General features: G+C 42.3%; 1 protein-coding gene across 1 annotated transcript; it reads right to left on the bottom strand.

The window, feature by feature from the left end:
- Positions 1 to 38346: 38346 nt before the first annotated feature.
- On the bottom strand, positions 38347 to 101354 carry rasef (RAS and EF-hand domain containing). The gene is made up of 18 exons (XM_033017624.1): positions 100718 to 101354; positions 94087 to 94233; positions 84348 to 84438; positions 79393 to 79488; positions 71560 to 71637; positions 66989 to 67104; positions 66809 to 66877; positions 66013 to 66097; positions 63930 to 64015; positions 52034 to 52265; positions 49640 to 49780; positions 49147 to 49287; positions 48135 to 48282; positions 45035 to 45116; positions 44447 to 44561; positions 42130 to 42249; positions 40372 to 40448; positions 38347 to 38955 (listed from the first exon to the last, which is right to left on the bottom strand). Exons 1-18 carry the CDS (start codon positions 101011 to 101013, stop codon positions 38850 to 38852), a joined length of 2226 nt encoding a protein of 741 aa, XP_032873515.1. The 5' UTR covers positions 101014 to 101354; the 3' UTR covers positions 38347 to 38849.
- Between the last annotated feature and the right edge of the window lie 21287 nt (positions 101355 to 122641).

The following is a 122641-nucleotide window of genomic DNA, read 5'->3' on the forward strand; positions in this document are numbered from 1 at the left end:
ACCTCCAACGTGACCCCACCACTCGCCACATCTTCCCATCTCCCCCCATGTCTGCCTTCCGCAAAGACCGCTCCCTCCGCAACTCCCTCGTCAATTCTTCCCTTCCCTCCCGCACCACCCCCTCCCCGGGCACTTTCTGTTGCAACCGCAAGAAATGCAACACCTGTCCCTTCACCTCCCCCCTCGACTCCATTCAAGGTCCCAAGCAGTCGTTCCAGGTGCGACAAAGGTTCACCTGTATCTCCTCCAACCTCATCTACTGCATCCGCTGCTCTAGATGTCAGCTGATTTACATCGGTGAGACCAAGCGTAGGTTGGGCGACCGTTTCGCTGAACACCTCCGCTCAGTCCGCAATAACCTACCTGACCTCCCGGTGGCTCAGCACTTCAACTCCCCCTCCCATTCCCAATCCGGCCTCTCTGTCCTGGGTCTCCTCCATTGCCAGAGTGAGCAACAGCGGAAATTGGAGGAACAGCACCTCATATTCCGTCTGGGGTCCTTGCGTCCTTATGGCATCAACATTGAATTCTCCCAATTTGGCTAGCCCGTGCTGTCTCCTCCCCTTCCTTCACCCTCTAGCTGTCTCCTCCCATCCGCCCGCCCTCGGGCTCCTCCTCCTCCTCCCCTTTTTCCTTCTTTCTTTCCCCACCCCCCATCAGTCTGAAGAAGGGTTTCGGCCCGAAACGTCGCCTATTTCCTTCGCTCCATAGATGCTGCTGCACCCGCTGAGTTTCTCCAGCAATTTTGTGTACCTTCAGTATCCTGTACCTGCTTTCTCTCCATACCCCCTGATCCCCTTAGCCACAAGGGCCACATCTAACTCCCTCTTAAATATAGCCAATGAACTGGCCTCAACTACCCTCTGTGGCAGAGAGTTCCAGAGATTCACCACTCTCTGTGTGAAAAAAGTTTTTCTCATTTCGGTTTTAAAGGATTTCCCCCTTATCCTTAAGCTGTGACCCCTTGTCCTGGACTTCCCCAACATCGGGAACAATCTTCCTGCATCTAGCCTGTCCAACCCCTTAAGACTTAATGTGTGAAATTAAAGCTCTTCTTCATACTGATCTGTACTGTGAGAAAGACTCATTATACAACAGGAGGTTGAAAAAATGGATTTTCCACTGATAGATAGGAATTCGCCTTTCAACTGGGATTGTGAGAGGTGCCAATGAGTTTTGACCATAAAATAGAGATCTTAGATTTTCTGGTGTCAGGAACAGAAAAAGGAGTACGAAAACACTTTAGCTTGAGAACTGCTTATTGTTTAGATTAATTAAATGGACTTTTATTTGCACTTTGGTCATGAGTGGTATCAAGGGTTATTGAAGACTTACAATTTGTGTTGCCAAGGACTGCTAGTAATTAAAAGGAATGTCAGAGCTGTACGTACTTCAATAAAGCAACATTTTCCTTGTCATTAATTAATAGATGAAATGCTTTTCTCAAACATATTGATCGGATCAGAACTATATGGTACTCAATTAGCATTTTGCATGGCATTAGTTGAATTTTAAAGGTGCTTTGTCCATCATCCTTTCTCGATTTGCACTCCTCATAAATGTATGCTCTCCTGAAAAGATAGCTCCCAAATTGAACCTATCTATTTCTTTGAATATACATTATTCTGGGGAAATTTCTATCACAGTGACAGTATTGCCATAGAGGGAGTGCAGAGAAGGTTCACCAGACTGATTCCTGGGATGTCAGGACTATCTTATGAAGAAAGACTGGATAGACTTGGTTTATACTCTCTAGAATTTAGGAGATGGAGAGGGGATCTTATAGAAACTTATAAAATTCTTAAGGGGTTGGACAGGCTAGATGCAGGAAGATTGCTCCCGATGTTGGGGAAGTCCAGGACAAGGGGTCACAGCTTAAGGATAAGGGGGAAATCCTTTAAAACCGAGATGAGAAGAACTTTTTTCACACAGAGAGTGGTGAATCTCTGGAACTCCCTGCCACAGAGGGTAGTCGAGGCCAGTTCATTGGCTATATTTAAGAGGGAGTTAGATGTGGCCCTTGTGGCTAAGGGGATCAGAGGGTATGGAGAGAAGGCAGGTACGGGATACTGAGTTGGATGATCAGCCATGATCATATTGAATGGCGGTGCAGGCTCGAAGGGCCGAATGGCCTACTCCTGCACCTAATTTCTATGTTTCTATGTTTCTATGTCCTTCCTCAGATTAGGAGACCAAAACTGTACGCAATACTCCAGGTGTGGTCTCACCAAGACCCTGTACAACTGCAGTAGAACCTCCTTGCTCCTATACTCAAATCCTTTCACTCTTTCACTCTCTCACTCTGTCTCTGTCTCTCTCTCTCTCTGTCTCTCTCTCTCAGCAATGAGAGAGAAAGAGAACTAGCATTTCAGGCTGATGACCTTTCATGTTATAGCAAGCATCCTAAAAACTTTTGATTTCCAATATTGCAATATTTTTTGATCTTCCCTCGATGACAGTCAGCTGGAGGGATGCAAGCAGAAGCCTCCACATGGCGCATCCCGGGCAATGCTGACGACAGAATCTGTACCACAGTGACTGACTGAAGTAGCCAATTCTGCAACCACCGACCGTCAACCGTCACTGACCGACCGGAAAGACGTGATATAGAAGATGTCCGGACACGAGGAAGAAGAAGTCAGTTGGAAAATGGTGACTTTGTGACTCTTTTTCAAAAGCAATGTGAGAATATGCCATGCCAAACTTAGTGGTTTGATAATATTTTTTCACTCTGTCGGTAGCTAATAGCTTTAAAGTGAGATGGGCAATGTTTAAAGGAGATGTGGGGGGCAAGGTTTTTACACAGAGGATGATAGGTGCCTGGAATGTGTTACCAGGGGTGGCGGTGGAGGCAGATACGATAGTGGCCTTTTAGAGACTTTTTAATAAGTACATGGATATGCAGGGAATGCAGAAATACGGATCCCGTACGGGCAGAAACGATTAATTTATCTTGGCATCATGTTTGATACAGACATTGTGGAATAAAGGGCCTGTTCAATAGACAATAGACAATAGGTGCAGGAGTTGGCCATTTGTCCCTTTGAGCCAGCACCGCCATTCAATGTGATCATGGTTGATCATTCCCAATCAGTACCCCGTTCCTGCCTTCTCCCCATATCCCCTGTCTCCGCTATTTTTAAGAGCCCTATCTAGCTCTCTCTTGAAAGCATCCAGAGAACCTGCCTCCACCGCCTTCTGAGGCAGAGAATTCCACAGACTCACCACTCTCTGTGAGAAAAAGTGTTTCCTCGTCTCCTTTCTAAATGGCTTACTGTTTATTCTTAAACTGTGGCCCCTGGTTCTGGACTCCCCCAACATCGGGAACATGTTTCCTGCCTCAAGTGTGTCCAAGCCCTTAAAAATCTTATATGTTTCAATGAGATACCCTCTCATCCTTCTAAACTCCAGAGTGTACAAGCCCAGCTGCTCCATTCTCTCAGCATATGACAGTCCCGCCATCCCAGGAGTTAACCTTGTAAACCTACACTGCACTCACTGAATAGCAAGAATGTCCTTCCTCAAATTAGGGGACCAAATTCCTGGGCTGTACTGTTCTAAGTTCTTTGCTATGACACATTTTGAAGTTTAGTACAATGTAAACAATGGTTAGATGATAAAGTCATAAGCAGAATCAGGCCATTCGGCCCATCAAGTCTTCTCCACCATTCAATCATGGCTGATCTATCTCTCCCTCCTAACCCCATTCTTCTGCCTTCTCCCATAACCGCTGACACCTGTAATAATCAAGAATCTATCTGTCTCTGCCTTAAAAGTATCCATTAACTTGGCCTCCACAGCCTTCTGTGGCAAAGAATTCCCACAGATTTACCACCTTCTGACCAAAGAAATTCCTCCTCATCTCCTTTTTAAAGGAATGTCCTTTAATTCTGAGGCTATAACCTCTAGTCCTAGACTCTCCCACTAGTGGAAACATCTCTCCACATCCACTTTTTGGTATATTTAGGTACATTTCAATGAGGTACCCCCTCATTCTTATAAAAAATGTTAGCGAGTTGAGGCCCAGTGCCGTCAAATGCTCATCATATGTTAACCCACTCATTCCTGGGATCATTCTTGGAAACCTCCTCTGGACCCTCTCCAGGGCCAGCACATTCTTCCTCAGATATGGTGCCCAAAATTGATCACAATACTCCAAATGTGGTCTGACCAGCACCTTGTAGAGCCTCAGCATTACATCCCTGTTTTTGTATTCTAGCTATTTATTCTGAGATACTCATTCACTGGCCCTTTGCTCGTCCTCTTGCATCACAATTGCCCCAGACTTGAAACTATGGACATTATAAAACAAATAGGATTGAAGCATAGACTCCACTTTTCCTGCCATAAAAACTTCATCAACTTTGTTCTTTTTCCATCTCCTCTCCTGTTGTCATATCCGCTTTATCACTGATTGTACAATTTTGTTCCTAAACCTTACTCTGTGCCATTCAATTTAAATGAGCTACCTCTTCACAGCCTCCATATCATCTTGCTTCTATCTCATGCTCATTTATGGTGTGCAACAATCTTTATCTTCTATTAAGGAGCTCTTTGAACCATAAAGCTGATGCAATTTCCCGAGTCGGGAACAAAAGCAAGGTTTTTCTCACATCCTGCTTTTCACTGAATGTGTGATGATCTAAAATAAACCTCATAATCTGTACAAATCAAAGGCCGGTCTCCATATTACCAAAAATAAAATCGCAGTATCCTGTGCTGTAATCTGGTTAATTTAAATATACTTACCATGACAAAATGGGCAAAGCAATAATTTTACTTTGACTGCACTCTGAAACATTACAAGCCTTGATTTAGCTGGATATAATGCTCGACAAATCTGATCAGATTACTGATTAGCCACAATCTCCACATGAGTGAGGTAATTTATGATATGTGGCTGAGCACATTTCATGTTAATAACACTCCAATTAGATTCTCAAATGGAAATATATTTCATTTTAATGAGCTTTTCTGTTTCTTGGGGAAATCACTTGAAGCCGTCTCTCTGACATTGTGTTATCACATCTATAAAAGTATAACTTGTTTTTGCTCATTTGCTCCCTCGCAATACATGTTTAACTTGATTCAAGTGGATTTGTTAATATTCAGTACATAAACTATATAACATAGGTAATGTAAAATGTAATGTTTTTATTCACATCAGTGTGCTTTCTAAAATCAGAATATAATAAATGGAATTGTCCTTCATCTCTGATCTTTTAAAGTCAATTACTGAAAATTATCTGTCTGAAGAAGGGCTCCGACCCGAAAGGGCCCCGACCTGTTGATTCCCTCCACAGATGCTGCCTGACCCATGGTGTTCCTCCAGCACTTTGCGTTTTGCTCAAGATTCCAGCATCTTCTGTTCCTTGTGTCTACTATTTATAGCATCCATTTTGGGTCTGTGCCAACTAGAACTGTTTTGCTTGAAGCAATAATCCATGAATATTTCATCAAATATTAACACCAAATCTCAAACATTTCACAAATAGAACATAGAACAGTCCAGCACAAGAACAGAGCCTTCGGCCCACTATGTCTGTGCTGAATATGACACCAAGAACAGCCCTAATCTGCCTGCACATTATCCATATCCCTCCATTCCCTGCATATCCATGTGCTTATCCTTAAATGTCACTATTGTATCCAAAGATCTTATAGCGAAGCAAGATGGGTTACTCTCACGCAAACGTGTAGTACGCTGATGGGCGTATTCATGGGTGATTATATGACTCATTTTAGCAACCTGCCCCCGCCATCTTGTTCCTCCATCTCGCTTCCGGCCAAAGATTGGATCCGCAGCGGGAGAGGGAGTGTGGGGTCCGGGGCAGCGGGAGAGGGAGTGTGGGGTCCGGGGCAGCGGGGAGAGGGAGTGCGGGGTCCGGGGCAGCGGGGAGAGGGAGTGCGGGGTCCGGGGCAGCGGGGAGAGGGAGTGTGGGGTCCGGGGCAGCGGGGAGAGGGAGTGTGGGGGGGGAGAGGGAGTGTGGGGTCCGGGGCAGCGGGAGAGGGTGTGCGGGGCAGCGGGGAGAGGGGCATAGGAGGGGGGGAGACATTGTAGTGAGGGGGCAGGCGAGGGAGTGCCGGGGGGTGGGGGGGGGGAGGGATAAGGCCTAGTGTGTGTGAAGTTGCGGGGAGGTTTACAATGTTTCTTATTTACAATGTTTCTTATTTAATGTCCTTTGTCTTGTCTGAAATAAGGTTCATTATTGGATCAGAAGAAATATAATTGTGTGTGTTATATGATTATATAACACACTGAAGGCTTTGTGTCTCAATGCAAGGAGCATTCGTAATAAGGTGGATGAGTTGAATGTGCAGATAGCTATTAATGACTGTGATATAGTTGGGATCATGGAGACATGGCTCCAGGGTGACCAAGGCTGGGAGCTGAACATCCAGGGATATTCAATATTCAGGAGGGATAGAGAGAAAGGAAAAGGAGGTGGGGTAGCGTTGCTGATTAGAGAGCAGATTAACGCAATGGAAAGGAAGGACATTAGTTTGGAGGATGTGGAATCGGTATGGGTAGAGCTGCGAAACACTAAGGGGCAGAAACCGCTGGTGGGTGTTGTGTACAGGCCACCTAACAGTAGTAGTGAAGTTGGAGATGGTATCAAACAGGAAATTAGAAATGCGTGCGACAAAGGCAAAACCGTTATAATGGGTGACTTCAATCGACATATAGATTGGGTGAATCAAATTGGCAGGGGTGCTGAGGAAGAGGATTTCTTGGAATGTATGCGGGATAGTTATCTAAATCAACATGTAGAGGAACCAACGAGAGAGCAGGCTATTTTAGACTGGGTATTGAGTAATGAGGAAGGGTTAGTTAGCAGTCTTGTTGTACGTGCCCCCTTGGGCAAGAGTGACCATAATATGGTTGAGTTCTTCATTAGGATGGAGAGTGACATTGTTAATTCAGAAACAATGGTTCTAAACTTAAAGAAAGATAACTTTGAGGGTATGAGACGTGAATTGGCCAAGATTGACTGGCAATTAATTCTAAAAGGGTTGACGGTGGATATGCAATGGAAGACATTTAAAGACTGCATGGATGAACTACAAAAATTGTTCATCCCAGTTTGGCAAAAGAATAAATCAGGGAAGGTAGTACATCCGTGGATAACCAGGGAAATCAGGGATAGTATCAAAGCGAAGGATGATGCGTACAAATTAGCCAGAAAAAGCAGCATACCGGAGGACTGGGAGAAATTCAGAGACCAGCAGAGGAGGACAAAGGGCTTAATTAGGAAAGGAAAAATAGATTATGAAAGAAAACTGGCAGGGAACATAAAAACTGACTGCAAAAGTTTTTATAGATATGTGAAAAGAAAGAGATTAGTTAAAACAAATGTAGGTCCCTTGCAGTCAGAAACAGGTGAGTTGATCATGGGGAACAAGGATATGGTGGACCAATTGAATAACTACTTTGGTTCCGTCTTCACTAAGGAAGACATAAATAATCTGCTGGAAATAGCAGGGGACCGCGGGTCAAAGGAGTTGGAGGAATTGAGTGAAATCCAGGTTAGCCGGGAAGTGGTGTTGGGTAAATTGAATGGATTAAAGGCCGATAAATCCCCAGGGCCAGATAGGCTGCATCCCAGAGTACTTAAGGAAGTAGCTCCAGAAATAATGGATGCATTAGTAATAATCTTTCAAAACTCTTTAGATTCAGGAGTAGTTCCTGAGGATTGGCGGGTAGCAAACGTAACCCCACTTTTTAAGAAGGGAGGGAGAGAGAAAACGGGGAATTACAGACCAGTTAGTCTAACATCGGTAGTGGGGAAACTACTAGAGTCAGTTATTAAAGATGGGATAGCAGCACATTTGGAAAGTGGTGAAATCATTGGACAAAGTCAGCATGGATTTACAAAAGGTAAATCATGTCTGACGAATCTTATAGAATTTTTCGAGGATGTAACTAGTAGCGTGGATAGGGGAGAACCAGTGGATGTGGTGTATCTGGACTTCCAGAAGGCTTTCGACAAGGTCCCACATAAGAGATTAGTATACAAACTTAAAGCACACGGCATTGGGGGTTCAGTATTGATGTGGATAGAGAACTGGCTGGCAAACAGGAAGCAAAGAGTAGGAGTAAACGGATCCTTTTCACAATGGCAGGCAGTGACTAGTGGGGTATCGCAAGGCTCAGTGCTGGGACCCCAGCTATTTACAATATATATTAATGATCTGGATGAGGGAATTGAAGGCAATATCTCCAAGTTTGCGGATGACACTAAGCTGGGGGGCAGTGAGGAGGATACTAGGAGACTGCAAGGTGACTTGGATAGGCTGGGTGAGTGGGCAAATGTTTGGCAGATGCAGTATAATGTGGATAAATGTGAGGTTATCCATTTTGGTGGCAAAAACAGGAAAGCAGACTATTATCTAAATGGTGGCCGACTAGGAAAAGGGGAGATGCAGCGAGACCTGGGTGTCATGGTACACCAGTCATTGAAAGTAGGCGTGCAGGTGCAGCAGGCAGTGAAGAAAGCGAATGGTATGTTAGCTTTCATAGCAAAAGGATTTGAGTATAGGAGCAGGGAGGTTCTACTGCAGTTGTACAGGGTATTGGTGAGACCACACCTGGAGTATTGCGTACAGTTTTGGTCTCCAAATCTGAGGAAGGACATTATTGCCCTAGAGGGAGTGCAGAGAAGGTTCACCAGACTGATTACTGGGATGTCAGGACTGTCTTATGAAGAAAGACTGGATAGTCTTGGTTTATACTCTCTAGAATTTAGGAGATTGAGAGGGGATCTTATAGAAACTTATAAAATTCTTAAGGGGTTGGACAGGCTAGATGCAGGAAGATTGCTCCCGATGTTGGGGAAGTCCAGGACAAGGGGTCACAGCTTAAGGATAAGGGGGAAATCCTTTAAAACCGAGATGAGAAGAACTTTTTTCACACAGAGAGTGGTGAATCTCTGGAACTATCTGCCACAGAGGGTTTTTTACCATATAACAATTATGGGTAGTCGAGGCCAGTTCATTGGCTATATTTAAGAGGGAGTTAGATGTGGCCCTTGTGGCTAAGGGGATCAGAGGGTATGGAGAGAAGGCAGGTACGGGATACTGAGTTGGATGATCAGCCATGATCATATTGAATGGCGGTGCAGGCTCGAAGGGCCGAATGGCCTACTCCTGCACCTAATTTCTATGTTTCTATGTTTCTATATACATTTATATAATTTTCATGTATGTGTGTTTATAAACATTTTATTCTTTAACAAGAATTAACAGAATTATGAACTAACAGAATTATGAATCTAACCCTATATCACACACAAAAACTTCCCCCGCAATGTCAATTACCCTGCGAGTCGGGTCGGTTCTGGTTACTACAAATCAACTCAAACACAGCTTGTGAGCCATTTAAAAAGAAATGATTTAAAAAACATTAAAAAAGACAATTACCAGAGTCAAATTTTATTCTTGACAAGAAGTATGAACTGACAGATTTATGAATCTAACCCACACAAACTGTTGCCCCGCAACATTGATTACACTGCAAGTCGGATCGGGTCAGGTAGGCTCAGGTTACTAAAATGGGCGTGGAAAAATGCCCAGGATCCCCTCCATAGCGTACTACACGTCAGCCCATTGCATTTCGCAGGAGTAGCCTATCTTGCTCCGCTATAAGATCTTTGATTGTATCTGCCTCCACCACCAACCCCACAGGGCATTCTAGGCCCCCACCACCATCTGTGTAAATAACTTGCCCTGTGCATCTCCTTTAAACGTTGCCCCTCTCACCTTAAAGCTACACTGTCTAGTACTTGATATTTCCATCCTCGTAAATAGGTTCTGACCATCTATCCTATCAATACCTGGTATTGCTTGCCATAGTCTTTGCAAACTTTCACTGTGCTCCTTGTTGTTGGCAAGCTGCTGTGTTCAGTTACATGTGCTTTAGTATCCCATGCAGCCTTGTTTTCACTGTGAATCATGATTGCCATCTGGAGGTTTATTTTGCAAATGTACATGAAATGTTAAAAAGCATTGCAAAGCAAGTATTTTCAGACATACAGGAGTAAAATCCATCCTGTCAATAGGGACCTAATGCAGCCAAATCTTGTGCATCATAAAGAAGTAACTTATATCATATATTTGTCATCCTTGTTGCAAAATGACTCATTACCATTGTTTGCTTTTGCAAATTCCCATTGTGACTTATCTCAGTTTCCCTCCCTGTAACTAAATACAAACCATTTAAAAAGAAAATAATTTATAAATTTAAATAACAAGCATTATTACTATTAAATCATAAGTGATACGAGCAGAATTAGGCCATTCGATCCATCAAGTCTACTCTGCCATTCATTCATGGCTGATCAATCTCTCTCTCCTAACCTGATTTTCCCCCCATCTCCCTATAATCCCGGACACCCGAAATAATCAAGCATATATCTATCTCTACCTTAAATATATCCAATGGTGGCCTCCACAGCCTTCTGTGGCAAAGAATTTCACAGATTCACCACCCTCTGACTAAAGACATTCCTCCTCATCTTCCTCAAGGAACATCCTTTACTTCTGAGGCTATGACTTCTGATAATAGACTCCCCCACTAGTGGGAACAATCCTCTCCACATCCACTCTATCCAAGCCTTTCACTATTCAGTAAGTTTCAATGAGGTCCCCCCTCATTCTTCTAAACTACAGCGAGTACAGGCCCAGTGCCATCAACCGCTCATCATAAGTTAACTCACTAATTCCTGGGATAATTTGTGTAATCCTCCTCCAGACCCTCTCCCATGAGCCAGCACATTCTTCCTCAGATATGGTGCCCAAAATTGCTCGCAATACTTGAAATGCAGCCTGACCAGCACCTTTACATCCCTGTTATTGTATTCTAGTCCTCTTGAAATAAATGGTAGCATAGTGTTTGCATTCCTTACTACCGATTTGACTTGCAGATTTATTTTTTGGGAATCCTGCAACAGCACTCCCAAGTCCATTTGCACCTCCGATTTCTGGATTATCTCCCCATTTGGAACTACCATACCAAAATGCATGCCTCCACACTTTTTATTTTTTTATTTTTTTATTTTATTAGAAGTTAATACAGTACAAAAGTACAGTGGAACCTAATTTTAGGTGCCAACTATGTCATACCGTAATTCATTCTATGTACAACCTCTAGTTTTATGTTTTGAGAAGGAAGTAAGTAAGACAAGAAAAAGAAAACAATAGAAAGGGGAAAAAGAGGAAAAATAGATGGTAGAGAATAGAAAAACGTGAAGTGTGTATATAAAAAAAAAAAAAAGTGGAAAGTAGAAATAGGAGAGAAGGCCCCTTAAAAGAGAAATTTTCAAATCTTTATTCGGAGATGTAGTATATCAAAATATCAAATATATCGCTCCAAAATTTGTTCAACTTTGTACATCCTACAAATGAATGTGTTATATTAGCGTTTTGAAACAAACATTTATCGCATCTGGGAGAGACGTTTGGATAAAATTTATTCAACCTCGTTTTTGAATAATATAGTCTATGTAATAATTTGAATTGAATTAAATTATGTCTTGCATTAATAGAACAGTTATGTGTGTTCATCAGATACTTTTCCCATCTATCCTTCGAGATCTTTATCATTAGCTCATGTTCCCAATCTTCTCTTAGTGCTTCTGTTGAGGGTAATTCTCTATTTAATATATTATTATAAAAGTATGATATTAGTTTTTGTGAATCAGCCTTAATATTCATTGCTTCTTCTAAAGGGTCTAAATATATAGTTTGAAATCTATGTATATATTTCTTCATAAAGTCACATATCTGTATATATTTAAAATATTGATTATCCTTCAGTTTAAATTTTAATTTTAAATGTTGAAATGATAACAGTTTGCCCAATTCATACATATCCCCTACTTTCCTAATCCCCAGTCTATCCCATTGTTGATATGTTTTGTCGATGAGAGATGGTTTGAATGCGGGGTTAGTACTGATAGATTATTTAATTTCAAGAATACTTTTATTTGTTTCCAAATTCTTATTGTATTGTGAATAATTGGGTTCTTCTTATATATTATACTATTCAATTTTATCGGTGGGAGCAAGATCGTTCCTATATTGTACGGATAGCACTCCTCTTTCTCCATTCTTATCCACTCCAACTGCTGAGTGGAACTATCCAACCAGTACATTATGTTCTTAATATGCACTGCCCAGTAGTATTACATAAAGTTAGGTAATGATAAACCCCCAACTTCTTTAGGTTTACACAAATGCTTTTGTTGAATTCTGTGTGCTCTGTAATCCCATATAAAATTAGTGATAGTAGAATCTAGTTTTTCGAAAAAGTATTTTGGAATATATATTGGGATCGCTTGAAACAAATATATTAATTGTGGTAAGAAAGTCATTTTCCCGCTGAGAGTAGGGAAGATTGAAACAAGGGGACATGACTTGAGAATTAAGGGACTGAAGTTTAGGGGTAACATGAGGGGGAACTTCTTTACTCAGAGAGTGGTGGCTGTGTGGAATGAGCTTCCAGTGAAGGTGGTGGAGGCAGGTTCGTTTTTATAATTTAAAAATAAATTGGATAGTTATATGGACGGGAAAGGAATGGAGGGTTATGGTCTGAACGCAGGTATATGGGACTAGGGGAGAATACGTGTTCGGCACGGACTAGAAGGGTCGAGATGGCCTGTTTCCGTGCTGTAATTGTTATATGGTTATAGCGTTAATTCTACCTATCAATGAGAGCGGGAGCGTTTTCCAAAATTTAATCATATCATTCAGTTTATTTAATAGTGGCATAAAATTGGCACTAAATAATGATTTGTGTCTTCTCGTAATTTGAATACCCAGATACTTGAATTTTTCTGTTGCAATTTTGATGGGGAATTTTAGTAAGTGTCTCGAATCCTGTGGTTTTAAAGACATAATTTTGCTTTTATTCCAATTTATTCTATATCCTGAAAAAGAGCCGAATTCCTCAATTAATGTTAATAATGTGGTATACTCGTTTGTGTATTAGTAATATATAAAAGGATATCATCAGCGTATAGTGAAATTTTATTCTTTGAGTCCTTAGTGTTATATCCGTGAATATTCGGGTGATTTCTAATCCTTTCGGCCAGCGGTTCTATCATAAGGGCAAATAGCAATGGTGATAAGGCACAACCTTGCCTATTACCCCTTGATAAGTAAAATTTTGGAGATAGCATATTGTTAGTTAATATTCTTGCCGTAGGTCTATCGTAAAGTAGTTTAACCCATCTAATAAAATTCTCTCCCGTATTTAATTTTTGGAGTACCTTGTATAAATATTGCCATTCTACCTGATCAAATGCCTTCTCTGCATCCAGCGTAACAACTGAAATATCTTCATTGTCCTCATTGTGAGAGTACATTATATTGAAAAGCCTTCTCAAATTATTAAATGATTGTCTTTTGGGTATAAATCCCGTTTGATCCGTATTTATTAAATTGTTAATATAATTATTTAGTCTTCTAGCTAGAATCTTTGCTAAAATTTTCTGATCCGTATTTAGAAGTGAAATAGCTCTATAAGAACCCGGTTCATCTAAATCTTTATCTTTTTTTGTTATAAGCGTTATTGTTGCTTCTGCTAGGGTTTCTGGTAGTTTATTTTCGGTAAAAGCCTGCATGTATAAATTGAATAATCTTGGTACAATTGACTCCTGAAATCTTTTATAAAATTCATTACTAAAACCATCTGGTCCTGGGGTCTTCCCATTTTTCAGTGAGTTTATTATTTGTTTTATTTCTTCACTAGTAATCCGTGCTAATTGCTCTTGTTCTAAACTATCCAATTTTGGGAGATTGCAATTATCTAAAATATTTGTAATTTTACTAACATCTGTATTTATTTTAGATGTATATAAATTATGATAAAATTGGGCAAACCTCTTATTAATATCCTTTGGCAGTGTTAGAAACTCACCCTTATCCGATTTAATTTTAGTGATAGTTTTTTCCTTTTCTTGTTGCTTCAGTTGCCTCGCAAGTAATTTATGTGGCTTATCCCCAAATTCGAAGTGTGCTTGTTTTGTAATTTGGAATAATCTTATTACTCTTGCCGATAGTATTCTATTGATTTTATATTTCAATAAAGTTATCTTATTATGTTTATCTATGGTTGGGTCAGTTGCATTGTCCAGTTCTAGTAATTTTATTTCCTGTTCTATCCGCTGAAGTTCTCTTTTATTTTCCTTATTTTAAAAACTTTGGTAAGAGATTATGACGCCGCGAATATATGCCTTGAAGGTTTCCCATAATAGCGGTGCAGAAATACCCAGCGTGTCATTTATTTCAAAAAAAAATGTTGTTTGTTCTTTTATATACTCATAGCCCTGCAGGTTATTTAATATGTGTGCGTTGAATCTCCAAAAAGGTTTTATACCCGGCATTCCCTCAATTTTGAGTATAAAAGTCAATGGTGAATGATCAGAAATAATACTATTATGATATGATGGTTTATTCGTATACGGGATTAATTTTGTGTCCAATAAGAAATAGTCAATTCGTGAATAAGTTTTATGAACTGATGAGTAAAATGAATATTCCCTACCACTTGGATTTGCTATTCTCCAAACATCAGCTATGTTGTTATTTTTTATATAAGTATTTAAAAATTCACAGGTCTTAGTTTTAACAAGACGCTTCCCTACCTTTATTGATTTATCTAAGTATAATAATAATAATAATAAATTTTATTTAATGGGCGCCTTTCAGACATCTCAAGGACACCTTACATAGTAATCGGAATAACATATAATCGGAATATAACAAGTAATAAAGACATCACAGAGACACAAATTAAAAACAGAATTCAATCCAAAAACAGAAAATCAAAAACACAGTGTGGGTCTATAACACAGTTAAAATCTCCCCCCATTATTATATTTTGATAATTATGCTCTGCGATTAAATCTATTATTTTCATAAAAAATTGTGGGTTATCAAAATTAGGCGCGTAAATATTTATCATAGTTAATGGTGTATTGTAAATTTCTCCCGTGACTATAACGTATCTTCCCTCTTTATCAGATATGGATTTCTTTAATTTAAAAGGTATACCCTTCCGAATTATAATGGCCGTGCCTCTTGCTTTAGAGGTGAATGAGTAATAGGTTTGACCTATCCAGTTTGCCCTTAATCTGATCTGAGTTTGTTGTTTCAAATGTGTCTCTTGTAGGAAAGCAATATCCATATTTAATGATTTTAATTGTGCCAGAATTTTACCCCTCTTAATTGGCTCGTTCGCACCTCTGATGTTCCAACTCCAGAAAGTGAGACCTCCGATATTATTCGACTATTATCTTGCATTGGCTATTATTACCAGACTGTATGATTCATGTGATGCAGCCAAGTACCTCGGAATCCCGATTCCAGAGTTGCCCTTCATAATTTCTGCAGTAGTTTTACATCTCCTGACACTATTAAACATAATTAAGGGAAAGAGAAAAACATAACATAAAGTGTACATAAACATTGTTAATTCATACAACACATCATTGTGAATAAACAAAAACAGTGAGTGTAAGTTATCAAAAAAGCGATCTTACAAAAAAGCCACCAATGGTAGCTAGGATTGTTTTTAAATTGACCTCCGTCGATGAAATTATGCACTGGGCCTTACCCCCCTATTGAAGTGTGACCCAACGTTAGTCGGTTCCCTCTAGTTGTAACCAAAATTATTATATCAGGTCAATTAATAGCTGAACAGTTTAAAATAGAATAAAAGAGAAGCTAGAAGATTTGGACTAAAATAAAAGTAATTATGGGTTAAATTACCTCGTCAATAATTACACTTTTCATTAACCTGTATGTTAGTTAATTCATAATTAGTATTTAAAATATATGTCTAACCACCCCCCATCCTTCCTGCTATATAGTTAGTCGTGTTAGTATAGTACATTACGCCTTTAACGTTAGTTGAGTTTATTGCGAGTAAGTAGTTAATTAGTTAGTTAGTTATATGTTATACGTGTAAATAATAGGTCATATAGTGTTGGACAGATGCATCATATCATGGCCATTTCAAAAGGGGACAGTCTCATAGTTGTCAGGGCTGAAGGACTTGGCAACGAGCCTGCGACCTTGAGCTTCCATCTGTGCTTTCAGTTCAGAAATTTAATTCGCCCTGTGTTATTGAAAAACACATTCTTGCCAGATAAGCCTGTCTGGTAAGCATCTGAACAGTTCTAGTGTCTTAATTGAAACAGAGAAAACAAGTTCCACAGATAAAATGGCTATTATTCTGTTCCTCCTTGAATTTTGTTTAAAATCTCCTGGGCATATTTGCAAGCAGAGTCCGGGTCCGTGAATGAGCGTTGCTTGCCGTTAAACAAAATTAGCATTTTCGCTGGATAGATCACGCCGTAACGAACTTCAGAATGTCCATATAAAATACTGCTTGCCCTTTTAAACTTGCGTCTTTTTGCCAGAATTTCCCGAGGATAATCCCTTTAGAATCTTACGATATTATCAGCGAATGTAAGATTTTCTCCATAGGGTCTCTTCTCTAATAGATTTTCCAAAGTTGAAATGTCTAGGAACTTTACGATAATTTGCCTTGGCGAAGCACTAACATGTTTTTGGAAGCGACCCACTCGATGTGCCACATCTATCTTTGGTTTTTCTGGCAGTTTCAAAACATCTTTAAGTAGATTAGTGATAAAATCACGCATTTGAAAGCTGTGTTCCGCACCCTCTTTAACTCCTATTATTCTCAGGTTTTGCCTTCTTGATCTGGCCTCTAAATCTTGACATTTCTCATTCAGTTTATTCGTTAGCTCCCAATTCATATTGTGTTGTTTTTTCAAACCTGTTATTTCGTGGCTCATCTGTTCCATTTCACCCTCCCTCTCTTCCATCAATTTTTCCGTGTCTGTTAATTGCTTCAGCAGGGAGTCATGTTTATTGTTATAATCTCTCTGCATACTTTCCAATTCCTTCGCAGTCCTCGACTCCAAATCTTTAAACTGCTGGTTTAGGGCTACATAAAGGTCTTTTACTTTGCCGCAGCTATTATCAGTTTTCTTAGAAAGATTGTCCTCCATAGTAGAGAAGTTGTTCTGAATTGTAGAGTTCATTTTGGCAAATTGCTTCTGAAGATCTTTAGTAATGTCTTTAATAATATTAGCTCTTACTGTTTCTTCCCAGCTTTTCATTTCTTTCTCCTTTGTATCACTTCTCGCAGCCATATCGCTTGTTGGTTGTTGAGGCTCCAGCTCCTCTTCCAAACTTTCAAAAGTGGGTTCAGGAGTGGTTTCAAGCTCATCCAGAGCTTTTTGGAGCTGGAGACTGATTGTAGTCTTCTTGGGTCCTCTCTGACCTCTTCTCTTTCTCATCCGATTTTTACCGATAAAATCGTTTTAAATCCCGAATCCACCGGCACCGTTTGATGGAATCAGTACCCTCGACGTTCTGCAATCCCGGTAAGAGTTTTAAAATCGATTCTGGCATGGGGGTCGACTTTAACCACGATTTGTCTGGAGGAGAGCTCAGTGCAGCTGCCTTCACTGCTTCATAGCAGCCACCGGAAGTGATGCCTCCGCACTTTGCTACACTATATTCCATCTGCCACTTCTCTGACCACTCTCCCAACCATATAACCATATAACAATTACAGCATGGAAACAGGCCATCTCGGTCCTTCTAGTCCGTGCCGAACACTTATTCTCCCCTAGTCCCATCTACCTGCACTCAGACCATAACCCTTCATTCCTTTCCCGTCCATATACCTATCCAATTTATTTTTAAATGATAAAATCGAACCTGCCTCCACCACTTCCACTGGAAGCTCATTCCATACAGCTACCACTCTCTGAGTAAAGAAGTTCCCCCTCATGTTACCCCTAAACTTCTGTCCCTTAATTCTCAAGTCATGTCCTCTTGTTTGAATCTTCCCTACTCTCAATGGGAAAAGCTTATCCACGTCAACTCTGTCTATCCCTCTCATCATTCTAAAGACCTCTATCAAGTCCCCCCTTAACCTTCTGCGCTCCAAAGAATAAAGACCTAACTTGTTCAACCTTTCTCTGTAACTTAGTTGCTGAAACCCAGGCAACATTCTAGTAAGTCTCCTCTGTACCTGTCCAAATCATTCTGCAGAGTCCTTGCTTTCTCTACACTACCTACCCCATCATCTATGTTTGTATCATCTGCAAACTTGACCACACAGCCTTCAATCCCCTCATCCAAATTATTAATATACAGCTTGAAGAGTAGCGGCCCCAGTACCGACCCCTGCGGAAATCCGCAAGTATCTGGCAGCCATCCAGCCAACCTGCTACCCATGCTAGTATCTGCCCTTTGATATCATGGGCTCTCATCCTCCTTAGCAGCCTCACGTGGGGCACCTTATCAAAGGCTTTCTGAAAATCTAGGTAAACAACATCTACTGACTCACCTTTGTCTGTCCTTTGATATGATACGATACAATATGATAGAACTTTATTTATCTCAGGAGGGAACATTTATCTCTGGTCTGCCAACAGTCATAATAACTGAAACATAAAATTAAAATGATGAGTGGAAGGTCCAGGATTGGGGATGTGTAAAGATTGGGGGGACAGGTGTGGGTCCTGCTATTTACTTCTTCAAAGAATTCCAGCAGCTTCATCAGGCAAGATCTCCCCTTCACAAAGCCATGCTGACTTTGGCCTATTTAACATGAACTCCTAAATACTCCGTAACCTCATCCTTTATAATGAACTCTAAATTGCGAGTGGTGCGAGGGGGGACGTGAATACGGAGGTCAAAGTGTTGTATATGAATGCGCAAAGTATAAGAAATAAAGTGGACGAGCTTGAGGCTCAGTTAGAAATTGGCAAGTATGATGTTGTGGGAATTACAGAGACATGGCTGCAAGAGGGCCAGGGCTGGGAACTGAATAGCCAAGGGTATACCTCCTATCGAAAAGACAAACAGGTGGGCAGAGAGTTGTGAGTCTGTGGAATTCTCTGCCTCAGATGGCAGTGGAGGCAGGTTCTCTGGATACTTTCAAGAGAGAGCTAGATAGGGCTCTTAAAAATAGCGGAGTCAGGAGATATGGGGAGAAGGCAGGAACGGGGTACTGATTGGGGATGATCAGCCATGATCACATTGAATGGCGGTGCTGGCTCGAAGGGCCGAATGGCCTACTGCACCTATTGTCTATCTTTCCTATAGCGTGGAGATCAGAATTGCACACAATACTCCAAGAGAGGTTTCACTCACAACTTGTACAGCTGCATTTTATTGTGCCAACAACTGCACCTAGTACTCTTCCGAAGCATTCTAAACACCTTCTTCACCACACTGTCCATCCTATTCACCACTTTCTGGGAACCATGGACATACTCCCAGATGTCTCTGCTATACAGTACTCTCCAGGGCTCTCCCATTTACTGTGTAAGTCCTGCCCTGGTTCGACATACCAAAGAGCAATATTTTACACTTGTCAGTGTTACATTTTATTTGCCATTCCTTCGCCCACCTTCCCAACTAATCTAGATCTTGTTGCAAACTTACATATCCTTCCTCACTGCCTACTATACCACCAGTTTTGGTGTCATAAGGTCATAAATGAGAGGAGTAGAATTAGGCCATTCAGCCCATCAAGTCTTCTCCGCCATTCAATCATGGCTGATCTATCTCTTTCTCCTAACCCCATTCTCCTGCCTTCTCCCCTTAACCTCTGACACCTGTAATAATGTTGTCTGCAAATGTACTAACAATGTTAACTGCACTGTCATCCAAATCATTAATGTACTGTAGATACCAGTTAGCAGTGGACCCAGCACTGAGCCCTGCAGCATATCACTAGTCACCGGCATCCAATCAGAAAAACAACTCTCCGTAACCACGCTTTGACTCCTTCCTCCAAGCCAATTTTGAACCCAATTGGTTAGTTCACTTTGCATCCCATGCATTCTAACTGTCCATAGAAATCTACCGTGTGGGTCCTTGGAATAAGACTTGCTAAATTACACATAGATTCCATCCACCATCCTGCCCACATCAACACTCTTGATAACATCTTCAGAAAACTCTGTAAGAATGCCCAGGAACAAGGGAGGCTTCAGAAAGTGGTAGACCTTGCCCAGTCCATCAAGGGTATTGACCTCCCCACCATTGAAGAGATTTACTGGAAGCATAGCATTTATGGGTCTAATATAATCAAAGACTCACACTATCCTAGCTATGCTCTCATATTGCTACCACCAGCAAGACAAAAGCACAGGAGCCCTAAAGACTTTACCACAAGGTTCAAGAATAGCTTCTTCCCAGCAACCATCAATTTTCTGAACACTGCATAGCACTAATCACAACCCTACCTCAGCCATTATGATCTACTGTGGAGTTTGTTTTTGGTTGTATATGAACTTTGGTGTTGCACTGTTATGGTCTGGTTACCTAGTATTGCTGATTATTAATTTATTGCATTATTGATTATTGTATATTAATTTGTGTGTTATTGTGTTAATGGCCTGTGAAACTGCAGCAAGTAAGAATTTCATTATTCCATTGCCGGTACCTATGATGATTAAACATTCTTGGCTCATGATCTAATCTTCAGGCTCTCGAGTTAAATGTGATCCAATATAAAAGTAAATAAGTATAACTGAATCGGAGCAGTATTTTGCTTCATTGCTTATGAATGTCAACAATATGTTTCATTGCCTTAATCAACTGTTGCAATAAATTTTAATTCAACCGCAAAAGGTCAGAGAAATAAAAGACAGGAATTTAGTTGACTTTAGTTGACATTCATTCAATCAAAACTGATGTTAAATTAAATTAGTTAAAAACAATGTTACTCAAGAAATGTGAATGGGGAAGGGATATCACAAAACTAAATGTCACACTCTGTCTGTATATTTCAGGAGGATTTATTACGGCATACTCCATCCACCTTAATCATGTCTGATATAATATGTCTTGTGATGAAGCTACATTTAGGTCTGACACCCAACCAGTAAATAAGCAGCCTAGGTCAAACTGGAAAGGTTCCTTACTTAATTTCATTCTGAATTAGTCATTGGATTAAGGCTGTGACTTTACACCTTGCTGAGGACAATGGACCCTCTTCCTCTCTCCTGGCCACCTTCTGTGACCCCTGGCTGTCAGGCATTCCTTTATCTGCAAACTTCCCCTCCAGCACCGGCCCCGTCCCAATCCATGCCGCAGACTGGAATCAATTATGTGCAGTCAACTCTTCTTACAGCAGAGCGTGTTCTTGACTGGAAGGCTCTACCTCTTCAAAATTGTCAACCTAACTGGTTAAATCCATGGGAAGACACAGTGCTGGAGTAACTCAGTGGGTCAGGCAGCATCCTTGGAAAACATAGATAGGTAACATTATGGGTCGGGACCCTTCTTCCCAACTTCAAGACCGTTCAGGTGTCCAAAAAAGAGTCACAACCCAAAACGTCACCTATCTATGTTCCCCTGGGATGCTGCCTGACCCGCTGATTTGCTCCAGCAATTTGGGCCTTCATTTATGAGATGGCATCTGCAGTTCCTTGTTTTAACTGGTTAAATCCATGAGCAGGTTTCTCCTGGCCTGAATGTGGGCCCTAGTCAAATCTATCAAACGGTGCTCATGATAATCCTCAGAAGCTTTTATTCAATTCTGGTGGCTGACAACAATCTGAGAGTGTTAGCATTTCTAGCCAAATCTGTGTGAACATGCAAATATACATACACACAAATCAGGACCAGGAGCAGGCCACTCGGCCACGGGAGCCTGATCCATCATAGGTGATCTAATTTTAATCTCAGCCCAGCATTCCTTTCATTTTGTTTATCAAGAACCTATCTTTCCTTGTCTTAAAAATATTAATGGATTCTGTCTCCTTCATTCATTTAGGAAAGGGGTTCCATAATCTCTCAAGAGAAAAATATTCACTTCATCTTAAATGGGCGATCCAGAATTGTTAAATGGTGATCCCTGCACCTAGATTTTCCCACAATATGAAATATTTCACATCAATCCCCTCAGGAACCTTCACGACCCAATGTGTTTCAATCAGGTCACCACACATTATAAACTCCAAAAGACACAAGTCTGGCATTTCAAATGATCCTCATAAAACAACCTGCCCATTTGAGAAATTAGTCCAATACATTTCACCGGCTACAATCATCCTTAAGTAAAGAGACCTGTAATTTATACGGTAGTCCTAATGTGAATTCACCAGCACCCCATATAACTGAAGCATTATCTCCCTATTTTTAGATTCAATTCCTGTAGCAATAAGATCAGTCTGGAGAAGGGTCCCAACCCAAAATGTAGGCTGTCCATTCCCTCTATAGATGCAGCCTGACCTGCTGCGTTCCTCCAGCAATTCATGTTTTGCTCAAGATTTTATGTGCTCTTAATTACATTGTGCCTGTATTCTAGCCTTTTGCAGATCACGCACTGTGACACATAGATCACCCTGCATCTCAGAGCTCTGCAATCTCACCATTTATATACTTTTTAGCATTATCATCCTGCCGGAATAGATCATCCCATGTTTTCCAACATCATGCTCCATTTGCCAGATCATTGCCCACTCACATACCTGTCTATATCCTTTTTATTTTTTCCACTACTTTCTCCATATTAATTTTGAAATTTGTTTTAATTTACAAACCATATCCTCAGGACCTTCATATGTTATTTCTAAGAATTCTAAATTCATTCAATAAATAATTCCACCATTATTCAGGGCTTCAGGAAGGCCACAGCTGAAGTGTCGTGAATAGATTTGCTCTCCTTGCCTCAAATATATTTACCATGAAGTGAGTGCAGCAAAGGTTCACCAGCCTAATTCCAGGGTTGATAGGCTGATGGGATGAGGAGAGACCTGTATTGTCTAGATTATTAATCTATTTCAAACCAATAAAACACAGATCAGACTTAAAATGCTGAATGCAGGCGGAATGTTTCTACTCTACAGTATCTTTGTGGGGAACAGGTTGTTGAATATATTTAAGAAAAATAGATTTCAAGATGCAAAAAGCATCAAAAGGCAAGGGAAGGGAGAAAATACAGTATGGCAGTAGTTGAAAATCCATGAGAGAATTAAATTGTGGAGCAGCTGAAAGAGCCAAACAGCTAATTCATCATCTTTTCAAAAAAACTGAAGGCTCAGCAATGATCCTCACCACAGCTCGCATCTTGCTGATTAGTGAAAGGTCTATAAAGCTGGCCAATCTGCTGTCCATACCAAATGCTACCTTTCATGCCATGTGCCTTTATTTTCTCAGTAACCTTGTAAAATTATTTCTGGAAATCCTAGTACACGAATTCCCCCTTAGCACATGACATACTGCACCTGTCATTCAGTCTGACATAAATGGAATAGATATATCAATCACATTATCACTGAAGGTTGTGGTAAATGAATGCATTAGATCACAGACTGCAAACAAGGAGGTAGGTCACAGACATAGTTACTGAGCTTAGTTTAGTTTAAAGATACAGTGCGGAAACAGGCCCTTCGGCCCACTGGGTTTGTGCCGACCAGCAATCCATGCACACTAACACTATCCTACACACACTAGGGATAATTTACAATTTTACCAAGCCAATTAACCTACAAACCTACACGTCTTTGGAGTGTGGGAAGAAACCGGAGCACCCGGAGAAAACCGACGCAGTTCACGGCGAGAGTGCAAAGACAGCACCCGTAGCAGTCTTGTAAAAGGTCAAATAGCTCAGATGTATGAAGCATTCCAAGAAGTCTGAATTGCAATGCTTTCCTACCAGGGCAGGGTGTTGGTCATTAACCAATTCGTGGCCTCCATGCTCTGGTACAGATTGACCACATTGGTCCCATCAGCCACCTTTGCTGGGATCATCCAGAAGAAGTTGGTGGACTTCTTCTGGGGCAACGGAAAACACATGGTCTCTGCAGTGGTCCTGAGTCTCCCGATCGAAGAGGGCGGTCAGTCGCTGGTGTGCATTCGCACCAAGTTGGCGGCTCTCCGCCTCAGGACCTTGCAGAAATACCTGTACTCAGGGCGTCCTCCCAGGTGGCACGTGCTGGTGATGCACTTTTTCTTTCTCGAGACCGGGTGGCACACAACCTGAGCCGCCTTTCCATGACACCATTCATCTCCCTCCGAGACACAGAGGAGTGTGTCCTGTACGGGCTCCTCCTCCACACCCTGCACTTCCTCGCCCTGGTCCTCCTTCTGACACTAAGTGGCGGTCGGTGTTGCCTTCCGATCGCGAGGGGGGGCCCCCGGTGTGGGTCCCAATGCGCAGGGATTCTCCCCCTCTATATCAGGGACCTGGGGTGGGGGGTGCTGCACCGAGGAGTCCCCTGCAACCCGATTCTCTCGCTGTTCACAGATTCGCCGGCCGCCTGCCATTTTTGTGGGCTGGAAGAGTCTGTGTGCCACGTGTATATGGAGTGTGTGAGGCTGCAGCCCCTGCTCCATTATCTAAAGGGGCTGCTCCTTGTCTTCTGGCTGCATTTCTCACCCATCATCCTCATCTTCGGACACCCTGTCCGTAGTGGAGAGGATAGGGCCGAAGATGTCCTAGTTGGGTTGCTCCTGAGCCTGGCAACGCTGGCCATCCTTGAGTCACAGCGCCAAGCAGAAGAGGGCTCTGCCCGAGCCAGCTGCCTGCCCCTTTTCCTGGGTTTGGTCCGTGTCTCGTGGTGTTAGAGGGACTATGCCCTGTCCAAGGGCACCCTGGGGGATTTCCAGCACTGCATCCTTGACAAGGATTGTAAGATAGTTGTATAGTAGTTTATTTAGTATATTTGTTTGCCGTGTATTATGGTGGTGGATTTTGTATTGTTTTATTGTAAATATTATTTTTAATAATTGAATAAATTTTTTGATAACTGAATTATATGAGGCTGTTGAATGAAAGCGGTCTCTAACAAATCAGGTTCAACCTGTCCCAGCATCAGTAGCAATGTTACAAAATTTTGAGATTTTAAAAATCAAGTCTGTAATTTATCCCATCAGATAAAGCATAAAAAGTTTAATTTGTCACCTAATTCACTTTCATATCTTCAGTGTTAAAAAGGTTATGTCCATTTTCATACTCGGAAATTAGCATCTTGTTCTCTATTGCTTTTCCATTGACTTAACACAAAAGTTTGATCGCGGACAGTCAAATGGCCATAATTTTCTTAAAAATTAAGAGAACTAAAATAAATTTTCAGTTATCATAGATTGAAGCATTCTGAAACAAATATGAAACAATCTTACTTAGATGACTTGAAATTAAAACATATAATTAGTTAGTTACCTAATTGTAGCTAGTTACAAAATCCATTTACTAGATCTAATCATCTATCAATTTCTTAAGAATAGATTAACATTTTTAAATAGCCTCAGTGTCCAAATAACATTCACACAAGAATTCACAATATAACAATTTTTAAATCTCATTGTCATGGATTTACAGGCCAAATGGAAGGAATTTAATGTTTAATACCTGTAAATTAATGGCCATTTAAATCAACTTGCCTGTGGGTTTTCCTGGAACGCGGCCATTTGGAACGTTGCGGTTTGCAGTGATTTAGATCCCCATATCTGCATGGAAAACATTGCCGATCGGTATGGGGACTAAATCACCGTTTCGCAACTTAAAATATGAACTAAAGATATCTTAAGGACCACTTTTATACATAAAAATAAACCGCTTTCTTTTACCTGTCACTTACATGAAATCCGTCCCCGTTGTCGGCGTAGACGGTTTCAGAAGCTGATTTTAAAATCACTTAAGCGCTGAACGAGTCGGGCGATTAAAAAAGTAAAATAGACAGAACGGCCATCGGAACGATTCTTCAACAAAATCTTGCACTCCAAATATAATCCAGGACAAGGTAAGAAAAAAACGCGTTTTAACCCCCCCCCCTCCCTCAAACGCGCCAAAATCGCGCACACGGCCAGTGGCAGAATTGCAGCGCTGCTGAAGGTAAGTATTGTAACATACTTAGTATCAGCACCTCAAAGAGAAAAAACAATTGTTTATAATTTCGTTTTTAGGAAATTAATAGTGCACTCCAGAAAAATACTTAGAAAATACTTTAATTGCTACGCTTAAAACGATGCATGATAATGACCGCATAACTTCATGTTTTATCAACTCCCCTCATTTTTACGTCACAGTAGTGTCAAAGTAGAATAGTAAGATTAAACGAGAACTTACCAGTTTGAAGTTTGATCTGTATTTTATGAGGAGTTACGATGAGGGATTACGTGAAGACCCCGTCCAGCACGCATGCGCGACATACTTCAAAGCAGCGGTGTGGAATCACAGAAAACACAATAATTGAAATAAACATAGTAAAGATAAGGAGAACTTTATCAGATGATCTCTATAATTGAGGGTGGGAGCGGAGGGCACGTAATCCCTCATCGTAACGCCTCATAAAATACAGATCAAACTTCAAACTGGTAAGTTCTCGTTTAATCTTACTATTTTACTTCGGAGTCACGTGAGTGACTACGTGAAGATTTTGAAGCTCTGTGATTTCAAACCATGTAACAGTCCATACTTCACTCGCTGCCAAAGTCATCCAAGGGAGGAAGTATGTTATCGTAATCAAACATGAATCTGTTTGTAAAACAACAATGGTATTATTTGAAAATAATAACAAAGAAATTAATGCTCCCCCGGGCTAAGTTATGTATTTTTGCCGCGTCTAAGATTCTCTCTGCAAGTGAAACAGGTTTTATAATGGCTTGTTGTAGAATGTTTGAAAGTTCTTCCCATGGACCACCCCGCTGTTACCAGGTTAGGTCCAGTGGCACATCCATACTGTTAGCCACCGACGTGGATGCTGCTCTGGTGGAGTGAGATGTGTAAATATCGGTATCCACTCCAGCAGCTCCCAATACCTGTTTGAGCCATCTAGAGATGGTTTGACTCGGTACCCTGACCCAGTCGCTTTTTTGTGGCTGACCCATTTTTGTCTCCCTCCGGAATTTTAGGTTGTGTTGATATATTGTAGAAGGTGAGTCCATGACATATAACGGTCGTCAGGTGGGTACGCCCGGAATTCCATAATGAGTCCTGAAGTTCCTGGTCTACTCTGTTTTACCAGGTGTGAAGGTTATTTGGTCTGATGTTATGACCATATTGTCCAGTCTGAGTAGGTAAAAGGACTGGTCCCTTATGCTGAGACTAAGCCATCAGCATGGCCGTATACAGGGTAGCTGTTTTCAGAGTAAGGGATCTGGCTGGTGGCCATCCCTTAGGTATGTCAGGACAAGGCTGACATCCCAGATCTTGGTATATCTAGTTCTAGGGGTTTCGAATAGAAGGTACCTCTCATTAATTTGGCCACCAGTGGACGAGAACTATGGCCTGTTTCCCTTGGTGCCTGTCTTAGATAGGCTGACAGTGCACTTCTAGCACATTTGATAGTGCTAAAATTCAGACCTTCATCGTGGTGAAGGCTGGCCAGGAACTCCGGTACATAGGTATGGTGGTTGATTAGTAGGTTGTCTCTGTTCTCGAGCAGTATGTTTCCCATTTTCTTATACTGGAGATATTGTTTCTTGGTGGAAGTCGGTGAGATGCTGTCATCGTGTCCATGGTCCTATTTGACAATCCCAGGTCCACCAAAAGGTCTTTTGGAATCTGCAACGCAGTAGGCTTATTCTGTCATGGCATGGGTGACTTACGCCTGATACAGGGTGGATCAGTAGATCTGGTCCGTGGGGAATGGTCATGGGTTTCAATGACCCTGTCAAGGATCACTGGAAATCTGGACTGACATCTTCAACCTGTCACTTGCCCAAGCAGTTGTCCCCACGTGCCTTAAATCCACCTCCATCGTGCCAGTGCCAAAACACTCCACTGCGGCAAGCCTCAACGACTTCCGCCCAGTTGCACTTACCCCCATCATCACCAAGTGCTTCGAGAGGCTGGTCCTGGCACACCTCAAAAGCTGCCTACCCCCCACACTGGATCCCTATCAGTTTGCCTACCGCAAGAACAGGAGTACGGAGGATGCCATCTCAACGGCACTTCACTCCGCCCTCTCCCACCTCGACAACAGAGACACTTACGTAAGAATGCTGTTCATCGATTACAGCTCAGCATTCAACACCATTATACCATCAAAACTGATCACCAAACTCGGTAACCTGGGCATCGACCCCTCCCTCTGCAACTGGATACTGGACTTTCTAACCAACAGACCCCAGTCTGTTAGGTTAGACAAGCACACCTCTTCAACCCTCACCCTGAACACCGGCGTTCCACAGGGCTGTGTGCTGAGCCCCCTCCTCTACTCCCTCTTCACCTATGACTGCACACCTGTACATGGTACTAACACCATCATCAAGTATGCAGATGATACAACGGTGATTGGCCTCATCAGCAACAACGATGAGTCGGCCTACAGGGAGGAGGTCCAGCACTTAGCAGCATGGTGCGCTGACAACAACCTGGCCCTTAACTCCAAGAAGACCAAGGAGCTCATTGTAGACTTCAGGAAGTCCAGGGGCGGCACGCACACCCCCATCCACATTAACGGGACGGAGGTGGAACGTGTTTCTAGCTTCAGGTTCCTGGGAGTCAACATCTCCGATGACCTCTCTTGGACCCACAATACCTCAACTCTGATCAAGAAGGCTCACCAGCGTCTCTTCTTCCTGAGGAGACTGAAGAAGGTCCATCTGTCTCCTCAGATCCTGGTGAACTTCTACCGCTGCACCATCGAGAGCATCCTTACCAACTGCATCACAGTATGGTATGGCAACTGCTCTGTCTCCGACCGGAAGGCATTGCAGAGGGTGGTGAAAATTGCCCAACGCATCACCGGTTCCTCGCTCCCCTCCATTGAGTCTGTCCAAAGCAAGCGTTATCTGCGGAGGGCGCTCAGCATCGCCAAGGACTGCTCTCACCCCAACCATGGACTGTTTACCCTCCTACCATCCGGGAGGCGCTACAGGTCTCTCCGTTGCCGAACCAGCAGGTCCAGGAACAGCTTCTTCCCGGCGGCTGTTACTCTACTCAACAACGTACCTCGGTGACTGCCAATCGCCCCCCCCCCCCCCGGACACTTATTATCACTTATTATTATTTATTTAAATCATTTGCTATGTCGCTCTTCCAGGGAGATGCTAAATGCATTTCGTTGTCTCTGTACTGTACACTGACAATGACAATTAAAATTGAATCTGAATCTGAATCTGAATCTGAAACCATGGCTGTGTAGGCCAGTCGGGTACCTGATTGATGAGACTGAAAGGGGGGGAAATAGAGATTAGTCCCCCCCCCCCCCCATCCCCCATCCCCATCCCCATCCCATCAATCGCCACTGCATCAAGGTCTGGTTCCCAAGCAAGATACATCGGTACGTGGTGATTCAGTCGGAATGCAAAGAAATTGATATCTGGTGTTCCATGTTGCTTTGTAATTTCAGCAAATACTTTGGTTTAACATGTCTGCCACAGTATTTAGCTTACCTGGTAGGTAAGTTGCTGATAGCCAAATATGTTTGACGACACAGCATTACCAGATTGTGTTGATCAAATTGTCACATGATATCGAATTTATTCCGCTCATGTGGTTTAGTATAGGTCACCACTGTGATATTGTCAAATTGTAAACGAACATGCAAAATGGTGCACTATTGAACCATATGCTTTTAACCCATAGGACGCACCCAACATTTCCAACTAGGTTTTATGTCCAGTGTCTGAAGTGGTGATGACTCTAGATTAGTCCATCTACCACCTGTTCTGGATATGGGTTATTTTGTTTAAAAGCTAGCACCTTTGCTCTAATGGAAAGGTCCAAGTTAAGTAGCTGGTAATGCTGCTACTAATTTCCAAATTACTCTTGCCACTTTGTCGAATGGTTGGTTGATTGTTAATCATCAATTTGTTACAGGTTTGTGCCAATTATGCTGACTTTCCTTTTGGCAACGTTATAGACATGTGGACCGAGTTAATTGAATACCAGATAGTCCATAGTTGTGTATGGTGTCAACGTAGATTTATCTGGATTGTATGACAAAGCCCAGGCTAAATACGTTTTTAGTAGCTAATGCTGCTGATTTAACTAATTCCATGGTTTTGTCTGTTGTTAAATATCACCGAGATATGCCATGACAATATGTTTCCTTAATAGTGTCAGGGCTGGTTTGAATATCTTGGAAAATAGTTTTGGCTCATATTTAGCCCATTAGTCAATAATTTATACTGCCATAGTTACCCCATCCAGGTAAATTTTAGGTATCTCCGATGATCTTTATGAATGGGTACTGTATAGTATGCATCTTTTAAGTCGATGCCTACCATAAAGTATCCTTAGGAAATCCATTGTTTGGCAGTTACAAATGTTTTCCATTAAAGTGTGTATACCTGACGAAAGTATTCAATGTGGTTAAGTCAATGATGGTGCGACATTCACCATCTTTTTTGTTTTTTTGGTAAATTTAATACGGATTCCAAAGGTTCATATTTAGACTTCTTTATGACCCCTTTGTATGTCTTCTCCAGTTCAGCTTGTCCCTCATGTTTTCTTTTTAGTGAGAGGGAAAAACCCCTTTGGGGTGCATGCTGAACTGGTGGCAAGTTTTTCTTAAATTCAATTTTTATCCTTGAATACTTTTTGGTAAACAACTACCAAGAGTGATAGTTCTTCATGCTTCCAAAACCAGGTGTAGTTCCCCCCCAATTGTTAGCACAATCCCCTCACCTTTTATGTGATGGTAGGAACCATACCCACCTACCTCCACTGTTGCTTAGTGGTGTGTTCATTTCTTCGGTTTCTGGTTCCTTGTCTGTCGGAGTGGTGTTGTTGGGGGATGGCACGTTTTCCATGGGGCCCGCTCTGGGCTCTGTCCCGAAAGACTTGTGGGGACGGTATGCGGAACCCGAGCTTTCACCAGTACCATGAAGTAGACGCCTACTGGTGGATGCGTAGAGGTACTGCCGTCTGGGTTTTTGAGTGGTTTGCTCATTCCAGGTCCTGCCCTCATGAGGCCAAAATGCCTTGGATTCTTTGTCCAGATTTTAGGCTTGATTTGGTAATTCTTTGCCAAATAGCAGGATCTGTGGTTCTGAGGTCAGCGTTCTACACAGTCCTGCGAATTTTTGAGGTTGAGGGCAGGTCTTATTTTGAGGTTGAGGGCAGGTTGCCAATCACATACTGTGTTGCACAGTAGAGCCAGGGTGTTTTGGCATGTCAACCCTGTCCATGGAATGAGCATGTGAAATGATAGCCGACGTCAGGGGTATCTACATTTTTTGCAATTTTAAGTTTTTTGGGTTTAAATACCCTGCTCAATGTACCCCCTGTAATGGCAGGCAGATTGAGCAAATGCAATTTTGGGGGAGGCGGGATAAAGTCCAACGCCTCAATGACTACCTGTCTTGGAGAGGTTTAAAGGACAGGTAGTAAGCTGGCCGCCAGTTTAGGCTCTAACGGCCGTTCCGCTCGCGGTGTTGCCACGTAGCGGTTCACCACACCCAGCAGCTCTTCCTGGTCCTGTACCTCAAGCATACTCCCGATTTTGTTCAGCCAGTGACCCCTCTTCTTGACCAGCCCAGCCCTGGTCGCCAACGCTCCCCTCTGTTGAGGGAGATGCTATGGCCAGTGCTGTTAGTGCACTGGAGCGGGAGTCTTTGTGCTCCCTTGGCGAGCTTGCCCCAGCTTCCGGAGCAAGTCTCGCTGGAGCTTTTGCTCCATGAGCCTTTCCATAAGGCTTGAAACGGTCACCTTTAGCCACTCTCGGGCGGGAGTCTACCGTGCCAGGCTCTTCTGAGTGAACCGGCTGGTCCGACTTCCGTGTGCCTTACATCCAGCCCGCTGCGGTTGGTCGGCAACGTTCCCTTGAGCTATGCTAGCGGCGCTGGGCTTGGCTCGGAAGGCTGTCGGTGACTGTGGACTGCAGCGTTGTGCGGTCCAGGTACCGCCGGTCGCCCCCCACTGCTGGAACCCTCCTAGTCCATAGCAGCCCGACGGGAACGACCTTCCTTGGTGCTTTCCCTGTTCTATTCTTATTTAAAATAAAGCAGAACAGGGTTTCGAAAACACCATGTCCTCAGAGTAAGATTTGCTTACCTGAAGGTCCGTTTTCAAATTGTTGCGGGAGAGTTCGTTTTCCCGTCCGTCGCTGTGCACTGCGTGAGACGCTATGTTGCGCATGCGTGCTGGACGGGGTCTTCACGTAGTCACTCACGTGACTCCGAAGTAAAATTAGTCATTGGGGAACCTGTATCAAACCAGATAGAAATTCCTTGGTCAGTCAATTATTGTATTTTTTCCCTTTGTAGGTACTTAGTTTAGTTCAGTTTAGAGATACGGCACGGAAACAGACCCTTCGTCCCACCGAGTCCGTGCCGACCAGCGATCCCTGCACATTAACACTACCCTACACACTATGAACAAATTTTACACTCACCAAGCCAAATAACCTACAAACCTGTATATGTTTGGAATGTGGGAGGAATCCGAAGATCTCGGAGAAAACCCACGCAGTCACGGGGAGAATGTACAAACTCCGTACAGATAGCACCCGTAGTCGGGATCGAACCCGGGTCTCAGGCGCTGCAAGCGCTGTAAGGCAGCAGCTCTAAAGCTGCGCCACCATGCCGACCACTGTATTAGCAGGTGAGATGTCCTTCCACTCTTGCTGTGTGATTCACTGGGTTTAGTTGCAATCAGCATGCAAGATTCTGGACACAAAAAGCTGGAGTAACTCAGCGGGTCATCTCAGGAGAAAAGGAATCGGTATGTTTCAGGTAAAGACCATTCTTCAGACCCAACACGTCACCAATCCCTTTTCTCCAGAGATGCCGTCTGACCCATTGAGTTACTCCTGCTTTTTGTGAATATCTTTGGTTTAAACCAGCATCTGCAGTTCCTTCCTACACAAGCAAGATTCTGGCACAGTTTTGGAATGCATTGATTGCTCCAAATTTTACAGTGGCGGTTTTAGAAACAGAATTTGGACTCAGTAGACACAATAATCAAAACTACTACATCTACTAACAGGCTATTGTTGAGGTCATAAATCATAGTGATGAAACAATAGGCATGAAGACTAATTATCATCTAAATAGATGCAAGACTGAAAGGTGATGGTGGAGGCAGATATGATAGTGGGATTTAAGATCCTTTTGGATAGGCAGATGGATATGCAGGGAGTGGAGCGATATGGTTTATGTGCATGCAGATAAGAGTTGGTCTAGGCATGATGGTCTAGAGTTGGTATAGGTGCCTGTTCCTGTGCTGTCCTCTTCTATATTATCCTCTATCTATCTATCTTTCTTCTATTATAATATAAAACTGATCTTGGATGTGGATGTATTTATTTGTCTGTGAGTCACACCTCCTCGAAAACCCGACCTGCTAATGGTGACATTTTTACATATTCCAGTAGAGATTTACCTCATGATCTCGAAAATCCCCTCATCTGAAAATTTGATTCATTATTTCCCGAGTTTTTATTAAAATTGTTCACAAATCCGAAATATTTTTTAAAGTGTTAACGAGCCGATGACATCACAACGGCTCTGCTCCTAGCGGCAAGCTGCGCAGAATTTTCAACGTACAGCCTGCTGGGCACTGTTTTCCGCTGCGAGTTACGTTGACCCCACCCTTCCACCTCCCCTTCCCCTCCCCCTCCAGCCCTCCTCCCCCCCCCCACATGCCTCCGCCCACACACATTCATCCCCTCCCCCCCACATGCCTCCCAGTCACACACCCATCCCCTCCCCGCCCACATCCCCCCACACTTCCCCCTCCCACACACACCACCCTCCCCCACACACACCACCCTCCCCCACACACACAACGCCCTCCGCCCTCCACCGCTGCCTACCCCTGTGGTAGGCCACGGCAGCAGCAGTGGCAGGGGTAGGCAGCGGCAAGGGTAGGCCATGGCAACTTTAGTCCACGGCAGCGCTCCCCACCCTACCGGCCCTGACAGACCACGCCTGAAGCCGTCCTCCTCCACCGGCTGCAGGACGCTCTCCCCCATCCACCGGCCCCCTCACCAGCTGCAGGACACTTCCACCCCCCCCCCCTCCCCATCGGTCCCCGACAGCCCCCGCCTGAGGACGTCCCACTCCCGAGGCTGCAGGACACTATCCCCTTCCCCCTCCCACACTGGCCCCTGACAGCCCCTGCCTGAAGCCGCCCCCCCCCCCCCCCCACCAGACCTCGACAGCCCATGCCTGAAGTCGTCCCCCTCAGACGGCTGCAGAACACTCCCCCCCCCCGGCCCTCGACAGCCCCGCCTGAAACGTCCCCCTCCCCCGGCTGCAGAATGCAACAAGAGATGCAACAAGAATGGACTGAATAAATCTCATCTTTAACGTTTAAATTGTTGTTATTTTCAGGAGGGAGCTAAAATGTCACATTTTAAGCTTAATAAATCCCTTTTCCACTTGCCGTGCCCATCACAATGGAAACCCAATGGGCGGGAATGGCTGCGCCGCCGGAGAGTCACTAAGAGTGGATGGGGGGGGGGCCGGGGGAATGGAGTCAGTGCGTGGGGGGGGGGGGGGGGGGGGGGAAGAGGAGGGGAAGATAAGGGGCGCCACAACGGGAACCCATCAGCCGCGCCTGCGCAGTTGGGGGCTATGGGTGAGTGGTGGAATATAGCGTTGGGGGACCAGGCCTCGCGTGTGAGAATGGGACGCAACGGGTCCCACTTAGTTTAGTGTTTTCTATCACCAAAGGGATAGAATACAAAAGTACTGAACTGTACGGCTTTGGTAAGACAACAGTTGGATTTGTTTGGTCTCCTTATTTGAGCAAGATTCAACTGATGGAATTCTAGGATAAAGGCAAAATATATTCAATGTAGTTCATAAGTTGTTGGAGCAGAATTAGACCATTTGGCCCATTGTCTACTCCACCATTCAATCATGGCTGATCTATCTCAACCCCATTCTCCTTTCTTCTCCCCATATCCCTTGACGGCCTTACTAATCAAGAACCTATCAATCTCCACCTTAAAACTTGTCTTGGCCTCCACAGGCTTTTGTATTCACTAGAGAACCATTTCTTTTGCAAGTACAACATGAACTATTTTCATCTTGAGATTAAGCTGTTTAAGTAGGCTTAATGTCTTTGGCAATGCTACATTACTGAATAAAAGACACACCACATGACTTTCATATCTGATGGGATCTCATTATGAATAGGGGCATGAATACTCAGGACAGAACATTCTGGTTTAAGGGTATGCTACACATGAAAAATTGAGCTCATTGGTCCTGTACTATATATGAAGTAAGTTTATTGGCCAAGTATTCAAATACAAGGAATTTGCCTTGGTGCTCCGCCCACAAGTAACATGACATAGTGACAGTTACGAATGATTCAGAAAACACTAAACATTAATAATAATAAAACATTAGTGATAAAACACCATTGATCAAGCATGTGAACCAACAAAATACCAGATCAAAGGGAGGCTTGAGATTTTTGGCTGGTGAGTAGAGCAACTACTCGTGGATAAATACTGTTATTACGTGTGGCTGTGGCAGCTTTGACAATCCGGAGTCGCCTTCCAGAGGGAAGTGATTCAAAGAGTTTGTGGCCAGGGTGAGAGGGGTCAGAGATGATCTTGCCCGCTCGCTTCCTGGCCCTTGCAGTGTACAGTTCATCAATAGAGGGAAGGTTGCAACCAATAACCTTCTCTGCTGCTTAGACGATTCGCTGCAGCCTCCAGGTGTCGTGCTTGGTGGCTGAGCCAAACCAGACCATGATGGAGAAAGTGAGAACAGACTCTACGATGGCCGTATGAGGTTAACTTACTAAAACATAAGATTCCAAGGGCATTTGACAGTGGAGCAGCTGTGAGAATATTATTCCTGGTGGAAAGATCTAGAACTAGAGGACAGTCTGCAAATAAAGAAAATGCCAGTTCAAGGCTGAAATGAAGAGGATATACAAGAAACTGCAGTTGCTCGAATCTTGAGCCAAAAACAAAATGTTGGAGGAACTGAGCAGATCAGGCAGCGTCTGTGGAGGGAATAGACAGGCAACATTTTGTGCTGGAACCTTTCATAACACTGATGGAGGTGGTGTGAGAAAGCTGAAAAAGAGATGTGGAAATGGGGCAAAACCTGGCAATTGATAGTTGGATACAGATGGGGAGAGGGCTAATTGGCAGATGGGCAGAATTAGCTAGAGGAGAAGATTTATTTTGCATCACAGTCTCATAATGCAAAGGCAGTAGAGATAAGTGAGCTCTTTCATGTCAATGGCTATTACAAAGCGTAAATCTTCATTCATCTTTTTAACTTTATACACAAGAAACTAGGGTTACAAACAAATTGAACTTTTTGTTATATTTAAAAGGCATTGTCATTAAGGATTTATTAATCCGTTTCACAGAACATACCCATCAGCAGATGTTGCTGTTGGCATTACGATTACTTGTTAAGAAGCCGGGCATTCCTTCCTTCCTTACACAGGAAGAGAACAATAACCACTGGCATTTACCAAGCTTCAAGGAAGCGCCTTAAGTAAAAGAGTTGTCAAAGTATGAGATCTTTTGCAGATTCTTCTACAAAAAGCCAAGAATCAGCAAAATCATGAAAATAATTGTAGTGTCTCTAGCAGAAAGATGTAAATCTTAAATCTTAAAGTGAAATCGAGGCTAGTTTCTGAAATACTCCTTGGATTATCTGTCTTTTGGTTTGAAGACAGAATTGGAATAACTTCATGTTAATTGGGACAATGACAGTAGCAGAAGGCCAAATAATCTCAATTACAACAAAGTGTGCATTATCAGTATCACAGCATGATTTTTAATGTCCTGGTTGACTTTTTCCAACAATGGACTACCACTTCCTGGAAATAGTAGCCAAATTCAAATGGCTACATTATTGCTTGGAATGATGCTGACTTCGTCAGAGGCTGTATTGCCTCACATATTTGATTAGAATAACATTTAACTAACCAGGATATCCAGAACAACCAAGGCACAGGGTACAAAAATCATTTACAACACAAAGTGCTGGAGTATCTCAGCAGATCAGCCAGCATCTCTGGAGAACATGGATAGGTGATGTAAACTTGATTCAGCTTCAAAATGATTACCCTCAGGGTCTGTAGCCAAGCTGCTAGTCACTCTTTCTGGTGTTTGTCTACGCATTCATTCTATTTTTCCATTTTGCCTCACTGAATTTTTACATTAGGACAACACATATGCATTTTCTAGGTACTGGTGGTATTTACAGATTTATTAACATCAGCCGTGTGAAAAATGTAAATATAGTTATTTAGAATATTGAGCAGTGAGAATGGACAGTGGTGAGGGATGACTGTACCTATGTAGGGAATTCAAATGAATAGTAGAAACATAGAAAATAGGTGCAGGAGTAGGCCATTCGGCCCTTCGAGCCTGCACCGCCATTCAATATGATCATGGCTGATCATCCAACTCAGCATCCTGTACCTGCCTTCTCTCCATACCCCCTGATCCCTTTAGCCACAAGGACCACATCTAACTCCCTCTTAAATATAGCCAACGAACTGGCCTCAACTACCTTCTGTGACAGAGAATTCCAGAGATTCACCACTCTGTGTGAAAAATGTTTTCCTCATCTCGGTCCTAAAAGATTTCCCCGCTTATCCTTAAACTGTGACCCCTTGTTCTGGACTTCCCCAACATCGGGAACAATCTTCCTGCATCTAGCCTGTCCAACCCCTTAAGAATTTTGTAAGTTTCAATAAGATCCCCCCTCAATCTTCTAAATTCTAGCGAGTACAAGCCGAGTCTATCCATTCTTTCTTCATATGAAAGTCCTGACATCCCAGGATTCAGTCTGGTGAACCTTCTCTGTACTCCCTCTATGGCAAGAATGTCTTTCCTCAGATTAGGAGACCAAAACTGTACGCAATACTCCAGGTGTGGTCTCACCAAGACCCTGTACAACTGCAGTAGAACCTCCCTGCTCCTATACTCAAATCCTTTTGCTATGAATGCTAACATACTATTCGCTTTCTTCACTGCCTGCTGCACCGGCATGCCTACTTTCAATGACTGGTGTACCATGACACCCAGGTCTCCCCTTTTCCTAATCGGCCACCATTCAGATAGTAGGGGGGTGTGGGGGGAGCAAAAAAAGAGAGTGAGTGAAGTGATGCAGAGGAGTGGTACAAAGGAGTATTTGAGAGAGAGGATGGGACAGGAGCCACCATGTATCGTCACTGCACACTCACCATTCCAAAAGGTTGCTAGCAGCGGCCATCCCCTTATTCTTACATCATATCATCCAAGTGTAATCACCGAGAAGGTGGAAAAAAGCACACAAAAGAAACATTAAAACATCAGGAAAGGGCAAGATGTTTTTCGACTTGCTGCCTGGAACACCATTCAGTTTAAAAAAAAAAAAAGATTCACAGACTACTGAAATGTAATGCATCATTTAATATACTTCAACATAACAGCTTAATATTCTCTCAAAAATAATTTTATTTACATTAAGTGTTGTAAAATGTTCTGTAAAGGTTGAGTTTACAATAGTTTTTCAACAGAATAAATAGATGGGTGGAGGTAACAGGAGTCAAAATAACATTAAAAAGCAGCAAAGTTATTTTTATTCAAAATATCTCGACTTGAAATGCAAATATGACCACTATATACACATAATAATTGAGATTGTACTTTTGAAACAACTATATAACGGGCTCACAATGACCATGGAGGCAGAATGAACTCAATGGTGCATATTAGAATAAACTAATTAAATGCATTTTATTTCTAATTCTCATTTAATCTTGCTCTTCAAACTCGTCTCATTTGTTCAACTTCATATTTTTAATTCATTTCTTAACATTCATATTTCAAAATTCCTAAAAGTGCTAAATTATGTATCTGGAGTACAAAATAAACAAACATGTAGTGTTGTGCACTTCAAATCACGAGTCCTCATAGTTTTCAAGCAGTGCAGCAGTATTTCACAGGTGGCTTCTTGTTCAAATAATTGTTGGACAAATTTTTTACAGAGTCCACATCAGTTCTGTCACCTCTTTTCCTCACTTCTCTGCAAAATGAATGAATCAAATGTGAACATTTAGGCAGATTTAGCAACTGCAGTAAAATTCTGACACATTAATTTGGATTGCAAAATGGAAGAATCCAGGTCCTTCTTGCCTGGCACCATCACCAATATCAAATCAATGTTCAGGAAATGCAAGGGATTGGGATATTATCCATTTCTTCCTTGGTTCAATCCAATCATAGCAGGAGGAAAATTATTCTATGGTTGGATTGAACCCAGGAAGATATGGATAATATCCTAATCCTTAACCTTTCCCTAACATTGATTCCTCGTGCTGCTTGTTGAAACCATAAACATTTCTGCCAACCTATGTTGGCTGGATGTTTCCTAGAATATGGAGGCTTAACTGGTAGTTTGAAAGAGTTTGGCACAATACTGCAAAACCGTAGGGCAAGGTTTACTATTTATGCCACCTTGTTATATTCAGTGGTCAATACTTATTCCATGTACCAACAGTGGAACAACATTGCTGTTCATAACATTAGAAGTGGAAATTCTGTATCAACTATGACCAGAAAAATAATAATTTATTTAATTCAGCTAACTCATCCAATCCACATCCTACTTGTTAACTTGCAACATCAGTCCTATATGTGAATATCATGCCTCTATATTTGACATCTCATGTTAAGAACAAAAAAAGTGCAATATGCAATTGACTAATCAAAATTCTAACTCTTTGACCAACCCGTTTATTAAATACATCCAGGCCAATTAACTCTCCTTCCCATTCCAATACTGGCCTCTTTGTCCTTGGTCTCCATTGCTAGAATGAGGCCACATGCAAATGGAAGAACAGCAGTTCATATTCCACTTGGGTAGCCTACAACCCAATGGTATGAACACCAAATTCTCCAATTTCAAGTAATAACACCAACCACCCTTCTCCCAGACTAAGGTACTCACAAATCTCCCACCACCCGAGCTACCCCTCCCCTTCTCTGTATACTTATCTCCCATCCCCAAGTCCCACATTCCCTTTTTATCCCCCCCCCCCCAGCTTTACATTTTATTCTTTACTACTTTCTTTATCTGAAATCCTTTCGTCTATTTTTCACCGCCAGCCTTATCCACCTATCACTTCAATGACTTTATCCTGCCCCCCCATCCCCTGCTCCTTTTTATACCAACATTTTCCCCCTACTCCATCAGTCTGGAGAAAGGTTCCAACCTGAAACGAGGTCTGTTAATGCCCTCCACAGATATTGCCCGACCCGCTGAGTTGCTCCAGCACTTTGTATTTTTGCTCAATCAAATATCTAATCACTTTTGCAGCATTCTTTTTAACCCAATTGGGTTAACATTTGATCTATCTTTTACCATTACTGGTATTGTATTTGACTGCATTTTTACATTAAGAACGACTCCATGGACTTGCTTAATAAAATCAATGATTACCTTGCAAGGTGAAGGACTGCTTCAATAATGCTGGAACCTTCCCTGGCACTTGTTTCACAGAAGAGCGCTTTGTAGGTCTGACAATAAAAGATTTAACAGGAATTAGGTTTAATTTGTCTCCTTAAAATGCCACAGGAAAATGCATTGATGAGTAATATGCTCCGCAACTGTACTTTGCATCAGCGTAGAAGAATACATTAACTTTTATTAAACAATGCATCCATTTCCTTATCTACCTGCAAAATTACTGGTCATGGAATCAGAGTACCACAAGCCATATATAAACTCTTTGGTCCAACAGGTGCAATCCGACTCTAAAGCATCCACATGCTTATCCTATTTTATTTGGGCCACATTCCCATCAACTTCCCATTTCTCTATCTGAGATTCCACCACTCAAACTAGGGAAATTTACAGGGGCCAATTAAACAATGTATTTGGGAGATGATAGGACACAGTAGCACCCAATGGAACCCACAGCAGTCACAGGGAGCAGGTGCAAATGGCACATAGATAATACCGGGAGTCAGGACTGAATCTGTGATGCAACAACATCTACTAAATGTGCTGCTCCAGTTGCTTTGTGCAACTTCACACAATTGCAACCTGCCATAGTTGTTAAATTACATTTCCTGCTCATTGTCACAAGAAAACTAAAAGATATGGGGAATTTTGTAAAGGCAAATCAATTTTAATTTGAATTAAATACATTTAAGGAAATAGTCTAATCAGTACTATTCCCCCATCTCAGGATAATTCAGTGCTTCCACACTTCAATTTTTTTTTTCCTTAAATAGAATCCCAAATTTCCTGGAATTTGATGGTATTTCCTGAAATTTTCAAAAATGCTTCCTGCGTGCTATTTGTTGTTGGGTTTTTTTGCGGGCACACGTTAACAACACAAAGAAGAACAAGGCAAAACAGACCTATGCAACTACACCATATCTGCCAGCTTCTGTTATTCACTTGTACAGTGTTATGCAAGGCAGCTTTCGTTGCCTCCAACAGCTTTCGTTGTCTTCATGTTTTCATCCTGCTCTCATGTGTATCAGTCTCTGCTCTCTATCCCTCCCACTCCCTCCCTCTCTTCCTCTCTTCCTCCCTCTCTCCCTCTCCTTCGCCCTCCTCCTCCCTCCCTCTCTCTTCCTCCCTCTCTCTCCCCCTTCCTTTTTTCTCTCCCTCCCTCTCTTATTCCCTCCCTCCCTCTCTTGCTCCCCCTCCCCCTCTCCACTGAGAAATAGAATTCCAAAGACTCATTGTTAGAGAATTTTCCCAAACAGTCTGTGTCCCATAGCGCTGTGACCATAGCGCTATATTTAAAGCCCATAGCGCTGCAGACGGTAGTGTTATATTTAGAACCCATAGCGCTGCAGCCGACAGCTCTTTGTTTAAATTCCCACACGTTAAACTGATAGCGCTCTGTTTAAACCTTTGAGCACCAAACCGGCAGTGCTATGTGTATTACCTTTACACCCCTTCGCGAGCCGGATGCGGATATTTCCCGAAATTATTCAATTTCCCTAAAATTACCCGAAGATCACCAGAATTTCCCGAATTTCAGGTAATTTCCTTCAAGGTGGAAACACTGGGATAATTACTAGGACAGAGCTAGAATGATCCCCAAAATGAAGTGGAACAGCATGCAATTAAAAGTAATCAAAAAACTTACCTAAACAAATACATATTTTCTGCTTTAAAAACTTGACTCCTGCAACTTTAAAATAATGTTTTCAAAAACTCACAAAGTGTATTTCTCACCATAGCCAGCTTCTCCCCATAATTAGTGGGGATGCATTTCTGCCCCTCTAGCATTGCTCGGTCTCTCAGGTCCACCTTGTTCCCCACCAACATAATGGGTATGGTGTCGTTGGTTGAACACTGAGGAAAAATGGATAATAACCATAACTTTCTATTATTGCAGAGGTATAACATTGCTATCTTCCTCTCAAGACTATTAATTTGGGAAGGTTTCTTGGAAAACCATTTGACAAATTAATTTTGAATTTTGGATTGAAAAAGGAACCAGAAAACTATGTAGGTATCTCATTGGACTGATATTACACTATTGAAATCATTTTTATTTATATTAATTATAACTAATTTGGAAATGCTGAAACTCCATGCCCAACTTTCTTTCCATGTCATGTGCTTTCGACCTATCTGCAGTGTTTCTCACTCACACAGGACACCACTGTTGCTGCAGCCTCAAAAGGATTCCCTGGTAGTTTACTGAACCTGCTGGTGCAAAGGATCAACATCCTGATCCCAGCATCCAGGATTTTAATACTTCTCCCAGTGTAATGTGGAGCTTTCTCTTTCTCCCGCAACTCCCCCTTCAGTAGCAACCACCACACATTTCTGATATCCCCTCTCGCATTGCTCAGTTTCTCAGGTCCACCTTGTTCCTATCAACATAATAGGTATGGTGTCGTCAGTTGAACACTTTATTTGGAATATTATGCTCAATTTGGAGTGTGGTGTTTAGATTTGCCTACCATGCTGTAGAATGTCACCAATTTGGAAAGGATGCAGAGATTTATGCGGATGTTGCCAAAACTCAAGGGCAGAGGTTGGGCAAGCTAGGACTTTTTCATTGGAGTACAGGAGGTCAAGGGTGATCTTATAGAAGTGTATAAAATAATGAAGGGAATAGAAAGGGTATATGCACACAGGCATTTACCCAGAGTTGGGGAATTAAGTACCAGAGGATAATGTTTTAAGGTGAGGGGCAACTGGGGTATTTTGGTCTGCATGGACCAGTTGGAAAGGGCTTATTTCCATGCTGCATGAGTCTATGACTGACCCTTGTGTCGGACTCCTATAAAACAAAATGTTTTAAGCTGAATTAAATTGGGCAAGGTCTTAAATAAAATCCCATAGGTCCCATTTCAGAGTATGATCCTTGATGCAATCCATCATGTGTTGTTTATGAAGTATTTTTAACTAATTTTGCAAATCTTTACAGAGATCATAATAATCTTAATCTTAATCATCATAATCATACTTTATTAGCCAAGTATGTTTTGCAACATATGAGAAATTTGATTTGCCAATAAGTCATACCAATAAAAAGCAACAGAACACACAAAATACATTTTAACATTAACATCCACCACAGTGACTCCTTCACATTCCTCACTGTGATGGAAGACGAAAAAAAGTTCAATATCTCCTTTCTTTGGACATGAACAACAAACACGGCACATTGTCACTGCATCAAGGGTGAAAATTACGTTCTTGGCTTTTAATCATTTTTTTCTCCCTTGAGCCCTTGGACTTGAAAGTGAATCTTATGATATCCTATGTTCAGAGCTTAAACTGACATATTGAGCCCAACTGAATGACTGAATGTTGTATGTTGGGTTTACATATCTTACACCACTGTACAAAGACACAAGAAGGTAAATTAAATGGGAAGCCATTCACCTCTTCATGCCAGTTCCACTCTTCAATAAGTTCAGTGTGCAGTAATTGCCATTACAGTAAGATCAACCAACCAGATAAAGGTAAAGATCAACCAACCAGAAAAGACCCCTAAACTATCAAAGAAGTGCAAGAGGAAAGAAAAGAAATAAGAAAAGCCCCCCCCCCCCCCCGATGCAGTTTATCGCCCCGATGCGGAGGGTCCAAATGCCACCGGCTATAGGAGTCAAGATCGTCCCGTAAATGGTGTGCTCGAGGCCCCCGACCGCAGGAAACATAGAAGCGAAAAGATTTTAACTATTTTCGCCTTCCATCACAGTGAGGAATGTGGAGTAGTCACTGTGGTGGATCATTATGTTAAAATGTATTTTGTGTGTTCTGTTGCTTTTTATTTGTATGACTGACTTGGCAAATTCCTTGTATGTTGCAAAACATACTTGGCTAATAAAGTATTATTGTGATTGATTGTGATGTCAATATTATTCAATTACCTTCAAGATATAATTTAATTTGATATAAGGGGCCATGCACTCTCATTACTTAATCATATTGCAGAGAGAGAAAACCCAGATGTTGATCCAAGCCTGAATGTACACGATCCATGCAGTCGTTTCATGGGTCACATTATTTTGTTTGTTTTTAAAACACTTACCTCAATCATGTCGACCCATTCACGTACATTGAGAAAACTTTTCTCACAGGTGACATCATATAGCAATAAAACACCATCCGCACGTCTGAAGTACGACTTGGCAATACTCCGAAATCTGAAACACAGTTTTGCACTTATTTTGAGAAAACCTTATGAAATTGAACTAAAATACTGTCAATTATATTTGGTAGGAAAATTAAGTTAGATTCAGGTGCTTACTGTTATCGCTTCATTTAACTTTACAAGAACCATGATAAGTTTAAAGTTAAAAATAAAGCCTTTACTGACATGCATACATAATAAACATTTCAAAAATGAGTTTGCAGTGAAAATCTAAAATATTATGTCTTGAGCTTAGAAATATTGTACTACTGTCATGTCCAGCTAAGATACATAAGTTAAATAGGATGAATGTTTATTTTCAGTCTTTCTATCAAGGCTACTTGCTTGAAACCGCTAAACAGTAAGGACACGTTTCTCTTAACTGTACAAAGCTCAAATGCTGGTTTGGACAAAATGAAAACTGTTCTTGTTGTATGTATATTTGGATTTATAGCACAATTTCAAACTTGCATGTTTCTGATTTACCTTTCTTGGCCTGCAGTGTCCCACAATTGCAAACTTGTTTGCTCTCCATCTACAACCAAAGTTTTCATCTGAAAGTCAACTCCTGCAAGAAAGCACATACAAATTCAGATTACGCTGCTCCTCAGTGACAATTCCCATTTCATAATTAATTGGTCACTATCAATATCCAGCTCATGCTTTACCACATGCCCTCATGCACTGTTAGACATTATTGGACCAGTCAATATCTTCAACTGATCTTAAGTCCCTATTTTTGGTCATATACTTAAGATATATTTTGGTCATATACTTAAGATATATTTTCTCTCCACTGTGCCCAATCTCTTCAACTACTTACTCGGGCATAATTAATCATTTCAAAATCTCTGCAGTCTGATCAAAACATCTGCACATGTTTGCCACCCATTTTCTTGCATCCTCTCCTGTGCCTTCAATGTTCAAACATTTACTTACAGAACAATCATCTCTATACATTTTAAAACAGGATTTACAGTTAATACAAAGATTCCATTTTCCAATATTTAAGGAGAATGAAACATTCAGATGTGCAACATCTATTCCAACATTCAATGTTATATTCAGCTGTAAACTTAATTTACAGCTGCAGAAGATCAGCATTAATTCAGTAATTAGTCATGCTCTCACTATTCCAAGGATTGTACTGCAGTGGAATGTGTTTGGAAGCAACGTTTTTTTAGATGCAAAATACTACATCTGCTTTGTCGCACAATAAAAAAAAAAAGAACGATTTGAAGAAGAGAAAAAAACTTTCAATTACTTTTTCTAACATTTATCCCTCAACTCCCATCTCCTGAACACTGTTTGGTCATCCATCTCATTGCTCATTTTTTCTTAGGACATAATCAAGAAAAAAAAACAACTCCTTTGCTGCCTTACTATACTTCATTATTGGAAGCAACATGTTCTGACACTCCACAAGACATAGCCTTATATAAATGTGTCTTTAAACAGACTGCAATAGTAATGGAGGGTCACAGAGCTATACAGTATGGCAACAGCATGGCAACAGGTCCTTCATTACCATGACGGGCCTGTCTATTCTATGTCTATGCTAACCACCTAGTCCTATTTGCCTGCATTTGTCCAAAAGCCCTCTAAATGTTTCCCATCTGTATATCTAAGCTTTTAAAAGTTTTAATTGTATCTGCTTATGAAGTTTCCTTTGGCAGATCATTCCAGATACAGGCTACCCGGAGTGGACCAGTTGCTTGAGTTCCTCTTAAATCTATCCCCTCTCACCATAAGCCTATGCCCTCTAGTTTTAGAATCCTCCAACTTGGGGAAAAATGCAGCATTTACTTTGTCCATGATCTTCAATAAAGTCACCCCACCTCCTCCTATGCTTCAAGGAAAATAGTCCCAGTCATCCAACCTCTCCTTGTAACTCAAGTCTGCAAGTCAAGGTAAAATCCTGATGAATCTCTTCAGTATCCTTTCCAACTGGCCATCCAGAACTGCAAACAGTACTCCATGTGATCTCATCAAAGGCTTGTACAGCTGCATCATGATGTCCTAACCTTTATAGTCTTTACCCATCCCAATGAAGCCAAGCATGTTAAATACCCTTTTCACCAAACTGTCCACCTTATGCTTTACTTTTTCAGAAACATGCACCTGTACTCCCAGATCTTTGTTCTACAATACTCTTCATTTACACCACCAGTTAATGCCAGAACAATCATCTCTATGCATTTTAAAACAACATTTACAGTTAATACTCTGCTATTTTCTGTGTAAGCTCTGCCCAGGTTTGACATGTCAGGGTGGCATATCTTCACGTCAGAGTTAAATTCCATTTGCCATTCATTTGCCATTCATTGGCCCACCTTCCCAGCTAACCTAGGTCCCATTGTAAACTTTGATATCCTTCCTCACTGCCCACTATACCACCAATTTATGCCACCTAATCCAATTTATAGCACCTAATCACTATACCACCTAATCCGAGTGGTGGCGCCATCCAGTGTGACTGCCTCGCCTGCAGCTGTCTGTCCTTTCATTCGTTTTGTTATTTTTAGTCTAAAGTTTGTTTTTGGAGGTCTTTTAGTCTTTTTTATGTGGGGGGAGGGGGAAACTGTTTATCTTAGTCACTTCCTGGTCGAGGATGCGACTATTCTCCTACCAGCATCTTCATCCCCCTCCTCGCGGCCTACCACCTGGATTGGCGCGGCCTTTCCTGCCGGAGACTGGCCAGGGCCTCAGCTTCAGCGGCGGAGCAGCACTGGATTCCAGTGCCACCATGTTGCTGGGACTGCCGACTTTGAACACCGTGGAGCTGTGGTCTGCGGAGCTTCCAGCCACTGACGGAGCTGACTTTCCAGCCACTGCCGGCGCTGACTTTGACATTGCGGAGCCTGGGATCTCTCGCCGAGGTCGCCAGCGTTGTATTTCCACCCAGCTTGGCCTGTGGACTTCGGAATTTGCAGTCTCCTGGAGGTTCCAGGCCGCTGAGAGTATTCTTCCGTTGTGTTTGAGGGCCTGAAACATCGGGCCCGTAGCAGTGACTGCTGAGGCCTCAATAAGCCCTGACCACGGGTGAACAGAGGAAGAGGACTGAACTTTGGTGCCTTCCATCACAGTGGGAAACGTTGATTCCACTGTGGGGGGGGGATGTTTTTTATGCTTTATGTTAAATTCTAAAGTGTTTATCTTATTTGTGTGCTGCATGGTAACTCAAATTTCACTGCACCAAGTGGTGTATGTGACAATAAATGTCCTTTGTCCTTTAATTTTGGTGTCATCTACAAACTTACAAAGAATATTATTCGAACATTAAAATGTAACCATATAAATAAAAGAACATCCAGAAAATGCTCAGACCTCATGCCCAAAGAGTTTTGGAATGGTTTGATATTCTCAGGGCTTTATTGAAAGTTAATAATATTTTTTAAACTGCATCTTTTGCAATCCCAATGATACACAGAAGACTTCTAACCAGTATGCTGCTGCAGGGATAAACAGGTATTGCACAAGATTTGTCAATTTTAACAAGTGGATCCATTCAAGGTTCTAATGTGTGTTGGGGTGAGTAGAAAACAAAGGCAAAACATTTAATTTGTAAATGAGCTGTAAAACATACCCAAGGTGGCACTGCCATTGCCACGGAACTCATTTTTGCAGAGTCGCAGAAGGAAGCTTGATTTGCCTACCGCTGCATCCCCAGCAAGTACTATCTTGAAGGATTTGCTCGACTGGGCAGGTTTGATATTTCCACTCGTATTATTAGGCTGAAGAAAGATCAAGGTTTTGTTAAATTATTATTCTGGTTTACTGCAAAGGGTGTTTGGTTCTGTTCATTGCAAATATTATCTTGAAAGAATCAATCCACTACTGATTCTGATGATGCCTCATTCATTTGGACAAAAGCATAGCTGATAGCATCAGGCAGATAATTATTATGGCACATGTTTACAACTCAAGAACTTTCCTCTCCTCCCTCCCACCCCACAGTTAGAATGTAATGAGGCACAAGAATATAGGTCAATTCATAGGCGATGAAAATGCAAAAAGGGGAAGTTTATGTTTCTGAACAACAAATTCAACTAGCCCATTTAAATGCAGTTTCTTTTCTTTCTGAAGTCAATATTTCATACCGATGCCTGTTTCCATCTTTACCGCCCTAATTCTTCCTACAATCTCGCCACAGCTTTTGCAAAAACGGGTCTTTTGCGTTTGAGCTTGGCCTGCAAGGAGCAGTACACTACTGAAGATTTTACATGCCTCCCCTTAAATTTTGGGAGGTTTACATATCTTTAACAAAACGTAGGTGCTCACAAGAAATTGTTGCAAGTTGCAGCAGTGTATTTAACTTTGCAAAGATACAGAGAGACAAGGGACATGGAAAAATAATTAACTATCATATCATGTCCTATTTTTGCCTCTCCCCATGTTTATTTAGTCACTGAACATGGCTGACATTTCTCAGCCCCAAATGTCACTGTGGTTGTTCCATTTATTCCACATCATAAATGAGCGCCAAATGAATAAACAACTGGCCATACAGCTATTAAATGCATCTACACAATTAAACAAAAGTATAAATGCAATACAAGTCAGACATGGAGCATCTTATTATGTGGAATAAACCTTACCTGTGTTGAAAAGGCAGAGATACAGCGCCGTGTAGAAGATGCTCCAGAATTGCTCCGGCTCACTGTGTGGGAAGATTCCGACTCCACATCGGTGTTTCTATCATCCTGATTGAAGTCATCATCAATCTGGATTTGAGGCACCTGTAAAACAGTTCAATTCTATTGTAACCTAGAGAAACATCACATCAAGTTGCTTTACCATTTAAAAATTTGATCAAGTAACTCCTCCAATTACTAAGTGAAAATAGTACATGCATTTTTAATGGAACCTAGAATTTCTGTTTCTCAAATCGAAAGAACATATGCCGATACCAACAATAAATATCCTGGTTTTACTAATGTACAATGCAAGAACATCACATAAGGATTCAGGAGCATTTGTTAAATTACCACCAGAAACTGACTTTCGTCGATTACTTCTGAGTAATTGATGAACCAATTAATAAACAGAAATCTGAACTATGAGCTGGAATATTGTTGTAACATGCGCTACCCGTGGAGAATCGGTAGGAGTAGAACGATGTGATGAACCATTTCCAGAGTTGTTCCACCTCGACGCCGGAGATGACTTCCACTCCAGAACAGTGTTCGTACTATCTTGACTGAATGCTTCTTCATCACGGATTTCAGGCACCTACAAAAAAGTTACAATTACAAATATGCAGTAAGTATCCAACATCAATCTCAAATATCACTGGCTGATCTAGGCTTTGCAGCTCTGCACGTTCCGATGGATATATTGCTTCAATTTAGTTTTGCAGGCAGCTAAATCTAAGATGTCTTTCTCTTGTGATAATAAATGATCAATGGTCAAGCAATATGACTACCATCATTTCTTCTACTCCTTTTGACCAACCATGTGGAAAGAATTGTGCTCAAATCAAAAACAAAAACACTACACCAGATGAAGTTCATTACTCTCACAGCATTCTGTATTATTTTGTCAAATGTGGCATTTAACCATAACAGGAAAGGCCTTGAAAATTGTTCCTTTGGCTTTTGGCCGAATCAAACAAACGTTTATTTGTAACGTACATCATTTAAAGTTGTTCATTTTTTATAAATCTATACAATACAAATGTATACAAAGCATGGCTTTGCACATGTCTTACTAAGTTGATAAGAGTTGGTCGATGAGGGTAGGGTGGTGGATGCTGTCTACGTGGATTTTAGGAAGGTATTTGATAAAGTATCCCATGGCAGGCTGATTCAAAAGTTGAAATACAATATGTTGGGTATAAATGCAGGAGTAGCAAGATGGATTCAACAGTGGCTGAATGGGAGAAGCCAGAGGGTAATGGTGGATGGTTGTTTGTCGGGTTGGAGGCAGGTGACTAGTGGGGTGCCTCAGGGATCGGTGTTGGGTCCTTTGTTGTTTGTCATGTACATCAATGATCTGGATGAAGGTGTGGTAAATTGGATTAGTAAGTATGCAGATGATACCAAGATAGGGGGTGTTGTGGATAATGAAGAGGATTTCCAAAGTCTACAGAGTGATTTAGGCCATTTGGAAGAATGGGCTGAAAGATGGCAGATGGAGTTTAATGCTGATAAATGTGAGGTGCTACACCTTGGCAGGACAAATCAAAATAGGACGTACATGGTAAATGGTAGGGAATTGAAGATTACAGTTGAACAGAGGGATCTGGGAATAACCATGCATAGTTCCTTGAAGGTGGAATCTCATATAGATAGGGTGGTAAAGAAAGCTTTTGGTATGCTAGCCTTTATAAATCAGAGCATTGAGTATAGAAGCTGGGACGTAATGTTAAAATTGTACAAGGCATTGGTGAGACCAAATCTGGAGTATGGTGTACAATTTTGGTCGCCCAATTATAGGAAGGATGTCAACAAAATAGAGAGAGTACAGAGGAGATTTACTAGAATGTTGCCTGGGTTTCAACAACTAAGTTACAGAGAAAGGTTGAATAAGTTAGGTCTTTATTCTCTGGAGCGCAGAAGGTTAAGGGGGGGGACTTGATAGAGGTATTTAAAATGATGAGAGGGATAGACAGGGTTGATGTGGATCAGCTTTTCCCTTTGAGAATAGGGAAGATTCAAACAAGAGGACATGACTTCAGAATTAAGGGACAGAAGTTTAGGGGTAACATGAGGGGGAACTTCTTTACTCAGAGAGTGGTAGCGGTGTGGAATGAGCTTCCAGTGGAAGTGGTGGAGGCAGGTTCGTTGGTATCATTTAAAAATAAATTGGATAGGCATATGGATGAGAAGGGAATGGAGGGTTATGGTATGAGTGCAGGCAGGTGGGACTAAGGGAAAAAAGTTGTTCGGCATGGACTTGTAGGGCCGAGATGGCCTGTTTCCGTGCTGTAATTGTTATATGGTTATTATATGGTTAGATGAACGTGATTAATAGTGACTTGATTGTATGGATTCTGAACTGGCTTACTAATAGAAAACTGAGTGTTGTGGTGGAGGGATAACATTCAGGCTGGAGGTCTGTGACCAGTGGAGTTCTGCTGGGACCTCTGTTTTTTGAGAAAGAGCCCTGATAGAAGTAAATAAAGTTATGAGAGGTTTAGACACTGTAGACAAACAGAACCTATTTCCCAGGATGGAAATATCCATCAGGCGAAAGGGACAACGTTTAAAATTAGATATACAGGTCAAGTTGTTTCTAATATACAGTGGTCAGCAAGTGCCTAGAATGCATTTCTGGGAACAGTGGTGGAGGTAGACATTTAAGACATTTATGGATAAGTACAGGGATATGACAAACGAGAGATGGGATTACTCGCGGGCAGACAAGGTTTGGCCTTGGAGTCAAGCTCGGTACAGATATTGTTGGCCAAAGGACCTGTTCCTGTGCTGTTCTACGGCATTCCAAAGATTGCTCATAAACAATCAATCACATATGGGTACTTACATCTGTGTCAGAGGCATCACATTCAGAGGCATCTCGAGTACATTGTGACTTTTCAAAATGTATTTGATGCTTGGATTCAGCTTCCGAATCATATTCATTTGAATCTCTCAATGTGGACATCCCACTATCAAAACAGCTCTCAGTTAAGCTCTCAACTTCACAGCTGATTCTGCGCATGGGGTCACATGCAGCTAGAGACTCGTAGTCTTCACCTGGGTAAGAGGATGTGGATCTATCAAAATATAACAAACAAATTTGGTAGATTGGCAGTGTCGGTGAAGTTTAAAGATGATGGAATGTGATCCTTTAAAGTCTCTTGCAGAATGAATCATAGAATGTCTCTCCTCAGCGGCTCCATTTAAAAAAAACTAACCCACAACATAAGTCTGAGCTAAATACTTGATGGGATATCCTTCTGGAAATTTGGTCCCAAAGTGTTGAATTACTAGGAGATAAATAAATATCTACCTGAACAAAGCAAAAATATATGATTTATTTTAATATCCAACTCTGGTAGGACTTCCTGATAAAATATTTGAATATTCTAATTAATGTTATATAATGTTTGAGGCTGTCAGGCCATTAAATTTAGAAAAATTTCCATCACAAAATGCCATTTCTGCAAATCTCAAAATTTGCTGGTCACAACTCTTCACACACTCAACTCTCCCAGATTATAAGTGCTAACCATTTTATAATTTTAAATCAATCTAAATAAGTACTCCACTGTCACGCAGGCATCACTGGTTTCGCGTGTCAAAGAGGTCAGTCTGAGTGTTCTTCAACTGGATGAATTGTGAAGTCCACTACTCAGTGAAATCATGGGATATTTAAGTCAGGCCAGGTTCCCTGTATGGCTGCATTCTCAGTCCCTTACTATACTTCCTATAGATTCACAACTGGGTGGCCAAATTCTGCTCCAACTCCATTTACAAGTTTGCAGATGACACCATCTGGCCTGATCTCAAAACGATGAAGGTGGAGTACAAGAAGGAGAGAGGGAGAGAGAGTTCAGTAGCATTGTACCAAGACAATCTCTCCCTCAATGTCAGTACAATGAAAGAGCTGGTCGTGAACTTCAGGAAGTGGGGTGGAGTACACGCCGCAGTCTGTATCAATGCCCAATGCACACTTGGCATTATTAACAGCACAACCAACGCAAGGCAATAAAGACAAGCTCCAATTGACCATGAACTGATCCCTAGCACTATCCAACCTGCAGAAAAATACAAACAAGCCATCTGCGTATAAGAACTACACTAAAAATGTCCATATTTGAGGTAATTTACTTGCAATAACTGGGCGACTGTCAGTTTTTTTGAGGGGTTGCATTGAGAGGGAGTGGGGGAAATCTAAAAAGATAAGTGCTTCCATTATTAATGGTTCGGGGTTGGACAAATTAAAAAACATTTGCTCAAGGCTACACTGTATTGTAGGAGCATATGACACAGTGCCCTCCATAATGTTTGAGACAAAGACCCATCATTTATTTATTTGCCTCTGTACTCCACAATTTGAGATTTGTAATAGAGAAAAAAAAAAAATCACAAGTGGTTATACTGCACATTGTCAGATTTTAATAAAGGCCATTTTTATACATTTTGGTTTCATCATAGATACATAGAAAATAGGTGCAGGAGTAGGCCGTTCGGCCCTTCGAGCCTGCACCGCCATTCAAAATGATCATGGCTGATCATCCAACTCAGTATCCCGTACCTGCCTTCTCTCCATACCCCCTGATCCCTTTAGCCACAACGGCCACATCTAACTCCCTCTTAAATATAGCCAATGAACTGGCCTCAACTACCTTCTGTGGCAGAGTTCCAGAGATTCACCACTCTCTGCGTGAAAAATGTTTTTCTCATCTCTGTCTTAAAGGATTTCCCCTCTATCCTTAAGCTGTGACCCCTTGTCCAGGACTTCCCCAACATCGGGAACAATCTTCCTGCATCTAGCCTGTCCAACTCCTTAAGAATTTTGTAAGTTTCTATAAAATCCCCCCTCAATCTCCTAAATTCTAGCAAGTACAAGCCGAGTCTATCCAGTCTTTCTTCATATGAAAGTCCTGACATCCTAGGAATCAGTCTGGTGAACCTACTCTGCACTCCCTCTATGGCAATAATGTCCTTCCTCAGATTTGGAGACCAAAACTGTACACAATACTCCAGGTGTGGTCTCACCAAGACCCTGTACAACTGCAGTAGAACCTCCCTGCTCCTATACTCAAATCCTTTTGTTATGAATGCTAACATACCATTCGCTTTCTTCACTGCCTGCTGCACCTGCATGCCTACTTTCAATGACTGGAGTACCATGACACACAGGTCTCGTTGCATCTCCCATTTTCTTAATCGGCCACCATTTAGATAAAAGTCTGCTTTCCTGTTTTTGCCACCAAAGTGGATAACCTCACATTTTTCCACATTATACTGCATCTGCCATACATTTGCCCACTCACCCAACCTATCCAAGTCACCTTGCAGACTCCGAGCATCCTCCTCACAGCTAACACTGCCCCTCAGCTTAGTGTCATCCGCAAACTTGGAGATGTTGCATTCCATTCCCTCGTCCAAATCATTAATATACATTATAAATAGCTGGGGTCCCAGCACTGAGCCTTGCGGTAACCCACTAGTCACTGCCTGCCATTGTGAAAAGGACCCGTTTACTCCTACTCTTTGCTTCCTGTTTGCTAGCCAGTTCTCTATCCACATCAATACTGAACCCTCAATACCGTGTGCTTTAAGTTTGTATACTAATCTCTTATGTGGGACCTTGTCGAAAGCCTTCTGAAAGTCCAGATATAACACATCCACTGGTTCTCCCCTATCCACTCTACTAGTTACATCCTCAAAAAATTCTATAAGATTCGTCAGACATGATTTACCTTTCGTAAATCCATGCTGACTTTGTCCAATGATTTCACCACTTTCCAAATGTGCTGCTATCCCATCTTTAATAACTGACTCTAGCAGTTTCCCCACTACCGATGTTAGACTAACTGGTCTATAATTCCCCGTTTTCTCTCTCCCTCCCTTTTTAAAAAGTGTGGTTACATTAGCTACCCTCCAATCCTCAGGAACTACTCCAGAATCTAAAGAGTTTTGAAAAATTATCACTAATGCATCCACTATTTCTGGAGCTACTTCCTTAAGTACTCTGGGATGCAGCCTATCTGGCCCTGAGGATTTATCGTCCTTTAATCCATTCAATTTACCCAACACCACTTCCCGACTAACCTGTATTTCACTCAGTTCCTCCATCTCCTTTGACCCGTGGTCCCCTGCTATTTCCGGCAGATTATTTATGTCTTCCTTAGTGAAGACGAAACAAAAGTAGTTATTCAATTGGTCCGCCATATCCTTGCTCCCCATGATCAATTCACCCGTTTCTGACTGCAAGGGACCTATATTTGTTTTAACTTATCTCTTTCTCTTCACATATCTATAAAAAAATTTGCAGTCAGTTTTTATGTTTCCTGCCAGTTTTCTTTCATAATCTATTGTCCCTTTCCTAATTAAGCCCTTTGTCCTCCTCTGCTGGTCTCTGAATTTCTCCCAGTCCTCTGGTAGGCTGCTTTTTCTGGTTAATTTGTACGCTTCATCTTTTGCTTTGATACTATCCCTGATTTCCCTTGTTATCCGCGGATGCACTACCTTCCCTGATTTATTCTTTTGCCAAACTGGGATGAACAAATTTTGTATTTCATCCATGCAGTCTTTAAATGCCTTCCATTGCATATCCACCATCAACCCTTTAAGAATTAATTGCCAGTCAATCTTGGCCAATTCACGTCTCATACCCTCAAAGTTACCTTTCTTTAAGTTCAGAACCCTTGTTTCTGAATTAACAATGTCACTCTCCATCCTAATGAAGAACTCAACCATATTATGGTCACTCTTGCCCAAGGGGGCACGCACAACAAGACTGCTAACTAACCCTTCCTCATTACTCAATACCCAGTCTAGAATAGCCTGCTCTCTCATTGGTTCCTCTACATGTTGGTTTAGAAAACTATTCCGCATACATTCCAAGAAATCCTCTTCCTCAGCACCCCTGCCAATTTGATTCACCCAATCTATATGTAGATTGAAGTCACCCATTATAACTGTTTTACCTTTGTTGCACGCATTGCTAATTTCATGTTTGATGCCATCCCCAACTTCACTACTACTGTTAGGTGGCCTGTACACAACACCCACTAGCGTTTTCTGCCCCTTAGTGTTTCGCAGCTCTACCCATATCAATTCCACATCCTCCAAGCTAATGTCCTTCCTTTCCATTGTGTTAATCTCCTCTCTAACCAGCAACGCTACCCCACCTCCTTTTCCTTTCTGTCTATCCCTCCTGAATATTGAATATCCCTGGATGTTCAACTCCCAGCCTTGGTCACCCTGGAGCCATGTCTCTGTGATCCCAACTATATCATAATCATTAATAGCTATCTGCACATTCAACTCATCCACCTTATTATGAATGCTCCTTACATTGAGACACAAAGTCTTCAGGCTTGTTTTTACAACGCTCTTACCCCTTATACAATTATGTTGAAAAGTGGCCCTTTTTGATTTTTGCCCTGGATATGTCTGCCTGCCACTTTTACTTTTCACCCTGCTACCTATTGCTTCTACCCCCATTTTACACCCCTCTGTCTCTCTGCTCACACATTTAAGAACCCCAGCGCCTCTTATTCTCGGTTTATTATTGTTTTCTTCTTTCCCCCTACATGTTGGGTCTGAGTGCTTTCCTTCTCTGCCTCCTGCCTCACACACTGTCTACTAGCTTTCTCTATTTGAGTCCCTCCCCCCAACCGTTCTAGTTTAAAGTCTCCCCAGCAGTCTTTGCAAATCTCCCCACCAGGATATTGGTCCCCCTCGGTCCCCCAAGTGCAACCCATCCTTTTTGTACAGGTCGCAACTTCCACAAAAGAGGTCCCAATGATCCAGAAACTTGAATCCCAGCCCTCTGCACCAGTCCTTCAGCCACACATTTATCCTCCACCTCGCTCCATTCCTACTCTCACTGTCGCGTGGCACAGGCAGTAATCCCGAGATTGTTACCTTTGCGGTCCTTCTCTTTAACTCTCCTCCTAACTCCCTAAATTCTCCTTTCAGGACCTCTTCTCTTTTTCTACCTATGTCATTGGTACCTATATGTACCACGACCTTGGGCTCCTCTCCCTCCCATTTCAGGATATCTTGGATATCATGTAGAAATTACAGCAGTGTTTATACATAGTCCCTCCATTTCAGGGCACTATAATGTTTGGGACACAGCAATGTAATGGAAATGAAAGTAGTCAAGTTTAGAATTTTGTCGCAGATCCTTTGCATGCAATGACTGCTTGAAGTCTGCGATTCATGGACATCACCAGTTGCTGGGTGTCTTCTCTAGTGATGCTCTGCCAGGCCTGTATTGCAGCCATCTTTAGCTTATGCTTGTTTTGGGGGCTAGTCCCCTTCAGTTTTCTCTTCAGCATATGAAAAGCATGCTCAATTGGGTTCAGATCGGGTGATTGACTTGGCCACTCAAGAATTTACCATTTTTTAGCTTTGAAAAACTCCTTTGTTGCTTTAGTAGAATGTTTGGGATCATTTTCTTGCTCTAGAATGAACAGCCGGCCAATGAGTTTTGAGGCATTTGTTTGAACTGGAGCAAATAGAATGTGACATACACTTCAGAATTCATTATGCTACTACCATCAGCAGTTGTATCATCAATGAAGATAAGTGCGTTAGTACCTTCAGCAGCCATACATGCCCAGGACATAACACCCCCACCATCGTGTTTCACAGATGAGGTGGTACGCTTTGGATCTTGGGCAGTTCCTTCTCTACACCATACTTTGCTCTTGCTATCACTCTGATATAATTTAATATTCATCTCATCTGTCCACAAGACCTTTTTGCAGAACTGTGGTTGCTCTTTTAAGTATTTCTTGGCCAATTGTAACCTGGCCATCCTATTTATGTGGCTAAAGGGCCTGTCCCACTTAGAAGACCTCCACCGCGACTTCTGGCGACCTTAAACGATTTTTTTAAAAATCCAGGTCGTGGACCTACGACCCCCTATGACCTTCCTCAACTATGTGTACGACCTCCCACGACCTTCCATGACTATGTTGAAGACCTCCTATGACTATGTTGAAGACCTCCCTCGACTATGAAGAAGACCTCCTTCGACTATGTTGAAATCTGGCTTCGTTGGTCTCTGGCAAATCATTGTGAACAATGCAAGCAAGGAAGGAACTAGTTAGGAGGATGTTAGTAAAAATACAACTACTGCTGTTTGCAGTAGCCCTTTTGCTGCAGCAGCCTTTTAAGAAAGGCAGAAGGGAAAGAGCAAGGGTGAAGAGGAAGCACACGAAGAGTCTCAATGGGTGAATGGGGATGCTGTGGTGGACTGTCCCAGTACACCAGATGACTGGCAGAGAGTGGCGCTGGGCTTTGACAAAAGATGGAACTTTAAGCACACATGAGGGGCAGTGGATGGCAAGCATGCCATTCTTGGCCCTGTGCCCCTCATTTTCCTTTTCGTACAGGATGGCATTCTGCTGGAACCATTCCTCAAGGCCCCCCTCCTGCTGCCTGGTGAAGGTGTAGGGCATAACCTTCCTCCAGCCCTCCCCTCACCATCAGTGGGGCATCTGCCTCTGAAGCTGTGTCACACACTGGAGAAAGGGCTGCTTTGAGCTGAACATCCAGGGATATTCAATATTCAAGAGGGATAGAGAGAAAGGAAAAGGAGGTGGGGTAGCGTTGCTGATTAGAGAGGAGATTAACGCAATGGAAAGGAAGGACATTAGTTTGCAGGATGTGGAATCGGTATGGGTAGAGCTGCGAAACACTAAGGGGCAGAAAACGCTGGTGGGTGTTGTGTACAGGCCACCTAACAGTAGTAGTGAAGTTGGAGATGGTATCAAACAGGAAATTAGAAATGCGTGCGACAAAGGCAAAACCGTTATAATGGGTGACTTCAATCTACATATAGATTGGGTGAATCAAATTGGCAGGGGTGCTGAGGAAGAGGATTTTTTGGAATGTATGCGGGATAGTGATCTAAATCAACATGTAGAGGAACCAACGAGAGAGCAGGCTATTTTAGACTGGGTATTGAGTAATGAGGAAGGGTTAGTTAGTAGTCTTGTTGTACGTGCCCCCTTGGGCAAGAGTGACCATAATATGGTTGAGTTCTTCATTAGGATGGAGAGTGACATTGTTAATTCAGAAACAATGGTTCTGAACTTAAAGAAAGGTAACTTTGAGGGTATGAGACGTGAATTGGCCAAGATTGACTGGCAATTAATTCTAAAAGGGTTGACGGTGGATATGCAATAGAAGACATTTAAAGACTGCATGGATGAACTACAAAAATTGTTCATCCCAGTTTGGCAAAATAATAAATCAGGGAAGGTAGTGCATCCGTGGATAACAAGGGAAATCAGGGATAGTATCAAAGCGAAGGATGATGCGTACAAATTAGCCAGAAAAAGCAGCATACTGGGAGAAATTCAGAGACCAGCAGAGGAGGACAAAGGGTTTAATTAGGAAAGGAAAAATAGATTATGAAAGAAAACTGGCAGGGAACATAAAAACTGACTGCAAAAGTTTTTATAGATATGTGAAAAGAAAGAGATTAGTTAAAACAAATGTAGGTCCCTTGCAGTCAGAAACGGGTGAGTTGATCATGGGGAACAAGGCTATGGCGGACCAATTGAATAACTACTTTGGTTCCGTCTTCACTAAGGAAGACATAAATAATCTGCCGGAAATAGCAGGGGACCCGGGTCAAAGGAGTTGGAGGAATTGAGTGAAATCCAGGTTAGCCGGGAAGTGGTGTTGGGTAAATTAAATGGATTAAAGGCCGATAAATCCCCAGGGCCAGATAGGCTGCATCCCAGAGTACTTAAGGAAGTAGCTCCAGAAATAGTGGATGCATTAGTAATAATCTTTCAAAACTCTTTAGATTCTGGAGTAGTTCCTGAGGATTGGCGGGTAGCAAACGTAACCCCACTTTTTAAGAAGGGAGGGGGAGAGAAAACGGGGAATTACAGACCAGTTAGTCTAACATCGGTAGTGGGGAAACTGCTAGAGTCAGTTATTAAAGATGGGATAGCAGCACATTTGGAAAGTGGTGAAATCATTGGACAAAGTCAGCATGGATTTACAAAAGGTAAATCATGTCTGACGAATCTTATAGAATTTTTCGAGGATGTAACTAGTAGCGTGGATAGGGGAGAACCAGTGGATGTGGTGTATCTGGACTTCCAGAAGGCTTTCGACAAGGTCCCACATAAGAGATTAGTTTACAAACTTAAAGCACACGGCATTGGGGGTTCAGTATTGATGTGGATAGAGAACTGGCTGGCAAACAGGAAGCAAAGAGTAGGAGTAAACGGGTCCTTTTCACAATGGCAGGCAGTGACTAGTGGGGTACCGCAAGGCTCAGTGCTGGGACCCCAGCTATTTACAATATATATTAATGATCCGGATGAGGGAATTGAAGGCAATATCTCCAAGTTCGCGGATGACACTAAGCTGGGGGGCAGTGTTAGCTGTGAGGAGGATGCTAGGAGACTGCAGGGTGACTTGGATAGGCTGGGTGAGTGGGCAAATGTTTGGCAGATGCAGTATAATATGGATAAATGTGAGGTTATCCATTTTGGTGGCAAAAACAGGAAAGCAGACTATTATCTAAATGGTGGCCGACTAGGAAAGGGGGAGATGCAGCGAGACCTGGGTGTCATGGTACACCAGTCATTGAAAGTGGGCATGCAGCTGCAGCAGGCAGTGAAGAAAGCGAATGGTATGTTAGCTTTCATAGCAAAAGGATTTGAGTATAGGAGCAGGGAGGTTCTACTGCAGTTGTACAGGGTCTTGGTGAGACCACACCTGGAGTATTGCGTACAGTTTTGGTCTCCAAATCTGAGGAAGGACATTATTGCCATAGAGGGAGTGCAGAGAAGGTTCACCAGACTGATTCCTGGGATGTCAGGACTGTCTTATGAAGAAAGACTGGATAGACTTGGTTTATACTCTCTAGAATTTAGGAGATTGAGAGGGGATCTTATAGAAACTTACAAAATTCTTAAGGGGTTGGACAGGCTAGATGCAGGAAGATTGCTCCCGATGTTGGGGAAGTCCAGGACAAGGGGTCACAGCTTAAGGATAAGGGGGAAATCCTTTAAAACCGAGATGAGAAGAACTTTTTTCACACAGAGAGTGGTGAATCTCTGGAACTCCCTGCCACAGAGGGTAGTCGAGGCCAGTTCATTGGCTATATTTAAGAGGGAGTTAGATGTGGCCCTTGTGGCTAAGGGGATCAGAGGGTATGGAGAGAAGGCAGGTACGGGATACTGAGTTGGATGATCAGCCATGATCATATTGAATGGCGGTGCAGGCTCGAAGGGCCGAATGGCCTACTCCTGCACCTAATTTCTATGTTTCTATGTTTGCTGCCTTCAAATGAGGCAGTGAAGGATGGGGTGGTGGTGGTGGAGACATATACTACCACCCTGGTCTCCCCCTCCAGGGGTCTCTCATGCAGGGCTACCTCCTCCTGCACTATCACCTCCTGTGGCATCACCTCCTGCCACTCCTCCTCCTGGGTGGGCAACACCTGCATGGCAGGTTTTTTTGAGGGAGCCCTCCCCCTGCGCTGCTGCCTTCTTGGTGCCTCTCCAAAAAACTCTCCAGCTATGAATGAACATGCCCCTGGAGTGACAGAGATGACGTTCTGCTGTTTAAATTTCCTTTTTTTTCTACTGACCTTTTTTTCACCCCGGAGCTATTACCTTCAACCACCTACGACTAGTATCATGACATACTACGACCTACCTACGAGTAAAAAGTATCGATTTTTTTCTATGGCGACCTTTTTTGACTTGTGGACATTTATTAGGCTGGAAATTAAACGCCGCAACCTACTTGAGGCCACAAGTATGCGGCAACCACTCACGAGCATGAAGAAGAGTTACGAAGACCTCCTACAACCTTGCCGTGACCATGCTGCGAGTATGAGTCAAGGGCAAACTTGGCAGAGGTCGCCAATTAGGTCGTGAAAATGGGACAGGGGCTTAACCAGTGGTTTACATCTTGCAGTGTAGCCTCTGTATTTCTGTTCATGAAGTCTTCTGTGGACAGTGGTCGTTGATAAATCCACACCCGACTCCTGAAGAGTGTTTCTGATCTGTCAGACAGGTTTGAGGATTTTTCTTTATAATAAATTCTCTCTATAATGAATTCTTCTGTCATCAGCTGTGTAGGTCTTCCTTGGCCTGCCAGTCCCTTTGCGATTAGTCAGCTCACCAATGCTCTCTTTCATCTTAATAGACTATAGGTGCACGAGTAGGCCATTCGGCCCTTCGAGCCAGCACCGCCATTCAATGTGATCATGGCTGTTCATCCCCAATCAGTACCTCGTTCCTGCCTTCTCCCCATATCTCCTGACTCCGCTTTCTTTAAGAGCCCTATCTAGCTCTCTCTTGAAAGTATCCGGAGAACCGGCCTCCACCGATCTCTGAGGCAGAGAATTCCACACTCACAACTCTGTGTGAAAAAGATGTCCCAAACAGTTGGTAAGCCTAAGGTTTGAAGTCTCTCAGTTTTATTCTTGTTTCTCAGTCTCACAATGGCTCCTTTGACTTTCATCAACATAACTTTGATCCTCATGTTGATAAACAGCAATAAAAGTTTCCAAAGTCGATGGAAAGACTGAAGGAAAGACTAGGTGCTGAGAGCGCTCTTATACCTGCATTAAGGAGACAATTAACACACCTGAGCAATTACAAACACCTGAAGCCATGTGTCCCAAACATTATGGTGCCCTGAAATGATTAGGATTTCCTTACTATGAGTTTGTGCGTTATCGGTATTTTACTGTAGCAACACTTCCCCATTTTTCCTTATAAACCTGCAATTTTTCTCCATGTACATTGTTTTGTGTATTCATTGTTTTATATGTTCTTTGAATTGTTTCCAACACCTTCTATCCTTTCCAAAATGGAGAATAATATTGTATACAGTATTGCAGATGCAGTGTTATTAATGTCCTTATACATTAAATACTTCGCTTTGAACTCAGCTCCCTCAGTTCCCAGTGCAATAGTTGACAATATCATGATTTTTTTCCAATTTTCCAACTGTCCACATACCAGCCTTTTGTGAATCATACACTAGAATACACAGATGAGATAAGTTTATTTTTAAATAGATGGTGACAAGTGCCTGGAAAAAGCGCTGTCATGTGAGATGATGGAGGCAGATACAATAGTGGCATTTAAGAGACTTTTAGATAGGCACATGGCTGTACAGGGAATGGAGGAATATGGACTATATGCAGGTAGATAAGAACTGGTCTTAACATAATGTTCAGAAGAGTCATTGTGGGCCAAAGAGCCTGTTCTTGTGCTATACTATTCCATGCTCTATTTATGTTACATGCTTCATGTCAGTTTTCTTGTCAAAATGGAGAGATCACATTTTCCTCCACAGTATATTAAATTGCCAGATGCTTGCTTACTCACCTAACCTATCCAAGTTCCACACAGGCCTCTTTCTCTCCACTTGCTTTCTTACCTATCTTTGTGTCATCAGCAAATTTAGCAATCATAGCTTTTGACCTGAGATTCAAGTCTTTTGTACAAATTGTAAAAAATGGCATCCCAGCATTGAACCCTGTGGCTCTCATGGCCACTTGCCAACGAGAAGCCCAACCACTTATGCCTAACATCATTTTCTGCTCGCCATCCAATCTTCCATCCATTTCAGTATGTTACTTTCTAAACTGTAGTCTTCTATTTTCCACAATAACCTTGATGTATACCTTTCATTCAGACCATCCATCTTTTGAAAACCACTAGGTCTTAAAGAAAATTGTGACATTCAAAGATGCTCACCCGTCATATAACGTCTGAGGAGAATGACAACTGCAGTGTTTCGGACTACTTCTGAATACAGGTCCTGGCGAGGAATTTGAAGCTCGCTGCAATACAAAAAAACATAATTATTTGTACATAATTGTGTTTGCATAGGAAACTACTCGGGTTACCTCTGAAAGCATCCAACTCTCAGAAAACAGTTACAAGTAGAATTGAGCTAGCATTGCCTTGTTACAGCATTCCTTCACTACAGTATTTAGTTCAACTATTTCCTCCCTGACAGCTGAAATTGTCCCAAGTGCATCTTTGTCAATTCAAGTGCATTTGCAATCCAAGTTCATAGCACTTTAGGAACTAAACTGATGGTTTAATCAAAAGCTGCAAGAGTTGGCTAGAATACAAAGTAGAAAATTACATGCAAGGGACAAGGTGCATTTCAAACTGGGTAGAAATAACGGTAAATCTGCTTTTCTGTAGAATTTTCTCAGAACACTCCAAAGTGCCTCAGAATTAATGGATAAAAACATGCAGACAATTTGGCTGCAGTAAACCAGCAGTTAACTAGTTTTGGTGGTCTTGGTCTAGTGAAATTGGGTTGGACAACAAGAAACTTCCATTAGTAACCTTATCCCTCGAGCTGTTAGGCGAGTGCAAGATATACCGCACAAAAACAGGCCCTTTAGTCTGCGCCAACCATGAAACACCACTTTGCACTTATCCTACCCTGACACATTTTATTCTCCCCACATTCCCACAACTACACCAGCATTTTCCCACTCACCTATGTGCTTGGGACAATTTACAGAAGACCTATTAGCATACCAACTCATACAATCTTGAGATGTGGGAAAAAAACCCCCACAGCAAACAGCCCATATCCCTCCAAACCTTTCCAATCCATGCACCTGTCCAAATATCTCCTAAATATTATTGTACCTGCATCAACTATTTCCTTTGGCAATGTTCCACATATAATGTGAAAATGATGTCCTTTCCTTTCCCCTTTCACCATAATTAAACCTATGCATTCCAGTTCTTGATATTCCTATCCTTAGAAAAAACTCTGTACATTCACCTTATCTATTCCCCTCCCGATTTTATATACCTCAACAAAATCACCCCTCAGCCTCCTGCACTCCGTCCTAGATTACTCGGCCTCTCCTTATAGTTCAGGTCCTCGAGTCCTGGCAACATCCTCGTAAATCTTCTCTGCCTAATGGCATCTTTCATATTGAAGGGTGACCACAACTGAACACAGTACTCCGTGCACCAACATCTTGCTCAACTGTAATATAACCTCCCAACTTCTATATTCAATTCCCTGACTGATGAAGGACAAAAACATTCTTCATCACCCTAGTTACCTGTGATGCCACTTTCAGGAACTGTGTATTTGTACTCCTAGATCCATCAGCTCACAACACTCCCAGGACCCTAGTATTCGTTATGAAGATAACCTACCCTAATTTGCAAGAATTTTAGACATCAGTCATGCTGTGGGGAAGGAATGACATTTAAATGTTTGATTATTAACCATGGCCACAAGTAGATGAACCCGTGATACTGCAAAGATCCTTTTAGGCCTTTGCAAATGGAGGACCTCATCCATCAAGGTCTCCAATGTTGAATTGAAAGCAGGGAGCTTGCTTTCCCATGAAATCCAATGAATCTTGAGGCACATTGCAATTACTGCTAGAGTTACATATGTGGCACTGTACACCGTATCCAGCCCTCTTAAACGGTATGAAAGACTGTCTTAAATTGCTGCCATGAAGGAAATTGGCCTCTTGCTAATGCGACAAGGTTAATCAAGCATCGTGATGCCTACAACCATTTCCTGGCATAGCCCAATTTAGCCCCAACATCTCCAAAATCAGCAGAGTACTCCAGAGTACTGCAGTGTCAGTTGTGATTCTGTGAATTTATGGAGTCTGGCATGCAGATGAACATCCAAGCAGGCTGCTTGCTCATCTCTTTAAACAACATGTCAATGCTTGGAAGTATAAATCTTTGACGTAAATAACGACAGCCTGTTCAGTTGACAAGAATGCGCTTTGTATCCAGGTAACAAGCCAATAATACACATTAAATGGTCACTCACCAAAGATCTATTATACTTGCTTAAACTGCTTTCAAGAGTGGATCGTAGGCCATCATTGCTGTCGTGAAGTTTTTGATTAGCTGATCTGTTTTTTTACAAGCAAAATGAAAGCATTTTGAAAAGGACCAAACATTACAACCAAAAATAACGATATGAAATATTAAAACATCTCACATTATACACGAAAGCAGATAGAGCAAAAAATACGACTAAAATACACAACAATGGCATTTGATTTCAAATAAAATGCTTGTAGTTTACAGCCACATACAAAATTGCACTTTAATAGTCATGGGGGAAAACATTTAAATCCGCAATAGTAAAATTGTAGATTGTCTAGACTTGACTCCACGAGTGGCTTTTTTGAATATTATAATCCATAGCGTCATTTTTACATGTATAACTCTTATCTCTTAGAGGGGTGATTGTATATAATAAAGCTCAATGACAATTAAAGGATGACAGCTTGAAACAAACAGTGGCAACAGAAAAACTGAAGGAGCTCCCAGGATTGCCCAACTCAAGCAATAAAAAGCAGCCAAAGCATTGGTGATCATTTCATCTTGCTCATTGCTGTAGAGTGACATTTATAATTGAGTTATTGAACTTTAAATATGAAAGGTTGTGACAACAAGGAGATTAAAAAGATTGTGCTGAATGAAGAAGAGTTCTGAGAAGAACAATTTGATAAAGATAATAACCCCAACACAAAATGGTATAATATTAGTGACTTTAGAGGTGCGAAGTAGTCAACCATGTCAATAAAGTACTATTTAGCAAATAAAAACATAATTACTGGAGCATTTCAATTTGTCGAGTTAGGCTGTTTCTATCCTCTACGTACTCTCGAACCACATCTTGATCCCTGCAATAAAAGTAAAAGGAAACAGAAGATTAGATTAAAATTAAAGCATTTTTGCACAAAGTTGCACAACAGATAAATATCAGTACAGCAGATATTTATAGTTCTTTTTACCTTTCTAAATTCAAACTCTGATTCATATTATCACTTTTCAGGGTATCTACTTCGCTCTGCAGCAACATTATGTCTGTTTGTGCCTCAAGTAAGTCTTTCCTCAATTTATCGTTGTCCTAAAAAAAAAAGCTGCATTAATATTCTGTTTTCCAGATTTTACTTCATTACAACTGTAATATCTGAAGATAGTAGCACATCTAGGGCATTCTCCTAGAGGTAGGGAATTAGGAGATGCTAAACAGGTCATGCAGCACAGGACCATTACAAGAATATTGAAAAGAGGTGGAGTAGAGACTTGGGACTGAGCTATAACAATCAGCTCTTGCTCGCTTATTGGTTTATCATCATGTGTATCAAGGTATGCTGAACGCAGGAGTGCTACGAGGAACTGCAGATGCTGGTTTACAAAAAAGTGCTTGGGTAACTCAAAGGGCAGCCAGCATCTCTGGAGGACATGTATAGGTGCCTTTTTGTGTTGTGTTGTGTTCTTCAGACTGGGAAGGGGGGCGTGAGTTGGAAGAGAGGTGGGAGCAAGACAAAATATGGCCAGGTGGGTACAGGTGTTTTGATTGGGATATGGTTGGACAAAAGCCCAAGATGAAAAGACAAAAAGTGCGAGTTAAGGAGATAAGGATAGAAGAGACCCAAATTGTGAAGCCAGAGGAAGGAATATAGGTGAAAGGGAATGGGGAAAGATAAGAAGTGGGTATGAATCCAAATAAGGCACAAGGAAGAGAGGAAGAGGGGTTAGATATATAAAATTGGAGAATTCAAATGTTCATACTGTTAAATTGTAAATTAGCCAAGCGGGAAACGAGGTGGTATTCCTCTCAGTCCCGAGGTGGCAATGGAGGAGGCCCAGGACAGAGAGATCTGCATGGGATGGTTAAAATGGTTATCAACCAGGAGATCCAGCAGGCCTCAGCAAGTGTTTGAAGAAATAGTTGCTTAGTCTCATTTCATCTCACCAATGTCAAGGACACCACATCCAGAACCGCAAATGCAGTAGATGCACAAATAACCTTTGGGAATATATAGTTGTGTGCATGACTAACTTCTGATGGGAAGTGTTAATTATGGGCAGAGCATCATGTCAGGTAATCGACACCGGCACTGTTAAATTGAAAGCTCAAGAAGTGGGTGAATACCATGTGCTCCAGACAAACATAAAATCAAACCTTCAGCACAGAGTTCTGAAGACCTCCCACCAGAGTTACTCTGAAGAGATCACTTTAATAGCTAATCTCATTGGAGTGCAACATTCTGGGGGAAATTCCTTACAACATACTGAGTGCTGCAAGGTTGGCAGCGCTGGCTTAACAGCTGCGGCCCACCTGCAGTCCGTCTGGTTTTTTTTTCTTTCTTTTGTTCCTTTGTCATGTTTTAGTTAATTTTGTTTTATTAAATTGTGTATATGTGTGGGTGGGGTGGGAGAAACATGTTTTGATCTCTTCCTTCAGGGGATGCGACTTTTTTTCTGTCGTATTCCCCGTCTCCGTCTGCGCCGAGGCCTAATGGCGGAGCTGGCGGCCTCGGTGCTGTGGCGGCGGAAGCGGAGACCTGACTCGGCCCCGGAGCTGTGGTGGCGGCAGAAGCGGCAGCGGAGATCCGACTCGGCCTCGGAGCTGTGGTGGCGGCGGAGACCCGACTCGGCCTCAGAGCTGTGGCGGCGGCGGCAGCGGCAGCAGAGAACCGACTCGGCCCCGAAGCTGTGGCAGCAGCAGCGGAAGCGGAGACCTGACTTGGCCCCGAAGCTGTGGCGGCGGCAGCAGCAGCGGCAGCAGAGACCCGACTCGGCCCCGAAGCTGTGGCGGCGGCGGCAGCAGCAGCGGAGACCCGACTCGGCCCCGAAGCTGTGGCCGCGGCGGCAGCAGCAGCAGCAGCAGTGGAGACCCGACTCGGCCCCGGAGCTGTGGCAGCGGCAGCGGAGCCCCGACTCGGCCTCAGAGCTGTGGCAGCGGCGGCAGCGGCAACGGAAACCCGACTCGGCCCCGGAGCTGTGGCAGCGGTAGCGGAGACCCGACTCGGCCCCGAAGCTGTGGCGGAGGCAGCGGCAGTGGAGACCCGACTCGGCCTCGGAGCTGTGGCGGCGGCAGTGACCACCCGCGGAGTTTGAACTGGCCCGTTCGCAGAGCACGGTTGAGCCGCGGGATTTACCATCACCCGGTGAGGTCACAACATCTGGAGCCTGGATCGCCTCGGCGCAGAGGGAGAACAATAGAGGGAAGAGACAGAGACTTTAAGATTTTGCTTTCCACCACAGTGAGGAGGTGTTTGGTGAACTCACTGTGGTGGATGATAAATTTGTGTTGATTGTGTGTTTTTGTCATTTTTTATTATATGTATGACTGCAGGGAAACGAAATTTCGTTCAGACCGAAAGGTCTGAATGACAATAAACAAATCTAATCTAATCTAATCTAATCTAAAAGGTTGCTAAAAGAGACAGAATGAAGGGATGTGCTTGAGTTGGGGAGGGGGAGAAGAGAATAATTGAGAAAGGGACACGACTAAGTGGGACAGCCTCATCTATTCAGGGTTTTTAAGGCAGCAATCAGCAATTTGCCTTCGACTTCAGGGTGAAACAGATTTTGCGACAGCAAAGACTTCAAGAAGTGCTTCAGCCATACATCAAAGCTGCATTACATTTTTTATTCAGGAAAGGCCATGAATAATTATGACTAAAGCCACCTTCACACTATAACTGGAGATATCGGTAACATCTTCAATTTGAGGAAAAAGGTGGGAAATCCAAAAAGAGGATCAGAGCTGAATGCATAACATTCTCTCAGAGAACACAAATGTAGACAGAGTGCCACTTAATGTATGCACATTTCCAGGGCCAGATTTAGATGAAGAGAGGCCCTAAGCTGTTCCACTTGTGAGGCCCCCCCAATTCCCCACCCGCACGACTTGAGGAAGATGGTCCACCAGATTGACACCGATTAGCAGCCGAGCGTGGCCAATGAGATAAGGGGCTGGATAGGTGTGCTTTATTTATTTATTTATTTATTGCCAGTGCTGGTGTCAAGTTATTGGCTTAAAACGCTCTTATTCTGAAATGGAGGGCAAGGAAAATTACTGAAGTGTTGTTTAGAGACTACAGTGCGTTGTGACAACATATGTAAGAAAGGCCTATGACAGTGTCAAAAATATTATACACCTTGCAGGGCTCTCACTGAATTTTTCTTCTCTGTTGTCAGCCGGGCAACCTTGGCAGCTTCTTAAGTTGCCAAATGACAGTTTAGGTGGTCATTTAAGACGGCTTGCATGATGCGTGCGATAATATGCTTGGACGAAGTGCATAGTTACCAGTCGGAATTATGCTCAATGAAGCACTAACATATTATTTCTGCTTCAAATAAAGCCACAAACTAAACATATTCACCAATCAAGACATGATATATACCACAATGACATGTAGCAAAATTATAATACAGGATCTCAACTCTTTTTACACGTTGCAATGAATGCAATTTCTATTATCTCTTTCCACTTCCAAATAAAAATGTGGTTGGATTATTCAGCGTATGATCAAACTCGGTGAGACCAAGCGCAGGCTTGGCGATCGCTTCGCACAACACCTCCACTCAGTTCACAATAACCAACCTGATCTGCCGGTGGCTCAACACTTCAACTCCCCTTCCCATTCCGAATCCGACCTTTCTGTCCTGGGCCTCCTGCATGGCCAGAGTGATGCCCACCGCATATTGGAGGAGCAGCACCTCATATTTGCTTGGGTAGTTTACACCCCAGCGGTATGCACATTGGCTTCTCTAATTTCAGGTAGTCCTTGCTTTCTCCTTCCATCCCCTCCCATTCCCAGCTCTCCCACAGCCTACTGTCTCCGCCTCTTCCTTTCTTTTTCATGTCACATGGCGGCCAAATCTCCCACAATTCAAAGCGAGAGAGAAAGTGCCCAGCGCCGGCCAGTTGCCGTGGCAGTGCGCATGCGCAGGGCGGTCGATAATGTGCGGGCCGTGGTTGTGCGCATGTGCAGGGGGAGGACGTGCTGGCTGTAGCAATGCGCATGTGCAAGGCGGCCTGCCGTGCCGGCGGATGAGGAGCGAGCGGAGAGCGGAGCCTGGCGGCCCAGATACAGTTTGTGGGCGGAGACGGAGAGAGAGAGAGAGAGAGATAGAGAGAGGGGCCCGCCCAGAGTTGAACGGCAGGTGTCCTGCCTTGGCCGGAGGCCCCCTAGATTTCGAGGCCCTAGGCTTCAGCCTATGAAGCTTAGTGATCAATCCGGCTCTGCGAGGCCCCCCTAGATCTCGAGGCCCTAAGCTTAAGCTTGTCCAGCTTATACGTAAATCCGGCCCTGCACATTTCCTGCAACTAAGTCAGCTGCAGAATGAGGTGCAATCAGAAGTGATCCCAATTCATCAATTGACCAAAAGCCTTTGTAATCCACTGCCCCAGGCACCAACCCACAACCCAACTCTTGATCATGAGACTTAGGAAAAATGCAATGTATGCACTGAGCTCATATTCAAAAAAACTGCATTCAAATTGATTTCCTTTTGGTTGAGCACGGTATTGTTAGAACAAATCTAAATAAATAACTTAACTTACTAGTGTGAGATCATTGAATTTTCTTTTTAGTGCAATGTTCTTATCCTTTGGACTAACAGATCTGTATTGTTCTTCTAACTGTAAGAGAAAAGAAATCTCAGATTTTCTCATTACATAAAAAAACGAAAACAGTAAAGGTGATTTTCTAATAGCTGATTCTCACGTTGCGAGTTGACACAAGAGGTAACCCGAGTTAAAACTCGTGGTAATAACGTACGATTAACGTACGGAACTCGTGGACGAAACTTAGAGATTCGTGGCGCTAACGGCAGGTACTCGTGTAACTTGTTGACTCTTGCAAAAAATCAAACATGTTTGAAATTTTCCACGAGTCAATTTTACTCTTGTGGTTAAGAATTTAAACATTTTAACTCGTTGTAATAACGTAGTGGCCCGTGCGTTTACCTTAGTGTATCGTGAGTCTACCGTGGGAACTCTTTAACTCAGCGGGCAGGCAGCAGCAGATTGTGGATCCCTTCAGTTTCCCAGCGACAATCACCTGCCATAACGCGAGAGAGATCATGCACTGTTGTAGGTCTCCTTTGCACGTTGGTGTTTCTGTTTTTCTCCACTCATTGTTGGCCCTATCTGTCACCACCCCCACCTACACCCCTCTGCTTCCCGGCCATGTGTGTGACCCCTTCCCTCCCCTCTCCAACTCCCCGCCCATTGCACCGGCGCGGGGGCTTTGCACTGTCTTCACGTCGGCGATGCCAACAGGTCGATGCCAGTCGCCCCGGGGAAGTCGCTCCCTTCAGTTTCTCAGGGGGTCGGGACGGGGCTGGAGTTGGGAGGGAAAGATGGTGGTGGGTTAGGTGAGCAGGAGAGTGGGGTTGTTTGCAGTTGCAGAGGGAGGGGGCAAGGGCGGTACAGTTCCCAGTCTCAGCTCCTGTCCAGGGGGGTGGCCGGAGACGTCAGGACCAACGGGACACCGACCCCCAGGCCCACTGCAAGCACGGAGATCCCAGAGACCCACAGCCAGCAGCAACTCCAGCCCAGCCCCGCTCCAACTCCAGAGGAACACGCTCCCCGTAGGGGCAGAAGCTGATGGTGTGCAAGGTACGTCTTGTTCTTGGGGTGGCGCAGCTCGGGCTGTGGGCGAACTGCCACTTGTCGCCGTAGCGGCCCATCGGGGAGCGGATTCCTCTGGAGTTGGAGCGGGGCTGGAGTTGCTGTTGGCTGTTGGCCTCTGGGTTCTCCGTGCTTGCAGTGGGCCTGGTGGGCCTGGGGGTCGGTGTCCCGTTGGTCCTGATGTCTCCGGCCACCCCCCTGGACAGGAGCTGAGACTGGGAACTGTACGGCCCTTGCCCCCTCCCTCTGCAACTGCAAACAACCCCACTCTCCTGCTCACCTAACACACCCCCCCCCCCCCCCCCCCCCCCCCCCCCCCCCACCTTTCCCTCCCAACTCCAGTCCCATCCCGACCCCCTGGGAAACTGAAGGGAGCGACTGCCCCGGTGCGACTGGCACTGACCTGCTGGCATCGTCGACGTGAAGACAGTGCAAAGCCCCCGCGCCGGAGGGGAGGAAAGGGGTCACACACATGGCCGAGAAGCAGAGGGGTGTAGGTGGGGGTGGTGATAGATAGGGCCAACAATGAGTGGAGAAAGACAGAAACACCGACGTGCAAAGGAGACCTACAACAGTGCATGATCTCTCTCGTGTAATGGCAGTTGATTGTCGCCTGCCCGCTGTTTCTGACGCTAAAGCCTTGGGATCGTTGCCCTTCGTGTTACATAGAAACATAGAAACATAGAAAGTAGGTGCGAGAGTAGACCACCAGGTCCGTCGAGCCCGCACCGCCATTCGCTCATGGCTGAACACTAAACAGACACACTTACCCACAAACAGTAGACACAAGACACAGAACACAAGACACTACCCTCCCCTTTATACCGCTATCACCCCTCTCCACCCCAAGAACCGCGTGATCTCCTGGGGGAGGCAAAAAAACGGATAAAAACCCAGGTCCAATTCGGGAAAAAAATCCGGGAAATTCCTCTCCGACCCCAATCCAGGCGATCGACACTTGTCCAGGAGATCACTCAGGTCTTACTATACTAACCATACCTAGGTCCATATCCCTGCCCTCTCCCCGTAGCCCCTTATCCCCTCGGCAGCTAAAAAACCATCTATTTTAGACTTAAATATATTTAACGTTTCTGCTTCCACTGCTCCCTGGGGCAGTGAATTCCATAAATTAACCACCCTCTTGGTGAAGAAGTTCTTCCTCATCTCAGTTTTAAAAGAGCCCCCCCTTATTCTGCAACTATGTCCCCTAGTTCTAGTTTCCCCGATCATTGGGAACATCCTCGGTGCATCCACCCGATCAAGGCCCCTCACGATCTTATATGTTTCAATGAGATCGCCTCTCATTCTCCTAAACTCCAAAGAGTAGAGCTCCAGCTTACTTAACCTTTCCTCATATGTCAATCCCCTCATTGCAGGAATTAATCTTGTAAACCTTCGCTGCACTGCCTCCAGGGCTAGTACATCCTTCCTTAAGTATGGACCCCAGAACTGTACACAGTATTCCAAATGTGGTCTCACTAATACTGTGTACAGCTGCAGCAAGACCTCCGTGTTTTTATACTCAATCCCCCTAGCAATAAAGGCCAAAACTCCATTGGCCTTCCTGATTGCTTGCTGCACCTGCATACTGACTTTTAGTGATTCATGTACTAATACCCCTAGATCCCTTTGCGTTGCATTACAACGCAGCTCCTCCTCATTTAGAAAATAACTTGCCCTATCATTTTTTTTCCCAAAGTGAATGACTTCACATTTATTAGTATTAAATGTCATCTGCCAAGTTGTTGCCCACTCACCTAGCTTATCTATATCCATTTGCAGACTCTTCCTATCCTCCTCATCCCCTACTTTTCCTCCCATTTTTGTATCGTCCGCAAATTTTGATATATTACACTTGGTTCCCTCCTCCAAATCATTTATATAAATTGTGAACAACTGGGGTCCCAGCACCAACCCTTGCGGAACCCCGCTAGTTACCGGTTGCCATCCCGAGTATGAACCATTTATCCCCACTCTCTGCTTCCTATTTGTCAGCCAATCCTCTACCCATGCTAATATATTACCCCCAATCCCATAATTTTTTATTTTTAGCAATAGTCTCTTATGTGGCACCTTGTCAAAAGCCTTTTGGAAGTCCAAGTATACCACATCCACCGGTTCCCCTTTATCCACCCGGGTTGTTACTTCCTCAAAGAATTCGAGCAGATTCGTTAAACAGGATTTCCCCTTCACAAAACCATGCTGGTTCTGTCCGATGAAGTCATGTTTATCCAAGTGCCCCGTTAGTGTTTCTTTAATAATTGTCTCTAACATTTTACCCACCACCGATGTTAGACTAACCGGTCTATAGTTACCCGCCTTCTGTTTACTTCCTTTTTTAAATATAGGTGTTACATTGGCCATTTTCCAATCCACTGGGACCGTTCCTGCCTCCAGGGAGTTTTGGAAAATTATCACCAATGCATCCACAATCCCCACCGCTATCTCCCTCAAGACCCTTGGATGTAATCCATCAGGCCCAGGGGATTTATCCTCCTTCAGTCTCATTAATTTCCCTAATACCACCTCCTTGGTGATCTTAATAGTATTTAGCTCCTCCATTCCTACCGCCCCCTGTTTATCCAGCGTTGGAATATTTTTTGTGTCTTCTATGGTGAAGACTGATACAAAATACTCGTTTAATGCCTTTGCCATTTCCATGTTCCCCACCAACAACTCTCCAGTCTCACCCTCCAATGGACCAACGTTCACCTTAGCCACCCTTTTTCTTTTTATATAGCTATAAAAACTCTTACTATTAGTTTTTATGTTGTTCGCTAAATTCCTTTCATAGTCTATTTTCCCCGTCTTAATTAATCTCTTAGTTATTTTTTGCTGACCTTTAAATGCTTCCCAATCCTCTACCCTCCCACTATCTCTGGCTACCTTATATGCCCTTGCCTTCAGCCGAATACTATCCTTTATAGTTTTACTGAGCCATGGCTGACTGTTCTTACCCGTACCCCTTTTTTTCTTCATAGGAATAAATTTTTCTTGAAGGTTATACAGTAGATCCTTAAACGTACACCACTGCTCATGTACCGTCTTATTCTTGAGTCTGCTATCCCAGTCAACTTTGATCAGCTCAGTCCTCATACCTTCATAATCCCCCTTATTTAGACTAAGCACCCTAGCCTGAGTTTCAACCTGCTCCCCTTCTATTTGAATATGGAATTCGACCATATTGTGGTCACTTGTTCCCAACGAGTCCCTAACTATGACATTTTTAATCAATCCTGCTTCATTACACAGGACCAGATCCAAGATTGCCTCCCCCCTTGTCGGTTCTGTGACATACTGTTCTAGGAACCCGTCTCTAATACATTCTATAAACTCTTCCTCTAGTCTACCCTGCCCAGTTTGGTTTGCCCAATTAATATGAAAATTGAAGTCCCCCATGATTACAGCAGTTCCCTTTTTACATGCGTCAACTATTTGCAGATTTATGTTCTGACTAACAGCGTCACAGCTATTTGGAGGTCTATAAATTACACCCACTAGTGTTTTTTTCCCCTTGTTATTCTCTATCTGTACCCAAGCTGTTTCACTATCCTGATCCTTCAACGCAATATCCTTCCTCTCTATTGCCGTTATTCCCTCCCCGTGTTGGCGTGGAGGGGAGGGGGGTATTGTGCTGTTTGATTGCCCCCTACTATCCCAGGGACAGGGAGACACAGCAGTTTTTGAGACTGGTGGGCAATCACTTCCAACGTTCTGCCCACACAGTCAGTACACCTATCCTACACTTGTCTCCCGCACTAAGATCACCCAACAGAGAATGATCCCAGCCTAACCCAAGAGCCATGTCACCCCAGACAGATTAATGACGCCCCCCCCCCCCACCAACCTCTCTCCATCTCAACTCACGCCTGGGCACCGAAGCAACTCAGGAGGCGAACCCTGAGCTCCGTCTCACAACAATCTGATATGCACATCCGTCCACATTCAAAGATTTAATCTCCCGTCTCCCCGCAGTGTGTAGACATGGCAGTAAATTCAATGAAAACATATCAAACCTGTGTGTTTCAAACAAATCATAAGTATAACTGCTCTGGCACTGGATGGTGCGCATTTTCCCTTTGTTGGTCACATCAATAGATGCGGCCGCTCTGAATTATATCTTTAAAACAAAGCCACAGGATGGAGAGGTCTTCTTGAACACTGTTGCTTATTAAAACTTAACACTGTTGCTTATTAAAACAAACCTTCAATCAGGATTGGCTCAAGAGTAACTCGGGAGACGAACTTGGAACATCGCAGAAATGACAAGTAAACTGCAAACTTGTCATACCCGTGGGAACTCGGTTAAACTCTTGATCATACACTTGCAATCTCGTACACAACCACGAGTCTTTCACTCGGGGTACCTCTTGTCTCAACTCGCAACGTGAGAACCAGCCTTTACAATAATTCACTAATAGGATAGACTTTATACATCCACCAAGTCAATACGAATTAGCATAAAGAACGTCTATGGGCACTTTTTGGCTGTGGCCAGGACCAGAACTTTAATCATGTCCAAGGCAATCAGAGTGAAGAATCTGCACCACAGCTGCCTGGATTTAGGGATTGCCTCATCAGCATGGCTCCACAGCATGGCTCCACACATCTCACCAGCTGGTGTGGCTTCCAGGTACAGAGTCTTTGCTTAAAACTTGCCACTGGGAGGTACAATTCTGCTGTGAATGGTTGTCAGTTATTCAAACTAAACATTAAATAAAAATCAAATGCTGCACATGCAGGCACTCCACAATGCTGGGATGCCCCAGGGTAATACAACGGCAACATGTCTGCATCCTTCTGCACCCAAGGACTATTCAGAAATAGAAATATAAACAGATCAGAACATCATTATGCTCTTTGATGTTTATTTGAGTGCCTGCATGAGGGCTGCCACCAGGGAATAATCCAGGACATGAGTCTCTACCCTCACCCCTTAGATCAGGTATTGAACTCTCAAAGTTATCCAACAGATTAGGGGATTAGACATTCAAAATCAGGTGTTTGTTCCACCCAACCCACACCAATCATTGATTATGGTTCATGCTAGCTCTACATTATGTTCGTGTTGGGTGCCAATGCCCCACCCACCACATCACCATCCCCATCCCTTCTGGGCCAGGAAGAGACTCTGTATGGAACCTGCAATGAGTGATCCATCTAAATAGAAAACAAGCATGACTTTTGATCAGGGAAGTTGTAAGAGCTACAAGACTTATGCGGGAAAGTTGCAGAGAAAACCCAAACGTACAGGATACCTGTATGTTATTCTGCAAGTGGAGTTACACAAGGGTCGGTGCTGGGGCCGCGTCTCTTCACGTTGTATATTAATGATTTGGATAAGGTGATTGAAGGTTTTGTGGCCAAGTTTGCAGATGATGCTAAGATAGGTGGAGGGGCAGGCAGTGTAGAGGAAGCAAGGACTCTGCAGAAGGACAGGTTAGGAGAGTGGGCAGAGAAGTGGCACAAGAAATTCAGTATAGTAAGTGCGGAATCATGCGTTTTAGAAATAAGAATAAAGGTATAGATTATTTTCTAAATTGAGAGATAATCCAGAAATCAGAGGTGCAAGGGGACTTGGGAGTGCTGGTGCAGGACCCCCAAAAGGTTAATTTGCAAGTCGAATTGGTAGTATGGAAGGCAAATTCATTGCTAGCATTTATATCAAGAGGACTGGAATGCAAAAACAGAGATGTAATGCTGAGACTCTATAAGGCACTGGTCAGGCCACATTTGGAATACTGTGAGCAAATCTGGGCCCCATATCTGAGGAAGAATGTGCTGGCTCTGGAAAGGGTCCAGAGGAGGTTCACAAGAATGATTCCAGGAATGAGTGGGTTAGCATATGATGAGCGTTTGACTACACTGGGCCTCTACTCGCAGGAGTTTAGAAGGTTGAGGGGATACCTCATTTTTTAATAGGTGGTGAGGAGAAACTTCTTTAGTCAGAGGGTAGTTAATCTGTGGAACACATTGCCACAGAGGGCATGGAGGGCAAGTCAGTGGATATTTTAAAGGCAGAGATAGATAACTTCTTGATTAGAACAGATGTCAAGGGTTTTGGGGAGAAGTCAGGAAAATGGGATTAGGTGGCAGAGGTCAGCCATGAATGAATGGTGAAGTAGATTTGATGGGCCAAATGGTCTAATTCTACTCCTATAACTTGTGAACTTATTATTCTGTAACCACTCTCATTGTATATCCCCAGACCATAATTTATTTACATGCAACTTCCTTGCTCGACCCTTAAGAAACAGGGTATATCTGAAGAAGGGTCTCGACCTGAAAGGTTACTCATTCCTTCTCTCCAGGGATGCTGCCTGTCCCGCTGAGTTACTCCAGCTTTTTTGTGCTTATCTAGAGTAATATAACTTTTCTAGCCACTTGCAGTAAGAGTCAGTGGTGCTTACCCATTTATTTTCCAGTTCCTTATACCAGATTATCAGGTTTACTCGCTCAGCTTCAATTGGGAAAATTTAGGACAGAGGGCATTTCAGGGATCTTTTTGATATCTTAACCCATAAATATACCTCCATTTCTTGTACCATGAAACCAAATTATGTACCATGTCTTTTGCAACAGATTTCTTTAAATTTTTGCCAACTTCATTGAAAAAAAACCCCTGAAGTAGGGTTCCCACCCAAAACATCACCTAGGATTTCCTGAGATGCTGTCTGGCTGCTCAGTTACTCTAGCATTGTGTGTTTACTTTCGACGGTTTGCAGTTACTATTTCAATATCATTTTTGGAAATGATTCTTACCTTTTTCAGTTTTGTAATTGTTTGCTGAAGTTCATTTATATTGGCATCATATTGATTTTGTAGCTCAATGAGAGTCAATTCTGCTTTTCTTTGTTCCTGTAATCAACATCAGGTAGTTCAAGCTTTCTTCAAAAATATATATGTAACACATTGCCCATTCAAACTATAAAACTCACATATAAACCTGTTGGTAATCCTTCCATTTTGACTACATTAGAAGCAAATCACACCTTTAGTTCCTACGAAGAACGTGTTTTTTAAAGAATGGAACAAATAATTATTAACTAGATGCATGACATGGCACAACAACAAATTCCCCCCTACCCCAATTCTCAAAATCTATAATAAAAGAGTTACAATATCCCTCATGGAACTTGAACCATTTGGAGCAGTGAAAGATATTACAGTTGGCAACTATTGTCTGCATTTCTACTCACTAGTGGAAACATCCTCTCCAAGCCATTCTCTATTCTGTACATTTCAATGAGGTCCACCCTCATTCTTCTAAACTCCAGCAAGTACAGGCCCAGTGCTGTGAAACGCTCACTGGTTAACTTACTCCACTTGCAACCAGAATTCTGACCTTTGATCCAGAAACACAAGTTTGAATCCTACCGTGGGAGATGGGAATTTTAAACTTTTGTAATTTAATCAATCTGAAATTTAGGAAAAACAAGCTAGTTTCAATAATAGTAACTACAAAACTGTTAGATCATTGTAAGTCATAGGTTCACTAATGACTTTAAGGCAAATAAATCTGACATCTTAACCCATTTGGCCTATTTGTGACATCCAAATTCACCAGTTAACTTTCAACTATCTTCCTAAAGGCAATTCATTTAAGCTTGGCACGCCTCATAAACATGTGCACCATACTGGTGCAGTGGTAGACTTGCTGCCTCAAAGCACCAGAGACCTGGGATTAATTCTGACTACGGGTGCTGTCTGTGCAGTTTGTATGTTCTGACTGCGCCAGAGACTGTTTTCTCTGGTTTCCTACCACATTACAAAGACATGCAGGTTTGTATGTTAATTTGGCTTCTGTAAGTTGCCCATAGTGTGCAAGATGCAAAAGCGAGGTCACATAGAACTGGTGTACAGATGATCGATGGTTGGCATGGACTCAGTGGGCCGAAGAGCCTGCTTCCATCCTGTCACTCCATACTAAATAAAAATAGTGTAAAGTGCAAAATGCAGGTCTACTTGTGGTTATGTTGAAATTCACACGTGTAGTGTTATTGGGTTAAAAATGTTATGTTCATTTTGTATATTATTATGATCTAATATGCTAGGGTTGCTGCAAGGCTGGTACTTATTGCCCATCCCCAAATGAAATAAATAGAATGTCTCATTTTAGTGGGCTATTAAGAATCAACATTACTGCAGATCTTGTCACATACAAACAAGATAACAATCATATCATTATTTAATGTTGGAACTCTCAATAATCCTGCAGTTTCATAATTACCACTGTAATAATAATTACTTTTTATTTCAGATTCACTGTTTAATGTATTGATTGAACTTACTCAACTACCATGACAAAATGCAAATTAATTGCCAGATCACATCTACATACACAATAGTTTAATAACAGTCATTATGCTACAATGTCTCTCAGCAACAGCAACATTTTTCCTGAAAACTTAAAAGGCTGCAAGGATAAACCCAGCAACTATAGGCTGGATAGTATAACCACAAATAGGGAAAATCCCAGAAACAATAATCAGAGACATTCATTTGGACAATGAAGAATGATTATGGGAAGGCAACATAAAAATGTGTAAAAGGCAAATACTGTCGAACCTGATAAGAGTTTATCTGGATAAATAGACTGAAGGGTCAATTAAGGAAATGTAGTTGATGCAATAGGCATGGATTTCTCAAAGGCATATTATGTCATAGTATTGTCAACGAGATTGAAGTCCATTAAAAAAAAGGGAGGTTATAGCAAATTAACAAAGTTGCAGAGAATTCATTAAAGTTTTATTTTCCAAATGGAAAGCTACACAAAGTAACCCATCTAGGGATTAATAATAAAACCATTAATATCAGTTAATTATTTGAATTCGATTTTCAAGGCATATTTTCCAAATTTAGAGATGGCACAAGATTTGGATGTTTACACTAAGGAAAGCAGACCTTCAAGGAGAAACAACAGGCTGGTGGAATTGGCTAATAGGTGGCAATTGAAATTTAATGCTGAGAAATGTGATGTGTTACGTTTCTGTAAGAAGAGTGAGTGTGTCAATGTAAAGCAAATGGTCCAATGATAAGATTAGTAAAAGAACAGATACAGCTGGGGATGAGGGAATGAGTCTATTGAAAATGGCAGGTCAATTTGATAAAGTGGCCATAAAAGTCATGAAGTCATAAAAGTCATAAAAGTGGCCATAAAAGTCATGAAGTCCTGAGCTTCATGAATAGACTCAGTGAGTGCATGTGCACTGAGCTTTTAGAAACCATTTCTTCACACATTTCAGTGTTGGCCCCAGTTTTGACCGCAACATTTTGCAGAAGATGTGAAGGCTCTAACAAATCCACTGACAAAGAGGAGTCCAGAAATGTGGCACTTCAGTTATGTGTGTACTGACTGGAGAATCAGCAGTTGTTCTCCTTGGAGCAGAGGTGGTCACAAAAGGGATCTAATAGCAGCATTTAAACTCATGAAGGATGTAGGCAGCGCAAGTTGGGAAAATTGGTGATTAGCAAAATGGAGACAAGAGGCTGCAGGTGCTGAAAAGTGGAACAAAAATAACTGCTGCAGGAACTCTGCCGTTTGAGCAGTATCTTGGCATGAAATAAATTGTCGATTCTTTAAGTTGAACCCTTCAATGTCTTAAGTTCGCAAAATAATTGAAAGTGACTTTATTTACTGTCAGACATAAAAATGGTGAACTATTACAATCTGGAATCCAGTGCAAGGGTAACAGTGACAACATTTAAAACATTGAATAGGTGTCTGAAAGAAAATAATTTGCGGGACTGTGAAAAAGGGCAGGAGAAAGGGCAGGAGAAAAAAAATATGGGGAGAAGGCAGGAAAGGGGATGATCAGCCATGATCACATTGAATGGCGGTGCTGGCTCGAAGGGCCGAATGGCCTACTCCTGCACCTATTGTCTATTGAGAGTGAAACTGGTGCGCTCTTGCATAGAATCAGTACTGATTCGATGGGCTGAGCGGCCATGTTCTATTCTGTGACCCTCTTGTAATCCCAACAAACATATATGATATAAAAGTTTCCAAAGTGAACTATTGTGTAAAGGTACATTAAGCCTTTAAAATAAAAAAACAAGTTGCCAGATATTGCTGTTCTTCAGATTGTGCATTTATATTACAGTGGAATACTACCCAAGTGGGTAAGACACAAAAAGTGATTTACATGTATACTGGCTTTAGTAACATTACAGAAGACATCAGGACACAGTTGCATGTTTAAAGTAACAAATTAAGATGAAGGGTATAAAAATAAGTAGACATTTAACAAGCACAATGCACTTAATGTTTTAGTTTTACCACTAATGCCTTGCGCTTACTATTGGAAATAATAAAGATTGTAAGCTTTAGGCATGAAATAATTAAAGTTTATTTTTCAGATTTGCTGTGGAAAATCAATATCTGAAGCAATGCAAACTGCAGCAAGTAGAACGTCATTTTTGAAGACAGATGCTATAAATGTACTTTAAGATTAAGCAGAAGGATTTTGGCACCAAGGCATGGAATGTTTTTTTCATTTCAGCCACTCAGTGTCAACATCAATCAATTCTAAAAGAGGCATAATATTCAAATGTACTTTCTATTCTGAAATTCCACCAATTTTTCTTGATAGATTTAGGAAGGTAGCAACAAATGTATTTTAAATATTAAAGCAATGCACAATGAGTCCCATTGCCATCTCAGGCCTGTGGTACTGAAGAGTGGTATGTTCAAATTTCATAAGCAATGATTTCCATTTTTCAGAAGATTACAACTCGGGAACTCATTTACAAAGTGCAATAGCATTTCCAACTTCATTATATGTAGAGCAATCCAAGTAGAGTCAACTGATTGCAACACAATTAAATTCAGATTGGTTCCACGATAAGCAGACAATCCATACAGCGGGGAAACAGGCCCTTCGGCTCAACTTCCCCACGCTGACCAATATACTCCATCCACACTAGTCCCACTTGCCGGCACTTAGCTCATATCCCCCTAAACCTATCCTATTTATGTACTTGTCCAAATGACTCTTAAACATTATGATCATATTTGCCTCAACTACCTCCTCTAACAGCTTGTTCCATATAACCACATTGTGTAAAAAAGTTACCGCTCAGGTTCCTATTAAATGTATCCCCCTCGTTAAACCTATGTCCTCTGGTTCTCAATTCCTCTACTATGGGCTAGAGACTCTGTGCATTCACTTGCTTTATTCCCCTCATGATCGTGTACACCTCTAAGATCACCCCTCAATCTCCTGCATGCTCCAAGGGATAAGGTCCTAGCCTGCTCAACCCCTCCCTGTAGTTCAGGCCTTCGATCCCTGGTAATATCCTCGTAAATCTTTTCTGCACTCGTTCCCACTTTACAACATCCTTCCTACAACATGGTGATCAAAAACTGAACACAATACTCTAAATGTGGCCTCATCAATGTTTAATGCAACATGACCTTCCAACATCTACACTCAATACTTTGGTGAAGGCCAACATAACAAAAGTTTTTTTGATCACCCTATCTACCTGGAAGAAGGGTCTCGACCCGAAACGTCACCTATTTTCTTCGCTCCATAGATGCTGCCTCACCCGCTGAGTTTCTCCAGCATTTTAGTCTATCTACCCGTGATGTCACTTTCAAGGAACTAAATTAGAAAATTATTTTTCCAAAGATTCAAATTTAGAAAATTCTTTATTTCAAACGATAAAATTAAGACCACAGAAAATATAGAAACATATTATATTGTTAATCTTACCTCTTTTTGGCACTCCTCAACTGCAGTCTTTATTTGCTGATCAATATCCTCTTCGAGCTCACTCACCTGCTGTGCAGCCTCGTCCTGTGTCCTGAAACAAAAGGACCAATGCAACAGAGAATAATACTCAAGTCCATTGCACTTCATTTCTTATCATGCACAGGTTAAAATGCAGCAGCAAAGGGAATTAATCCACTTACTGTATATCTATCTGCTATTTAGATTCTGAACCCCAGATAGAATAAGCGATAAGCTTAATGTTCCAGGGGAACTTCCGGTGGCGTCATGGAGTATTAAGGCGCGGCATTGAGCTTCTCCCCCGTAAAAAATTGTAAAAAGCCGTTTTAAAGTCAGCACCGATTTAAAAAAAACTCACCGGAGTCGCCTGGTGTTGTGTAAGGGTGATATCATCAGAAGGTGACGTGAAAATCGGGGAGATTAATGGTGAAATCGGGAGTTTAAATGAGCAGAGGTAATCGTTCAAGGGTGCCAGAGAAAACATTATCAGTCTTCAGCTCGAGAAAGTATTGGATACTCTGCAAACGACAGAAGAAGGTTCAGAAGAAGAAGAATCTTACAGCCAAGGGTCTCTGTTTGAAATGGCAACAAAAGGAGACAAGAAGGAGAAGGAGAAGGAGGTAAAGCAAATGCTTTTAGATATGACTGCTACAATCAACATTACACTGGAGAAGATGCAAAGTATGGAGTCTCATATGGAGAGTAACAAGCAGAGTATGAAGACTAGCATGGAGAGAATTTCTCAAAAAATTGATAATACTTACAGTGAGTTAAAAGAACTGAAAAAGCAGTATAAGGAATTTGATAAGAGATTAAAATCAGAGTGTGTCAGAATTGAAAATGATTACAACAAGAAATTTAAAGGTGTGAAGGATGATATCGGAAAGCTGGATGAGATAATGGAAGAGATGGAGAATGAGATAAAAGAGATTGTCTCGGAAATAAAGAGTTTGAAACAATCACAGAAAACTGAAGAGGAAAAACTTGGAAGAATGACTGATAAATGTCTGGACCTGGAAGCAAGAGCTCGAAGACATAACCTGAGGATTCTCGGAGTAGAGGAAGGACGAGAGGGACATGAATCTCAAGCATGTACGTTCGTTACTGATTTACTCAAAGATGTCTTTGAACTGTCGGAAGAACCAAGAATAGACGTCGCTCACCGAGTTGGGTATGTTGCAAGAGGAACAAATTATTCAAGACAGATAATTGTGAAATTCCGTGACATCTCCTCAGTGGAATTTATATTGAAAAAGATCACTCATGGGAAGAAGCTGACATACCGTGGGGATAATGTGCGAATATTTCGCGATTACTCTCCCAAGGTAGTCCAGAAAATGAGATTGTTTACACCGCCAAGACACACTTTGAGGGATGTCCCGGGAGTAAGATATGGAATTTACTTTCCCGGAAAAATGAAGGTATCTTATAACGGCGTTGAACGCTCATTTGCAGATCCCGGAAAAGCTTTAAAGTATGCAGAGGATATCGTTAAGAAAACACCGGGGCAAGCTGCCGATAAGGAAGAAGATTGAACTTTTTACAGAGTTTTGAACTGATTAAAATGGCCGAGCTAACCAGACAATTATAAAGCTTATCTCGCTGGAATGTGTTATTCAGAGAGCTTGGTTATATTCAACCTTGGATGAAAAGCTCAAAGTTTAACCCTTGGCACCTGCTTGTACGGTAGTTAACCCTTTGGTACCTGCTTGTATGATTGGTACGCTTGTATGGTAGTTATAGAATGGGATATTATGTAAGAATCCTGGGTGGATATATATGGGAAAGTTTAGATTAGATTAAGATTGGATAAGTTGGAAGGACATATATACTTATGTAATCGTGTATATGTTGTGTTCTATATTTGTTTGTTTTTTTACTCCTTGTGTCTCTTCCTGATAATTTTTTTTAATTTTTTTTTCTCTCGGCTTTCACTGGCGCTGGTTTGATAAACTCATATAAGAAAAGACAAAATAAGAAACGGTATGTAACTTTTTATGAGGCTTCACCAAGGGGGAGGAGCTCAATGTATAACAACATCACGGAGGTCTATAAATTTTTTGCCATCATTGATGGCTATTCGTCTTTAAGGTATCTTTCCTTAGATACTTTAATAGCACCTTTTTATTTTTAAGCACAATCAAGATTTTTATCTGTTTATTTTTTTTTTAAGTAATTGTATATCACATTTTTTCTTTCTTTTTCTAAGGCATTTTACAAGAAGGAGATGCAATATGAATCTAATAACCCGGGATGACCACCCAACTCCTAAAATTCTGAGGTATTTGGTTGCACCATATGATTCAGGAATATTACCTTGATTTACAATGCAAGACGATAGACAAATAAAGAATGGAGGAATTACATTTTGTAGTTGGAATATAAGGGGTGCCAACGAACCAATTAAGAGGGGTAAAATTTTTGCCCAACTAAAATCGTTGAAAAGCGACATAATGTTTTTGCAGGAAACCCACATGAAACAACAAACACAAATTAGATTAAAGGCGAATTGGATAGGCCAGACATACTGCTCCTCATTTACTTCTAAATCTAGGGGTACGGCTATTCTTATTAGAAAAGGTATTCCTTTTAAATTAAAGAATACTATATCAGATAAAGAGGGAAGGTATATTATAGTTTCGGGAGAAATTTATGCAACCCCACTAACTTTGATAAATATTTATGCTCCGAATTTTGACAACCCCCAATTTTTGGATAAAATTATAGACATAATATCAGAGTTTAATTACCAAAATGTGATAATAGGGGGGGACTTTAACTGTGTTTTAGATTCATATCTAGATAAATCAGCAAAACAAAGGAAGAGTAATTTAAAATCTAAGACTAGCGAACTTCTAAATACATATATAAAAAATACTAATATAATAGATGTTTGGAGATCTGCTAATCCAGTTGGAAGGGAATACTCGTTTTACTCTTCGGTACATAAAACTTATTCAAGAATTGATTATTTTTTAGTGGATATGAAATTAATGCCATATACAAACAACCCAACATACCACATTAGTAGTATCTCAGATCACTCTCCGCTGACATTTTCAGTAAAATTTGAGGGAATGCCGGGTAAAAAAATTTTTTGGAGGTTTAATACACATATTTTAAATGACGTGCAAGGCTATCAATATTTAAAACAACAAATTAATTTTTTTTTCGATACAAATGATATACCAGGTACTTTGCCTTCTTTATTATGGGAAACCTTTAAGGCATTTATGAGAGGAATTATAATTTCATATCAAAGTTTTCAAAATAAAAAGAATAAGACAGAACAAATGTTGTTAGAACAAGAAACATAGAAACATAGAAACATAGAAATTAGGTGCAGGAGTAGGCCATTCGGCCCTTCGAGCCTGCACCGCCATTCAATATGATCATGGCTGATCATCCAACTCAGTATCCCGTACCTGCCTTCTCTCCATACCCTCTGATCCCCTTAGCCACAAGGGCCACATCTAACTCCCTCTTAATCAGAGAGTTAGTAATGCTAAAGATTCCACGACAGATAAACACAATAACATAATATTACTGAAATTTAAACTTAATCGAATTTTATCGGCAAGAGTAATAAGACTATTCCAAATTACAAAACAGGAACATTTTGAGTTTGGTGACAAACCACATAAGCTTTTAGCTCGCCAATTGAAAAAACAAGAAATGGAAAATACTATAACCAAAATTAAATCAGAGAAAGGTGAATTACTAATACTACCTAAAGATATTAATAATAGATTTGCTCAATTTTACCAAAACTTATATACATCTAAAATTAAAATAGAAGATAGTAAAATTTAAAAAAATTCAAGATAACTGTAATCTTCCAATACTGGACCTTTTGGAACAAGAGGAACTAGGAGCTCAAATTACAATCAAAGAAATAGGTGAAACAATAAAATCGCTGAAAAATGGTAAGACACCGGGACCAGATGGTCTTAATAATGAATTTTATAAAAAATTTCATGAGATAACGACCCCTTATTTATTTAATTTATACTACCATGCTTTTAAAGAAAACAAACTACCTGAAACACTAACAGAATCAACTATTACGCTTATTCCAAAAAAGATAAAGATTTAGAAGAACCGGGCTCATACAGAGCTATATCACTTTTAAATACAGATCAGAAAATTTTGGCAAAGATTTTAGCAAGAAGATTAAGCAAATATATTAGTAAATTGATAAACCCTGATCAAACGGGGTTTATACCTAAAAGATACTAATTTAATAATCTGAGACGTCTGTTTAATATAATGTACTCGCATAAAGTAGAGGAAGAAGATATATCAATTATTTATTTGGATGCAGAGAAAGCATTTGATCAGGTAGAGTGGCAATACTTATATAAAGTACTACAAAAATTTAATATGGGAGAGAATTTTATAACATGGGTAAAATTATTATATGATAAACCGATGGCAAGAATTTTAACTAATAACATGTTATCTCAAAAATTTCAATTATCAAGGTGTAATAGGCAGGGATGTGCATGATCACCCCTGCTGTTTGCCCTTATGATAGAACCCCTGGCTGAAAGTATAAGAATTCATCCGGGGCTATAATACCAGGGACTCAAAGAATAAAATCTCATTATATGCAGATGATATACTTTTATATATTACAAAGTCACAAACGAGCATACCAAATTTATTAAATTTAATAGAGGAATTTGGGTCTTTTTCTTGATATAGAATAAACAGGAATAAAAGTGAAATCATGACATTAAAACCTCAAGAACCTACACACTTATTGAAGTTCCCCTTTAAAATCGCAACAGAAAAATTTAAATATTTGGGTATTCAGATTACTAGAAAATATAAAGCATTATTCAACGCTAATTTCATACCTTTATTAAATAAACTTAATACGCTGATTAAATTTTGGAAAACACTTCCCTTATCATTATTAGGTAGAATAAATGCAATAAAAATGATCTTCCTACCACAATTACTATATCTATTTCAGTCTATACCGGTATATATATCAAAATATTTTTTTTTTAAATTAGACTCTAATATTACTAATTATATTTGGGACTATAGATCACATAGAATCACAAAAAAACACTTATGTAAACCAAAAGAGGTCGGGGGACTTTCACTTCCGAATTTTATGTATTACTAGACCAAGTGCAGACCCGTTGGGTCTGTTCCCCCAATGTACGGTTGTGGGGGGGGGAGGCGGCATGCAGCGTCACACACACTAACTATCCCCCCCCCCCCGCACTCACGCTAATTACCCCCCTTGATATTATATTAATATTATTAATTTACTCCTTTTACCCCATAACCACCCTATCTACTGATGCATAGCCCCCAACTTGCAGTCACATCTAGAGAGGGAGGGGGGGGGGGGGGTTAGAGAGTGAGGGCAGAGAGAGAAGGGGCAGAGAGAGAGACAGAGACACAGAGAGAGGGGCAAGAGGGATAGGGGGGGGGTGAGAGAGGAGGGGAGAGACGAGGAGGGGGAGAGAGAGGAGGAGGAGGGAGAGAGAGGGGGGAGAGAGAGGGGGGGAGAGAGAGGAGGGGAGAGAGAGGAGGGGAGAGAGAGGAGGGGAGAGAGAGAGAGGGTGCCTTTTTACTTCAACCAAACCCCCCAAACAACCATTTGCAGGCAGTGCTTTTTTCCCTCAAACTAACCATATTTTCATTTTCAAACCACATTATGGGTACTCACAGCTGTGGAGACATTTGTTCAGTGTCATTCAGAGCTCTGATTGAGGCACACCACTTGCAGAGACTGATTGAGGCACACCACTTGCAGAGACTGATTGAGGCACACCACTTCCTGGTTTTATAGTCCCTCCCCCTCCCTCCAGCAGGGGCAGCAGAGAGAATGGGGAATGTTGTAAAAACATTAATATCTCTGTAATTTTTCATCTACGGGAAAAATCCTCGGCGCACATGCGGCAGAGGGGGGCTCTGAGCGAGGTGGCCAAAAATGACGGCCGTAGGTGGCGGCGTTCTCTCGGAAATCGCAGCACAGATGGCCAAAACCGGTCAAGAACAGACTTTTAGTAATATAGATTACTGGGCAGTGCATATTAAGAATATGATTTATTGGTTGGATAGTTCTACCCAACAGACAGAATGGATAAAAATGGAGAAGGAGAATTGCCATCCTTGTAATATAGGAACGATCCTCTTCTCCCCAAAAAAACTGAATAACACAATATATAAGAAGAACCCAATTGCTGGAAGTTGTTAGGGTTTTAAGTCAAGTTGCAATGTCACTTTATAAAATTAGCAGAGCCTGCTTCAGTAACCAAATCAGCATGAATTAAATTGCATGCCACAGAATAATCATCGTCGAACTGTACTGTGCAAGTCATAATGTTAAAATAGTAATTGATGAATTATCTATAGATGTTGAGTGATTAATCGTCGCCAGAGAAATGTGTGAGTTAATATGGCCTGGTCTCCAGCATTTTCACCACCATCTTTATTACCTTGTCAGGGGGTGCCGTCGAGTATGGCTGCCCTGCCAGCAGTTTTTAGTCCTTTCACATTTTTTTTTTTAATTTTTAGTGAATTAAAAGCGTTTGTTTTGGAAGTCTTCCTCCCCCCCCCACACATAAAAAGATTAGAAAAGGGGAAACTATTTTTCTCAGTCCCTACCTGGTCGGAGATGTGGGTTTTCTCCGAGCCATATTTTCGTCTCCTCGCGGCCTACCAACAGGGCTGGAGCGGTCGGAGCTGGGAGCCGCTGAGCCCACACTCCCCCCTCCACCTCACCACACCCCCCCCACCATGCACACCCCCTCCCCCACTATACACACCCCTCCTGCAACCACCACCAATCCCTCCCCCCTTACACCCCTCCCCCCCTCCCACATACCCCCCCTCCCCCCTCCCACATACACCCCCTCCCCCACCCCTCCCACCTACACCCCCTCCCCTCCCCCCACAATCCCCTCCCCCCCCACACACACAAACCCCCCTCCCCCCACATGCCTCCCACCCACACCCATCCCTTTCCCCCTCCCCCATCCACACCCCCTCCCCCACACCCCTCCTCCCCCACCACCACACAGCAGTAGGCAATGGCAGCGGTAGGTCATGCCAGTGGCAGCAGTAGGCCACGCCACGGCCGCAGCAGGGGCATGAAGGGGTAGGCAGCAGCAGGGGTAGCAGCGGCATGGGTAGGCCATATTTTAAGTGTTATTCACATTTTAAGCTTTAATAAATCCCTTTTCCACTTGTCGTGCCCGTCAGTAATACCTGCATGTTCTACATCACAATGGGAACCCAATGGGTGGGAATGGCTGCGCAGTCAGAGAGCCGCTAATAGTGGATGGGGGGGGGGTTGAGGGGGGATGGAGTGAGTGCATGGGGGGGGGGGGGGGGGGGGAGTGCAAGGGGGTGGTGAGGTGAGGAGGAGGATCAGGGGCGTCACAACGGGAACCCGTCAGCCACGACTGCGCAGTTGGCGGCTCTGCGTGAGTGGTGGAATATTGCGTTGGGGGACCAGACCTCTCGTGTGAGAATGGGACCCAATGGGTCCCACTTAGTCTAGTTATGTACTAAATTCTTTTACATTTACATATGTACTACAATTCTATTACACCAATTCTTAAATCCTTACATTGGCTCCCTGTATGTCAGAGAATTGATTTTAAAATCCTGCTGCTCACCTATAAATCACTACATGGTTTAGGGCCAAAGTATATCACTGACATGCTTCCACTATATAAGCCTTCTAGACCGCTAAGATCTTCTGAAACCAATCTGCTAGTGATTCCCAGAGTAAATACAAAACATGGGAAAGCAGGATTTAGTTACTATGCAACAAATAGCTGGAATAAACTTCCTGAAGATTTAAGACTTGCCTCAACTTTGACCACTTTTAAAACAAGACTGAAAACTTTTATGTTTACTTTAGCTTTCAGCTCAATCTTAACTACATTGCACTTTTAACTTTTGCAATTTTTATAATGCATTTTTAATTTTGTTTTTCTTTTCTTTTAGTTCTTCTATTTTATTTCATTTTATTATTTCATTTATTGTATGACATGTTTTTATGTGAAGCACTTTGAGTCTGCCTCGTGTATGAAATGTGCTATATAAATAAAGTTGCCTTGCCTTGCCTTGCCTAAATATTGGAAGATCCAGAACAGACAGCTAATTGGATTTTTTTAAAGTGTCTCCGATATCCTTGACAGAAAATGGTGTCCAGAACATTTAAATCAGCCTGTTTATAAATCCAGGCTTTATTCAACAGACAAAAATAGTGAGCAAATTTCTGTGGATAATGGGGCTGCGTAAAACGTACATAACACATGCCACTTCAGTTTCAGCTGAAGACCATGTGATTAACAACTGCATCATTATGTGTCTCGCACAGTGGAAATGTGGTAAGCATTTGCAAAGTTGCCACAAGCCATGGTTATTCAAAGATATAAAATTAAATTTCAATAAAGGTATTGTATGTGACCAACTGAGTTTGTGGAAATATTACCCAGGGGTAACAAGACTTAAAAAAGATTTTCAACGCTTGGACACTGTGGTGCAACCCAACTATTTAAAAGAATGAATGGTTCTCTCTCAAAAGTTGGATAAATAAAGACAGTCTAAGGGAACTTTGAGATTTTTTTAATAAGTTGCAGATAACAACAGACAGCTATTCTTCAAAAGATCAGATGAAGAATCAATCACACAAATGCTCCTTTTAAGCTCTGTTTGCCTGTAGGAGGGAGGGAGGGAGGGTCAGTTTAATTTTCACCCAGTTAGAAAATGGTGAGTACAAAGACTGCTAGGTTCAGTACCAACAGACCATTACCTTGTCAGAGGTACTATCTTTCAGGTGACGTTAAACTGAAAGATTAGTTTGCTAATCCAGTAATGTCTATACAGGCACTTGATCAGAATCATCTGGAAACCAACTCAAAGAGAGATCAAGGGATAATCAAAAGCATGATGACATGGCATTTATAAAGAATAAACAGAGGTATGGGAGTTTGGAGGAAATTCCTGTGCAAGGCAAATTAGATGACTTTACAGAAAGGTGGAGAATGAGAAACGTGGGAGTTGACTGCAGAGAATATAAATTCTGCACAGAGATGGGGGTGGTAGTGATGGGTTTATAATCATTGTAAAGGGGTGCGGGGAAAGAAGAGTGATCCCTTCAGCTCTAGGTCATTTCCACCCAAGGCACTGACTGCAGACTGGGATGGAACCAATTCCAAACAAGCAGAGACTGCATCAGTCCAAGGTCGTAGTTTTGATCTTCCAATGAGTATTTTCCGAAAAATTTGGCCCAATCAAGACATATCTAACAAAACATCATGGGCACATTTAGAGGAGGGATTGAGAGAATAACAGGAGTAATAGAGCTGCTGTCATCAACACATGTTCCTGACCAACCCAATATCTAATGCTGTGAATGAGATGGGTGCCATAGATGGTGTGTTTAGGTGCCTAGTTTGTGGTACATTCACTAAGAGGTAACTACTAACCCCTTCAGGAATAAATCAAGGCAGATTTTCACTTAGATGGTCAGACATGCATAAAAATTATCCTTGATTTCATACCCAGATACCCAAAGTGAAAAATCAAGCACGCTCCTTCAGGACAATGAGATTTTTAATGTCCGACTTGTTTCCATAAACTCCACCAGGGTAATTAGTTATACCCATTATCCAAAACATCATGACATCAGTTATCAGTGTCCTTCATAAAAAAACTTCATAACTTCAAAACTATTTACCTTTTCATAGTACATGCTAGTTTATCCAGTTCTGTGTTCTGCAACATGATATCTCGAACAAAGTTCTTGATCACACATTCATATTGCCGAATCAGCCTGGGCTCTGCTGATTTTAGGTTCTGGTAAAGGGCAGCAACTTGCTGGGGTCTGCACAGAAAAAAACAGAAAAAAAATGATAAAGCATCAATACTAATTCATCTAGTCTTTCCTTGTAAGCTATGCTTCTTAGAGGTAGAGTATACTTTGGTAGAGTATTCTTACAGTATACTTTGCCAAACACTATAGTTACCATTAAGGGGCCCAGGAATTATTTTCATCAGTATTTCCAATGCATTGCTTCATAGTTTCACTCCATTAGACCATAAAGACATAGCTGCAGAATTAGGCCATTCTGCCCATAAACTCTACTCCACCATTCAATCATGGCTGATCTATTTTTCCCTCTCAATCCCATTCTCCTACCTGCTCCCTGTAACCCATTAGACCACAAGACATAGGGGCAGAATTATTCCTTAGTAATTCTCTAATCAAAGCATACAAGCTGATTCTGCATCATGATTTTCCGAGCTAATATCCAATTTCCACCCTTTCCTATACAATCAGGGTCACTTAACTCTATTGTAATTTTTCCTAATTCTCCTACAGCTAGTGTCCTAGGATAGGTGTTTCCCAACCTTGATAATCTGCAATTGTGCAGCTATAAATCAAATGCCTTTAGTCAAACAGCATGGAAACAGGCCCTGCGGCCCAACTCGTCCACGTCGACCAACATGCCCCATCTACACCAGTCCCATCTGCCTGTGTTTACTTCCACCTTTACTAATAATTCATACTAAGCAGCAGATAACACGCCACAGACTCTCATTATACAAACAAAACTTGCCCATTTAATTTGATGTACAAAAAAAAAATCATACTGCTTCCTCAATATCGCAATCAAGCAGCTCTAATTGCTATGTTCATTGCCTTATACTCTATACCCATGTGTTGAACTGAGTTCATATTTAGTTTAATTAGATCAAAAGTCAAGAGGCAAATACAACTCAGTTAACACTGTGAGACACACGCTATCACTTTTAATTATTACTTCAATACAATTAACATTCATCTAATTTTCCCCAATGTTTAGTCATCGTTCTCCCCCTGCATGCTCCATCAACAGCAAGAAAACATTTTCAAAGCAATGTCCTCTGGGAGTTACCAAGACAAGGGGGGGAATTATTTGTTGCATTTGTCAGAAATCCAGGAACAACACAGCATCAAATCAGCTACCAATTCCTTCACAATATCAGTAAACCATCTTATTTAAAACTTATTTAGATATCATTAAGGGAAATAACAGATTATTTTAGAAAATGTCTGTAAAACGTATATGACCTTTCCAATAGAAAGAAAAACTAGCATACTCAAGGAAATGTATTCATAATGCTTGGGACAATGACAGATTGTTGCATTAATGACAATTTTTAAACAGTTAAACCCCTGTCCCACGGTGCGAGTCCACCCACGAGTTATCCCGAGTTTAAAACAAATCAAACTCGTGGTAATCATGTGGAATGAACGTAGCGGTAACGTCAGAGCGCGTGGACGTAACTTAGCGACTCGTAACGCCAACGGCAGGTACTCGGGAAACGTGTTAACTCGTGTCAATTTTTCAACATGTTGAAAGATTTCCACGAGTCAAATATACTCTTGAAGGAAAATTTACCAAGGGGGGGAATTATTTGTTGCATTTGTCAGAAATCCAGGAACAACACAGCATCAAATCAGCTACCAATTCCTTCACAATATCAGTAAACCATCTTATTTAAAACTTATTTAGATATCATTAAGGGAAATAACAGATTATTTTAGAAAATGTCTGTAAAACGTATATGACCTTTCCAATAGAAAGAAAAACTAGCATACTCAAGGAAATGTATTCATAATGCTTGGGACAATGACAGATTGTTGCTTTAATGACAATTTTTAAACAGTTAAACCCCTGTCCCACGGTGCGAGTCCACCCACGAGTTATCCCGAGTTTAAAACAAATCAAACTCGTGGTAATCATGTGGAATGAACGTAGCGGTAACGTCGGAGCGCGTGGACGTAACTTAGCGACTCGTAACGCCAACGGCAGGTACTCGGGAAACGTGTTAACTCGTGTCAATTTTTCAACATGTTGAAAGATTTCCACGAGTCAAATATACTCTTGAAGGAAAATTTAGATACTTTTAAACTCGTTGTAATACCGTAGTAGCCCGTGAGCTTACCGTGGTGACTCGTGGGTACTCTTAACTCAGCAGCTGGACAGAGAAAAAAAAGGCAAGTAAAAAAAGGTTTGCCAAGTCTGCCTGTCAGGAATGATCCCCTGATGCTGGAGACACCTGTGGGAATCTCACCTTGGCCTTTGGAATAGAGCGACCAACAAGCAATATTTCCAGATTTCCAAGGGCAGGTCACTTCCCTTGTTTATGTGCCTTTCACATTACTGCTTCAGAGGTTTGATGCGTTATGTGGGGCGGGGAGGGAGTGAATGCATTCTTGTTTGAATAAGTGTAGGAAGAAACTGCAGATGGTGGTTTACACCGAAGACAGGCACAAAAAGCTGGAGTAGCTCTGCGGGTCATGCAGCATCGCTGAAAAAAAGAATCTCGATCCGAAGCGTCGCCTATTCCTTTTCTCCGGAGATGCCGTCCGACCCGCTGAGTTACTCCTGATTTTTGTGTCCATCTCTTGTTTGAATAAGATTATTTGAAAATGAAATGATCCACACCAACTCTTAAAAATAAATCGCCTTTACGTGAAAAATAAACCAATTGCAAAACTTTGTCAACACGAAGGGGAATATCCTTCGGGGTCGTTCGCTACCATCCGCAGTCACGGATAAAACAGTGCAGGATATGATAACGTGGCCAATTATACAGGTGCGAGGCGAGATCCCTGAAATACAGTCTGCCGAGCGATGAATAAACAGGGGTGAAAAATGTACTAACCGTCAGCCTATATATTGAACAATCCCAAAACTCGGGTTCAGTGAGTTTAAAAAAGTTCATTAGACAAGAAACTTTTACAAATAGCGAAGCTTCGCGTATGGCAGCGCACACACCTGGTGAAAATGTCCCAAAGGGCGGAAGCAGGCCCTTCGGCCCACTGAGCCAGCCGTCAAACACTAATTTACCTCAATCTCATTTCTGCCCGCATTCACATCAATTTTCCACCTGAGCCCCATTCGACCACTCACCAACACATCGGGGGAAGGTGACAGTCCTTCAGGTATTTTTGCCATTCATTTCTCATCGAGTCATGGGTTCATACAACACAGCAGGTGTTGCGGGGAGCATTCATACAACAAAGCAGCATGCAGGGAGCGAAAGGGAGCACTTGGGGGAAACTCCATAAAATAGTACCGGAGGTTAGAATCAAAGCTGGGTCCCTGGAGCAGTAACACACTCCTCATTGGCAGACCACAATCAGTAAGGATTGTCAACAACACTTCATTCTCAATAACCATTAGCATTGGAGCTATACTCATGACTGTGCAGCCAGACACAGCGCCAACACCACCTTTGTCGATGATACCATTGTTGTTGAATGAATAATGGGTGATGATGAGTCAGAGTATTGGAGGGTGATTGATAATCTGATTGAATAATGCCAGAACAACAATCTAGTTCTTAATGTTTGCAAGAATAAAGACCTAATTGTGGACTTCAGGAAAAGAAAGTTAGGAATTCACAGATGCCTTCGTCAAAGATCTGTTCTGGGTCCAGCACATCAATATAATAACAAAGAACGTTCATCAATCTAGAGTCATAGAGTGATACAGTGTGGAAACAGGCCCTTTGTCCCAACTTGCCCACACCGGCCAACATGTCCCAGCTACACTAGTCCCATCTGCCTGCGTTTGGTCCATATCCCTTATGTCCATATCGACCTGATCTATTCTTCATGATTTTATACACCTCTATAATATCACCCTCACCCTCCAAGGAATAGAGACCCAGCCTACTCAACCTCTCCCTATAGTTCAGACCCTCTAGTCCTGGCAACATCCTCGTAAATCTTCTCTGAACCCTTTCAAGCTTGACAATATCTTTCCTATAACAAATTTAAGAGTGTGTAATATTGCACATGCAATTGAAGCTTGCTCAATGCAGGCAGCAGATGTGGGGGTTTGTTGAGTCTGGAGTAAGCTTTGGTCTTGCCCTGCCCTAACAAATTTTCTCCTCTACTTCAGGAAAAAAATTGAGGAGATTTTGTACATTGACAAATAGGGTATCAAACTTCTACAGGTGAACGGTAGAAAGCAACCTGGTTGGTTGCATCATGGCCTGTTTTGGCAATCTGAATGCTCAAAAGTGGTCACCCAAAAGGTGCCTACAGATAGTGGTAGACATTGCCTGGTACTGACCTCCCCACCATTGAAGGGATCTATAGGACATGCTGCCTCAAAAGGGCAGTGTATATCTAAGACCCACATCATCCTGGCCATGCTATCATTTAGCTATTTCCATTGGGAAGGTGGTACAGGAGCCTGAAAACATGTTCAAAGAGCTGCTTCTTCCCAACATCCATATTCTTGAACACTGGAAGACATTAATCTCTCAACAACTACAATCTACTATGGTCAGTCTTTTGTTGTACTATGGACCAGTTTTTGCACTATTTTGGTGACCTAGTATTTATGTTATTAATTTATTGTATTATTATATGTACCGGTGACTTGTCGCGTTATCGGGCCTGTTTAGCTGCAGCGAGCAATAATACTTTGTTGTCCCATTGCAAGTAACAATCAATGGAAAATTGGTTGGCAGACAAGAAACAAAGAGTAGGGATTAACGGATCCCTTTCAGAATGGCAGGCAGTGACGAGTGGGGTACCGCAAGGCTCGGTGCTGGGACCGCAGCTATTTACAATATGCATTAATGATCTAGATGAAGGGATTAAAAGTAACATTAGCAAATTTGCAGATGACACAAAGCTGGGTGGCAGTGTGAACTGTGAGGAGGATGCTATGAGAATGCAGGGTGACTTGGACAGGTTGGGTGAGTGGGCAGGTGCATGGCAGATGTAGTTTAATGTGGATAAATGTGAGGTTATCCACTTCGGTTGCAAAAACAGGAAGGCAGATTATTATCTAAATGGTGTCAAGTTGGGCAAAGGGGAAGTACAACGGGATCTGGGGGTCCTTGTTCATCAGTCACTGAAAGTAAACATGCAGGTACAGCAGGCAGTGAAGAAAGCGTTTTGCATGTTGGCCTTCATAACAAGAGGAGTTGAGTATGGGAGCATACTCCCTCTGCAGTTGTACAGGGCCCTAGTGAGACCACATCTGGAGTATTGTGTGCAGTTTTGGTCTCCAAATTTGAGGAAGGACATTCTTGCATTTGAGGGAGTGTAGCATAGGTTCACCAGGTTAATTCCTGGGATGGCACGACTTTCACATGTTGATAGAATGGTGCGGCTGGGCTTGTATACTCTGGAATTTAGAAGGATGAGGGGGTATCTTATTGAAACATATAAGATTGTTAAGGGTTTGGACACGCTAGAGGCAGGAAATGTTCCCGATGTTGGAGGAATCCAGAACAAGGGGCCACAGTTTAAGAATAAGGGGCAAGCCATTTAGAACCGAGATGAGGAAATACTTTTTCACACAGAGTTGTGAGTCTGTGGAATTCTCTGCCTCAGAAGGTAGTGGAGGCCGGTTCGCTGGATGCTGACCTGTGAATTTCATTGGCTCATTGGGAAAAACATGGTAAGCAGTAGTTTTCATAATCGACCGGTAACGTTAAATGTCCGCCGAGCTTCACAGCCGTGTATCTCTGGCTACTTAAAAGTTGGCTTCACTCCTCCTCCCCCCTCCCCTGCCACTCTCCCTCCCACCCCCCACCCTCTCCCTCCAACCCCCTCCCTCCCTCTCCCCCACCCCCTCCCCCTCTCTCCCCCACCCCCTCCCCCCCAATTCACACGGGCTAGTGAAGGAAGCAATGTGTTTGTGTGCGCGTTCAATTCTGACATTCGCCGCTCTAGTTCCCGGTTTTTCAGGCGACTGCCGGCAACTTGACAGTCGCCGGCAGTCCGCTGAAAAATCGTCTTTTTTTACCCTCCGAATACGCCGAGCATCTCATCCGTCGCGTGTCCCAATTTATAAAACTAGATTAAGTAATGTTAATAAAAGCACGATAAGGTGCACTGCATCATCTCAGGTTCTCAAATCGACTGGCATTTGAAAGTCGATTTTAATTTATTAATTCCAATTTTACACACGAACTAAATCACTTTTCCGGGCGCAGACCTGTTATTTAAAGGTAGGATGGCGTCCACCTGTAACCCAGCAGAAATCCGCAGTGGTGGCGGGGCTGCCCGGGTTTGTCCGACTCCGACCCACGCGTTTCGTGTCTCCTAGCGGTTTCCCGGGCGCTGAGCCGGCTCGGGTCGCGGAACCGGCGCCGGACCCATGTACTCGGCCAGAAGCAGGAGACAGGACAGGACCAAAACTTATTCCAGACTCCTCCACCCCCACACCTGCTGCCCGCGTAGAGCAAGCTAGCCGCTCCAACTGCATGTGAAATACAATACTCTCTTAAAATACCCCAATGTAGAACAACTTGTCTGCCACACAAGTAAATATGTTGCAGGGTTTCACCTTGGGATAAACCTGGCTTCTTCGCCCAGCCTCTGCTGGAATTCGTCCCAGTCGGGCTCGACGCTCAAAGCGTCCAAGTTTATCATCTCGGAAACTTCGTGAAAGCCTTCGGCGAACTCGCGGAAGTTGATGCAGCCGTCTCTGTTGGAGTCGAGCTTGTCGAAGATAGCGTCGATCTCGGACTCTCCTACTTGTAGCTCCAAACAGACCGTGAAAAATTCCTCATACTCGATACGCCCGGAATTATTCACGTCGCAAGCGTGGAAGAGGGCGCGCAGCCTCGGCTCCTCTTCCATCCGGAAATGGAGACTCGAAAATACACAAACTAAACATGCAAAAAAGACAATATCCAACCAGGCGAGCTCGGGTTAAACTTCCTCCCTCAACGACCGAGAAACGGTGACTCCTGCCCACACGGCTTCTCTTGTTCATGCACCCCTTCTGTGTCCAGAGTGCGTTTTCGCGACCAGCTGTCCAATGTGAGGTGACCGGTGGTTCCGAGTCCGACCCGCAATCGCCTCAGGACTCGTTCATCCGCCAGGTAATGCAGAAGGGAGCGCCTCCCGGCCACAGCCCCCACCCCCACCCCACGCACGTAGCGGCGTTGTTCAAAGTTTCTCTTTAAAGAACTTGATGTACTTTTTTCCACCTGGTCACGTCACGCCAGCTTCGCTTCCACCCGCCCTCCTCTCTGTGTCGCCGCCCCGCTCGGACCACGTTGGCCGCCCATAGCTAGCCTGGGCTCGCTCACCTGCTGCCCAGGGTTGGGGGTAAACTCCGTTCAGAAACCGATAGGGTTGACGGGTTCAAGAGAACCGTGATGGCAACAATTCCGCCGGTGTCGCGAGCCGCAACACAAACGTGTGAACTAATAGAATTTCTTTTTTTTTTGATTTGCGCTCTGAGACATATGCTCTTCTCAACGTTTCAAAAGGAAGGCTGAAATTCTTTCCCAACTACATCTTGCCACGCTTTGACTGGATATTTTGGATACCACCGTCCACTCGTCAACCGGCCACACTATATGAAGCTCGCTTTGGCATATTAATTAACCCAGTTTTCAGAGCTCTCGTAATCTTTGATTTTTCTTCTGTGTTCCTCACGACTCAATATTTTCTCCTCTGCTCCTCCACGGTTCTCCCTCGCAGGCTTTTCGTTTTCCCTTTCTCCTACAGATCTTATTTGAAGATACATTAGAATTATATTCGTCTCATTTTTGATTCTATCTAGAAACATCGAAAATAGGTGCAGGAGTAGGCCATTCGGCCCTTCGAACCTGCACCGCCATTCAATAAGATCATGGCTGATCATCCAACTCAGTACCTGTACCTGCCTTCTCTCCATACCCCCTGATCCCTTTAGCCACAAGGGCCACATCTAACTCCCTCTTAAATATAGCCAATGAACTGGCCTCAACTACCTTCTGTGGCAGAGAATTCCAGAGATTCACCACTCTGTGTGAAAAATGTTTTTCTCATCTCGGTCCTAAAAGATTTCCCTCTTATCCTTAAACTGTGACCCCTTGTTCTGGACTTCCCCAACATCGGGAACAATCTTCCTGCATCTAGCCTGTCCAACCCCTTAAGAATTTTGTAAGTTTCTATAAAATCCCCCCTCAATCTTCTAAATTCTAGCGAGTACAAGCTGAGTCTATTCAGTATTTCTTCATATGAAAGTCCTGACATCCCAGGAATCAGCCTGGTGAACCTACCTACACATTTTTCCAGCACATTAGTGCATCCGTAATATTCTGCTGTTAAATAAAATCCAGACCAACTCATGTAAGCATCCATTTCTTATTCAGTTTATTTGAAAACGGTCCGGTCATGCTCAAAATTTCTTTCAGTTGTTAAATTTGAAAATGTAAACATAGACTCAGGTCTGTCAAATTCCCTTTGACATCAGTCAGTTTAGTTTATTGTCACAGGTACAGTGAAAAGCTTTTGTTGCGTGCTATTCAGTCAGCAGAAAGACAATACATATCTACAATCGAGCCATTTACAGTGTATAGATACACGATAAGGGAATAACATTTAGTGCAAGATAAAGCCAGAAAAGGCAGATCAAGGATAGTCCGAGGGTCACCAAAGAGTAGTTCAGTACTGCTCTCTGGTTGTGGTAGGATGATTCATTTGCCTGATAACAGCTGGGTAGAAACTGTCCCTGTATCTGGAGGTGTGTGTTTTCACACTTCTATGCCTTTTGCCTGATGGGAGAGGGGTGAAGAGGGAGTGGCCAGGGTGCGACTCATCCTTGATTTTGCTGCTGGCCTTGCCGAGGCAGCATGAGGTATGAATGAAGTCAATAGAGGGGAGGTTGGTTTGTGTGATGGTCTGGGCTGCGTCCACAATTCGCTACAATTTCTTGTGGTCTTGGATGGAGTTGTTTACAAACCACGCTGTGATACATGCTGATAAAATGGTTTCTATGGTATATCTGTAGAAGTTGGTGAGAGTTGTAGTGGACATGCCGAACATCCTAAGCCTTCTAAGAAAGTAGAGGTCGGAAGTGGTGCTTTCTGTGAGATAATAATAATAGCATGTGGGATTATAATTATTTTCCAATAGTGCTAAATAGATAGTAAATGGATGGAAGATAAGATTGTGCAGAATAAAAAGCAAACTTATGCCCCATTTTGCACCAATATTAATTTCACTTTTGTCAGCTATAGATTTTGAAAGTGTGTCCTGCGTATCCAAGTTCAAGCCTTTAATGAATAGTTTAGCAAAAAAATGAACCTACATTGTCGCTTCAATTTTGCTGTTCATTTTTCTCCACGATCTTCAATTTTGTTGATGTCTTACATTCAATAGTTTACCAAATTCTTTTTTTTTTAAATATTTTTTCCCTAATAAATTTTATTGAGCCATCAAAAAATGGGCACAGATTATGTTGCCATAACCAAGCTCATTTTTTCCAAAAATGTTTTTTAAGAATCCATATGTAAAACATCACGTTGTCCTCATTGGCATTCAGTGTTACCTCATTAAAAAAACTCATGTCAGTTAGAAGTTGGGTTTAGTTCGTACTTGCTAGTTTCCGTCTGAAAACTATGATCTACATCTTCCCATTTAACCCCTCATTTCTTTCAGTAATCTTGGATGTATCTCCTCCAGACCTTAAAATGTCTATGTTTTCAATTTCTAGCCTGTTCACCATCTTCTTTAAGGGCCTGTCCAACTTTCACGACCTAATTCACAAACATTTTTACTCGTGGACATTTTTCATCATGTTGAAACAACGCCCCGACCCACTTGATGCCAGGAGTATCTACGACTAGCATCACGACCGGCTACGACCTACCTACGACCTACCTACGATCTCCTACGGCCTCATGACGACCATGCTGCGAGTATGAGTCTAGGGCAAACTCGGCAGAGGTCGTGAATTAGGTCGTGAAAGTGGGACAGACCCTTTACATTCTCACTTTGTGTGCAGTTACATTGTGTGCAGTTTTGGAATTGTGTGCAGTTTTGGTCCCCTAATTTGAGGAAGGACATTCTTGCTATTGAGGGAGTGCAGCGTAGGTTTACAAGGTTAATTCCCGGGATGGCGGGACTGTCGTGGGGGGCGCCGTCCTGTACGGGTATGGCTGCCCAGCCTGCAGCTGTCTGTTTTTTCATCTCTTTTTTTTATTTTTAGTTAGTTGAGTTTTTGTTTTCAGAGTTCTAGCCTTTCTATGTGGGGGGAGGGGGAAAACTGCTTTCCAGGGTCCCTATCTGGTCGGAGAGGCAGCTTTTCTCCGGACTGCACCTTTAACCTGTCCTCGCGGCCTCCCAGCGGGCCTGGAGCGGCGTTTCCTGAGGGGACCGCCCAGAACCCCGGCTTCAGCGGCGGCACAGCGCTGGAGCGCTATCGCGGAGCGGAGCGGGTGATGCCTTGCCCGGGTTGCCGCGCTGGAACTCTGGTGCGCTGAAGACACATTGCGGAGCTGCGGGTCTGTTGAGCGGCTAGCTGCGGGCGGCGGCGCTAAACTTTAACATCGGGAGCCTGGGATCTCTCGCCGAGATCACCAGTGGTGGAGCTCCGTCCTGCGCAGCCTGTTGGCTTCGGTCTCCGGTAAGGAAGCGGCCGTTCCATGCACACCAGGCCGGTGAGAGGGTTCTCCCGACACCGGAGCACCATCACCCGGCGAAGAAGGGCCTGGAACATCGGCCCCCGTAGTGGCGACTGCGGAGGCTTCTATAGGCCCGCCTATGGGTGGACATGGGGATGGGACTGGACTGTGTGCCTTCCCAACAGTGGGAACCATTGTGAGGGGATATTTTTATGTTTATTGTTAAATTCTTTAATGTGTCTTATCTTTATCTGTGTGCTGCACGGCAAGTCAAATTTCACTACACCAATTGGTGTATGTGATAATAAATGTCCTTTGTATCCTTTTGTCATATACTGAGAGAATGGAGCAGCTGGGCTTGTACACTCTGGAGTTTAGATGGATGAGAGGGAATCTCATTGAAACATATAAGATTAATAAGGGCTTGGACATGCTAGAGGCAGGAAACATGTTCCCGATGTTGGGGGAATCCAGAACCAGGGGCCACAGTTTAAGAATAAGGAGTAAGCCATTTAGAACGGAGACGAGGAAACACTTTTTCTCACAGAGAGTGGTGAGTGTGGAATTCTCTGCCTCAGAGGGCGGTGGAGGCGGGTTCTCTGGATGCTTTCAAGAGAGAGCTAGATAGGGCTCTTAAAAATAACGGAGTCAGGGGATATGGGGAGAAGGCAGGAACGGGGTACTGATTGGAGATGATCAGCTATGATCACATTGAATGGTGGTGCTGGCTCGAAGGGCCGAATGCCCTACTCCTGCACCTATTGTCTATTGTCACTAAGTCTGACTGCATCTCCTGAGCTGTAAAGGCAGTTGCAAATTATTCACCAGTCATGGATGTCTTCATGAATAGATCTCTTTTATGTCTTATGTTTTGTCCTGATTTCTAGTTTAACTGCCTATTTAAATACTTCCAGAAGGCATTCCAGCTCCTTTGATGTTAGCTGTCAATGTACTTTCATGTTATGTCTTAGCCCTTATTCCTTTTCACTACCCTTCTGAAGTGTCTACATTCACAAGTAACTCATAGAAACATAGAAACATAGAAAGTAGGTGCGAGAGTAGACCACCAGGTCCGTCGAGCCCGCACCGCCATTCGCTCATGGCTGAACACTAAACAGACACACTTACCCACAAACAGTAGACACAAGACACAGAACACAAGACACTACCCTTCCCTTTATACCGCTATCACCCCTCTCCACCCCAAAAACCTCGTGATCTCCTGGGGGAGGCAAAAAACCGGATAAAAACCCAGGTCCAATTCGGGAAAAAAATCCGGGAAATTCCTCTCCGACCCCAATCTAGGCGATCGACACTTGTCCAGGAGATCACTCAGGTCTTACTATACTAACCATACCTAGGTCCATATCCCTGCCCTCTCCCCGTAGCCCCTTATCCCCTTGGCAGCTAAAAAAACATCTATTTTAGTCTTAAATATATTTAAAGTTTCTGCTTCCACTGCTCCCTGGGGCAGTGAATTCCATAAATTAACCACCCTCTGGGTGAAGAAGTTCTTCCTCATCTCAGTTTTAAAAGAGCCCCCCCTTATTCTGCAACTATGTCCCCTAGTTCTAGTTTCCCCGATCATTGGGAACATCCTCGGTGCATCCACCCGATCAAGGCCCCTCACGATCTTATATGTTTCAATGAGATCGCCTCTCATTCTTCTAAACTCCAAAGAGTAGAGTTCCAGCCTACTTAACCTTTCCTCATATGTCAATCCCCTCATTGCAGGAATTAATCTTGTAAACCTTCGCTGCACTGCCTCCAGGGCTAGTACATCCTTTCTTAAGTATGGACCCCAGAACTGTACACAGTATTCCAAATGTGGTCTCACTAATACTGTGTACAGCTGCAGCAAGACCTCCGTGTTTTTATACTCAATCCCCCTAGCAATAAAGGCCAAAACTCCATTGGCCTTCCTGATTGCTTGCTGCACCTGCATACTAACTTTTAGTGATTCATGTACTAATACCCCTAGATCCCTTTGCGTTGCATTACAACGCAGCTCCTCCTCATTTAGAAAATAACTTGCCCTATCATTTTTTTTCCCAAAGTGAATGACTTCACATTTATTAGTATTAAACTTCATCTGCCAAGTTGTTGCCCACTCACCTAGTTTATCTATATCCTTTTGCAGACTCTTCCTATCCTCCTCATCCCCTACTTTTCCTCCCATTTTTGTATCGTCCGCAAATTTTGATATATTACACTTGGTTCCCTCCTCCAAATCATTTATATAAATTGTGAACAACTGGGGTCCCAGCACCGACCCTTGCGGAACCCCGCTAGTTACCGGTTGCCATCCCGAGTATGAACCATTTATCCCCACTCTCTGCTTCCTATTTGTTAGCCAATCCTCTACCCATGCTAATATATTACCCCCAATTCCATAATTTTTTATTTTTAGCAATAGTCTTTTATGTGGCACCTTGTCAAAAGCCTTTTGGAAGTCCAAGTATACCACATCCACCGGTTCCCCTTTATCCACCCGGGTTGTTACTTCCTCAAAGAATTCGAGCAGATTCGTTAAACAGGACTTCCCCTTCACAAAACCATGCTGGTTCTGTCCGATGAAGTCATGTTTATCCAAGTGCCCCGTTAGTGTTTCTTTAATAATTGTCTCTAACATTTTACCCACCACCGATGTTAGACTAACCGGTCTATAGTTACCCGCTTTCTGTTTACTTCCTTTTTTAAATATAGGTGTTACATTGGCCATTTTCCAATCCACTGGGACCGTTCCTGCCTCCAGGGAGTTTTGGAAAATTATCACCAATGCATCCACAATCCCCACCGCTATCTCCCTCAAGACCCTTGGATGTAATCCATCAGGCCCAGGGGATTTATCCTCCTTCAGTCTCATTAATTTCCCTAATACCACCTCCTTGGTGATCTTAATAGTATTTAGCTCCTCCATTCCTACCGCCCCCTGTTTATCCAACGTTGGAATATTTTTTGTGTCTTCTATGGTGAAGACTGATACAAAATACTCGTTTAATGCCTTTGCCATTTCCATGTTCCCCACCAACAACTCTCCAGTCTCACCCTCCAATGGACCAACGTTCACCTTAGCCACCCTTTTTCTTTTTATATAGCTATAAAAACTCTTACTATTAGTTTTTATGTTGTTTGCTAAATTCCTTTCATAGTCTATTTTCCCCGTCTTAATTAATCTCTTAGTTATTTTTTGCTGACCTTTAAATGCTTCCCAATCCTCTACCCTCCCACTATCTCTGGCTACCTTATATGCCCTTGCCTTCAGCCGAATACTATCCTTTATAGTTTTACTGAGCCATGGCTGACTGTTCTTACCCTTACCCCTTTTTTTTCTTCATAGGAATAAATTTTTCTTGAAGGTTATACAGTAGACCCTTAAACGTACACCACTGCTCATGTACCGTCTTATTCTTGAGTCTGCTATCCCAGTCAACTTTGATCAGCTCAGTCCTCATACCTTCATAATCCCCCTTATTTAGACTAAGCACCCTAGCCTGAGTTTCAACCTGCTCCCCTTCTATTTGAATATGGAATTCGACCATATTGTGGTCACTTGTTCCCAACGAGTCCCTAACTATGACATTTTTAATTAATCCTGCTTCATTACACAGGACCAGATCCAAGATTGCCTCCCCCCTTGTCGGTTCTGTGACATACTGTTCTAGGAACCCGTCTCTAATACATTCTATAAATTCTTCCTCTAGTCTACCCTGCCCAGTTTGGTTTGCCCAATTAATATGAAAATTGAAGTCCCCCATGATTACAGCAGTTCCCTTTTTACATGCGTCAACTATTTGCAGATTTATGTTCTGACTAACAGCGTCACAGCTATTTGGAGGTCTATAAATTACACCCACTAGTGTTTTTTTCCCCTTGTTATTCTCTATCTGTACCCAAGCTGTTTCACTATCCTGATCCTTCAACGCAATATCCTTCCTCTCTATTGCCGTTATTCCCTCCCTTATTAAAAGGGCCACCCCTCCTCCCTTTCTTTCCTGTCTATCTTTCCTAATTGTCGAGTACCCCTCTATATTTAACTCCCAGTCCTGATCCCCTTGCAGCCATGTCTCCGTAATGGCCACGATATCATAACTATATATACTTAATTGCACCGTTAATTCATTTATCTTATTACGAATACTCCGTGCATTTAGATAAAGCACTTTCAGATGATTTTTACTACCCTTCCTTTCCGTTTTTGCCCCTTTTACATCTAGAGCTTTATCTTCACACATTCTGTCTCCTGTCACATTTTGACTTTCCGCTTCCCCACTGATACCCTGCTCTATATCCTCTACCCCTGCCGTTATTACCCCCCTTGATACCTCCCCCCCGCTACTTAGTTTAAAGACCTCTCTACTGCCCTAGTTATATGATTTGCCAGGACCCCAGTCCCAGCACCGTTCAGGTGAAGTCCGTCCTTACAGAACAGATCCCCCCTGTCCCAGTACTGGTGCCAGTGGCCCAAGAAACCAAACCCATTATTCCCACACCAGTCTTTGAGCCACGCATTCAGCTTTTTAATTTTACGTACCCTCGCCGATTTGGCCCGTGGCTCAGGTAGCAATCCGGAGATCAGTACCCTCGAGGTTCTGCTTTTTAATTTATTCCCTAACTGCTCAAACTCCTTCAGCAGATCCTCCTTCCTCGTCCTTCCTATGTCATTGGTCCCCACATGGACCACGACCACTGGATCCTCCCCCTCCCACTGCAAATTTCTCTCCAGCATCGCAGAGATATCCTTAACCCTAGCACCGGGTAGGCAACACAGCCTTCGGGACATGTTCTGCTGGCCGCAGAGAACCTTATCTACCCCCCGAATAATACTATCCCCTATCACTACGGCATTTCTTCTAACTCCCCCCTCTTGAATGGCCTCCTGATCCACGGTGCTGCAGCCAGGTTGCTCATCCCTCCCACAGCCCCTGATCCCGTCCTTACATTGAGTAAGAGCCTCGGTCATGCTCGTCAGGGACAAGGGCTGTGGCTCCTGCCGCATCTCCTCCTGGTTCCCCCTACCTGCCTCGCTTATGGCCACACCTTCCTTTCCTTGCTCACTGCCTACTGAATTAGTTAAACTGGTCGGTGTGACCATCCCCTGGCACAAAACATCCAGGTAATACTCCCCCTCCCTGATGTACCGCAGCGTATGAAGTTGGGTCTCCAGCTCATCAATGCGGAGCTGGAGTTCCTCTAGCCTCAAACACTTACTGCAGCTGTAGGGATCTTCTACATCAATGGTGTCGACAAATTCCCACATCTCGCAGTATTGGCACATCTCCTGACCGCCCATCTTATATAAGTAATTAACTGGTCCTATTTAAGAATCCCCTACTGTATTGATACACCCCTTATTTATATAATCCTACCTCCTATAAATGGGAAAGTACTCACCCCAGCCGTAAATTACCTACTGGTTTGGCTGTCTAGTGGTAATTCCGTCCGCTCTTCCTGTCTGGTCCACTGCTCCCTTGCAGTGCGTGGCAAACCTCTTTGCCTCTGTTTTATATCTACAGTGCGTGGCAAACCTCTTTGCCAACCTCTTTGCCTCTGTTTTATATCTACAGTGCGTGGCAAACCTCTTTGCCAACCTCTTTGCCTCTGTTTTATATCTACAGTGCGTGGCAAACCTCTTTGCCTCTGTTAGTCTCTGTTAGTCTCTCGAGCCGCGGCCCCGTCCGTCCTCCCTCGGCGACAGCACCTGTGGCACCGCGGTCGTGACGTCCCTTCCGTTCCTGCAGAGCCTTCCTGTCCTGGGCGGAGTCTGAAGCTAACTGTACTTAAACTGTTTTCACTTCTCTCCTCCCACTTGGGCTAGAGCCAATCAGTCGTATCTCTTGCTAATCTCCTCCTGCTGCTGCTGTTGTTGCTCCCAAAGCTACAGCAGTTCCTGCCTGTATTGGTAATCTAACATTTGTCATATATCTTTTTCTGCTTCACATCACACATTTCCTTTAAAATACAGTGGATTCTGACTTTGATTACCTTTTCTTTCTGCTCACGTGAATATTCCTAAACTGCACCTGACCTAACTCTACTTTAAAGTTTGCCCATTCTTTGCTAATATTTTTCTCTGTCAATCTTTGCTTCTAGTTGTAAATCAGTCTAATCTATTTAAAACCCACTAAAACTGGCTTTCCTTCAATTACGTATATATTTTGCTCATGGTCCTTTTCCATTACTAATCTTATCACTGTTTTGCAAATGTTCTCCAGTTGAAATTTGCTCCATTTATCCTGCCAGATTCCTCAGATCTGATCCAGCAATGCTTTCTTATTTGATTAGAAACATACAGGTCTTTGGGGGAGAAACACCTTCCTTTGCATTTAATACCATTCTAATTTCAGTCTACATTAAACTAGCTGAAGATCCCCACTATAACTATTCCATACTTTTATTATCTGCAATTTCCTTGTAAATTTGCTCCTCTATCCTTTCTAGGTGTTAAGTGTCTTTAGAATAAATGGCACATCTTGTTTGCTTTGATTGTAACTATAGAAATCCTGTTCTTAACTCATGTACATCCTCTTTTCCCAACACTGGTTGCATGACCTTGTCTTTTATATTGCCCATATTCTCAGTGCCAAAATGGACTATAAATCTACTTGTTCACACTCTTATACAAGAATATTCTGAACAGACTCAGTGATATCCTTGATACCATCACTAGGAAGGAATCATACCTTCATGGAATCATATCTGCAGCCATAGGTCCTCCTGACTAGACTCTTCATGTGTCAAATTCTCTATTATATCTGGATATTTTTTCCTTCCACCAAGATCCTGTCCTGATAACTCTGCATTCATCAAATGTAGTTTTTATTCAGATATGTATTCAATCTTTTACTCCTCATCAAGCCAGGTTACTGATTGGTATGGATAGTCATAGACTTACAGAATGATGCCACACAAAAACAGAGCCTATGGTCCATTGCAACCATGCTGGCCACCAAGTATCTAACAACACCATTGTGATTCATCAGCACTTGATCCGTAGCGTGTTATGGCTCAGTGATTCAAATGCTTAGTCTGAAATGCTGACATCAGAAAAGCTTTAAGATGCAGTGCAATCTAAAATAATTTATACCTATATAGTATTTTTTAGAACTCCAATATGTCCCAAAGCAATTTACAACCAATGAAGCATTTCAGGCATACAAACACAGTTATAGTAGAAAATAGAGTGACAAATCTATGTCACATGTAATGTACTTTTTGAAATCTTCCTCTATTACTAGGAAAGGTAACAACATCTTTTCATTGTTTCTGACATCTGTGTCAATGGCACACACAAGCCGTCGCAGTTGTGTAGCATGTTGGTTTATTAACATAACATTATTGTGTGCAGACACAGTGATTTTCTGCAGTACAGAGTACTGGAGTACAGAGAAGGTTCACCAGACTGATTCCTGGGATGTCAGGACTTTCATATGAAGAAATACTAGATAGACTCGGCTTGTACTCGCCAGAATTTAGTAGATTGAGGGGGGATCTTATAGATACGTACAAAATTCTTAAGGCGTTGGACAGGCTAGATGCAGGAAGATTGTTCCCGATGTTGGGGAAGTCCAGAACAAGGGGTCACACTTTAAGGATAAGGGGGAAATCTTTTAGGACCGAGATGAGAAAAAAAAATTTCACACAGAGAGTGGTGAATCTGTGGAATTCTCTTCCACAGAAGATAGTTGAGGCCAGTTCATTGGCTATATTTAAGAGAGAGTTAGATGTGGCCCTTGTGGCTAAAGGGATCAGGGGGTATGGAGAGAAGGCAGGTACAGGATACTGAGTTGGATGATCAGCCATGATCATATTGAATGGCGGTGCAGGCTCGAAGGGCCAAATGGCCTACTCCTGCACCTATTTTCTATGTTTCTATGATTTGAAACATGTTAAGGCTTCCTTTTATTTTTAGGTTGTAGTTAACATATTATAATTTCAATCTTACAGCATAGTGCGGCTCTATAATCTGTTGCTTCCTCCATATCTATGTGCTGATATATCAATAATCCATTTGTAATCATTTCATGCCTTAAAACGTCTCAGAATTGTGTTTAAATGGATTATGCATTTAGATTGAATCTACCTCACTTCCCTCAATCTTTTAAATCTTTCCATTAAACGTTCAACTAAATGAAACTCTACACATAAAACTGGAGACAACTGAAGACATAACTGGAGACACAAGAGATTGCAGATGCTGGAAACTTGAACAAGGAACAAAGTGTTGGAGGAGCAGCATCCCTAGAGTTAAATGGATGGAAATGTTTTGGATTGGAAGTGGTCTGACCCAAAACATCTCTATCCTTTTCCCTACACAGATGTTGCCTGTTCTGCTGAGTTCCTCCAGCATTTGCTTTTTTTATTTTAGACATGTAACGGCAGCATTCCAATATAAGTACTCTCCAAATGCATTTGCCAGTAGCTGCGAAGTGTGGGATTGGGAGAACTATAATATTGCTTTAAAATTTTACGCACATCAGCATTTAATAACAAGTTAAAATGTCTTAATGAGTTATGCTCTTTGTGTTGATTTATGCTCTATTTTGTTTCTAGATTTTTATGTCATGTACATGTCACAATAAAATCAAAATGCTTTACTAAAATGCAAGGTTTTGAGCATGTCAGTGTCTGATTTTTTTTTGAATGACCGCTAAATGTGAAAGTGTAAATATGAAGGCCGAAGTATGAAAAATGTCTGTAGTTTTTGGTCTTTAGTTTTAGTTTTATAGATGCAGCATAGCAACAGACCCTTCAGCCTACTGAGTCCACGCCAACCACTGATCACCCATTCACATTGTTCTAGACGTAACTCAGTGAATCAGGCAGCATCTCTGGAGAACAAGGCTGGGTGACATTTTGGGTTCTATATTAGTTATCTATATTAGATCATATTAGTTATATTATCCCACTTTCTAATTGTCTCATTACACAAAAGGGGGAATTTTTACAAAAGCCAATTAACCTACAAATCAGCACATCTTTGGCATGTGGGAAGAAATCTGAGCAATCAGAGTACGTGCAAACTCCGCACAGACAACACCCAAGGTCATGATCGAAATTGGGTCTCAGTCACTGTGAGGCAGCATCGTTACCAGCTGCACCACTGTGCTGCCTAAATTTCCTTGCAGTGCCGTGTGATTGTTAATGCTGATGTAATACATTTATGTTTATGAATTTGTATTCTATAATAATAATAATAATAATCAATTATTGATCCCCTCAGGGAAATTCAGATGTCCAGAAGTCCCCAACCAACAAACCCACACATTCAAAACGAACGCAGACAGAAAATACATAAAATACAATGAGAGCAATAAATACTTAAAACGACCAATAATTAACAATTTAAAAAAAAGCAAAAATGCATCCCCCTACAGCCTAGCGGTCCGTATTATAAAATCTAATGGCTGCAGGGGTGAAGGAACTCCTGAACCGCTCCGTTCTACAGCGCAGGGAGAGGAGCCGGTTGTTGTTACGAGTGCTCTTTTGACTCACCAGAATTACATGGAGGGGATGCCCGGGGTTTTCCAGGATGACCTGCACCTTGCGCCTCATACGCCTCTCAAGCACATCCATCCCAGAGTCCACTCTCCCCTCCAGCACTGAGCTAGCCTGTTTTACCAGTTTGTCCAGCTTCTTGTTGTTTTTCGCACTGATGCTGTTGCCCCAGCAGACAACAGCGTAAAAAATGACACTTGCAACCACAGTTTTGTAAAACATGTACAGCATATCATTACGCACATTGAAGGATTTGAGCCTTCTGAGGAAAAAGAGTCTGCTCTGGCCTTTTTTGTAGTTGGTGTCAGAGCTGACAGACCAGTCCAGTTTGTTATCAAGGTGCACTCCAAGGTATTTATATGTCTGCACCACCTCAATGTCAGCCGGCTGAAGGGCGAGCTTGGACCTGCCAAAGTTAACCACCATCTCTTTAGTCTTGGTTGTATTCAGGATGAGACAGTTCTCTTTACTCCAGGCACAGAAGGCACTGGTCAAGTCCCTGTATTCCTCCTCATGCCAGTTCCTTACACATGCCACAATCGCTGTGTCATCTGAATATTTCTGTACGTGGCAGACTTATAATTGAAGTCTGCAGTATACAGGGTGAAGAGGAACAAGGGAAAATATAGAAAGAGGGAAAATACTTTTGCAGAATTTGATCTTGAGTAACTAAGGATTTAACTTTATTTACAGTTTTGACCAGCTTCCAGCTTCCCCATTGAGGAAAGCATAACATTTGGGAACTCATTTTCATAAACAGCTACAGTGTACAAACGGACAAGTAGAAAGGTTGTGATGAACCTTCAGAAAACACTGGGTAGGTTAAAGCATTGTATCCAATAGTGGTTGACACACATTAGGTTGGATGTGACTGTGCTTGAGAGAGCGGAGAAAGAATATACTAGCATGGTTCCAGCCGTGAGGTATTTAAAAATTGATGGTAGAAACTAGACATTCTACTTTAACCTAAGGAGGAGAGGAGATTTGATAGACCACTGCTCCATCCCATGCTCTCACTTTGGGAAATCCGACCACATGGCTAGGCTCCTTCTGCCTGCATACAAGCAGTGACTGAAGAGCACACCCCCAGCGGTGAGGACTGCACAGAGCTGGTCAGGGGAGGCAGAGGAATAACTCTGGGACTGATAGGAGTCGGTAGACTGGGTCATTTTCAAGGACACGGCAATAGACCTGAATATTACCGACTTCATATGAAAATGTATGGAGGAATGAGTTCCCACAAAAACCATCCCAGTGTTTCCCCATCCAGAAGCCTTGGATGAACCAGGAGGTCTGCATTTTTCTGAGGACCAGAACTCAGGCATTCAAATCTGGGGATGCAGCATTATACACAAAGTCGACATATGCCCTTGATAAGGTATCAAAAAGCCTATCAGGGACTTTTGCTCCAAACTGGAGGATGAGGTGGATGTTTGGTATCTGTGAAAGGGCTTGCACACCATCATTTCCTTTCAGGTGAAATCAAGGGACGGCTTAACCAACAACAAAGCATCACTCCCAGAAGAGCTCAATGTGCTATACACATGCATTGATGGTAAAACATTGATGTGCCTTCCCGGGCCCCATTGCCCCCCCGATGGGGAACACTCGGAAAGCGCCTGGACCTGTTTGTATTCTTAAAACCTGTGCAGCCCAACTTAGTTTAGTTTAGAGACACAGCGCAAAGACAGGCCCTTCGGCCCACCGAATCCTGGCCGACCAACGATCCCTGCACGTTAACACTATCCTACACACACCAGGGATAATTTACACTTATATCAAGCCAATTAACCTATAAATCTGTACGTCTATGGAGTGTGGGAGGAAACCGAAGATCTCGGATAAACCCACGCGGTCACGGGGAGAACGTACAGACTCCATAAAGACAGCACCTGTTGTCAAGTTCGAACCCTGGTCTCTGACGCTGTAAGGCAGCAATTCTACTGCTGTGCCACCTGAAAACTGGCTGGAATATTTGCAGACATCTTCAATCTCTCATTACTGAGGTCTGAGGTTCCCACCTGATTTTAAAGGGCATCAACAATACTGATGCTCAAGATGAGTAAGGTGTTGTGCCTCAATGACTACCGACCGGTGGCACTAATCTTCATGGTGATGAAGTGCTTTGAGAGGTTGGTTATGGCATCCTACCTCAACAAGAACCTGGGCCCGCTACAATTTGTCAACCACCACAACAGATGCAATCTCACTGGCTCTCCATTCTGCACTGGACCACTTGGATAATAAAAACATATATGTCAGGCTGTTGGTCATAGATTACAGCTCGACGTTTAACACCATCATCTCCTCCTGGTTGGTTACCAAACTCATGTTAGTGGGTCTCTGCACACACCTCTGTAACTGGATCCTCAACTTCCTCAACAACCGACCACAGTCTGTACAGATTGGCAGCAATACTTTCTCCTCAATAACCATCAGCACAGGAGCACCTCAAGGTTCCAATTCCTGGGAGCGCATATCTCTGAAAGTCTGTCCTGGACCCAGCACATTGATGCAATCGTAAAGAAAGCCCATCAATACTTCTACTTCCTTAGAGTATTGCGGAGACTTGGTATGTCAACTGGTTGCATCATGGCCTGGTTCAGCAACTCGAACACTAAGATGGCAAAAAGTGGTGAACGCTGCCTGATCCATCACAAATACTGACATCCTCATCATGGAAGAAATCTACAAGAGTCAATGTCTCAAAAAGGCAGCCAGCATCATCAGAGACCCACAACATCCTTCAGAAGGTATAGGAGCCTGAAAAATGTCCTGTCCTGATTCAGGAGCAGCTTCTTCACTAGAATACTCAGGCTATTAAACACCACAACCACTGACTAGGCTCTGAACTATAGGGAAGCATTGTTTCACTTGACACTGTTATGGTTTGTTTATTTGTCTGTTTTTTTCAAATATATATACTGACTTTTATGCTGTTAATTATGATACTTACAGAATACCATGTTTACTGTAAAATCCTCAGCACCCGATGAGCAAAGCATTCTCAAACCAACTTTTCAATTAGGCAAGGCAACTTTTGCATTCTCAAACCAACTTTTCAATTAGGCAAGGCAACGTTAGCATTCTCAAACCAACTTTTCAATTAGGCAAGGCAACTTTAGCATTCTCAAACCAAATTTTCAATTAGGGAAGGCAACTTTAGCATTCTCCAACCAACTTTTCAATTAGGCAAGGCAACTTTAGCATTCTCAAACCAACTTTTCAATTAGGCAAGGCAACTTTAGCATTCTCAAACCAACTTTTCAATTAGTCAAGGCAACTTTAGCATTCTCAAACCAACTTTTCAATTAGGCAAGGCAATTTTGGCATTCTCAAACCAACTTTCCAATTAGGCAAGGCATTCTCAAACCAACTTTTCAATTAGGCAAGGTATTCTCAAACCAACTTTTCAATTAGGCAAGGCATTCTCAAACCAACTTTTCAATTAGGCAAGGCATTCTCAAACCAACTTTTCAATTAGGCAAGGCATTTTCAAATCAACTTTTCAATAAGGCAAGAGAACTTTAGCATTCTCAAACCAACTTTTCAATTAGGCAAGGCAACTTTAGCATTCTCAAACAACTTTTTAATTAGGCAAGGCAACTTTAGCATTCTTAAACCAACTTTTCAATTAGGCAAGGCAACTTTTGCATTCTCAAACCAAAAAACGCTTTTGCATTTTCAAACCAAAAAACACCTTTGCATTTTTAAACTACATTTTCAAACCACATTAAGGGCACTGACAGGTCAGTAAAACCACTCACAGTTTAGTAGAAATGTGTTCAGTGTTATTCACAGCTCAGACTGAGAATTGCAACCACTCACTCCCCCATCTTGCAGAGAACTGAGGCACCTCCACACTTCCGGGTTTTATAGTCCCTCCTTGGGCCTTCAGGAGAGAGAATCTCAACATTTTAAAAACATTAATAAGTCTTTTATATTTAATCGATGGGAAAAATCCTCTTGTCCTGACCAGCGGACGGGGACTCTGAGTAAGATGGCCAAAAATCACAGTCGTAAGTGGCAGGGTTATTTCAAAAATCAATATACAGAACAACAGGAAGTGGTCAAGATCAGACATTTAGTAATATAGATTAATGATCTAGGTGAAGGAATTAAAAGTAACATTAGCAAATTTGCAGATGACACAAAGCTGGATGGTAGTGTGAACTGTGAAGAGGATGCAGGGTGACTTGGACAGGTTGGGTGAGTGGGCAGATGCAGTATAATGTGGAGAATTGTGAGGTTATTCAATTTGGTGGCAAGAACAAGAAGGCAGATTATTATCTGAAAGGTGTCAGATTAGGAAAAGGGGAAATGCAACAAGACCTGGGTGTCCTTGTACATCAGTCACTGAAAGTAAGCATGCAGGTACAGCAGGCAGTGAAGAAAGCTAATGGCATGTTGGCCTTCGTAATGAGAGGATTTGAGTATAGTAGCAAACTCAAACCAACTTTTCAATTAGGCAAGGCAACTTTAGCATTCTCAAACCAACTTCTGCAGTTGTACAGGGCCCTGGTGAGACCACACCTGGAGTAGTGTGCGCAGTTTTTGACTCCTAATTTGAGGAAGGACATTCTTGCTATGAAGGGAGTGCAATGTAGGTTCACGAGGTTAATTCCCAGGATGGCGGGACTGTCATATGATGAAAGAATGGAACAACTGGGATTGTATTCACTGGCATTTAGAAGGATGAGTGGGAATCTTATACAAACATAAAATTATCAAGGGATTGGACAAGCTAGATGCAGGAAACATGTTCCTGATTTTGGGGGAGTCCAGAACTAGGGGCCACAGTTTAAGAATAAGGGGTAGGCCATTTAAATCTGAGATGTCATTAGATCTGAAACTTTTTCACCCAGAGAGTTGTGAATTGTGAAGGCAGTGGAGGCCGATTCACTGGATGCATACAAAAGAAAGTTAGATAGAGGTCTTAGGGCTAGCGGAATCAATGGGATATGGGGAGAAGGCAGGAACGGGGTACTGATTGTGGATGATCAGCCATGATCATATTGAATGGTGGTGCTGGCTCGAAGGGCCGAATGGCCTACTCCTGCATCTATTTTCTATGTTTCTATGTTTGTATCAAATGTCTTCCACAGCAGATTTAAAGTGCAACTTACTCTCTGGATACTTGGATCTACATTTCTCCCTACCCTGAACCTTTCCTGCCTCTAGCATCCAGTGTCTGACTATAAGCAGACGTTTTCTCTGTTAATTTCTACTGTGGACAGCACAGCGAGCATCAGAGAGAATAATTGGCCTTTTACTCCTGACCTAGTCTGAACAGATTACTAAAACTTCTAAACTTCATTTCATTGTTAGTTCAAGTTGCAAAACATCTCACCTTTAAGTAACAAAACAATTGGCTTCAATTGATGCCAGGTAACTTGAACTACTGGTAGTCGATCACAAAGTGATGCCCTGCAGTAAACTGTGTGTTTTTCACTCCCTGTCACATAATATGCGCGATAAAAGGCAGAAAGCTCAAATTTGTGTATAGCCCACACCATTTTAAATATAAGTAGGTTATTTACATATCACAATCTCTGTGCCTCTTGTATACTTCAATATAGCCTCTATTGTTTTCGTTTTTTTTTTAAATCACCTGACTTGTTATGCAAACTGTTAACTGTAATATTTTTCCTGCAACCGCCAGATTAGGAATGTGCCCATGGGCGTCTCAGTTTAGTCAGACTCAGAGCCACGTCAGCAACAGCTCCGCAGTATGAGGACAGATCACATAACTCTTGATTCGTGATGCCATTCTCTGGTTTTGTATTTTCACAAAATGGTCTTGTGACATTCTAATGTGAATGGTCAAACCTTAACTTGACCATGAGAAATAAGTGTTATGGCTGATTGTTCTTAGACATTTTACAGCTAAAGCCATTCTTTGGAAATAAGTGACTTATGATGTTAAAATCAGCTTCAGGAAAGATATGGCAAAATGCCACAAACATTAAGTAAACAAAACGCGTCACTAGATGACTTGTGGAAAAACATTATTATATAGCAGGTACTGAGCCAAGTTTGTAATACAGTGAAATTTGTAAAAAAGTTTAGTAAACCATGACTTTTCTTATGTCTTGGGACTCATAATTAAAATAACTGGGGCTAACATATTTCTTCTAGCATCTAATTCCATAAAAGTACTTAAATCATGAAGACTACCTCTTCTCGCCTTTGTCAGTAGGGTTGCCTAATGGGCCTGTCCCACTGTACGAGCTAATTTAAGAGTTCTCCCAAGTTTCCCCTGATTTGAACTTGGAGAATTACGGTAATAGCCGCTCGTAGGAACTCCGGGCTCTCGTGGACATTTTTCAACATGTTGAAAAATCTTCACGAGTCTTCACAAGTTACCTCGTTTCCCGAGTACCTGCTGTTAGCATTATGAGCCGCTAAGAGACATCCCGAGCTCCGACGTACCCGCGACCTACATTCTACGTACTTACCACAAATTTGATTTTTTTTTTTAAACTCGGGAGAGCTCTTGTATTAGCTTGTACAGTGGGACAAGCCCTTTACTCTGTGTGACTCTCTTCTTATTCCCACTGTTGCCCTGAAAATCTATGGAACAATCACCAGAGCAATCAAGTCTGGGGACAGCAATGCTTTTTTAGAGGATAGCCCTTAATCACATAATCAGCTCCTTCTGAAAAAACACTGCAAATCACCACAACTGCTACACGATCTACAGAAAGTCTAACATACTGTGATAGCACTCTGGAAATCAACACCAACAAATCTATGTAATTGATAGTCCTTTAAATAGTTTAGGAAAAGCAAGAGTCCTCCCCGCTGCTAAATACAGACCTTCTTTCTGATATATTAATTAACAATGTTCCATCTTTTACTGATGTTCCCAGTTCCTCTTCTTTCTTAGAAGTTTGAAGAGATTTGACATGCCTCCAAATACACAAACAAACCTCCACAGAGGCCCTGCATCATGGCCTGGTTCAGCAATTCCAGTGAACAGGATGCTGCAAAGAGTGGTTGACTTGGCCCGTTTCATCATACTGAAGTTTCACACTACCAGGTTTAGGAATTACCACTTTTCTATAACTATCATTTTCTCAAACTGACCTACAGCAATGGAACAAGAGGGACAACTTCTTGCACTACTATGGACTTGTTTTCTAATTGCGTCTTACATTAGTGTCTCTTTTTGCACAGTCCTTTACACTGCCTTGTATAATTTATGTTTTCATGTGTTGCTTGTGATGCTGCAAGCAAGATTTTCACTGTATCTGTATGTCACTATACGTGCTTGTGACAATATACTTGACTTGTACTTGCAGAATGATTTTCATTGAAAGACATACAATCCAGTATTGAGGCAGTAAATCAAACTACAGAGTTTCAAAAGCTTGAACAATATTTGTTTTATGTTTTTAATTGTAATTTCCAGTGATAATTGGTCATCTTATATAATTTGACTGTTATGAAGTATATCCACCAAGAAATGACAGTGAAGCAATTTGGATCTATTGACAATATAAATATGATTCGTTCAGGAGTGCTGTATAATTGTGCTGAGCAAAGGAATAAAGAAAGTGATTTTCTGTGCGTTTTCTCCAGGTAAACCACATGATGTAGGCAGGGTTACATTCTTCCCTTTTGTTTTAAAACTTGTCTGTCATACAGTTCAGGTGCACCATTGTGATTACGATCTGTAGCAGGATTATAGGCTAGTTGTACACTGCTATTAGAAATGTTTTGTTCATACTGTTCATTTAGTTGGGTACAAACAAGTTTCAGTATATTAATGTATCTGTCACGTAATATATCTGGGAAGATTGTCTTAAAACTTTTCAAAATGTTCTCTCTGTACAGGTGTGTGTTAGTACTTTCATAACTGAATGAATATTGAAAAGGGTGTAATCCATTATGATAATTAGTCTATGACTCAATAAAAACTAAATGTATAAACTAACCCTTGCAAAAATATAGTCTAAGCAATTTATTCTATGATTGATGGCATTGCCTCAGTAAAATAAATGAAGACATTAATACAATATACAAGTGATTTCACCACAATCAATGCAGCATTGGAACACCTAGAAATTCAATAGCATAGTGTTTTTTTATGGACTATACAATTGTATTACAATGTAAGATCAATTGTTAAATATAACCACTGCCTTATAGTAAGTAGCGCATAATGCAGTTTGTGATCCTACACATGATATTTATATGCACAAAGCATTCAGAGCATATATGGTGTTGTCAATCTATATGCAATGATATTTCCCCATTCAAGTAATTGCTGGACTTGGAACAGAGCTTGTTGAAGCACAAGAAACATAGAAACAGAGAAATTAGGTGCAGGAGTAGGCCATTCGGCCCTTCGAGCCTGCACCGCC

The sequence above is a fragment of the Amblyraja radiata genome, chromosome 3 (assembly GCF_010909765.2).
Source record: "Amblyraja radiata isolate CabotCenter1 chromosome 3, sAmbRad1.1.pri, whole genome shotgun sequence".
Taxonomy (NCBI): domain Eukaryota; kingdom Metazoa; phylum Chordata; class Chondrichthyes; order Rajiformes; family Rajidae; genus Amblyraja; species Amblyraja radiata.

Coding starts and splice junctions, on each gene's coding strand:
- rasef (XM_033017624.1), bottom strand. CDS start 101,013: ATGGAAGAGGAGCCGAGGCTGCGCGCCCTCTTCCACGCTTGCGACGTG. Junction 66,878..66,988: donor CAGAGTTTGAATTTAGAAAG/GTAAAAAGAACT, acceptor CTTTTATTGCAG/GGATCAAGATGTGGTTCGAG. Junction 38,956..40,371: donor GCAGTCCTTCACCTTGCAAG/GTAATCATTGAT, acceptor TTCATTTTGCAG/AGAAGTGAGGAAAAGAGGTG.